At 44.4% G+C, this 143,766-nt stretch overlaps 3 protein-coding genes across 4 annotated transcripts; 2 read left to right on the plus strand and 1 right to left on the minus strand.

Moving 5' to 3' along the window:
- The first annotated feature begins 15,206 nt into the window (after positions 1 to 15,206).
- Positions 15,207 to 75,739, plus strand: SLC9A8 (solute carrier family 9 member A8). Of its 2 annotated transcripts, XM_016217405.2 has the most exons (16): positions 15,207 to 15,271; positions 17,131 to 17,309; positions 23,493 to 23,573; positions 33,786 to 33,844; positions 38,667 to 38,750; positions 42,665 to 42,766; positions 43,866 to 43,900; positions 48,770 to 48,913; positions 54,368 to 54,506; positions 56,198 to 56,303; positions 63,299 to 63,415; positions 66,369 to 66,451; positions 69,301 to 69,412; positions 70,092 to 70,312; positions 72,869 to 73,015; positions 73,992 to 75,739. In XM_016217405.2, exons 1-16 carry the CDS (start codon positions 15,258 to 15,260, stop codon positions 74,097 to 74,099), a joined length of 1,731 nt encoding a protein of 576 aa, XP_016072891.1. In that variant the 5' UTR covers positions 15,207 to 15,257; the 3' UTR covers positions 74,100 to 75,739. The 2 variants fall into 2 exon arrangements, with proteins under 2 accessions (XP_016072891.1, XP_016072892.1); XM_016217406.2 differs by lacking the exons at positions 15,207 to 15,271; positions 17,131 to 17,309 and adding an exon at positions 19,713 to 19,756.
- A 12,697-nt stretch (positions 75,740 to 88,436) lies between these two features.
- SPATA2 (spermatogenesis associated 2) lies at positions 88,437 to 98,458 on the minus strand. Its single transcript, XM_016217409.2, has 3 exons — positions 98,351 to 98,458; positions 92,753 to 93,195; positions 88,437 to 91,692 (listed from the first exon to the last, which is right to left on the minus strand). Exons 2-3 carry the CDS (start codon positions 93,086 to 93,088, stop codon positions 90,472 to 90,474), a joined length of 1,557 nt encoding a protein of 518 aa, XP_016072895.1. The 5' UTR covers positions 93,089 to 93,195; positions 98,351 to 98,458; the 3' UTR covers positions 88,437 to 90,471.
- A 17,090-nt stretch (positions 98,459 to 115,548) lies between these two features.
- Positions 115,549 to 129,677, plus strand: RNF114 (ring finger protein 114). Its single transcript, XM_016217408.2, has 6 exons — positions 115,549 to 115,688; positions 119,351 to 119,501; positions 122,317 to 122,423; positions 122,787 to 122,901; positions 126,589 to 126,696; positions 127,882 to 129,677. Exons 1-6 carry the CDS (start codon positions 115,549 to 115,551, stop codon positions 127,945 to 127,947), a joined length of 687 nt encoding a protein of 228 aa, XP_016072894.1. The 3' UTR covers positions 127,948 to 129,677.
- The last annotated feature ends 14,089 nt before the right edge of the window (positions 129,678 to 143,766 follow it).

Below are 143,766 nucleotides of genomic sequence, written 5' to 3' on the forward strand. Positions count from 1 at the left end.
GTCTTATTTGATTTTCCCAGTCCTTGCATGAGTAATATACCTTTATCCCTGCTTGACAGATGACTCAGAGAGGTTAAGTAATTTGTCCAAGGTCACACAACCTAGGAAGGCATGAAAATAAAGATTTAAATCCTACTACATTGATTCCAAAGTCCAATGTAGGGTGATATGAGTACCCAGCATTTACGTTCATCTTTCAAATATATCTACAGAGATTTTCAAAGAAGAGGTAACAACAGTAGCAGTTATCTTTTGTAGAGCTATTTTGAGTCACATGCTTTGGTCAAAGATTACAAATGATTCCCCACAATATCTGTTCCTGCCTTTTCTCTCCTAGTAAGAGAACACCTGATTTTTCACAGGACACACGGCTTTCCATAGCTTTACCACATATCCCAGGCTTCTTTGCAGCCATCTGGAGCCACATGACTAAGTTATAGGCAATGGAAAGCTCTCCTCCTACGTATCCACAGGTCCCACTTCTGGGTCCTGCCTTTCACAGGAATGGGCAATGCTCTTCCTTTCACTGTTCCCTTCCTGTTGGCTGAAATAACAGGCATGGTGTTGGGGAGCCTTCCTAGACCCTGTGGACAAGGATGTCTCTGTAGTGATGGAGGAGCCAAGATGGCATGGTTCCACAAGGTGGGGGCCCAAGCTCCTTCCACATTGTTACTCCTCCATCCCTAGAGAATACTAAGGAGGGAGGGTTCACTCTCCTGTAGGAATAGCCCTTAACCAATGACTAACAGAAGTCAGTGGATAAATAACCCTACTTCCTTGCCCTTTGGGTGGACAGTTCTGAGGTGTGCTTTACTCTATGTCCTGCAGTTCCATGGTGGGGTTGAACCTCAGTTGCCCAGAGTGATAACCTGCTTGGCTTCTTTCCCTCCCTTGTCTCACTTCCAGACACCCCCCCCCACCAGTGCTTCCTGGCAAACATTCTTTGAAAATATTTGCTTCATAATTATATTTACCCCAACCTACTTTTCAGCTGGTAAGGAGTGCAAGCACTGACCTACTGGTGTGCACAGCAGAAAGGGTCCCAATGAGAGAAACCCCCTGATTGGTGCTGGGACAGCTCAGGGATCCGCCTCCTTGCTTCCTCTTTCTCATACATCAATTTTCCCCCAAACCCATTTATTCTAAGGCTCCAGTCAGCTCCCCTGCCCACCCCAGGAGTTAGCCCTCGTTCCTTCCTCAGCGTCTGTTTCATCTGTAAGGCTTCCGTGTCCTGTCCTACCAGTGATAAGACATTCCAAATCATCTTTCTGTCCTTGAACTTTAAAAGAATAGTACCCATCTGGGGCCTCTTATCTTGGGGATAAGAGCAGTGGAAACAGAAAAATAGAGAAATGGAGGCATGGAAAGGTGAAGTAACTAGCTTCAGATCACCCAGGAATGGCAGAGCGTGGTACGAACTCAGGCTGTTTCCAGAGCCTGAGCTCTGAACCACTCTTCTATACTTTTGTATTTTCTGATTTTCAAATTGTTGTCAGTCCATGGCTGTGAAACATCTCTAAGTGTACGAACTTGAATTGTCTGCTTTGGAGAGACCTTGAGGATCTTTCCATCCATTTGTTGGCGAGGCAGATGTCCTTTGGAAAAAAATGCCTTTTTATAGCCTTGGCTGCCCCTGAATTTCTGATCTTCAAAGCAAATGCTCTGGAGGCCAGAACTCTGGGCAGGGCCTGGCACAGAGTGGGTGCTTAGTGAAAATATACCAGACTGAACTGGCAGTGTCTCTCACCCTGTCTTCTTCCCAGAAGCCTGATGCTGATTAATAAACTTGCTTATATAACTGGCCCATCACCTGTGTGCTGGGCCCATGAGCAGTTCCCTGGCTTCGAACCCATTTCCCACTCTGTGATCTGACTCGAATCTATCTCCCTGACCTTATCTCCTTCGACTCCCCACTCCCTTGTTTCTCATGAACCCACTGGCCATTCTCCTGTCCCTTCACTCAGTCAGTTTCACTCCCAGCTCAGGGTCTTTGCATGTGCTGTTTCCTCTGCCTGTAACTCTTTTCTGATGATAGCTCCATCTCATCCTTCAGGCCTCAACTCGAATGTCACCTCCTCAGAGAGGCTTTCCTCACTACCTTGTTTAGAGGAAACAGAGGCACAAAAACATTGAGCTTAATTGTCAATAATTATACAGCTGAAGTATTGGTAAGATTTCTGAATTGTGTTGTCTTATTACATGCCTATATTTCCAACTTTTTTCTAAAATGGTAATGTATTTCCTACATGAATTTTTTCTTAGTCAAATTTAAAATTAATTAAGAGCAAATCCTTAGAGAGGAAAAATAAGTTTCTGGGGCTCTATTTGCCAATCTTCCTGGCTCAACACTTCAGCAGGATTGAAAGAAGATCCTGGCCTTTCGTAACCTCCAAGAATTCCTTACTCCCCTCGACTCCCCCCCCCCCTTGTCTGCCCTTGGCTATGTATGAATCATAAACCTGTCAGCAATCCTCAGATCCAAAAGCCTCTCTGCTGAACAGTCTCCCCTCCACCATGGATGTTTGTGACCTACAAAGTGGGGATAGTAAAAGCACTTACTTTGCAGTGTAGTTAGAAGGATTCAACTTTACTTGCTTAAAAAGCACCTGGCAGAAGGAAGGTTACTACTGTGTGGGAACCATACTGTGTGATGAGTTTGGAATCAGACAAACCCTGGATCAAAGTTCTGCTCACTGTGTGACCTTAGGCAACTCGCTTGATCTCCTTGAGCCTCAGTTTCCCCTTCTGTGAAATGAAGATTTAAAAAATCCATACTAAGTCCATTAGAATTTGCCTTTTACTAGAAAGAAGCTAATAAAACCCAAACTGGCTTAACTGGAATAGACTATCCTGCCTCCCCTTGGGGCAGTGGTAGATATAGCAGCCTTATGACATCATCAAGGCCCCATGTCCTTTCCATCTCTGTTCTGCCGCCCACAGTGTTGGTTTCATCCTGACGCTGGTTGTCCTCGTGATCATAGGATGACTGCCAAGAGCTATCAGGACTACAGGCATCCTCTTTCATGTCCAGTAGGCAAATAGGGTCACTTCCCGACCCCCTCCTGGAAGAGTGAGGAACGATCCTGGCAACCATCTCCTCACTTCTCATTGGCTAGATGTGGGTCACATGCCCATTCCTGAACAAATCTCTAAGAAGGGGATGCAATTCCTATGATTGGCTTAGACTAATTGGGTCCCAGGCCTGTGGCTGGGCTGGAATGGATGTCAAGGAGTCAGCTGTACTGTCCACTGTACCTGCCTCAAGGGTTGCAGAGGAAATGAAATGAGATCATGCTTACAAAGCTTAGCACACAGTAGGTGCTCAATAGATAGTCGTTCTTATTACTATAATTATCAACATTATCATCATCATTTGGGAGCTTTGGCATCAGACAGACTTCAATGAACAGTTTCTCTACTTCATAGCTTTCTGGCCTTCCAAAAGTTGCTGACCTTCAATTCTACTCTGTAAAATGGAAGTAAGTGTTCCTATCCTGTGTCATTAATGTGTGGCAAATAGTTAATGTTCAATCTGTGCTGATCATGCCTTTTTCTTATTTTAGCCTTCTGGTAGGATTTGATGGTCTCTCTCCCTCTTCAGTAGATGTGGTTCAAGTGGGGAGGCTCCCTTCTGGCTCCAGGAGTGGATACATTATCCTCACCTGAATTTCTGCATCCCTCAGGCCAATGTGATTGGTTCAGTTCAGGGAAAGCATGTGACCCAAACTTTGCTGGTCTTCCCAGGAAAAGGGGTGCTCTTTTCTCTCTAAGATTGCTGAGCTGAAAGGACAGAAGCTAGGAGCTGCTGGGACCATCATGGTCATCACATGGGAAGAGCCTGCCTAAGAGTGAGGCCAACAAGAAGGGAAAGCAGAAATGGGAGAGGCAGAGGAGCAGAGGCCTGTTGACACTGTTGAGCTCCTAGATCCAGCCATGCCTGAACCAGTTATACCACTAGGCTTTTCCTTACATGACCAGATTTTCCTTTAGATTACTTTGAGTTTCTGTTACTTGCAATGGAGACTTCAGAGTCCAGCCTAGCCTGACTCGGTGGAGAATCAGAGCAGGAGGTAGTCCTCTGAGGGCAGGACCATGCCTACCCAAATCAGCTTGGTGTCCCAAGAATTTTGCCCAGGCCAATGCATAGAAGAGAACTCCAGAAGTATCTTGAGTTAAAAGAACAAACAGTCTAGTGAGGATTCCTTTTTCTCTAGTTTATAATAAAGAAACACACACACACAGAAATATTTTTACAAAACCGGAATCATACTGTACATCTTCAAATGCCACTTCTTCGAGAGGCTTTTTATGACCACCCCATCTATATAGCTCTGCCTCCATCCCATCTCTTGCACCACAGCATTTTTTGGTCACAGTTCAATGCCTACTTTTTGAATAAATATTGTTCTATATATAGTTTTTTTGTTTGTTTTAACTGAGTGTTGTGACCACAAACATTTTTCCAGGGTAATAGATGCGAATCTGCCTCTAACTTTGAGATGAATGCATGGATTTCTACTGTTTGGATAGGCCATGTTTGTTTCCCACACCTTGTTGAATGACTGTGTGTGAAATAAACAGCCAAATGAACCAGGGGATGGGTGGGTCAGTACCTCCTTTCCTGCAACACAGAGTAGGGCAGGGGGAAGGAGAACCCACCCAGCCTTTAACAGGCTCGTCCCGATTCACAGGGAGAGGTCTTAGTGCTCTAGCAAGAATTTCCGAAGCAAAAACAGTCCTTAAACACAAAGATGAGGACAGGCAAAAAATTCATTGAGGACAGAGTTGCTTATTAAGCTCCCACCCCCAAATGGAATTAACTTAAAATTTTTTTCTAATTACAAAAGTAGTATTGGCTTATTATTATCAAAAAAATTTCAGACAATACAGAAGAACATGAAGAAGAGTGTGAAAAAGTCATAGTTTTAGAGCATTTTGTAAATTATCTTATAGATTTTTTTCATTGCACAGACTTATATTTAAACCCTAAAGCATATTTGTGCTTATTTTTTTAATTCAACAGTAATAGCTACGGTTTATTAGGTACTTACAATCATATGCTAGTTGCTCTCTGTTTATTAATTTTATCCTAGCAATAGTTCTGTGTGATAAGTTATATCATTAAAGCCGTTTTACAGATAGGGAAACTGAGACACGGAGAGATTAAGTGATTTAGCCAAGGTCACACAGTTATAGGTGGCTAAGCTGGGATTCAGACATAGATAGTCTGGCTTCAAGGTCCATGACCTTAACCACTACACTACATTGCCAAGGCAGAGCACAGGCTCTTTCCTAATACAACATCCCTAGAGAAGAATTATCATTTTTAGTGTCTATTACTCTTCTATTAATGGATAATTGGGATTTTTTAATTGTCCCCTATTTGTAAACAGAGGGGAGTTTCCCTTTTGGTCTTTAAATGAGGTAAGAACACTGGTTAGAGGCCACCACAGCCAGTATTTCTTACCCAGGAGAATCACTAAAGGGGCTCAGCACCACTCGGGAATGGTCACTCCATTACGCACACGTATATAGTCAGGGGGAGTTACTTTTAATTTGAGAAACATCCATAAAGTACTTATTATGTGCTTATCATGCTTCTAAGACTTCGTGAATATTAGTTCAATCCAAAAATAATACTCCGAAATACTTACTGGGAGAACTGAGGCACAGGGAGGGTAACTTGCCCAAGATGACAGAGGTAGTAAGTGGCAGTGCTGGGATTCAAACCCTGGACATTTGGCTACAGTGTCTGATTTCTTAACTCCTATTCTGTCTGTCCCGTGGTCGAATTAAGCTGAACAGCCCTCCAGGCCTCAAAGCAAGCCTCCTTTCAGCTGGGGACTGGAAGCAGCAAAGTGAGTATCTTTTTTTCTCTCCTTTTAAACTACTTCCAGCTCAGGGTTCTTAGGTCCTATGTCCATACAGGCTCTGCTGTGTTCTGTGCTCAAGGTCTTACAGGCTGTAGTCAAGATGGGAGCCTGTCTGTGTCATCTGGAGGCACTGGGAAGAACCCACTTCCAGGCTCATTCAGGCTGTTGGCAGAATTCAGTTCATTGCAGCCGTAGGACTGAGGCCCCTAGCTCCTTGCTTGTTGGCGGTAGAGGCTATTCTCTCTCCCACTAGAGGCCTCCCGCATTCCTTGTCCCATGGCCCCTTCCACTTTTTATTTAAGATAATTATCTGAACTGTCCCACAGGTTTGTCTTGAATGAGAACCAAAGGAACCGGGAAATTCCTTAGAAACAGATGCTCCCCAGGATTTTTGTTTTGTTTCAGTTTGTTTGGGGCCCATGTGCTGGTGTGTGGTGTCCCTTTCTTTTTAAAAAAAATTTTTTTACTCCCCACTCGAGGATATTTTTTCCATTGCTTTTCAGAGAGCGTGGAAGGGAGAAAGAGAGAGACAAACATTGACATGAGAGAGACACAGCGATTGGTTGCCTCCAGCAGGGGCTCCGACCCAGGGCTGGGGATCTAGCCTGCAACCGAGGTACATGCCCTTGGCTGCAATCAAAACCAGGCCCCTTCAGTCTGCGAGCCTATAATCTAACCACTGAGTAAAACCGGCCAGGGCTGTGAGGTGTCCCTTTCTAGAGAGTTGGAGCATGTCTGCTGGGCCAGAAAAAGGGAGACTTCCCCCAACCAGCCCTTAGCCCATCACCACCTTGGGGGTGTACAAGGGGAGCCTTGGAGATCACTGAGGAGAAAATGAAGATCAGAGAGAGTTTCTTTGGGGAGGGTTTTTGTGTTACTGCACATGTAGCACATAATAGGTGCTTAATCCATATTTCATGACTTATGCTGGACACTATTATAGGTATTAAAAGCTCCTGTGAGTCTAAAGGGGATGACAGATAATAAGGAGGTAAATTTTAAAAAGAAACAGAATATTTTGCTATGTGAAAGAAGCCAGACACAAAGTGCCACATACTTGATTCCATTCATATGAAATATTCAGAATAGGCAAATCCACAGAGACATAAAGTAGATTAGGGTTGACAGGAGATGGGAGAGGAGAGATTGATTGACTGCTAACAGATACAGCGGGTTTCTTGTTGGGGTGATGGAGATGTTTAGAACTCAGATAGTGGTGATGGTTGTACAACGTAATAAAAGCCATTGAATTGGACACTTTTAAATGGTAAGGTTTATGTTATATGAATTACATCTCAATAATAATTTTTAAAACATTTTAAAAAGAGACCGGGTAATTTCACATGATGATAAGCACAGTGAGGACAAGAAAGTAAAGTGTTGGAAGAGGTAGTAGCTAGTTGGGGCGAACGAATAGGGTGGTTCCTGAAGGCCCCACTGAAGAAGTGACATTTATAATGAGACCTGAGTTATGACTAGGAGGCAGCTATGTAAATACCTAGAAGAAGGCAGATGAAAGATCAGTATGTGCAAGGGTCCTGAGGTGGGGCCTTTTTCAGAGCGCTTCTATGTCGGGGAACCAGAATGCTTCTAAGTGCCCACCATGCCGCGCCCCAAGCTCCACAAGGACAGAGCTCCTTTGTTTGGGGCCTCGCCCTTACGTATCTCTTCACTGGGCTGTTGATCCGCAAGAGGGAGAATGCTAGCCCTGTAATTCAGATATGCCAAAGAGAAGCCATAAAATGCTTCCTTTAAATGAAAAGAACATTTAAAACGACATCCGGGGCTTACTTTGTATTTTTATAGGACAGCCCTGCTAGGGCCTCTCCAGGGTTAAGCGTTCAGGAAGAATTTATTTATGGAAAACAAAAGACACACCCAGATACTGATGTCAGTGTGCTTAGCCTGTTCCTGGTACAGCCTGGTGCACGGTGCCTCCCTGGACGCCAGACAGACGTGATGTCTATTTACTGTCCAAGGGAGGTGCTGGCAGAACAAGGGTGTCACGCTCATACCTATGACTTTTAAGCATTCACAGATCCACGTAAGGATTGGTTCAATGAAATTATTGACTAAAATGTGAAAAAACAAAAAAAACAAAGGTTCTGAGCTGGAGACAAGCTTGGCATGTTCAAGAAGCAGATAACGTAGCGAAGCCTGGACCTCACTGAATTGGGGTGTAGGGGAAAAGGTACAAGAGAAGGTCAGAGACCCCTGGAGAGCAGGAAGCGGACCGAAGAGAGCCCGCAGAGTACTCAGAGGAGTTTGGTTTTTGTTCACAATAAGATGGGGAGCCATGGGATGCTTTGGAGCAAGAGAATAACATGATGTGACGAATGCTTAAAAAGCAAGTAAGAGTAGAAGTGGCAGAGAATGTAAGTAAAGCCCTTTGACACTCTGCCTGTCATGAGGAGCACTCAGTAGCTGCCAGTCACCTGTCACAAACTAGAAATATGCCAGCTTGTCATACAGGAGGTCAAGGCCACGGTCATTTAATATTTTCATCTTCGACCGGGCCTCACCTTCGTATTCTATGAGTCACCAAGCTCTGTCAAGTCCCCCCCCCACCCCACCCCCGCCCCATGTCCCCACCCTTCACCTTTGTATCCTTCCCACTGTCCCCGTCTTGAGACCTGCTGACAGATGCAAACACTAGTTTCCAGGCTGGCTCTGGGCATACCTTTTTTCTTTCTCCCTTTAAAAATATCCTATTTATTTTTCATTTCTTGTTGTATATCATTTTCAGGAAAAAAAATTTAAAAACAAACATATCTTTATTGGTTTCAGAGAGAGGAAAGGAGAGGGAAAGAGAGAGATAGAAACATCAATGATGAGAGTCATTGATCGGCTGCCTGCTGCACACCCCCGACTGGGGATCGAGCCTGCAACCCGGGCATGTGCCCTGACCAGGAATCGAACCCTGATCATCTGGATCCTAGGCTGCCGCTCAACCGCTGAGCCACGCTCAGCCAAGCAGGGGAAAAATTTAAATAACAATAAAAAGAAAAAAAATACCCATGATCCACAATTCAGAGACAACCATTATCAACATAACATATTCCTGTCCTCTTTTATTTATTTTTTTGGGTTTTAGATTTTATTTGTATCAAGATAATGATACACATAAATTGAAGAGTCATTTTTTTCTAAAAACAGAAATGTCTACTTCACTCCCTCCTCCCCCCTCCCAAAGAAAACCACTTTGACCTCTTTTAAATGATTTTTGCTATTTAATTCCATGTTTCTAAAAAAACATGTTCCTATTTCTATCTCTAAATTTTTCAGTTTTCAGTATAATCTTCTTTCCTACTATAGGATATGAGGATTCTGCTTTCTTTCCTTCCCTACGTGTGACCCCAGCACATATGCACACCCTTCCCTGGCCCCCCAACCTCTCAAGATAGTTACAATTCTGGTGAGAACAGTATTTACTATTTACATAATTGTGACTGTGTAAATGCCATTCACAGCTGAGCTCCATGGTAAACTATGGTGTCCTCTGCTCTCCTGCACAGCTTTACAGTTTTCCTTGAGTTAATAATTACCTTGTGCCCTTCCCCCACCCCAAGCAGACCTAATTTTCTCAGTATTTGTTTTCAGTTCAACTTCAAACTTTTTGCCAGTGGTCCAAGTGGCCTCCCAACATCTTCCAAAGCATCAGAAATGGTATTCATTTACCTTTTTGAAGGGATCTCCCTGGGGCATTCAGGCCTGCTGGAAGCTTGACTGGTTACCCCCTCTGGTGCACAGCTGTGAGCCTGGGATCTCCCTTCACCATCACCTGGGAATTCCATTTGCTTCTATCCTGTGCTGGGTTCCTGTTTCCTATATGCGGTGTCAAGTGGGTCACCACTGTGGGCAACTGGAACTCTGGGACACTGTTTAGAACATGCACCTCAGGGTTGTCCCAACCAAGGGGCAAGGGAGTGGAGGTAGTAATCCTCCAACACCTGTCAGTCATTGTTTGAAGGCTGTTTTGGGAGCATCAACACGTCCAGCATGGCTGGCTGGTCCTGTGCTGAGAGGAAGCACTTAGGCATCGGTAGGACTCTCCTAGGGGTTATGAACAGTCACCAACAGAGTCGGCTTTGGGAGTGGAGAACCCGAAGGAAATTCAGATTCTCAGGCCCCACACTGGAGATCCAGTAGGTCTGTGATAGGACTGGAATCTGCATTTTTTCCCAATCTCTCTCAGATATCTTTTGCACCTGGCCCCACTGAACTCTACAAGCCCAGATTTTTCATTTCTGCCCAGTAATTTTAGTGCCTGTTATCTGCCAAGTGGCCAGGACCAGATTAAAACATTAAAGTCTACAGGCATTACAAAAATTATGCCCAACTCTTCCCCATATGTAAATCCATGTGAAACAATATTAAATGGTAAAAATAAATGAAGAGGAGCCAACACAGAATTTATTTTCCCCCAGTGTGGTAGGCAGAGAAATGGTCCCCCAAAGATGTACACGTGCTAATCCCTGAACCTTGTGAATATGTTCTTTTACATGACAAGGGGGAATTAAGGTTGCTTATCAGTTCACCTTTAGATGGGGAAATCATTCTAGAACCTCAGGATGGGCTCAATGTAATCACAAAGCCAGTCAGAGAAGATGTGATAATGAAAGCAAAGGTTGAAGTAATGCCTTTATTGGCTTTGGGGAGAGGAGATGGGGCTACAAGCCATGGGATGTGTGTGCCTCTGGAAACTGGAAAAGGCAAGAAAACAGATTCTTCCCTAGAGCTTCCAGGAGGAACACATGCAGCCCTACTGACACCTTGATTTTAACTCCACGACATTGCTAACCTATAAAACCGTAAGATAATAATTCACACTGTTTTAGGCCAGTTCCTTGCAATAAATCTCTCTATCTTTTTTTAAACCTCGCCTAAGAATATTTTTTCCATTTCTTTTCAGAGAGAGTAGAAGGGAGAGGAGGGGGAGAGAGAAAGAGAAACATCTATGTGAGAGAGACACATTGATTGGTTGCCTCCCACAAGTATCCTGACCAGGATTGGGGAGCAAACCTGCAACCAAGGTACATGCCCTTGACCGGAAATTGAACTTGAGACCCTTCGGTGAGCAGGCCAATGCTCTAACCACTGAGCACACTGGCCAGGGTGCAATAAATCTCTTAATATATTTCTCCTCCTGGCTCTGCTTCTCTGATTGAACCTTGACTGGTACACATGGTAACCACTTTGATTCCCTTTAAAAACATATTTAAAATATCAAATCCATTAAAATGTTTTTGTTGGTGCCCCTCTTTTGCTGAAAACCTCAGCATTTTCCAAGCTCTGGGGAAAAGAGTAATGAACAAGCATTGAGTTTCCACATCTGTAAAACTGGGCTAATCAGAGTGCCTCACAGGGTTTCTACAAAACTTAAATAAATTACTGAGCATAATGTGCTTCAAATGTCTGGTACTGAGTAAGTGTTCAAGAAACATTAAAAGAAATAAAGAACTGCCCAGCCAGGCATGGCTCAGCGGTTGAGTGTCGACCTAGGATCCAGGTGATCGGGGTTCGATTCCCAGTCAGGGCACATGCCCGGGTTGAGGCTCAACCAATGACTCTCTCATCGTTGATGTTTCTGTCTCTCTCTCTCTTCTTCTCCTTTCCTTTCTCTGAAATCAATAAAGATACATTTTAAAAAAATAAAAAATAAAAAACAGAATAAAAACAAGAGTATGACAAGCTCTCTGCTTTCAGGGACTTGTATCCTAGAGGGAAACATGGATGATAAACATAGGAAAGAAGGCAAGGAGGGAGGGATGCAAGGAAGAAAAGAAAAAATGTCTGATAATGGTAAGCACCTCAGAAACACTTATTTTAAGACTAGACTAAGGGTCGGCTGCCATGGTGGGCCAATCCAGCCTGCCACCTGCTTTCATATGCCCCTAGCTAAGAATGGTTTCCATATTTTTAAATAGTTGAAAAAAATCAAAAGACTATTTTGTGACATGTAAAAATGATAAGAGATTCAAATTTCAATATCCGTAAAGTTTTATTGGCACACAGTCACGCCTATTTAAATCATCTGTCCTTCCCACTGTAAGAGCAGAGTGGAGTTGAGACAGAGACCAGACTAAAATACTTACTGTCTGGATTTTTACAGAAAAAGTTTGCCAACCCCTGCTTTAGACTGAGTGGTCAGGGGAGACCTCCCTGAGGAGGTGACATTTAAGCTGAGATCTGAATGGCAAGATTGGAGGTAAGAAGGCAGAGAGAACAGAGAACAAAGGTAGAGCTTTCTCTCTAATCCTGTAGCGTCTTCCAAAGGCTTCTGTCACAATAATGATGGGGCCTTGAGGTTCTGCAGGTGCTGTAGGGTCCCAGGGTTACAAAGTCCATAGGTACCAAGTTGGGGTAGGGATCCAGGACTGTCTGGCACCAAAGCCTGCCATGCCCTGTGCCAGTCCCCTTTCAGCCTGACCGGGCACAGGAGCTCGGGAACTGCAGGTCAAATGGCTTTATTTGCCTTCCTCGGGGCAATGACTGGGGATTTTAGATTTGTTCCCAGGAATAGGTGAGAAGGGACTGGGATTTGCCCTTAGGCCTGAGAACAGGTGTTCTTCTGCCTCCTGGCTGGCAGCAGATCCATGACTGCCGCAAAGCCCGGATCTGGACCTGATAACAGGATCTGTGGCAAGAGCAGTGGGTGGAATGGCAGATAAAATGGGGCATCCGGCAGTGCATTCAGGGCCCTGCTTTCATCCTGACTGATCCACAGCCTGCAGTCTGATGAAAGGGGCCTACCCCTGGCCCATGGAGGCTCGACTTCAGCTAGTCGGGGCTGGAAGGAAAGTGACAGCCTCAAGCCCTCAGTCACTAAGTATGGCTAGGAGAGAACCCAGCTCTCAATCCCTAAGGGCCAGTTCATTTTCACCAGGCTCTGTCTGTGATAAGGGAGGAAAAGACGCTGTTAGCCCCATTTTAGAGCCAGAGAAATTGAAGGCGGTGGAGAGCAACAGGGGTTACTGATCAAAAGCACAGACTTCGCCAGAATCACAGCCTCAGCATTTGCCAGCTGCGTGACTTCAGGCAAGTGGTTGACTTCTCTGGGCTTCAGTTTACAGATTATGTTAGTATCTGCCTCAAAGAAATGTAAGGAATTAAGGAAACAATAGCCCAGCACCACACCCACAGGAAGGACTCAATAAACCTTGGCTGATGCTAAACACATTCTCTCAGTTAGCTTTGACAACAGTCCTAAAAAAACCTTGGAGGGGCTGCGGTCTCTGGGTTTGAGCACACAGATCTCTTCTCTGCCCCACCCAGGGCCAAAAGCTTGAAGTCATCCTTGACTTCTCTTTCTTTCTTTTTTTATTTTTTGTTTAATCCCCATCCAAGGATATTTTTCCCATTGCTTTTCAGAGAGAGTGGAAGGGAGAGAAAGAGAGAAAAGCGTCGATGTGAGAGAGACACATCGATTGGTTGCCTCCCGCATGGCCCCAGCTGGGGATTGAGCCTACAACCGAGGCATATGCCCTTGACCCAAATCAAACCCAAGGCGCTTCAGTCCTCAGGCCGACGCTCTAACCACTGAGCAAACGGGCTAGGGCCTCTCTTTTACGTGCCACAGTCTATCAGCAAATCTTGCTCTCAGTATGCACCCAGAGTCCAACCATTCCTAACATCTCCATGGTATCACCTCAATTCAAACTATAATCAGCTTAGATTATTGCAAAGGCCTCCCAGCGGGTCTGAGGGCTTCCATCCTTGCCCCCGTGCACCCCTGCCCCACCCAACTCTCTATAATCAAAGGGGTCCTAATAAAAGTCAGGTCATAACACTCCTCTTTCCGAAACCCTTCTGTTTCCTAACACATCTAGAATTAACTAATGTCTTTATTTATTCAGTGATCATTTATTATTGAGTACCTACTATGTGCCAGGTACTGTTCTAGGCATTGGACATAAAACAGAGAACAAAACAGACAAAAACCTCTGCATTCGGGAAGTTGACATGCTTATGGAGGGAGGACAATAAACAAATATATAAGTAAAAATAATATGTTCGGGGTTCTGGAGAAAAATAACTCAGGGAAGGGAAGGGGCCTTGGGTTTTAAACGGGATAGTCAGGGAAGGTAGAACGGACAAGGTAAGAATTAAAAAAAAGCCCAAGAGTGGGAAAGATGGAAGCCAATGGGCAATGGCGTACAGCCATGTGCTGCTTAATAATAGGGATTCATTCTGAGAAATGCATCATTAGGCAATGTCATCCTTGTAAAAACATCATAGAGTGCACTTACACAAACCTAGATGGTATAGCCTACCGCACACCTAACCTACCACGGTCGTATATGAGGTCCACTGTTGACTGAAAGGCCATTATGCAGGGCATGACTGTATTCTAGACAAAAAGATCTGCCAGTGCAGAGGTGGCAGTTTTCTCGGTGTGTTTCAGGCACACTGAGAAAGCCACTGCGGCCACAGTGGATAGTGTGCAGAAAGGGGAGAAGGGATCCACCTTAGAGGGGAAAGGGGTAGGGTTGAGTCCTGTAAGTATTCCAAGTTTTTTTCTCTGATCAAGATTGGAAGCCAGTGGAGGTTTTGAGTAGAGGAGTGACCAGAGTTTTAAAAGATCACTGGGGCCGCTATGTGGAAGACCACAGGAACAAAGGCAGGGTCAGAGAGGCGGTTTAGGCAGCTTTGCAGATGTTATGAGATACGATGGCTTGGACCAAGAAGGAGGTAGCAGCAGAGGTGGTGCCAAATCCACAAGCTTTATAATATAGTCCAGCCCTCCAGCTGGGGTCCCTCTTTACTCCTCCAACCTCACCTTGTTCCTCCCAGTATCCCCAACCCCACGGACCACTGCTGGGCACATCCAGGCGTCAATGAATCAAATTAATCAATGGTCCATCCCTAGATCATCACCACCTATTTTTATGATAGGCATACAGTCAGAACTCAATAAACGTTTTCAGAGAGAATACTGCACACTTCTGCAAAGCCCAGGTTGCTAGTCCCCTTTATAGCTGAGAAAATCTGAGGCTCAGACTGGGGAAGTTTATCCCTGGGGTCCCTCTGCCCAGCCCAGGCTAGAAGCTTCCTTCCCAAAATTCAGCTAGGGTGACTCACAGTGACTTCACAGGAGTTTCCCTTAAAAGGTCCCTCCCTATAGCGAGGAAAAGTTGAAACCACGTGGGGCCAGAAGGTCACGAAGTGTTGGAAGTGACCGTGAAAGTCCTCCCATAGGCCCCCTCCCACCCTCGGGCTATAGAGACAATAGGATAGATGGGCTGCCCTGGCGCTGCCGAAGCCCCGCCCCCGACCAGTCGGCCGGCAGGCGCCTTCAGCGGAAGCCGGAAGCAAAAGCGGGCCCTGCTAGCCCCGCGGCTCCGAACTTGGTGGTCTTGGAGGCTCCGCAGGATTGGGGAGAAGATGGCGGAAGAAGAGTGAGTGGGCTTTTCCGGGGCGGCGGAGGCGACAGGGCTGGGCCCCAGCGGGTGACAGCAAGCGCCTCAGGCCGCCCCCGTTCCCGGAAGGCGCAGCACCTTGTGCTGGTTGGCCAGAACTGACCTTACCGACCCACGCGAGAAGGGCGGGAGGGACGGGCCTGGGCCCAGCCCGGCCTTGCAGCGTCCTCTAGGTCGGACTCTCGGGTTGGGGATCGTTCGCCCAACGCAGGCTTCGAAAGCCCTCTTGCAGCTACGCAACCCGAACTTCCCTTTCTCAGTTTTCGGTCATCTGATGATTACGGAGCGCTCAGCCTCCTCCAGGAAGTCCCTCACCCCCACCCCCTAGTTAGCCTCTTTCACTGTAACGATCATTTTTCGCATCTATCTCCATTGAGTTTCATTCATTCATTAACTTTTGTCCATCTACTGTGTTTCAGGCCCTGGGCACATAGTAGCGAAGGAGGCAGCCTAGGAGCCGCCCTCTGGGAACTTCCTTTCTTGTAAGAAAAGACCATAAACAGACAAGATTTCAGTGCTCTGAAGGAAGTGGAACAGTGCTAGGTTGGAGGAGTCCACTCAGGAAGGAGTGACAGTGCCAGCTGAAACTTGAATGAACAGAAGGAGGGATAGGAGAGGGTACAGCAAGTGCAAGAGACCAGAAGCAAGAAAAGCTTTAGTGCCTTTGAGGGACAGAAAGGCAGGCAGGGTGGCTGGAGTGTAGAGAGCATGGAGGAGAAGCCATAAATGATGAGATGGGGCCACCCCTGTGCCTGTCCTCCAGGTACTTCTGGGGAAGGACCACTCTTAGTCCATCTCCATGCCTGCTGAGCACAGTGTATTGCATATTATAGATGCCCTATCTATGTTTGTGGAATGGATATGTAAAAATTCACGGGGCATCCCATGGTTGAAATATGACTACCTCACCTGACAACTCAGATATGTTTCTTGGCTGGGTGGTCATTTCATTTAGTCACGTTATTTATTAAGCATCAGCTTTGTCCCAGACACTAAGCTGTTCCTCAGCAGCACAAAGCAAAGGAGGTGTATGGACCAGTGATTTCAAGTTTAGTCTCAAAGCTCAGTCTGCTACTGACTAACTGAGACATTCGCCAAGTTATGCAACCTCTCTGAGTCTCTGTTGTTCATGGGTATAAAAGGGAAAGTAAGAGTATCCACCTCAGGCATGTTATGCTTATTAAATGAGAGGTTGTATGCTACCTAGTCCCTGGAATGAAGCAGGCCTCAATAAACATGAGCTGTTACCACAATTACAATGACTATTTTATCAATATTGCACTAGTGTACAACCCCAACACATGTAAGAGCTGTGGGGAACATACGCGGTGGAGTGGAGTGGGGTCTTACAGGGGAGGTTGCACTGAGCCTTTTGAAATCTGAGAAAGATTTTGTAAAGTAGGGTAGGGCATTCCAACCAGATCACCAATTGCGCAAAGTCAGGTGGCTTTGGGTATAATCCGAGGAAAAGAATGTAAACTGGAGAGTTAAAGGTGCCAAGTAAATAATGTTGGATTTTGTAAGTGATGAGACTCCAGTTTGCCTCTGTTTAAATCCCCTGTTACAGCCAAAGAGCAGGCGGCATGTGGTTTCTACACTGGCTCTGATTGCCCCTTGTTCCTGTCCTCTACGTGGCTGCATTCAGAAGCTCCTGAGGGCTTGTACCATCCTGTGGCAACAGGCAGGACTTTTCTTAATCAGTTTCTCTCCAAGGCTTGCCTGTTGGTTGCAAGACTTATTCCTGTGGAGCTCTGTGCCAAGTTCTCTCTGGCTTTGTGTGTTGATACTTTGGGGCCCTTTTTCCTTTATCTAATTCTGCTTTTTGTGTCCTCCAACAGGTTCCCCAACACAACTCACGAAAGTTTCAATGTCACCCTCCACACTGCCCTGGTTGTCACTACAAAATTGGTGCTCCCGACCCCTGCCAAACCCATCCTCCCTGTGCAGACAGGGGAGCAGGCTCAGCAGGAGGAACAGTCAAGTGGCATGACTATTTTCTTCAGCCTCCTCGTCCTAGGTGAATGCACTCACCATTGTCTGCCATCTTGGTGTCTGTATGTGCTGTGTGGTTAGCCCTATTTAAACCGCTGTTTGCTTTGTCAAGTCCTCCATTTGGTTTTCACTTTAGACATTGAGGGACAGTGATCAGTGTATAACATTATAACAGGGTACCTCTTTTTCTTTGTAAAATCATAGAACTTAGCAATTCTGAAAAGCCCTATATGAAATATCTTAGATGCCCTTTGGAAGAGAGAATTAAAGAATTTTTGACCTAGAGAGAGCCTTGAACATCTAGTATAGTGGATTTCAAACTCTGCTCATGGGAGTGTCTGTGTGTTTTTGTGTGTATGTATGTTTTTGTGTGGGGGTAGCTGGTGGTGGTGGTGGCAGGTGTAGGGGGAGTCAAATGGTAGGGCATCTGGCTGACCAGAGCAGAATTTTGTCTCATATCTATTAAGCGTTCATGTAAAATTTTATTTAAAGGTTTTGCTGTTGAGGAAAAGATCAGATGCCTTTGCCCTAGCACACTGTTGTCCTTAACCTCTATCATTCCGTTAACCATGGTTATTACTTTCACCATATCTGTATACCACCTGTGTTGTTATTTACTTAATGTAATATTTTTCTTTAAACAGGTTCACTCTCTCAAACTTAAAATCTCATTTTATTCAACCTCCTCCTTTAACGGGTGAGGAAATTTAGGCCCAGAGAGGTTAATCACTTGACATACCTGGGATTTGGGAGACTAGAGACTAATATCCAGGTTACCAGATATCAGTCAAGAAGTTTAGATAAAAGGCATTAATTAAGTTCAGAGCCTCTCAGAGTGTAGACAGTAGACAACTGTGTTTAACAAACATGGAAAATCTCATTGAAACTGCACAACCAGTTTGTTTTTTTGGTTTTCTAAAAATACATTTTATTGATTTCAGAGAGAGGAGGGGAGAGATAGAAACAGCTGTGATGAGAGAGTCATTGATCGGCTGCCTCCAGCATGCCCCCTGCTGGGGATCAAGCCCACAACCTGGGCCTGTGCCCTGACTGGGAATTGAACCTTGATTTCTTAGATCCTAGGTCAACACTCCACTGCTGAGCCATGCCGGCCGGGCATAACCACTTTGGATTAGCTGACTACAGAAGAAATAGTTAGAATTTGACCCAAGTCCAAACTCTCATCTGAAAAGTGAAGTTGGCACATTTACATTTTCCTCTCTTCTTTAATGATAGTCATATTTCCAATTAGATATTTTCAGAAAAGTGAAAGGATTTAGCTGTAAAGTGAACTGGATTTAAAGGTGCAGAGTATTTCTCTGATGTCTATTAAGAGTGTTTTTTGAGAGGAAGTGTCACTTTCACACTTATATTCAGACTCTTTTATAGTCCATTTTATTAATACAGTAATTTTATTTAAGGTTCTAGGGCTTATCCTTATCTCTCATAGATTAAAAAAAAAATACAACAAAACTGTTACACCTGGCCTCTTAGCGTCATGTCTTCAAGGTTCACTCATGTTGTAGCATGTGTTAGAATTGTATTTCTTTGTATGGCTGAATAATATTCCATTGTAAGGATACCCAATTGTGTTTATCCATTCATCAGTCGATGCGCATTTGTGTTGTTTCTACCTTTTGACTGTTGTAAATAGGACTGCCATGAACATTTGTGTACACATTTTTGTGTGGACATAAGTTTTTATTTCTCTTGTATAAACAGTGATATATACCCAGGAGTGGTTACTCTCTGTGTAACTTTCTCAGGTACTGCCAGACTTTTCCACAGAGGCTGCACCATTTTACATTCCCACCAGCAGTGCTCAAGTGTACAATGTCCCATATAGATTTAATATGCCCAGGTAATTTTTACCCTGTAAATGTAGTTAAATTCTCTTTCTAGGGGTTTATTTTTCTTTTTCTTTTGTTATAGTAGCCAAATACAAAGAAGAAAAGCAGTTCTTTTCTTGATGAAGAACTCTTTGGTTCCTTAAATCCTGAAGTATTATTAATCTATTTACATTGTTGTCAGCTTGATAAATTAGAGAATGTAAAAGGCTGGCCTGGAAAAAAAACTTGTGTTTTGTAATCACTTTTTTCACAGGAGGGTGAAAAGCATAAGTAAAACTTTCAAAGTAATTTTCAGGGTGTGTAGCATTTAAGGTTATTTTGTGCCAAAGACCACAAAACAGGTTTTTATAATGTGTTTTTTCATCTAGGCAAAATTCTACCCAGTGTTAATACATGTTTGGGGCCAGCAGGGACTGAACTGTATTTAATAGTGCTGCATATTTCTCTTGGATTGTCTTCTCTTCAAACAGATCATAAACCTGGACTCTGAAGTCCCACTAATGTTGCACTAATGTCACGTGGGTCCCATTTTCACCTAATCAGATTCTTGGCAGTTTATGAGTTGGTATCTTCACTTTTTATGTGTAGGTCAACATGCGTTAGCAGAACAGAATGCTTCTTTGTAAGTAAATTTGAAGGCATTTTTCCTCTAATCTTATATATTATGAAGATAATACATGTCTTATATATTCCTGATTAGATTTGTCTGATAAAGTTTTAAAAAATACTGTTAATAGGTAACTTGTTAACTCACTGAATGCACGAACTCTGTTGAATTGAGGCAAGTCATCAGTCTATAGTTCATTCTAGACTTCAGGAACTACTAACCTGGAACACATTTGCCACTTTTGTTTACTATGTTAGTCAAATCAAATGAAATTGTAATGTTTGAGCCCCATAAGGATGTGAAAGGATTACATTGTGTTCCCCTGTATTGAGAATAGGCGCCAAAACTCTTGACTTTTAGAAGTTTGGAATCAGTTGACTTATATATGCTTAACCCTTGCTGACCTTTGACTCTGCAGAAACAGGGGTGCGTCACTGTTACTGACTTGCACTAGAGTTAGCAATTAGCGTCATTTGACACATACATTTTATAGCCATTAAATTTATTGGAGTTATTAAAATTGGCATGTCTATGTTTTAATATAGTTACATAATTATTGCTTCAGGCATGAAACGTTGGAAGCGCATTAACTTGTGGTATGCATACCCTCCATGCCACATAGAAGTTTTTGGACCTTCTTGCTTCCCCTCCCCCAAGTGTACTTGGAAACATGTACTTACATTTGTGTATATACTTTTGTACATTCATGAGCACATTCACACGTACAAGCACATATAGCTTGGAGTGTAGTTTATTTCAGTGTAAATGGGGTCCTATAGCTTGCTTTTTCATCTCACAGGATGTCTTGGAGGTCTATGTTAGTGTTTTTTATATACCTCATCCTTTTTTTTCTTTTTAAAGGATATGTATGTGCTAAAAATAAACATAACATAAAATTTACCACTTTAAAGTGTACAATTCAGTGGCATTTACTACATTCACGATATTGTGCAACCATCACCACTATTTAGTTACAGAACATTTTTATCACCCCAAAAGGAAACCCAATACCCATTAAAAGCATTCACTCCCCATTTGCCCCACCCCCCAAGTCTCTGGTAAACATAATTCTGCCTTCCGTCTCTAAGAATTTACCTACTCAAACTATTTTATATGATCTTTTATGTCTGTCTTTTTTCACTTAGCGTCATGTCTTCAAGGCTCACCCATGTTGTAGCATGTGTTAGAATTTATTTGTATGGCTGAATAAAATTCCATTGTTAGGATACCCAACTGTGTTTACCCATTCAGTTGATGGGCATTTGTGTTGTTTTTACCTTTTGACTATTGTAAATAGTCCTGCTATGAACATTTGTGTACACATTTTTGTGTGGACATAAGTTTTTATTTCTCTTGTATAAACAGTGATATATACCCAGAAGTGGTTACTCTCTGTGTAACTTTCACAGGTACTACCAGACTTTTCCACAGAGGCTGCACCATTTTACATTCCCACCAGCAAGGCCCAAGGCTTCCAATTTCTTTACATTCCTATCAACACTTTTATTTTTCACTTTGTTTTGTTTTCTAATTATAGCCATCCTAGCAGATGGGAAGTAGTATCTCATTGTAGCTTTGGTTTGCATTTTGCTAATGACTAATGATGTTAAGCATTTTTTCATGTGCTTATTAGTCACTTATAACTCTTTGAAGGAAAGTCTGTTCAGGTCCTGTGTTCGTTTTTACTGTTATTTGTTAATCCTCACCCGAGGATATTTTTCCATTGATTTTTTTAGAGAGAGTGGAAGGGAGGGAGGGGGAGAGAGGGAAAGAGACACATCAATTGGTTGCCTCCTGCATGTGCTCCAACCAAGGCTGGGGAACGAACCTGCAACCCAGGTACGTGCCCTTGACCGGGAATCAAACCTGAGACCCTTGGTTTGTGGGTCAACCCTCTACCACTGAGCTACACCAGCCAGGGCCCTTTGCTCATTTTAAAATTGTGTTGTTTTTCTTCTTGTTGAGTTGTAAGAGCTCTTTTTTTAAAATGTAATAATAGCAATTATTGTGTACTTAAAAGTTTGTTTTCCATCTCCTTTATCCACCCTATACCCACCCTATACCCTCCCCACCTCTACCCACCCCCTCCCAAGAGTTCTTTATATATTCTGGATGCCAGACCTTTATCAGATATCTGATTGGCAAATATTTTCTCTCATTCTGTGGTATCATTTTTTCAGACCTCATTCTTTTTAATGGCTGAAGACCTTCCTTGAGTCCTATATTTAGCTCTCTGTTGATAGTTTCCCCCTTTGCTCTGAAAGGTGCAAGTGGTTGTTTGATTTATGAGAATAAATGTTTTAAATTAATTTTTTCATCCAGCTTGGTACAAAGAAAGAGCAGAAACTGATTCAGCTCCCTAATTTATTATCATCTACATAGGTGCCTGCCTTTTTAGATAGTAGCATGCTTCTGTCACATGTTATAATTATGCATTAGGACTTTTTTCTTGCTCTTAGTATTTAATGTAGGATTTTTCTAACTAGGTTAAATATTTATAATAACACCACAGATTGATAGTTGAGAGCATAGAATGAAAGGGAGACAGAATTTCTGTATTTATAACTGTTTCTCTGGCCACCTGGTGCTTTTTGGTGGAACTAAAGATAACTAATTTGTCAATGTGGGTTCTGAGAGTGGCCACTTAACAGCCATGCAGATTATTTAAACATTTATTTTTACACAAAAAAAACAACAAAATTATTTTTAGTATTAAGATGATACTGTGATTGATGACATGGTATCACCTATATGCCTAACAGAAACATGCATATTAACGTTTGGGCCATGAAATTACATTTAGGAATTGTTTATGTAAAAGTATGCTTTTTGGGGGGGAGGGGGGGGAGTCCAGAAATACTTAGTCCTGTCAAATACTTTTATATTTTGTTTCCTTTTCTTTCATGATAACCCCTCTGTGAAGAAAGTCAGACATTTTTCGAGTTTTAGCTACTGAGGAATGAAGGCAGCCAGGAGGGAGGTGGGGGGTGCTTAAGGGTAAGGGCACAGGATTGGAATCTAGCTCCACCCTGCAGCACCCACCAGTGAACTAATCTCTGAACCTCAGTTTTCTCATCTAGAATCAAATAGATAATGGTAATAATAGCTAGTTAAAAGGGGCATTGGGGGGGGCGGTGTCAAGTGAGACAGCATTTGGAAGTGCTCAGTACAGTGCCTGGTTCATGGGGAGCCCTCAGCCAGTGGGAGCTCCAGTACCCAGCTGGAGAGCAGGTGCCCCATCTCTAGGTCTCTGATGTTCTTATTACCAAACAAAGTATTTACTTTGTTCTGTTTATAAAATACCCTCACTTCTATGTTAAGAGAGAACCAGTCACGGGATGGCAAAATACTTTTATGTCAGCATATTCTGCTGTAGTTACGTAAAAGTGATCGATTTTGTTGACATGCTCCTCAGTATTTAGAGTTTTCTAGTTGATGACTACTTAAAAAAGTTGAGGCCCATTTCTTAGAATCAGGGAAGTTTGAATAATTTTAAATGGTTGTATAAGGTTTAACAGCTTAGGAAAAAAGTAGGAGTCTGATGCTCTTAGATGTAAGGAAGTATAGAGAAAATGTTATAAACACTGCGAATCCAGTTTAAGAAAAGAGATTGAAAAAAAACGCTGAAGTTTAAGGTGTCATTGACAGTTGTCCATTTCCCTGGCAGCCCTCTAAAAGTAACTATTGCCTTGAACTTGGTGTTTATCATTTTAAAATGGGCTCTTTTAACCATGTCTTGTTTTTCCCACAGCTATCTGCATCATATTGGTGCATTTACTGATTCGATACCGATTACATTTCTTGCCAGAGAGTGTTGCTGTTGTTTCTTTAGGTAAGTGCTTATTGGTGGGTCTATAATAAAAGCAGTAGCAATAACTGTCATTTTTTTAGTGCCTCCCACTCCTGGGAACCACAAAAGATGTGGTACATACCTGATCTCATTTAATCTTCACTGCAACCTACCATGAGGTGTTATGATCCCATTTTACAGGTGAAGACACTGGCTCAGAGAGGGTTGATGACCTCATGAAGGTCACATAGAAACTCCTCTGTACAGCTTGAATGCCTTTTCTACTTCTAGAACACATTTGGGCACATTGACCTCTGCTGCTAGGCTATGCTGACATCCAGCTGAACCTAAGGCAAGTAATTGACACTTTAACTCATAGTGTCACTGAATTTTACAGCCAAAAGGGGCTTTCACTTTATAGTTTAGGAAAGAGAAATGGCTCACTTTAATGCCAGAGTCAGATCTAAAGTCTTCAGAGAGCATTTCATTCTACCTCGAATTTCTCTCTTTTGTTTCCTGTGGCAATTAACTCTTAAGATAATTAGCTTCTATTTAGAGTGAGTGAATTGGCCTAATAATAGGTGTGAGCTCACATGCATGTTCATTGAAGTGGTTAGTGGGGGAAGAGGGAGAGACCTTATTTTCAGTAAGTATTAAGATCAAGAGGAAAATGCGGTTGGGATGCTTAAGGCATAGTAAATAAGGTCTCACTAAGTTCAGCTAAAGCTCTCATCAGATTATATTGTAGCCTACTGATGATATTTAATTTTTTCATATTACCACTGATGCTGTAAATTAATTTTCTTTGCCTTGTAGATCTTGTTTAATATATTTAGTAATTCTTTCACAATATAGCTGTGGTTTAGGTTAGCTTTGGAAATGAACTCTCAGACTCTGTTCATTCTCCTTCCCCCTGTCACCACCTTTGTTCCTATTGCCCTGGTTCAGCCCCTTTTATATTTTCTCTGGACTTCACAGTACTAAGTGCCAAGTTCTGACCTAGGAACTTTCACATTGCCATCTCCTTTAAGCCTCATGACTCCCAGTGATGCCATATTTGAAGGAAGAAGCACCACTGTATAGAGATGATCTTCAGTAAAGAGTTGGAAACCAATTTTGCTCAAAAGAGTTTCTGTTCTCCATTTAGTAGGCTCTTTAGCTGTACTTCCTGGCAGATTCTGACAACCTTAGCTAAGAAGATAGCCTTAGAGCTCTAAGAATGGGAGGATCGCTCGTTAACATTCCTTTCGCAATATTAGGCATGTTGAAAATAACCTTCATAGCTGATACCTGTTATTCTGGGGGTATTTCAGTAAAGACTTAAAAAAAACATTCCAAGGAATTTACAGTTTTGCAGTCAGTTTTCATAGTTTCTTAAGAGTAATATCATTGGTGTGTACTTAGCTGTGTGCACATGGAAACTAAAATGGTTCTTATCACTTGGTTTGGAATGTCAGATTCTCCACTGTCTCTTGAATGTTTGAGTAACTGCAGGTCAGTCACCAGCAGTGCTTGTATTAGGACTTACAGCATATGTTGTTGGTTGCCTACCCAAGAGCCATTTCTGACTTCTTGAAAATAGAGCCCTTATTTTGATCAGGTGTCTTTCCACACTGTGCTCAAGTCGAGATTGGTCTTTGCTATCACAGTAATTTCATTCTATGCCAAAGAGGGTGGAGGCAGCAGGGCGGTGTGAAATCCAATTCTAGCCAGTGAGCCCAATGGGAAAGATGCTCAGTAGTGGGTTGGAAAAATCTTTTCTTCTCTGATAAAAAATGTAATTCTCCCTTTCTTCAGTGCTCTTGTGTGAGGATGTGATGTCTGGAGCACTGGCAGCCACCTTGCTGTCCCTGTGGCTCAAAGACAAAAGCCAGAATGCTAAGGATTGCCAGGGGGACAGATGGGAAGTCTAGTCTTGACTGCATTTTTGTTTTGTTGAATTGATAGCTACCTATCTCAGAGCTGCCTGTTATATGAGATGATAAACACCTATTGTTTAAACCATTTTTAATCAGGTGTTCTTTTACTTGCAGCCAAAAACATCTTAACTGATATGGGATAGGACTCTTTCCATGCAAAGGGCAAAATCAATTCAATTTGATTCAAAGAAAATAAATTGGTGGGGGTGGAGTTACACACCCATTGGCTCATAGAACCAAAAAAACCACAGGTGGTGCTAGCTTCAGACTTAGCTGGATCAAGCCTCCTGCACTCAGTTTTTCTCCATTTTTCAACAGTGCTTCCCTTCGTTTTGGCTTCACTCTTGGGCAGGCTCTCTCCATGTGAGCCATCATAGCTTCAGGCTTACTATCTTTACAGTAGCAAGCAGAGTGGGAAAGGTGGCCTTCTCTTCTCCCTGGTTCCACCAGAAGTTGTAGATGAACTCTGACCACATGGCCACCCCAGAACTGGGCATGCAGGGGGATGGTGTTGGGGGTCAGCCAAGGCTCTCCATCCACAAGATTCATTTCTTTACTGATAATGCAGAAATAACTGTAGCCTGTACAGCCAGGTCTTGGGAGGGATGGTGGAAAGTAAGTCTTGCTTTCAATAATTATTTGCTAACTCAGGTGATTGGAACACTAGGAGCACTTCCAGGGAGAGTGCTGGGGTCAGAAAGTAGTTTTTATTATATTAGAGGACATTTGGTTAGAAGTTAGAAAAGCTGACAAAGCTATCAAAATCGTTCTGCATTTCATAAAGCTATGTAAAGTGAAGGAGAGCTTTTGTACTGCTGGAGCAAAATGTAACAAAATATTGAAATAGCCACCATTTCAAGAATTTCCAACTTTTCTGCCAAGAAAGAATCCAGATGAAGCTGCCAGAGAAAATGGGGTTTTTATTCTTTCAGGGATAAATTTCCCAGCTTACCTCTTCTAGCCAGAAGTTGCAGAAGCCCACAGCCATTTAGAGACATCATTGGCCTTTTGTGAGATAGCTGAGCTTTCAGAGTGCCTAAGACATTGTTGGTACAGAAGAGGATCTATCTGCACTGTAAAAGCACATCTTCTCCCTTTTATTGTATTTTTAAAGGAATCTCGAGACTTTTTCATTCTTTATAAAACAAAAAATAGTATCAATGTGAAGTTCTAAAGATACTTCCTTGGCCCTTTTTTAGAGCTCTCAGATACTTTCTATACTTCATGAAATTCTGTAGTTTGGGCCTCTTTTTAAAAAATAAATGTTTTGCACAGTTAAACAGCTGTATAGAAAAAGAGAAATCCTTGTCATAAACAATTTCAACTGTTTTTTATCATGCTTCCAAACCACTTGTAGACATATATCGATTAGATAACTTGACTTGGTTTTAGTTTATATCATTTTTTGTGTTCTTTCTTTTTACTAGTCTTTCCACATATTACTTAAGTTCACATATTTATTTCCATTGGCTATGTAGTGCTGATTCACTGTTTATAGATTTTGGGCTGAAGTTTATAAGGAAAGAAAATGAAATAATTGTATTGCCCACTATCCTCTGTTGTATACAGCAAAAACAGGAGTAGATTTTTTTCACAATCATACTTTATTTTAGAACATGAAAAGGGGTTAAGTAAGGGCTGGAAATTTGATGGGGTTAAGTAAGGACTGGAAATTTGACTTTCCAATGCCAAGGTTTAGCCTGAATACCGCTGATAGTTAGAAAACCAAACCAGTTTCACCTTATAACTAGATTTGATTGGATCACTGAGTGGATAGGATACACAGAAGTGCTCCGGTCATGACCTTCTTAACTCTGTTTGTGCTTTTATAGTAGTTCCTCCTTCTTTTGACTAAAGGATTGTAATTTTTTTTTTTTTTTTAATATATATATCTTTATTGATTTCAGAGAGAGGAAAGGAGAGGGAGAGAGAGAGATAGAAATATCTATGATGAGAGAGTCATTGATCAAGCCCACAACCCGGGCATGTGCCCTGACCAGGAATCGAACCTCGATCGCCTGGATCCTAGGTCGACGCTCAACCGCTGAGCCATGCCTGGCCAGGCTGTAATTTTTTTTAAGATTAATGCTCTTTTTGTCAATGTGGTTTTGAGTGGAAGATAATGAGAAATCACTCAGTTCCTGAGTCATTAACTAAAGGCAATTCTGGAAAAAAGCAAATACAGTAATTCTATTCAAGTTGTACTTATTTTTTTTTTAATGTTTTTAAATGAAACTTAGAGGGAGGCTCCTAACTGTAACAGCTTTCATTACTTTTTAGACTCTTAGAGCCTGACACTGATGCAGCTTAAGATGTCCCACGGGTAACTCTCCCTGAATCTTACTTAGGTGCTTTGATTTATTAGAAAAGAAACAGACAGTCATGTGTTGGTATTAGAGTAACTGTCTTACAGGTCAAAACTGGTTGTCAGATTGACAAAATGATCGCTTTAGACAGGATTCTCCAGGCTGTCAAATTCTACGGAAGAGTGCTAGCACAGACTTTTCGCCTCCATGTTTCTGGAAGCACTGATCAGAGGTGATAATTTATTCTTGGAAGGTCCGTGTTGCTGTTTTGCTGCCATTAGCTAAATGTGTGCTCCTCCCTGCTTTTGCCTGGAGCCTTGCTTTGACTTTCCTAGTTTTATGGTCATTTTCTCTTGTCTCAGCATTTTATCATCTTTAAGCTGTATTTTATACTTAAATCTTCCAGATATGCCAGAATAGTGAGGTAAATTTTAAAAGAAAAAAGGTTGTTGAAGAATTGCATTCTGAAACTGGCTGTATTAGGGCTGATTTCTATAAATTCCCTCTTTCACCATATGAGTGTTCTCTGTGGATTAGTAAGGTATACCATTCCTTTGAAGAAGTAAGCTACTTTAAAAACAAAACATTCAAACAGCCTTTCCTCCAGAAAACAGACAGACAATCCAGAGGTACTGATTCCCAGCTTATTGGTAGGTCTTCTGTCTTTTAAAGTATCTTTGGAGTAGTATCTACTTTTAATATAAGTAGCAGAATCAAGGACTGGGTTTTCAAAATTACCATATTGTAGTACAACTTGAGTCTATAATTAGAGCTGACAAAGCATGCTAACAATATTTTAAAGTGTTTTCAATAAATCATTTATGGTTGAAAGCATTACCTAAGTAATTATATTCCATTTTGCCCCATTATGTAGTAGGAGGTCTATGTCCTCATGATGATCAGGGTCAATCGTCCCTGCCAGTATGGTAGCCTGTTTCTAGGCCGCCTAGTCTACTGGCACACAGGGCCCAAAGTGAATGGGCAGCAGCCATTGTAGCTTATTATGTGAACCCTGTTGAAAATGTCCTTTCCACCCACTGAGCCCAAAGTTTCAGGCTAAAGGAGCAGAAATTCCCCAAGTAGGAATCCCTACTCCCACATGAGCCCCTAAGAGTGATGTTGAGTGGGGCCACTCCTACCCATTATGTGCTGTCCACATGCTTACCTGTTGGGGACGTACCACCTTATAATGGCCATAGGTTTAAGGAGTATACAGCATCCTAGAGGAGAGCTCTATTCCTCACAGAATGTCAGCTCTAAGCCGGTGCCTCAGCTCCATCTTTAAGAGGCCATCTTACCACTTGGGCTGGCTGGCAGCTTCTGGATGGTGTGGTATATGGTGTAGGACCATGTGGAGTCCACCATCATATTAAATTTTGTACTATATGCATCTGTTACATAATCAAATAAAAATAAAATAACTTGTTTTTAAAACAATTTCAGATCTGCTGTTTACTAGCTAAGTGAGGTTGGGCCTTAGCCTTAGTTTCCTTATCTGTAAAATGCAGGTGATAATGCCTTCACTTCATGGGATTGCAGATACTAAACAGGGTAATACATGGAATTCCTTAGTATGCTGCCTACCTGCTAAGTAATCAACAACTGTTAGCTGCTGTCATTAATATTATCATCTTTATTATTATGGTTGGTTACCTTATAGGCTAATTGTGGGAATGAACTAAGTATATTTTATACATTGGCATAGTGCCTGGCACTGTGTGTCTGTGTGTTTATTTTTAACACAGTGCAGATAAATATGTGTGTATATATATATACTTTAAGGGAACTAGGATCATGTTCTACATGCTGTTTTGTAACCCGATTATAACACTGAATGCATTTTAAGCATTTTTCCTGTAATGTTAATTATCAGGAAAACTAATATTTTACAATGTCCTGGTAGACCAGCATCATGAGGTGGCAGAATGTACCCAGGAGCCAGTAGTCAATTAGTGTCACTTACTGGCCCTCAACTGTCAGACAAGCTTCTGAAACTCTCTGAGCCTTCCTACGTGCAACATTCTCTTGAGGATTAGAAATAAGTTAAAGTGACAAATCCTGGGAAAAGAGGCTCAACAAATAATTATTAATTGCTCCCAATGTTTGGTTTAATCCAGTAGTGTCCATAATGAGGTGTGTGTACAAAAATCCATTGGGAGGCAACAGAAAATAGTAGTAGGATTTATGTTTCTATTTCATTTTAATCTCACTGTTTTATAATTTCTATTTTTTGTGTATATTTTAAAATACATTAATATAGTAACACTGTTTTATAATAATTAGCATTTGTAACTTGAAAATGCATGCTCAATTCTTTTTACTGATAGGAATATACAATTATTTCCACCTGGTGGCCAGTTGTGTGGCATAAATTAATTTCTCCTAACATTGGACCTCAATCTCAAAATGTAATACTGCACCATAGTTTAGTCCTAGGACTTCTCAAAAGGATTATTTACTCAAGTAATAATAATAATATTAATAGTAGTAATAATATATTTTACAAAGCTTTCTAGTGCCTCATAAATAATAATATAAAAACAAGCTTAGGCAATAGAATTATTACTGATTTTCAAATGTTACTGCTTCATATGTAATATGTGTTAATCATGGTATTAAAGTTTGGTGTACATTTACAAGGGAAAATGAAAGTTGAGGTTTTAGTAGAGCAGAAAAATGCTAGCTTTAAAAGTGAAATCTGAAACCACAAAAAGAGGTTCAGCTTTCCTGGTATTCAGGAATGATTACTGCAGGCAGATTGACTGCAAATGCAAATTGAAACCTTAAAGTACAACTTCTTGCCCACCATATTGGCAGAAATATTTAAAGTCTGATGATTATCCAGGGTTGGTGAGGATGTGGGGATTGCTCTAGTGGAAAGTGGTACTGCCACTTTGGAGGACAATTTGGCAGCATTTTCAGAGATTTAAAAAAGCTCATGCCATTCATTGTCTCTTGATCCACCTTAGGGCAGCACTGTTACACAAGAGGCATGCACAAGCGTGTTCATTGCAGTACCACTGTTAATAGCAAACAGTTGGAGACAGCCATCATTAGGGGAATAGTTTTTAAAATGTGACTTTTTGCCCTGACCGACGTGGCTCAGTTGATTGAGCGTCTTTCCGTGCATCGAAAGGTTGCCAGTTAGATTCCTGGTCAGGGCACATACCCAAGTTGTGGGTTACCCCGGTCAGGGTGCAGGAGGCAACTGATTGATGTTTCTCTCTCACATTGATGTCCCTCTCTCCCTCCCTCTCCGTTCCTCTCTCTCTAAAATCAGTAAAAACATTTTTTTTAATGTGACTTTTAAATAAATTAAAATGTAATTCACATACCATAAACTTCACAATTTCCAAGTGTGCAATTCACTGCTTTTTTGTATAGTCGCAGGGCTGTGCAACCACTACCACCATGTAACTCCAGAACATTTTCATTACTCCAAAAAGAAACCCTCTACCCATTTGCAGTCACTCCCCACTTCCCCCTTTCCCCTTCAGCAACTGCTAACCAGCTTTCTGTCTCTGTACATTTGCCTGTTCTGGACATTTCACATAAGTGGAATCATACAATCTGTGGTCATTTTTTATAACAGTTTTATTCAGATATAATTCACATAGCATACAAGTTACCCATTTAAAATGTACAACTCAGTTATTTTTAGTATAGTCACAGAATTGACAATCAACTGTAGAACATTTCATCATCCCAAAAAGAAACCCCATGCCCTTCAGCTATTGCCCCCAAAGCCCCACTCCTCAGTCCTAGGCAATCATTTCTGTCTCTATAGATTTGTCTATTCTGGATATTTCATATAAATGGATCATAAAATATGCCTTTTGTGTCTAGCTTCTTTCACTTGGCAAGTTTTCAAGATTCATTCACATTACAGCATGAATTAGTGCTTCATTCCTTTTTATTCCCAGATAATATTCCATTGTGTGGATAGCCCACATTTTTTTATCCGTTAATCAGTTGATAGACATTTGGGCTGTATCCACCTTTGGGCTGTTATGAACAATGCTGTTGACTAACATCCACGTACAAGTTTCTGTAGGAAAGTTTGTTTTCAGTTGTCTTGGTGGAACTCCTGAGTCCTGTGGTAACTCAGTTTAACTTTTCAAGGAACTGCCAAACTGTTTGCCCACAGCAGTTGCACCATTTTACATTCCCACCAGCAATATATGAGGGTTCCAATTTCTCTATAGCCTTGACAACACTTGTTTTCCACATTTTAAAAATTATAGCTATCCTAGTGGATATGAAGAGGTATCTCATTGTGGTTTTGATTTGCATTTCCCTGATGACTAATGTTAAGCATGTTTTCATGTGCTTGTTGGCCATTTGTATATCTCCTTTGCAGGAGTATCTATTCAACCTGTGGCATTTTTATGTTATGCTATAGAGCTCTTAAAAGGAATGAGGCAGATCTGCATGTAATAATCCCTGATATATTATTACATATAGATCAAGACTTAACACTGAGCAAAATAGCAAATAGAAAGATACATTACAGCACTGTAAATTTTATATAAATACACACGGGTGTGCCTTGTGTGTACACGCACACACAAACACACTAGGACTGTATGGTTAAATATAAATGTAAGGGAGTAGAGAAGGGTCTGGTAGAATATTCCCCAAACCTATCAAGATGGTTGGTTACCTTGGGGCAGGAAGACAGTTAAGATGAGAGTGGAGGGTGGGATCTCATCAAAAGGGATTTTTGTCTTTTTCATAACATTTTACAAAGTATTAATGAACTATTTGCTTAATAAAAATGTGTATAAAACTCCTTAAAATGTACGTGCAATTTGAAGAGGTAAGGAAAAAGGAGCAGTTGGGGAGCTCTGGCTGGAGAGGAGTTAGAATCAGCACTTTCCTGCCATCTGGCAAGTGAATGTACATCTTACAGCTCCTATTCTGCAAATATGGTCATTGACTCCCTTTATAGCTCAGATCTCTTTTGTCTTGGTCTCTTTTTCAAAGTAATTTTATTACTCTTTTAATAATATATAACAATTCAAATAGTATAGAGGTTTATAAATTTAAAATTGCTCATCTCCTCTCTTCACCTCAAGTCCCTCCTTCCCCATGGCAATTCATGTTAGTGTGGCTCCTTTTCCCAGTAAATTTCTATGTTCAAGTATTTTCTCCTAACCCCTCCCAATAAGGTGTGTTTCTTCAGCTTTCCATAGTTGAGGGGGGAATGCTCCTTCCTCTGTAGGGGAAAGGGGAGTCTTTGTCGTTAAGTGTCTATGACAGTGGTCTTCAGGCTTGCTTTGTGTCACCCCGCCCAGAGATCGTGATTCAGTAGGCCTGGTGTTCTGCTCTGGTGTCTTTAATTTATAAAAAGCTCCCATGGTGATTCTGATGAGCCAACAGGGTTAAGAATCATTTACCTAGTGAGTAACATAGCAGTCATAAATTGTACCCGTGATGCTTGTTTGAGAATCACTTTATGAGAGAAGAATGAGGCTGTCAGTTTTATGGAAGCATGCCTGAACTTAGATGGTCTGATTTGTTCCAGGAATTTCACAGAATTTTTACTTTAGGTTATTTTCAGCATTGGGACCTTATCTCTAACTAAATACTCTACACTGAGCTGCCATCTGAGCCTGAGAAAGTGATCTTAGGTTCATTCTTGAAAATGGCAGGACTAAGGGGCAAACTTAGCTCATAAGATTCCTCCTGTTTCACATTGAAAATGGGTGGATGTAGAAAAAAACGAAAGATGTTATATCTTCTGTGTCACACAGACCGCCCTTAGGTCCTATTTTGTAAAGCTTTTTCTCCCCCCCAGGTTTTTGTAGACTTCATTATAGTATGTTTGCCTAAGATGCAAGGGAGAAAGTAATGTAACTCATAAAACTTCACACTGATTTCCATTCTTGTGTTTTCAGACATGAAACTTGCAGAAATCCATAAAAGTCATTTAGAGGCATAATAATATTCAGTTTCTCTAGAATAATAAACCTGAGTAATCTTTCGCATACCTTAAATTTATATTAAACTTACATTTTCTCTTCTAGGTATTCTCATGGGAGCAGTTATAAAAATTATAGAGTTTAAAAAACTGGCAAATTGGAAGGTAGGTTAGCCCAACTGTTCATTTTTTAACATAATTACAATTTTTATTGGTGGTTCTTAATTATAGTAACACTGATGGTTATGGTGCCTTTCTTATCAGTAAAGTTTACATTATCACATTAATTTATTTAACATTCTATTAGATTAGGATTGATACCTTTTATCTGAGGATTTTTTTTAAAGCATATATCTTTTTGGTTGACATGGGAATGCTCAATGTTGTGTTATTTATGCACATTTTTATAATCTTAGGGAAAGGCTCTAATTAGCATTCTTTTATTTTTAATTAATTAATTAATTAACTTGAGAGAGCGATAGAAACGATGATTGGTTGCCTCCCTCATTTGCCCCAACCAGGGACCGAACACGCAACCTGGGCATGTGCCCTGACCGGGAATTGAACCCGTCACCTTTTGGTGTATGAGACGACACTCCAACCAACTGAGCCACACCAGCCAGGGCTCTAATTAGCATTAAATATTAAACAATGTTTATTGCTCCCGATTCCACTCTCACAGCTGAGAATAATAAAGCATGCTTTGTCTAGCCTGTAGAACTTACAGAATGCTTTACAAACTATAGCTCATATTGTCCTCAAGATGTCCATGGGAGTAGATTGAGTATTATCACCACCCTATGTTTACAGATGAGGAAAGTAATGCCCAGAGAAGTCAGGACATATCTAACATCACAGAACTAGAAAGTGGCTGAGTTGAGTTGTGTGTCCACTCCCTCTGACCCTGTGTATTCTATATTTTCTCCACTGTACTATGCTGTCCTCAGTTTGTGGATGTCCATACCTTTGTGTTTATACAATGGTCATTAGAAAGTGAGCATCATCTTTAACATTCTATTAGATTAGGGTTGATACCTTTACATCTGAGGATTTTTTTAAAGCATATATCTGTTTTAATTGAAACCTGAATTTCAACTTAAACTTGAGCATCCATATTGAGTAGCGAGATTAACAGGTATGTTACAAAATTGAATTTGTGAATGGAAATAAGGTCCATTTCAAAATATTAAAGAATTAGATGGTTAAAATTGTATCACATTTGAGCCCCACCTAAGATTAATTTGCCTGTTAAGCTGTAGAGTGAACTTTGTAAAACAAGCCATATAGTCTGACCTAAAACACAATTTGAAACTGTTATAAATATTATTCAGGAAATATTTATGTATTAAATAAATCATCAAGTGTATATTCAACTCCTAATATTACAGAACTCCTCTCAGCTGGCTGCAGCTGGGCAGGCCCCACTGGAGCACATTGTGAATACTGTCTCTGCCTTCCTACCACTTGTTAAATTTCACCATCCCCTCTGTGGCTCTTCTGAGGCCATGGGGTACAGACTAGAACCTTTCTCTCCTCCTAGGCTTGTTAGAGCCTGATATGTAGAGAATTGTACCTAACACATTTTGTTTCATTTTATCAAAATTGGAATTGATTTAAAAACAATTGAAAGTTGTTTGATTTTAAAATATTATTAATCTACATAAAATTCTGGAACTTTCATGTAAAAATCTGAACTTCTAGCTTCTCTTGAAAAAGCAGCTCTCTTAACACCAGCCCACATTCTGCCCAGCAGAGATCCTAGGCACCACGATGAAGCTGCTCCCCTGGTAACACTGTGTGGCCCCCCAGAAGCCTTTGACTTGGTGACCCCAGCACTAGTAGCAGGAGGAGGGGAGGGGAGGTTATCTCTCACTTTTAGTTTTATATGCTTCGGTGTTAATTGAATTTATTTTTCAAGATGTTTCTTTTCAAGTTAAAATAATAGTAATACATTTAATAGTACAGACAGGTGATCCAAAGCCAGGTGATAAATTAAGTGCTTACAGAGCCATCCAGGCAACCAGTGCTTGACCTCAGAGAAGGGCAAAGTTTCTAGTGGGGATGGTTGGAGCAGGCTTCCTGGAAGAACAGGTGTTTGTGTAAAGCTGAAGCGGGAAGCAGGACACCTGTTTGGAACCTGGGTGCTTTAGGGAGCAATTGAAGATAAGAAAAACAAGGAGTTGGTGTTTTTTCTCCAAGAAGTTCTATTTTCAGACTATCTCACTGGGCCTGCCTTCTACCTATATTGTCATATGCTTAATATATTTCTTTAAATCAACTTGCTTTTTTATTTATATACATTTTTTTAGCAGTTTTTTTAAACTTTATTGTGGCAAAATATACATAAAATTTACCATTTTAGCCATTTTTAAGTATACAATTCAGTAGCATTAAATTCACCCACAATGTTATATAATCATCACCACTCTGTTTCCAGAACTTTCCATCATCCCAAGTAGAAACTTTGCCCATTAAACAACCCCCATTTCTCCCTTGCTACTTCCTATTCTTTTTTTGTAGCCCTATTCTACTCTCTTTCTTTATGAATTTACCTATCCTAGGTACCTCATGTAAGTGAAATCATACAGTATTCAGCCTGTTGTATCTGGCTTATTTTACTTATCATGTGGTTTTTAAGGCTCTTCCATGTTTTCGCATGTATCAGAATTGCCTTTCTTTTTACGGCTGAATGATACTCCGTGTATGTCTGTACCACGCTTTGTGTATCCATTCATTTGTTGATGGATCCTTGGGTTGTTTCCACCTTTTGGCTGTTGTAAATAATGCTGCTATGAACACTGGTATACTATATATATATATATATGTATTTTAAAGGGAACATCATAATAGAGTTTTAAGAGGAAAACCAATATCGTTTTTATAGATAAACAAAGGAGTACATGTGCCTGCCAAAGCCTCTAAGGTCAAGCCTGTTCTCTTTGGCAAAAAGAAAGGCCAGCCCGGCCGGGCGTGGCTCAGCGGTTGAGCGTCGACCTGGGATCCAGGCGATTGGGGCTCGATTCCTGGTCAGGGCATATGCCCGAGTTGTGGGCTTGATCAATGCCTCTCTCATCATTGATATTTCTGTCTCTCTCTCTCCCTCTACTTTCCTCTCTCTGAAATCAATAAAGATATAGTAAAAAAAAAAAAAGAGAGAGAGAGAGGTCAGCACACTGGAGAGAGGCTGTACTCACTGTAGCTCCAGACTGAGGTGGCTTTGACTTAATTGCGATTGAAAAGAATCCAAAGGGGCTGACTTTCTCAGTCTGCAGGGTCAGAGGTGTCTGACACACACTTCTCAAGTGCAACCAAAAATCACCTCAGACTATTGGGGGGGAGATGTTGCCAGAAGGAACCGGGGAGCTTTCCATAACACTATTCATCTTATGGTGGTGGATGCATTTCCTGTGGCTGTAACAAATTACCACAAACTGGGTGACTTAGAACAACTGAGATTATTCTCTCATAGTTCTGGAGGTTAGAGATCTGAAATCAAGGTGTTGGCAGAGCCACACTCCCTCTAGGGAGTGAGTCCAGGCTCGCGGCGGGGAATCCTTCATTGCCTCTTCTAGCTCCTACTGGTCCCAGGCGTTCCTTGGCTGTGTTTCTGCCTCAGTCCATCTTCACAGGGCCTTCTCTGTGTCTGTGTGTCCTTTTCTATCCCTAGTGAGGGTACTCTCAGTGGGTTTGGGGCCCACCCTAATCCAGTATGATCTTATCTGGATTCTTTGCTTAATTACATCTGCAAAGACCCATTTTCCAAACCAAGGTCACATTCTGAGGTTCCAGGTGGACATGAATTGGGGCTGGAGGACAGACACTACACAATCCATTATAGGTGGGTTTTCCTTTTTCCCAGGGGAGGTTTAGTTTTTGAAACTCCAAAAGAATCTATACAGTAACCCCACTGCACAGATCCTCAGAATTGGTTGCCCCACAAAACAGAGATCAGCCCATTTCTTTTCACATGGTCCCAGTCTGAGTCATGAGCTTGTTGTACAGGCAGTTATTTTAAGACTTAATCAGAAGTCATCATTTGCTTCTATTTTGAGCCTTTTTTAAATGTTATTTTAGTCTTTATGGTAACAGCTGTACATTTGTAAGAATACATTTAGTGATTCTTTTCAATAGGGATTTTTGACAAGAAACCAGACTGCCAAGATTCTGACATAGAAATTTTCATATGAAAAAGGGCCTGATTCTGCAGTGTTTAATAGACTGTCCATTACATATATTCATTTTGAGCTTGAGGACAAATATGTATTTTCCCCAGTCCACCAACAATTAGAGAAATGGATTAATATAGAAAATCCAAGTGTTATTTCATCCTGCCAAAGATGGCTATATCTAGAATACTTTTAATAATCAGACTTAATATTTCAATCTGAAAGTGTGGTGAGGGACTGGCTTGATAGCCATGTCCCAAGTCGTGAGGGCATCTGGTGGGTACTCTTATCACAGGCAGATTTAGGAAAATGGCAGAGTTGTCAGTGACAGGTGGAGAAAAGGCGGGGCTTAGACGTGGGGAGGGTTTCCTCGTCCTCTAAGTGGATTGTTTTAGGGCTTGCCATTACCTTTATCCTGGAGGGGGCCAATGTGTGGACTTGTTTTTGAAAATGTTCTATTTGAATTGAAATGTTTTCTATATTAAAATTAATTTTTTTTCCTTAGTAAAGGCTAAAAAGCATATGACTGTGTATTTGGAAGCACTTCATTCTGATTTTTCTTTCGCTGGTCACCTGTTAAACTCCCTTGTCCTACATTTTTAAATGCACTTGTATGGAGGGGGGTGGGGGAGCATGTGTTTTCTTTTTTTTTGCCTGTCTTCCTGTTTGGTGTTTTTATTTAAACATGGTAGTTATTTAAACACAATATGTTTCCAATGGGCCAGGCCTGCGAGAAGAATTACTTTGGCTCTTCATTGATGGATTTATTTCTTAATTATACAAATCCCATGCCTCTGAATGTACCCATTTTATATTTATAGGAAGAAGAAATGTTTCGTCCAAATATGTTTTTCCTTCTGCTGCTTCCACCCATTATATTTGAGTCAGGATATTCGTTACACAAGGTAAGGCTCAGGCACACATTAGTGGTTTGGTCTGGATCACTTCCCGTGTTGGTAAGGCAAGTTCTGTAAAAGCCTGGGTATTAATTTAGCAGTGGTGTCTGGGTGCGCATCCTGGGTGTGCATGGTGGAAGCTGGACCGAACTGCCTGACTTGTGGACAGGAGCAGACATGTCAATGGGCTGCTTTCATGGTTTCAGGCAGCGTGACTTATTCAACTAGTGTTTGCCATAGAAGGGTGCTTTTCGTAGGAAGATGGCCAAGGTGAATTTGAGTTGTACTCGGACAACAGAGACATTGACTCTTCTTGTCAGACAGAGACAGACACATGTTAAAAGGATAGATTGTGTCGTAGGTGGTCAGGGACATGTGCCCTGGGCCTTTTGACTCTCTCAGCTCACCATGTTGGACCTTTCTCCCTCCTTAGGCCACTTGTCCTTCAGCGTCTCCCCTCTCAGTACCCTGCCCTGGGCCTCAACCCCCAGCTGATATTCCCCTTCTCCACTGTCCTCTGCACAGTTCCCTGCTTTGCCTTGTCATTTCTGGTCTCTGTCCTCTAACTTCCAGTGGGACTCTTTCTGCCTGGGCAGGAGCTTCACACTTTTAAGCCAGTCTAGTTTTGTGTGTGTGCATGGGTTTTTTTTCTTTGTCTATGAGCTTTCTTTGAATATAAATGTATTTAAGTTTTAAAATAGATGATGCAACTTAAAATGTTAGTGATACAGAAGTTATTTTGTGAGTATGATAAAAAATTGTGACGGTTGAAAGGACTAAGATTTGGCCTACCCTTGGAGAGAGGAAAGAGCCTGGACTTGAGAGCCAGAGACCTAGATCTAATCATGTGCTGCCCCCTATGGATTCCTTTTGGACACAGTAGAAATTAAAAACAAAAAACGAAAGACCGAAAAACAACCACCCCAAACTCTCCTCTCAGGTTGCTTTGAAATTTACACTAGATGAAAGAATATATGCAAAGCACCACCCACCACAGTAAATAAATGATAGTGCTTCTTGTTATTAATAATAATATCTATTATTACTAATATTAATATTATTAGTAGTATTGTGAACAATAACATAATAAACTTGAGAGTTAAATTTGTCAAGAGAGTTTTGGTTAAAACATTCAAATTAATCTTTAATTTTTCACCTGAGTACCAAAGCAAAAATATTCTAAAATGTTCAGTCCAGATTTTTTTTTTTTAATGTTATTTTATTGTACATCTAGCCATGTAAAATGTGAAAGGAAGTTTAATGTTAAAAAAAAAAAATTCCCATCCTGGCCTGCGTGGCTAAGTGGTTAGAGCGTGTTCACTCACAGCCGCCCCCCCACATGGATATTTTCTCCTGTCTTCCCCCCCCACACACACTCTCTCTGAAAAGCAATGGAACAAATATCCTCAGGTGAGGATTAACCAAAAAATTTCCCAAGTCTTACAAACTCTTACTGACATCAGGTAATTGTTAAAGAGAAAACAAGAAGGAATTAAAGGTCATGTCTTTTACTCTTTCATTTCTTTCATTTTGTAAATAACTCTTAAAAGAACTATCAGCCGATTATGAAAATATTTCAAAACAATGTTGAGGAAATGGATTTGATTTTGACTTAAAAACACACCTTGATTAGTGTGTTAGAGCATGGAAAGTTTTCTAATTTTTTGGAGGGAAGGGAAATAAACTTGTTCAGAATTTGTGGAAAATAATAGTTTCTTTAAAAATAATTTCTTGACTTGGGGTGGTGAACACATAATACAGTATACAGATGATGTATTAGAGAACTGTACACCTGAAACCCATATAATTTTTTAACCAATGTCACCCCAATAGATTCAATTTAAAAAAATAATTTCTTTGAAGATGGCTTTCCAGCAGAAAACGTGGTGATTTATGTGAAAGGGACTAATGTGATTTAGAAATGCAAATTCAGAGACTGTCTACTTCTTACCCTCCCCCAAAGAAGATAGTAGACTGTCCACTTCTTACCCTCCCCCAAAGAAGATAGGAAGTCAACTCTGAATGTTTTCCTTTAATATTGCTGTATTTGCTAATTTAAATTTGGATTTAGAATAAAAAATTCAGTAAGACTATTCTAAGTTGATATGCATTAGGTAGGCAGGTATTGGCTCTTTAAATTATTAATATCATACAAAGAATAGGACATTAATTTTGTCAGAAACAGGTAAATCCACTTTGTATAGCAAAGGGAAGTTCTTATAGTGTGGTAACTTGTATTTGGGTAAATTTCAATATCCAGATTAATATTAACCAACTATATATATTTTATCAGAATTAGCTCCCTATAAACAGACCAAGACTTAGTTTAATCTTTTTTAAAATAACAAAATACAGCAGCTTTTTGCAAAGAAGAACTCATAGATGAAAGCCTTTTGTTTAGAAAAAACAAATTATTGTTTGCCTTGAGTTATTTGAAAGTTCTTTGTGCGCTGAGAATTGATATGCCAAACAGAGTAATTGAATGTCAGATTATGGGCAGCCAAATCAAAATTGCAGCAAATGAAGCAAAGAAACTCCCTGAAGGAGATAGGATTAGTGGGTGTCAGTGTTGAGCTGAGTACATCCTTTTGAAATCAGCTTTAAAATGTCAGTCCCTGTTGTGACTTCACTGTTCTTGAGTGAAGAAAAGATGGGATGTCTTGTCCATGCCCACAGTCAAGGGGTCATCAAGGTTCCCTGGTATTGCTCCTAAGTGGGTCCACAGGATTCTAAATAAATAGCTAATTTTCTTAATGTTATGGAAATGTGAAAGATGTGACCATGCTACTTGGACTCAAATATTTTCTTTTAAATGCCATAGAGTATAGATGGAAATATATTTTATCTGTCATATTTATATTTAATGATGATACTAATAAAGTGAAATAAAATTGTTTAAAAGACATGGAAAGCAAAAAGGAGTTTATGATAGTATGACCTACTATCTTGACATTCTTTGTAGTAACGCACCTTTTCTTAATTAAATGAAAAATTATAATTGTATAAACTTTGGGCTTTGATCAGACATGAAACGTGATTAATTCCTTTGGTACCTATTTATTGGGCATCTTGCATCTGACAGGCATTATGATAGTGACTCTATACAAAAGCAGGTGTGGTGTTTGCCCCCCTTGAGCCTGCAGCTAGTGGGAAAGACAGACATCAGTCAAATAGTTACATAAATAAACGTAAATTTTCAGCCATATCAAGTGCTGCCAGGAGAGGGTCGTTGTGTGTTGAGAGCCTAGAACAGAATCTGGCCTTGCTGAGGGATCAGAGAAGGCTTCCCTCAGGAAGAGTGAAAATGTCCTGAGAGCTTAGGATGATTAAAGTTCACCAAGCAAAGAGGAAGGAAGAGTGGTCCAAATCCAGGGAGCACAGTGTGTTTGAAGAACAAAAAGCCACCAGTGTGACTGGCCCCCAGAAAACAAAGGGGGAGGTTAGAGGCCCTCACAGGGATGGAACCATCCAGGCTTTGGTTGGGTTTTAGCTGCACATCAAGTGGAAGTAGGGGGGAGGTCAAAGTGAAGGCAGCAGAATCAGATTTGTCTTTTGCAAAGATCATTCTGGAAGCCCTTGGAGAGTGGAGGGCAAGGAGCCAGGAATAGTTGAGACCTGTTAGAAGTTATTGCAGTGGTCCTGAGGAGAGATGATGATGTCTTGGGCAAGGGCAATGGAGATGGTGATGGAGAGAAGCAGGGAGATGTGAGTGACGTGGGGAAGGTAAAAGCCACAGGACTAGGCTCTGCATTGGATGTGGGTGTGAGGGAAGACTCCCAGGTCCCCAGCTTGCCAGATAAGGTGGGCGACGATGCCCTTCACAGAGAACCAAGAGGGTGAGGAGAGACAGGTGTGGGGGCCATGCCTCCGTTGACTAGACCAGCTTTTCTAACCATTTCTCTCATTTCTCCTCTTTCAAACAGGGTAACTTCTTTCAAAATATTGGTTCCATCACCTTGTTTTCTGTTTTTGGTACAGCAATTTCTGCTTTTGTAGTAGGTGGAGGAATTTATTTTCTGGGTCAGGTAAGAAAAACGTCTTTGAAAAACTTAAGAGCTAGTGCAGGGAGGCGGGGTCAGGGACACCCCATGGGGCCTGGGTTTCACATTCAAGGTAAATGCTCCCCTGGAAGGAAATACAGACTCATGAGGCCCAGTAAAGTCATGCTAAGCTTGTTTCTCAATGTCCTCAGAGAGCTTTGATATCTGGAATTGAGTGAATGCTCCCCATAATCCTCAAAAATATTTGTTTGCTGTTACTTGCAAATCAACATGTCTTAAGTTGGAATACCTAAAAATAAAGCAGACTAGATGCCATCAGGATCTTCAGATTATAACAATATCGGTTGTGTTGTTAGGCACACTGAATCAGGGTTAAATGCTCTTTTTCAAATTAAAATTTGCATTTAAAAAATCATGATTCTGAATGTGTTCACTCAATTCTAACTCATTCATCTGTAGACTTATATACTCTGGATTTTCCACCATTGCTAAACCAGCTCCCAGTGTTACCAATTGGCTGTTCTGTACTTAGGGTTCAGATTATTTGAATTCCTTTAAATCAGACCCACCTGCAAAGGTAGCACCTGTGCTTTGCATTGTGCGCACCTATGCATATCGGTCCTTATCCTTCATGGTCAATAGCAGGAAGCCTTCCTGCCCCAGCTCTGTAAAGTGAGTTTGAGGTTCAGGCAGCTGGGTGACGGGCAGATATCTCTTATGTGTGCCAGATGTGCTTGCTTCTTTTGATGGCTGTAGGCTAACACCCATTCCATCTGAATTTCACCTTTACTGGCTGCCTCAGTGGCACCATAATAAATCTGTCTGTCCTGTAACCTTCATTGCCCAGCTTCTAGTACCAAATGGGAAGAAACTTTAGAGAAGAACACAGTAGATAATTTGGCTTGAAAAATGTAGCATTCTTTGCCATACTTCTGTTGTATGATGATCAGATGCATGTTTAAACTAAAACTTGGGAGTTTTTTAAAATTTTCAAGTGGTTTGAGGACTGAAGATGAATGTCCCTATCCGTTTGTGATAAAGCACTAACGGACATTTTAATCTTCTTGGCTGTTCTCCAGGGGATTTTTTTTGTGTCTGTATGTTTGTGTGTTTTATTTTGCAGGCTGATGTAATCTCTAAACTCAACATGACAGACAGGTAAATCTTTCATACTCTTAACACCCATGGGACTGCTTTAGAGCCAGAGAAAGTGTTCTCCACATTAATCCTTGGACTTGTTTCCTCTCTGTTCTTTTTCTTGTTTTGTTTTGCTGATGATTTCTCTGTAGAATATTCTGAATTAATTTGGGTCTCTGAAATGAATCAAATCTAACTGAGGAAAATTTGAAGACCTCTAGTCAGAGCATTGCTGATTGAAATGATTAATTTAGTTTAATCTTTGAAAGGAATTACTCATGAGTTAACTGCCCCTTGCATACAATCCTCTTCAACCGATTTATGTCTTTTCAATGGCCACAATGAAAAGTTGTCTTCTTGGTGGGTTAGGAAAGGAGGGGGAGATGAGGTGTGAATCTTTACTCTGGAATTTCACCAAGTTTGGGGTGGGGGTGCTGTAGAGGAAGTTCTGTTGTGCATGTCTTCCTTGGCCTGAAGCTGCTCCAGTGAGCCCTCAGAGCTGCTTGCTGTCTAGGAGTCCAGTCCAGGAATTTCCATAATTGGCTTAGCAAGGCCACCTAGGCAGCTGTCTCTCAGAAGGTACCAGATCTAGTGCTGAAAAAGTGCATACGCAGAGTTCAGTCTGTTTTCCCTCTCTGAAAAGTTCAGCAAGGATGCAGCCCTGCTCTGTGTTTCTGCATCCCACAGCCCTTGGTTCTGTCCTGAGGCTGGGGAGCTAGGAAGCAGGGTGAGCGCTCAGCCCCAGGTCCCTCCCATCCGGCCAGCCAGAGCTTTCAGCCTTTAGCTGCACCTTGGGGACTAGACTCTTAGAGCCCTTTTCATGGGAAATGTGCCTCTGATAACGTTAAGTCCAATCTTTTTTCTCCCAGGGACATAAATTTCACAGCTTTGGTTGTGAGATAGTTTTGATATATAAACAAGTAGCAAAAGTCACATTCCTGTTCCATAAGGAGCTGGAAATAAAACAGAGCTGATGCCCTGCATTTTGTAGGTATTTTACCAATGAAAATAAATGTCCCAAGCCCAGTCCAAGTAAAGGAAGAGGTCACAGCATTCATTCCTTCAACCTGTTTGGGGACAGCTGTTAGAGATACAGGAAATGCTTGATAAATTCTTATAAAATTGAATTGGACCGATGGGTGGGATGTTCAGGGGAGAGGAGTAAGAGAATTGTTCTTTGGACAAGCAGAATAGCAACCAGGTAGAGTTTAATTCTCCATGTGCAGACACTTCATTTTCTGTGGAAAGTAACTGTCCCATAGATGGGTAGTGTTCTGGGAAAATTAGCCAGCAGTTGCAAACCCACATAGCTACGGGGCCTGGCAGGGCACATCACAGGGGAAGCTGGCCAGGTGGTGAAAGTGAACCAGAGAGCATGCCCTTTCTGAAAGGGACAGCCACTCTAGCTCCACCTAGAAATTACCCTTATGGGCCCAGAATTACTAGATATTTTAAAAAAAAATTTTTTCAAAAGAGACCAGGTCTTTAGATATTAATAGGAAATTTTCCAGTTTTCAAATGTTGACAATATATTCAGTTTTTCAAAACACCATGTAGGTCAAACATGGGACGCACAGACCTCTGCACTAGAGAAAACATTAAAAAATAACAGAAAACTAAAACTTTGTTGCATTTTATTTTAGTGATATTTCTTCTGGAGAGAGATTTTACTCATTGGTACACCCTGAATTATTTTACCATCCTAGACTGTTTCCTTTTTGTTTTCTTGATGTTGCTATCCTTTGAGATAATGGAATCAAGAAAACACACTTTAAGTTGAACTTGTAGCTTCTGGCCTTTTAAAAAACTGGGCCATGAAATTATGAAATGGAGCAATTGATGGCAAGGTCAAATGACCCCTTAGGTTCAGGCCTCTTGATGACTCAGGCAGGTTCATAGTTCAGACTTTTCATAGACACTGTCAGAAAAGCTCTGTCCCAATTTAGATTTCCAACTAAAGCTAAATGTGTTATTTAATTTATGCAAAGCATTTCCCTCCAACCTTTTATTATGAAAATCTCAAACATGCAGCAAAGGTGGACCTTGTACAGTGGATACCCACGTGACCACCCAGAGTCTATAACCACTAGTTCACCGTATTTGCTTTAACACAGATCTTTCCATCCCTCCATCCCTCTACCCATTCATCAGTCCATCTTCTGGTTCCTGCTCTGATTTCCAGTCCAGGATGCCACAGGACTGTGACAAAGAACATCAGGCAGGCCTCTTCCAGTGCAACTGCAACCTAGCACAAAGTAGCTTTAGCAGAGAAAAAGCAAGTTTGTTGGTTCATAGAACTGAAGTGTCCCCGGAATGATGGCATATGTCATGACAGTCTCCAGGGGCCCACAATGTCAGGGATCTCTCCTCTGTTGTCTCAGCTTAGCTCTTCCCTGATTGACTTTATTCTTGGGCACACTCACTCCATGTGGCAGCATCAATGACCCTGAGCTTACGTCACTGTTCAACCTAATTCCCCATGACCTGGTAAAATGCCTGGTGATGGTCCTCATTCACCAAGCTTGGGTCCCCTGCCCATTCCCAGAGTCCCATGCAATTACATGGATGGAGAGAAAGTAGGGGAGGTGGCTCCCCAAAGGAAAATTTGGGTGCTTTTACCAAAACCAGAGTCCCTGGGTGTTGAGCAGGGAGAAATGTGGCTGTCTGCTGCATGGCACTGGGGGGTGGGGAGGAGTTAGCTGAGCCAGCAAAGCCAGCATACAGCACACAGCCCAGCAGAGACTCCCAGGGCTGTCCCCCACGCCCCCGACTCCCGCTACTTCACAATACACTTTTTAGACATTCCTCTTCCCTTGAGGCCCCTGCGATGTTGCCTTGAGTGATGAGAGTGAGAATAAAAGAGAGAAAAGAAGGTTTGTGCCTAGTTGCAGCACAAGGGCCTCAAGGCCAGCTGCCAAACAGGGCCTCCCAGGTTTGCAGTCCTTTGGTGGCATTACCTGTTCTTCCCTCCATTCCTCTCTCCCTTCCTCCCTCCTGCCTGCTCTCCACTAATCTCTCTGGGCCATGTTCAGTACCAGTCCTGGGAATATACCCATGACTAAAACACAGTGCCCACACCCCTGGGACTCACAGTGAAGGCAAGAGGCAGGTGAAGTCACAGCTCATAACACATGTGACAACTTCTGTGAGGACAAAGTCTGGGAACTGGAGTCTGAGCTGAGACCATCTTTTGGGCCTGGTCCTCAGCTTGAGATCCAGAGACTTTCCTTAAGGTGAGCAGACTCTCCTGCTTGAATTCACTCAGTCAAACTCGCGGGGAGCTACCCAGGAAATCAGAACCCCAGGTTATTGATTTCTGAAGAGAACTGAGCCCAGAGTCCAGTGGCCATCGGGGGCTCTGGTGAAGGCATAGTGGACAGAGCACACTCTGTCCCTAGGCCAAGTGGCTCTCTCTTCCCTCGCAGACTGCAAGCTGGTGAGGGTGGGAAGCAGAGGTGGACAGTCTCTGGCTTACGTCTCATGTCTGGCTGTCTCCCTGGGGCTCCATGTTTTGCCTTGTGTTGGAGAAGGGGGCAGACTAACCATTCTGCTGATGTAGAAAGAAGGCAGTGCCAGGCATAGCAATTGGAGGGAATAGAAGGCTTGCAGAACACTGAGGTAGAAAAAAGACAAATGGGCTCAGAGAACAAGTCATCCAGACTCCTCAGGTGCCCCACCAGGCCCCATGGGGTGATCTGGCGCTGACTCTCTTGTACCCTCTACCGTCTCCTACCACTCACCCTCACCCTCACCATGTAGCTGCCATAGTCGCCTTTTTATTTCTCACGCAGCCAAACTGACTCCCACCTCAGAGGTAGCTTGCTGTTGCCACTGCCCCCAGACCTTGGCCTGGCCACCTGCTTCTTGTTCAGGTCCTTGTTCAGACAAGTCTCATTTCTTCAGAGAGGCCGTTCCTGACCACCCAGTCTAAGTGCCTCCCACCTCCATCCCCTGCCAGGTTACCCTCTCATTCATCACCCTGATTTCCTGTGTAAAACATGCCATTTTCTGAATTAGTCTCAGTCTCGATATTGCTATATCTAGGGGCATGGTCAGGGGCACCAACTCTGAGCCAGTGACCCGTGTTTGAATCCTGGCGCTGCCACTTGTTAGCTGTCCAACCTTGGACAAGTTCCTTAACATCGTTGACCCTCAGTTTTCTCCTATGTAATCAGGGCAGTAATAGTACCATCTTAGAAAGTGGGTTATTGAGTTACTATATGTAAAGTGCTGAAGTGCCTGGGGCATGGTAAGTGCCACATAAGTGTTTGCTGTTATTATTAGCTTCAGTGCCTGAAACACATTAGGCGATGAATACATATTTGTTGGAGGTAATGAGACCTTCGTGGGCACTGTTGATGAGAGCCGCTGGCCTGGTGAGAGGCAGCACTGGGCTTGGTGTCTGCCAGCCAAGCTGCCAATCCTCTGAAGCATGCTGGAGTTGCTGCTGGCTCTTCGCACTTTCTTAGGTGCTACAAATATGAGTGGAGGCTGGGGTTAGTCACAGATGGTGGCAAGAGACAAAGCAGATGTCAGACCCAGGAGCCCATGGGTCATTTGTGGGAGGCCCCTGAGCCATCATGGTTCCAACTGTTCTGACCAAAAAAGGCTGAGAAGTCTAATGCATTTAAGCTAAAGTCTTCCATCCATCACTGGGCAAAGTCTTGATACTTAAAGTGGGAAACTAGGCCATTCCTAACAACTCTTACCCTACAATGTCAGTTCACAGATATCATAAGAGGAAAAAATATACCATCTTCTGTCATTACTTCAGCTACAGTGTGTGTACTATTATGTTATGTCAAATATAGTTCCCAGCTTTAATGCTTTAATATGTGGCCCAAGCAATGAGCTTCACAGAATTTCCCCTTACTATTCCCTTCTTTACAGTTTTGCATTTGGTTCCCTAATTTCTGCTGTGGATCCAGTGGCTACTATTGCTATTTTTAATGCACTTCATGTGGACCCAGTGCTCAACATGCTGGTTTTTGGAGAGAGTATTCTCAACGACGCAGTCTCCATCGTCTTGACCAAGTAAGTGTGCTCTCTTCAAGGGACGGAACTAACGGTCCTTGTAACAGAGGGACAGCTGCTTCCATGCAGCTTCATGTGCAGTTACTTGTCCTCTGGATGATCAGTTCACCTGCTTCTCCATCTTTCTGTCCTGACAAGCCTTGATATGCCCCAGGGCTGTTGTCAAGGTCCAGGGTGATCCGCCTTTTATGACCTACCTCTTAGCAGTAGTTTTGAGGCAGCTTCTCATCTGTATCCTGGAGGTACTTATTAAATGTAGCATCCCCAGGCCTCACCCTCAGAGCTTCTAAGTCAGTGACTAGTCTAGGATGGGTCCTAAGAATTTAGGTTTTTAATCATTTCCCCAGAGGATGATGGAACAGCCCATTGAGGGATTAGAGTTTGGACTGCATTGTTGCAGACAACAATAGACAGAGGCCTTACTCTCCCACTTAGCAGCTGTTGCCGGTCACCTTCCTTTTCACAGCTATAAAAGAAGGTAGTAATACTAATAGGCGTCCCTCCTTAAGATGCTGTTGGGTGGAAGCCACTTTGGAAACCACAAATCTCTTTCAAATGTTCATTGGTATTGCTGCCCTTGTTGATAGGATCTGAGAAATTAAAGGTGAATCATCAAATGTCATTGGGAAAAGGAAATGAATTTAAGATAATTTCAGAGTGTTTATCTGCTACAGGGCTATTTCCTTGAACTCTGCCTTTTGCAGTGTTGATTAGCATGTGTGGGCAGGAGACCCAAACAGTTTTGTCAGAAAACAGAAAAGGCGCCTGTCAAAGCAATTGGAGGGAAGAACCCTGTACAGTGTATCAGACATGAGCCAAGAGAATTTTAGGAGCCAGTCAGTGTTGTTAGAGAATAGAATTTCCACTAACTGAATTCTGACTTGTTTCCTTTATTGCAAGGTTCCTTGCTAAGCATAACACTGTGGTCGTTAGCATTTTCTTAAAAGCTTAATTTTAGACTACATTAGAAATTCTTATATTAGACTAAAGGGATGTTTTATAGTGGAAAGAGCCCAGATTTTGGAGTCGGGCTGACCTGGGTTCAAGTCCTGGTGCTGCCACTTCATAGCTGTGTGATCCTGGGTCAGCTCCTTCACCTCTCTGAGTCACAGGCTTTTCAGTAGTCAGTGAGGGTGGTAATGCCTTGCCCAGGATTGGATTTGATGATTGAATGGTTAAATACAGTGCTAGTGAAAAGCATCTGACATCAATTGATGTGAGACCCTTGCCTCTTCTCTTCCTGCCCCATTGCTGTTTCACTGTTTGCCCTACTTTTAGCCTACTTTTCTAGGAAGAAATTACCAAAGGTTGCATAATTGCAAGAGGTAATCACCAGGCCTAAATTAAACAAACTTTACACTAGTTTTGTTATTCTAAAAGTGGTACATCTATTCCTCATATGAAATTTAGAACACACACAGCAAAGAAAAAAGAAAAATTACACGCATTGTTACCCAGAGATAATTACAGTTAACAATTTGGTAGAAGTATACATATATTTTATTTAGATGGGCTTATATCCTGAATACTGTACAGTAGCTTTTCCATTGAACAGTGTTGATAAAATCATCTCTTATAACATCATTTAACTGGTTACTGAGTACTCCTTTCTATGGATTTACTATGACCTATTTAACCAATTCCCTATTGGCTTTTTCACATTTCTCTTAGTAAAAGTTTCTGTAGCTTCATTAGGAAATTCTCATACATCTGCTACAAGACCTTTAAGAAATCTCATGGCAATATTTTTTTCTTATTTGAGATCTAGCCTGAAAGCTTCTTAGCTTTCTGGTTTTGACTTTTATCTCATATCCTGGCTGCATATATTGAACATTTGTTATAAAGAATTTTGCCCAAATTGGAGTTGACATCATGAGTTATTTTTATACATTAGGAGCTAAACTCAACAGCTTTATCTCTATTTTGTTTTTTAAAATCTGTCAGAAGTAGGACCTTTTCTGAGCTTTTCCATGTCTCTTTGCCACAAAAAGGCCAAAGATTAGGAAATATTGTCTTTTTAAAATGAGAAATGATGGAGTCATTCATTATAAGTAGCCAAAGAGTCTTCCTGGAAAAAAGTGCTTTTGAAGGCCAAGATTAGCTATGATGACAGTTCCCCAAACTGGATCTGTGAACCCCATGCATATATAGTTTCCAGCCTCCACTTCCAGCGCTACCGGGATACAGGCTGGGGTAGGAGTCACTCACCTAAGCCACGTCCGGCCTCACTGACTCTACAGACATGCTACAGGCTGATCATTTACCGTCAGCATTTGGTGAGGGCCCTCTGTGTTCCAGACACCATTCAGACACCAGTTGGACTTGACCAATTCAATCAAAGGTGAGATGCTCACAGACAAGTGAACACAGTGGTGCAGGGGGAAACAATCACTGAAGAATTTGAGGGAGGCTTCTCGGTGAACAGTCTTTTGAGCCATTTTCAGATAGAAGAGGGAGGTAGAGGAGAAAGGGGCATGCTGGGCCTGTCCTTTTTTTTGCATTATAGGAGGGATCTGCTGTCATGTCTTGTTTTTAAGGGTATACTTCATAAACTATCGTTTTCAAAGTGACCGATACATTTATCTTTACAACTGAATATAGGAATGAATTACCCCTTTTTTAATGTTTTCACTTTCATAAGTGCCAGAAAGCTAAGTATATTCTGTTTCTTCATTAACTTTAAATTATTTTTAGCTTTGATTTTGTTACTATGACAATTTATTCTTAAAATAATTGCTGTAGAGGGAACCTCTTGTTCTCTCCAGGTACAGCTTAAGCTCATGAAATGGATCCTGAAGCAGCATTGTCTTATATGCTTAAGGTGTGAGAAACATGATCTGAAAAAATAAAATGTAGAAAATCACCAGACCAGAAAAGTCCAAATTCTACTTTCATTTATCTTGAGTTCAGAAACCATTGGCCTAAGCCTTCTTTGCATAAAAAGAAAGCAGTGACATTAGCTGGTTTACCAGCTGAGGGAGCCATATGTGGTGGGGGCTAGACACTGTATGCATGTAGCCCACAGGTCATTTGGGAACTGGAGGTGATCTTCGCCTTCAAATGCACTTTCCCAGTAAGAATCCTTGTTGGGTCCCAGCACTCCCCAAGTGACCTTCTAGGAAAGAAAAGGAATGGGGGAGATTGTGCATATAGGTAAGTTTGGAAAACATTTGTGTGAAAAAAGATTTCTTTTTTGCAGAACTTTCAGAACCCTTATGTTATATTGTGCTATGAATCTCCATGGAAGGCTTCCTGAGATTATTTGATCAAGCTACTGTTTTGCCAGAGATTATCCTGCTTTATAATTATACTAATTCATGAAATGCAGAATAATGAAGCTGAATACTACTATTGACAATTCTTCGCTTTGTTTACTGATTCAGCAAAAATTTGAGTGTCTTTTGTGTGCTAGGCTCTGCCTTAGGCCCTGGACATATGGCAGTTGAACAGGATTGAGCCTCATGGAATGATTAGTTCTCACATGCTGTGGAAAAGGCAGACAGCAGGAGAGCCTGTAAATGGCTGACCTGTGCAAAGGGGTCAGGGCAGGTGACCGTGAGGAAGTAACACTGACCCTGTGTTCTGAGAAACAAACTGGGAAGTTAGCTGGGGCCAGGGAGGAGTGAAAGGTGACTACAAGGGGGTGCCAGTAACAGTGGAGCCTGCCCTGAATGAGGAGGAGATGGGATCAAGAAGTATGGCAGGGAGAGGAAGCAGGTTGAAACAGCATAGGGATTGGGCTGGGAATAGAAAGTACCAGTGGCCAGGAAACCAAGTTAAGACCAGGTAACTAGAAGGAACCCCAAAATGTTGCCACCCTTCCACTCTCTACTCAGAAACAGAGGTAGCTGACTTTATCTCCCTTCTAACTGCCTGCTTAAACTACCCACCCGCATACACAATTGATCAAGGTTTGACTGCTATACGACCTTCCCCGGGTGGCGGTAACAAGCAGTCTGCCACCTTGCCCCAACAGTGCAGGCGTGAATGTAGTTACCAGGCAGCGCAGCAGGAAAAGGAAGTCACCCCACCCTGAAATGAAAAATTGTGCAAGCCTGGCCTTATCAAAAAGCCTGCCTTATCGTGCAAGCCCACTCTGTCCCCAGCTTATAAAAGCAGCCAAGCAGAGCCAGCCCGAGGGCCAGTTTAGAAGAACATCCTTTTCTCTGTGCTGCCTCCCTTGTGCTCAAGCATAAGCTTAATAAAATCTGTCTGGAAATTTCTCTGGGGTTTCCTCTTGATTTCTGTCTTGGGGAGCCTAAGAACCTCAGCACCATTAACTAGGTTATGCTGCGAATGCTAGGCTTCCTCCTACAAAGCAGCAGGAAACTATTGATGGGTTTTGAACAGACCAGTAACCTGAACAGATGTGAATTTTATGAGGATCATTCATCCTTGAACAAAGCAGGTGAATGGAGAGTGGCATGGTCCCTAGGAAGACAGGGAGGTATATAGAGAGCAATGAGGCATAAATCTAGGGACAGCAGATAGTAGGGCAGGAAGGGAGAGAAGTAGATGGATTTAAGAGACAGTCTGAAGGTAGAATCAGACTGCAAGAGAAGGATATTTAATGAGAATAACTCCATTTAAATGGTAAATGGTTTTCCCTTTGAGGATAAAATCAACAATGGAATTTAATGGCTTCTGACAGTTTTACTTTGTTCTGTTACTTTGTTCTCTTTCAATTCTTCTCCCCAATGCCTCCTAAATCCACCCTCTCTGTACCCAATGCCTGTGCCCAATGGCAGTTCTTCAGGTGGCTCCATTCTAATCTGACTTCATGCCATAGCCTCAGTTTCAGGTTTTATTACAGGATCCCCCCATATTGGAAACACTCCCCAGGTGTTCATACTGAAGATTGAAATAGCAGCTCTTAGCCTGGTTCATCAGAAGCCTTTCACAGGTCCTCACTGCCTGCCGCTCTGGCCTTACCTCTTGCCACAGTCCTCCCCACTGCACCGCCCCCCTCCCCACCAGTTCTGCTTTTGTGTTTTATCCATACTAACCTGTGTAATTGAATGCTCCCAGATTGTGTTTGTATTCTTGGGCTTTCTGCCTGTGCACATGCTGTTCCCTCTGCCCGGGGTACTTTCCCTCACTGTCCTGTATCCCAGATCTAAACCCAGCCCATATGTCATGAAGAACCTCCTTGAGGTTAGATGCCCTCTTTGTGTTTCTGCATCCCTTTGCCCTTACCCCAGATCGTCATTAGTTCCCATCTCACTAGACTTGGGGAGATCCTCAAGGGCAGGGCCTTTACTCTCATTTCTGAACCCCTAGAAATTGACACAGTTCCTTGAACAAAGCAGGTGAACAAATAAATGTGTGACTCACTGAACAATGGAATAGATGAATGAGAGAAAAATCAAGAAATAAGTTTTGAGTTCTAAGTTAACTTCTAATAACTTTGTCTATAACATTTTAACTTCTTTCTGTTTTTCTTTTATTTCCTAGCACAGCTGAAGGTTTAACGAGAAAAAATATGTCAGATGTCAGTGGGTGGCAAACATTTTTACAAGCCCTTGGCTACTTTCTCAAAATGTTCTTTGGCTCGGCAGCACTCGGCACTCTCACTGGCTTAATCTCTGCATTAATATCCTTTCACTGCGATGAGCAGGTGTGGCTGAGATTGTTCTTAATTCCATCCTTCTTTAGCCATTTTCTCCAGCTCCGTAAGGGACCAATTTTAGTCTAAGGTTGTGTTTGATGGAGGATTTTTATATAGTTGTGATTTGAGGAGCACTTTAAAAGATTTTTAAATTTAACATGTGAAATTTAGGATGTCACTTTTTAAAGCTTAAAAAACATGTACACTGTTGGATATCAGATCTGATTTGGGAGGTTTCTTAGTTCCTAGAGTATGATAACCACATTCAGATGATTTTCATTTTGTGCTGTCTCACTTTTCACATTCAAAAAATTGGAAATTAATTTCCTTTGAAAGTGTCAAATTGAGAAAATCTGGAAGTGTTTATCTAGAAGGACCCTAAAAGAGACTTTCAAAGTGAGCTCATCTAAGTTATTTGCACTGATTTTCTAGCTTAACAACCTGTAAGTTTTTCCAGCCAGAGAAGGAAAGAGACTCGTGAAGGCCAATGACACCTTTATTGCTATAGAAAATTCATCATGTTCATAACAGGAATAGGCACCAGACCACTTCTGTGTGAGCCTAAGCCTGCGTCTCAGAGATGGCCACCTGGCCCTCCCCCACGAACAGTTTGTCTCACAGATGGCCGGAAAAGCCTCCTTTTGCCTGTGACAGGCATGTTTGTCTGCCATCCTGTTGAATTTTCCCTTCGATTCCTTTGTCCAGAAGTCTAAAGGCTCTATTGAGTTGGTTGACAGCTTCTCATATTGTACCAATAAACAGTATGGAAAAGAAAACTTTTTCCAACTCAGTACTTTTCTCCATATTTATCTTTTTCTTAAAAGGGGTGGGGGGAGCATCTACTGTAATGAAGCCAGGTGAATGGATGCTTTGATCTCCAGCATGGGCATGTGAACAATATTGGAATATATAGAAGGCTCTCCTTTTACAGGAGCATGATTTTGAAAATCTCCAGCAATACGAAAGATAGCCCCTTCGATGGGGCATTGAACCCCAGAGTTCTGGAAACCCCCTTAGTTCATGTCATCTGACGGAGGAGGGGGAGATGAAAGAGCAGCAAGGCCCTGGAAGGGACCTGGCAGGGTGGGCTATCCTCAGTCCGTCTGCAGCCCCAGTTTTGCCCCCCACAGCCCTGGCACATTCCCAGCCTTCCAAGTCAGCATTTTTAAAAAGAGTTTTTTATTGGTTTTGAGAGAGAGAGGAAGGGAGAAGGAGAGAGAGAAAAAAACATCAATGTGAGAGTGAAACACCAATCAACTGCCTCCTGCACAACCACTCCTGGGGATCAAGCCCATAGCCTGGGAATGTGCCCTGATCAGAAATCAACCTGGCAACCCTTTGGTGCACAGGACACAACCTAACTAACTGAGCCACACCAGCCAAGACCCAAGTCAGCATTTTTAAATGATCTAACTTAGGTTGATTTTAAATCCCCCCCCCACCATTTGTCTCAGGAATTTACATTTCTTAGTTTTGTCAGATTCCCTTTCTTAAAACTACAGTCACCCTGCAAAGAAAAAAAATCCATGATGACAGGTTTTCAGTTGTTACCTTGGAATGTTCCAAAATCTTTTGTGTCCATTGTTTAACTTATATTTGGAAGGCAGCAGTTTTGTGACTTCATTAGATTTCCCCTCAACTGTCCCGATTCTTTTTCTTTGACAACTGTCATTTACGTGCTAAAGCATATTGACTTGAGGAAAACGCCTTCCTTGGAGTTCGGCATGATGATCATTTTTGCGTATCTTCCTTATGGGCTCGCGGAAGGAATCTCACTCTCTGGTAAGTGAACGAGAGCATTGAACTGCTAGGTGATGGCGTGTTGTCCTGCCTGGTGAGAGGGGTCATGTCAGCTGGGTCACTTTCAATCACGAGATAGTCATAACTCAGAAGAACTTAAGCAACAAAGAGATTCTGCTGGTCCCCTAGGGATACATCTGGATTTAGACCTGGCTGGATCCGGGGCTTCAGTGTTGTCACAGTCACATTTTCTCTTTACCAACCATCCTGTAGCAGAAATCAAAACATCACTTCCAGTTTTGCCTCTTTCCCAGGACTAGGGCTCTGAAGGGCCTTCCCTCCAAGGATGGGATCGGACTGCCTAGGGCAGTCATTCCCCGACCTGTCCCTAGGCCCTGGCAGTCACTGAGCTGCGTTCTATCACTATCGTTTTCTTTTGCCAGAATGTCATATAAATGAAGTCATATGGTATGCAGTCGTTTGTGTCTTATTTCTTTCAGTTATAACGTTCTTGAGCCCCATCATGCTTTTGCATGTATCACATTCATGGTTGTTTACATTCTTGAGCACATGGAACATATTTATAACAGCTATTTTAATGTCCTTGTTTGCTAATTCCATCATCTGTCAATTCTGCGTCTGTTTCTGTTGATTAATTTTCTTCTGTTTATAAGTTATATATTGCTGCTCTTTGCTTACCTATTAATTTTTGGGATGCCAGTCATTGTGAACTTGATTATGGTATTGATTATTAGATTTTAGTGTATTCTTCATAGAGTTTTGGATTTTCTTCTGCCTTATATCTAAGTTTCCTGGAATGAGTTTAATCCTTTTGAGGTTTACTTTTAAACTGTCAGGGCAGGCCCAGAGTAGCACTGGGAACTAATGCACTACCCTTCTGAGGACTCTAGCTCATGTCCCATGTATTATGAGGTCACTCTACTCTAGCCTGTGGGAACGCAAACTGTTCCCAGCCTTGTGTGTGCTTGGGGAATTGCTCAACCTATTCCTTCTTAGTGATTCTCTCCCAGCCTCTTGGAATCTCACCCCATGCACGTACAGATCAGTATCAGTCCAAGATTCAAGGGGACTCAATTATAGCTCTCAGAAGCTCTCTTTCTGTGCAGCTTCTCTCCTCTGTATTCTAGCTGCTTTGGCCTCCCCCAACTCTCATCTCTCTTCCCTTCTCAGCAAGACTGAGACTGTTGGGCTCACCTTGGGGTTCCCCTCCCCAAGCCTCAGCCTGAAAACTATGTCCAGGCTGTAAGCTGGGCCAGAGTGTGGAATAGGAGGAGCTACCTTATTTGTTTCTCTTCTATCAGGAATCACAGTCCCACCTGGTCGGCACCCAATTTCAGAAGACAGTTTTATTTCATGTATTTGGTCAAGTTTTCTAGTTGTTTATGGCAGGACAGCAATTTGCTTAGCAATTATTTCTTCATGGGCAAAGTGGAAGTCCCCAGTGATTTTTAATGACTTCGCTGAACAGAGTTCTTTCCACAGATCACTTTCTGGACTCACACATGGGTACTCTGTGAGCAGATCTTGCCAAGGAGGAAGCAGAGAGGACTCTGGTCATTTTCACTGGAGAACTCGTTATAAACAACATAGGGGTTTGTTGTTTTTTTAATCCCAAGCCAGTTCTCTTGGATAATTTCATCCTGGCATCTGCCATCCAGTGTCCTCTTACCTTTCCTGAATTTTGGCACTTACATAAACATTACCTGTGAGCCATTTGGCTCTAGCCTAGCTATTTTTACCTCTGTGTTTTTTTTAATTGTTTCCTATCCCTTGAGCTGAACACTGAGTATCTGATGGCAAAGATATATTTCATACATCCATTGGAATTTGTGATTAAAACAAGGGAGTATTTTTCTTTTCTTCCGAGAGGCAGTGTTTTCTGTTTGTAGGGCTCTCATTTCCTTAAGGATTTCTGCTGTTCACACTGCTGGGTCCAAAGACAGCACATGCCCAGCCAAGAACACACGATCTGCCTCTGCAGGGCCTTTGGGATCTTTGTCACACAGGGTTTTCAGAGAAGGGGAGGATGGCCCCCGTGTGTTGTGAGGACCCTCTGGGTCCCACTATTAGAGCATATTTTTGCTCTCTCCTCTTTCCCTTTTGTGCTCCACTTTTCCTGACCATCACAAAGGACTGATAGTGAGTGGTTCCCATGACCACCAAGCAGGACATTCTCTCCCTACAAATCATTTACCCAAACCATGTGTTTAGAACACACTGGTTAAGGACACCAGACTGACCTGAGTTTGAATCCCAGCTCTACCTCTCATCATTAGCTGTGTGACCTCAGTCAGCAGGCTTAACTACTCTGAGCATTCACTTCCTCATATAATAAAAGTGCCACCCTCAGGCTTGTGAGGATTCAAGGGAATGATGTAAGTGATAGAGGCATCAATGTGTGTAATTACTAGGGCGACCGTATAAGTTTCCCCTTTTGTCTCAACACGGTAAATTAACAGCACCCCCTTTCACTCACACAAGTGTCCTGGCTTCAGCAGCTAATTAACTAGTTTCCCTAATTATTACTCAGAAGCATTAGCTATTCTCAGAATCTTTGTTCTAATTCTATCTATATCTATTTCTTTCTTTTTTTAAATTTGTTTTTATTGATTTCAGAGAGAGGAAGAGAGAGAAAGAGAGAGAAGCATCAGTGATGAGAGTCATTGATTGGCTGCCTCCTGCACGCCCCCTGCTGGAGATCGAGCCCGCAACCCGGGCATGTGCCCTGACCAGGAATCAAACCATGACTTCCTGGTTCATGGGTCGACGCTCAACCACTGAGTCACACTGGCCAGGCTATATCTAACTATTTCTGTTTTTCATTCAAACCAGTTTTGAGGGCTGCTTTGCCCTCTGGCTCTGAAGAGCCAAAAACAGAGAGCCCCCTCCCCTTGCCATGTGAGCCAACTCTGGGTTGCAGGAGGGGAATTGGGGCAGAGCCACACTCGGTGGAGGTGAGTCACAGAGGATGAAACTTTCAGGGCTGAAGGATGAGTTTGCAAAATTGATCAGGACATAACTCTATAAAATGGGAAGGAACATGTTGGCCCAAGATGGACTGTATTGTACAGCACCCTTGTGCACAGGTGTCCATTCCAGGAATTCCTTTGCACCACTGCCTGTGAGAGGAAAACTGGAGGCAACTAAATGTTCATCAGTAATGGGAACAATTAAGTAAGTCTGGTTCCATTCTCACTATGACTTACTATGTAGACACTTTAAAAATGAATTTGATCTATCTGTACTGCCACTCCAAGGTATATTGTTAAATTTTAAGAAAGAAAGTTGGCCCTGGCTGGTGTGGCTCAGTGGTTAGAGCATCAGCCCGCACACCGAAGAGTTGTGGGTTCAGTTCCTGGTCTAGGGCACATACCTGGGTTGCAGGTTTGCTCCCTGCCCCCGGTTGGAACGCATGCAGGAGGCAACCAGTCAATGTGTCTCTCTCACATTGATGTTTCTCTCTCTTTCCCCAATCCCCCCCTCCCTTCCACTCTCTCTGAAAAGCAGTGTAAAAAAATATCCTCAGGTGAGGATTAACAAAACAAAAAAGGGAAGACAGGAAGTTGAAAACCACTCGTTCATCCATTCATTGAATATTTATTAAATACCTACCCTGTGCTGAGAACTGTCCTTGGTATCGGGGCTATAGTTATAAAGAAGACAAGATCAAGTTCCTGTCTCAGAAGAAAGACAGTAAGCAAATGAGCAGACACATAGCATAATCTCAGGCAGTGAGAAATTATATGAAAAAATGAGAGTAATGTGATAGACAGTGGCAAGGGGGCAGAAGCATCATGGGATAGGGGTCAGAAGGTCTCCTTGAAGAAGTGGCCCTGAAGCTAAGACATGTGAGAGGAAGCTAGCCATGGGAGGATCTGGGGAAGGGTGTCCAGCAGCAGGAAGAGTAGGTGCTAAGGGTCCCAGGTAGGTATGAGGGAGCTAGGCACACTCCAGAAGAGCAAGAAGACTGTGTGGGTGGGGTAGAGGGGCAAGGACTGCAACCCGCAGAGTTCTATAGGCCTGGGAAGGTGCTGGGATTCTGCTAATCATGCAAAGACAAATGTTGGAGGCCTTTGAAAGAAATTACTGTGCTAGCAATACATGGCATATATCTAATAGGATTCTGTTTGTTATATTTTAAAGATAAACTTCATTATGGCATTAGTAAGAGAGCTGGCAATCTGCATATTGAACTGTTAATGATAGTTAACCTCTGGGCAGGCGGTGTGAATAGAGACTCTTGTTTTACTCTGTTCCTCCAAGTCTGGATGTCTTTAGCAAAATATGTTATTGGTTAATTAACAAAGAAAACTGTGGTTTGACTCAGCTTTTAAATAGTACATTGTATTTCACCCACAGTAAGATTCAATACGGTGGAAATAGTACCATGATACCCTTTCAACGTCTGCCTTTTGGACTTGATTCCTTTACTCTGTTCCTTATTACATTTGAAACGATGGATTTAACTGAGACTAGAAATGAATTTCCTCCCTCCTCCCTTTTTTCCTTCCTGGAGGCTGACCATTTTGCTACATTCTTATCTGCTTACTTCTAAAAGAAGTAAATGTGTCAGGAATTCTTCCTTACAGGGCATTTTTATCTCTAGAAGTGGGCCTGTTTGCACATTTAGCCCGTTAGTGTTTGTACAGCCTGTGCTGGTGGCAGCGACAGTGGATGAAGGTGGTCTGGGTGGGGGGGGAGTCACCTTTGCTTAGGGAGTGCACAGAGGGCAGACACTTGAGCTGTCCCTCTGGCTTTTGCACCCCATGCTGACCTTGATTCTTTCCTTTAACCCCTCAAACTTGAGAGATGCCCTGATCCCACTCTAGCTTAGAGTCAGGGTGGCAGCTGGCTCTTCACTCTGTATTGGCCAGAGGCCCATTTTCATCTTGTCTAAATTCAACCCCCAGGTAGAGCTTGTTATCTATACCAAAAAATTTAAACATTTGAATTAGTTGCCGTCATTAAATTCAGCCCTCAGATGGGGATTATCTATGCAGAAAAATGTTAAACACCTGAATTAGTTACATCATTAAGTGAAGAGATTTCCCATAAGAAACAGATTTCTGACATCTCTCAGAAAACCCAAAGGAAGACTAGTCAGCACGAGGCCCCATGCACAGGGCTGCCGCCAGCCCTTTGGAAATGGGCTTGTCTTGCCTCCTTCACCCATGGGCACTCATCCGTTCTTTATTTTTATTTTCATTATCTGGCCCCCGAGGAGTCTGAGTTTCCTACCCCTGGCCCAGTGCACCGGACTAAGCCAGCCAGCCAAACCCCTTCTGTGTTGAGCCTGTCTCCTTGGTGCGGAGCCTGAGGCAGGATGGGCCTGGGGGCCTGGCAGTGGGCTCTAAGGTTCAGTCCACAGGGGACTTCCACGTTCCCATGCCAGCTGACTTCCCGGAGCCTTTGGCTTTCTGGAGTGGTGGTTCGATGTCAGGACTCCCATGGGCTGCGACAACTTGTCTTTATGGGCAGGACAAAGATGTGGGTGTCACCACTTAAACGGGCTCAAGCTCCTCTGGAGTGACTTTTATTTCAAGGTAAGAACCCCAAAGCCTCAGCTTTGCCAATGAATTGTTAACCCTTCTTGAAACAAGCTGGAGAAACAAAGCCCTTTGAAATCCCAGCAGCCAGCACCATTCTGCATTGGCCTGCAGTGCTAAAGCCAATTCCATAAAAACAAGCGTGTCTTGCCCTGTTCTCTTCCGTTCTCCACTGAGTTCCAGACCCAGGTTCTGGTCTTCCCCCCACCATCTCCCATTGCTTTGACCTCTGATGGCTCTGCTGCAGGGTCAGGCTGAAAGAACCAGGTTCAAAATCTACCCAGATTCTTAGACTTTGTTGTGTATTTTTCGTCTCGCAGAGCAGTGGTTTAGAACGACTCTTGAGCTGCAGTCTTCTCAGTGCTCTGCAGTAGCAAGTACAGAAGTCTCCCACCCGCTCCTTCCCTTCTCTCATCTTGTCAGATAGTGTCCCCATCTAGCCTCTATTGTACAGGAAAATGAAAGAGCAAAGAATTTGCTATTTCCTAGGAAGACTAGGAGATAAAATGTTTCAGCTGCTGCTGTCGCTCGGGCCAGCAAATGCCTGCTGGGCAACACAAGGAGTAGGGTTTTCCTATATCTTGTAGGGTATTGTTTATACAGCAAGCTTAGCAGATGAAATGTCTCCCATGGAATTCTATGAATTTCACCCTTTTATAAATGGAAAGTTCACCAGTAATAGGGATTACTGGTGAACAGGGTTTCTACAGAGCTGCAGAGGAGTTGAAATTTTGCTTAGAAAGTCTGACTTACAGTTCATATGTTTTGGCTTATTTAGTGACTTTGTATTTACATGAAATAGAAGCCCTAGACAGGGAGACACTGAGAGGAAACCCACGTAAAGTGCTTCAGGAGTGATTAGGAGCAGTGGCTAAACGGTGAGACTCAAATCCTCAGTAAACAACAAAAATTTTAGACTCTCAGAGAGCTTTAAAGAAAAGATATTACATGTTATAACACATCTCTCTATATTATGATAGTATTTAATGGTGATTATAGGGAAATTCAAAATTAAGAAAAAGTATAAAAAAGTAAATTAAAATCTACAGATTCTTACACTCTGTCCCAATGGTGGCTCATCTACCCTCCTTCTATCTGTGGATGACAGCCTACACCGGTCCTGTGATGGGCACTTGCATGGCTAATCTTCATTACCCTCCTAACAGTTCATGAGTAGGTACTATTAGTTCCACTGGACAGATGAGAAAACTGAGGCTTGGGGTGGGGGGGGACTTGGCCCGAGGTCAGCCAGCCAGTAGTGAAGCTGCCAGACAGAAGGGGCCCTTGGCATTTCTCTGCAGCCTCTGGGAGGCCTGAGGTATTATTTTCTTCTTCTTTTTCTTAAAACACCTAAAACTGTAAGCTCCAGGGACTTGTGGGAAGTGTGACATATTTTATTTGTGGATCACATGATAGGTACTTTTCTGCTCTGTTCATGCCTGGGCGCTTTGCCTCTTTGTCCCTCTCCAGGCATTATGGCCATCCTGTTCTCAGGCATCGTGATGTCCCACTACACGCACCACAACCTGTCCCCAGTCACCCAGATCCTCATGCAGCAGACCCTCCGGACCGTGGCCTTCTTGTGCGGTGAGTTCTGCTTCTCTGTAGTCAGGGGCGGCCTCCCCAGGGCTGATCGTTCTTCTGACCCTGGTTGCGGAGTCAAGATTTTCCCTGGCGGAAGAGGCAGCAGGATCCCTCAGAGCAGAGCTGCACCCCCTTTTGTTTGTTACTCTGGCTTTCAAATTCCATACAGTAAACCTAATACCTAACAAATGGAACATTTGAATCCTACCATTTAAAACCAAAAATAGTGAGAACTACTAATTATGAACATTTGAGCCTCATGCATTTTAATGTATTAAAGTGACATTTCCAAAAATGTTTTCCTTGAAACTGATATTGTTGAAGGTTAGGTGAATAAAGACTCCGTCTTCAAAAAAGAGTTTTGGAAATCTGGGATAAAGTTTAACAAGTTTCTGAACTACAGGACTTTTCAGCCAGCGTGCACTGTGAATTTCTGAGAGAGGAATGTAGTTACAGCATTTCCCAAACTTATCCACAGGACTCTTGGTTCAGAGCACCTTGAAAGACATAACTTGGGGAGGTGTCATTGTTGGGCTGGGGTATACCAGGATGGCTGTCTCCCTCCACACACATACCACCTCCCTATTTTATACCTGACAGTAAAGGGACCCCTCTCACACTGTCCCTTTGCACTGGTGCCCAAGGGGCTGGCCCTAGCCATCACCATCAGCATCTCCCCTGGCATTTCGGTGGGGCTTTTCTCATTTTGAATCGTGAGTTCCATACTGTCACATACTGGGAGGCAGGAACAGGCTGTGTAGACTTTATTCCATGCATAAGGAGTCTCAGGTCACATCAAGTGACTTGCCCACAGTCACATGACTCAGAAGTAACTCTGACACCAGGTCTGTCTGTCTGTTCTGGCCCAGTGGTTATTTTTTTCACAGCACTCTTCTCAGAAAGTCATGGCTAAAGACTCTGACCCTGACTCTCACAATTAAAGGGGTGTAAAGCAAAACATCCATCATATTCTGTCTTGTACCCATCAGATTAGTATATTAAGTTTGATAATGCCCATTTCCGGCACAGGTGTATGGAAGATAGGCCCTGTTGATGGCATGTATATTGATGCCGTCTCTTTGGAGAGTCATATGTAGCATGTCTGAATTTAAAAGGCACAGGCTCGCCTGGCTGGCGTGACTCAGTGGTTGAGCATCGACCTATGGTCCAGGAGATCGTGGTTCGATTCCCAGTTAGGGCACATGCGCAGGTTTCGGGCTTAATTCCCAGTAGGGGCATGCAGGAGGCAGCCAATCAATGACTCTCTCATCATTGATGTTTCTCTCTCTCCCTTCCTTTCTCTGAAATCAATAAAGATATATTTTTTAAAAAACAAAAACAATAAAAGGCACAGGCTCTTGGACCCACAATTCTACCACTAGGAATTTTACCTGTGCACAGGGATGTTTGTTGGAGCTTATAATATCAGAAATAGGAACAGTAGCCCTGCCAGGGTGGCTCAGCGGTTGAGCATCTACCTAGGATCCAGGCGATCGGGGTTCGATTCCCAGTCAGGGCACATGCCCGGGTTGTGGGCTCAATCAATGACTCTCTCATCATTGATGTTTCTACCTCTCTCTCTCCTTTCCTCTCTCTGAAATCAATAAAGATATATTTTAAAAAAAGAAAAGAAATAGGAACAGTAGAATAAGCATGGACAAAGGATTTGTTAAATTAACCATGACATACCCATACAGGGTTGGGCAAGAGTAGGCTTACAGTTGTTCGTATGGGAAATAGTACAATAATTAATAAATAATAATACAGTAAACTCTGTGTTTTGCATACTCACAACTGTAAGCTGGCTTTCACCCAACCCTGTATAGTAGAATTTATGCCGCCAGAGAAAAGCATAACGTAGATCTCAATGTGTTCTAAATGAGCTAATTTGGAAAGATCACAAAAAATATTTAATGGATCAGGGAAAAATTCAAGGAGGAGAGGAGTGAATCTACTGTCCAGCTTGTGAATTGTTTTAAAAAGTTACACATTTGAAGGGAAAAACATGGCCGAAATGTTATCAAACAGCCTCACTGTATTACAATGTTCAACTATTTTATTTTATTATTTTTTATATGTTTTTATTGATTTCAGAGAGAGGAAAGGTGAGGGAGAGAGAGAGAGAAACATCAGTGATGAGAGAGGGTCATTAATTGATGAGCTGCCTCCTGCACGCCCCCGCTGGGAATCGAGCCCGCAACCCTGGCGTGTGCCCTGACCAAGAATTGAACCTTAATCTCCGGGATCCTAGGTCAGTGCTCAACCGCTGAGCCACGCCGGCCAGGTGATGTTCAACTATTTTAAATACAGTCTTTCTTCCCTGGTTATGAAGCTGTTCTGGGGGGCATCACAGTTTAAGCAGGGAGCGTGCTGGAAATGTATAAGGTGCTTTTCCTTAAAATACCCAGCAACCGCATGTACAAGGAGCTTAAATGTCGGGCTCTTTTTGACTTGTGGAGTGGAGCCAGAGCTGGAAATGTACCCTTCCTGCAAATCCTGCAGGGTGTGAGTCATCTTCTAAACCTGGGGTGGTATTAAATAAGTGAGGTCAATCATTTAGCTTCATCCGCTCTGGCAAGGAAGGTAACAAAGGGCCCTTTCACACTAGTCAGGTGGCATCTGCAGCCTTTGGCTCTGAATTTTTGCCACTTTGCCGGCAGTTGGGATCTTTGCTAATCACAGCGTTCAGCAAATGGACTGAGTATTTATTTGCATGAGTGTTTGACGGTTGCCTCATTAAATTAGATCCGGAATAGCAAGCACATGTTGCTCCTGGGATAGAAAAGAATGAGAGAATCATAGTACTAGTTTCACCAGGTATTGGTTGCAGGATGTTCCAGAAAATAAGCAAAGTGTTCTATTGGATTGACTTGTGAATGTTTGCTTGCTTAACAATTTAGTACTGTATTGGAAGAAATAGTTGGGGCTGAATAATCCATTCTTTGGTTTGTTTCAGAAACATGTGTGTTTGCATTTCTTGGCCTGTCCATTTTTAGTTTCCCTCACAAGTTTGAAATTTCCTTTGTCGTCTGGTGCATAGTAAGTATTTTCCTTGTTTTTTATTTAATTACTTATTCATAGCTCAACGACCACATGTTCTGGATTCATTTATGTAACTGTTAACTATTCAAAGTCAACAGCTACATTGACTCTCTTATGTTTAAGTTTCTTTTGTTAAAAAAAATCACAAACATACAATAAAGAGATGGAATTAAGTGAATGAATATCCCTAGAAAAGGATTTTTGCTTCTTTTAAAATTTTAAGTGGCCTTGAATGATATGGTCTTCTTTTATAACTATATTTTATGTGTTTTTATCTTAGGTGGTAAAAGCAGATTTCAAAATTGAATATGTAATTGAGCATAACCATGTAAAAAACATGCATAGAAAAAAGAAAATATGTAAAGAAAATTTCACCAAATGTTCCCAGTGCTTGTAGAACTGAGGATGATTCTCTTTCTTTTCTCTGTTTTCTGGATAATTTATAATGCATGCGTTTCTCACTGTGGTTCTCTTCCAATGTGTGCATTCATAAACATGACCTTGGACACTTGTGTAAAGATTTCCAGGCCCTTAGCTCCTCTGAAGATTCATCCAGGGGACTCATCACAGGTGATTCTTACCATCAAGGAGGTTTGAGAAACTGTTATAATTGGACTGGGGGTGGCAGTAGGAGATAAATTAAAATACATCTCTAAAAAAGGAAAGGAGAAGCTTAATCATTTGCAGGAGAATCAAATCCTTGTGGGGGAAAGTAAAAGTTTAGCATTTAAAAGGAAGGTCCAGTCTGGCCCGTGTGGCTGGGCAGTTGAGCATTGACCTGTGATCCAGAAGATTGCGGTTTAATTCCCGGTCAAGGCACGTGCCCAGGTTGCGGGCTTAATCCCCAGTGGGAGGCGTGCAGGAGGCAGCCGATCAACGACTCTCTCTCATCATTGATGTTTCTCTCTCTCCCTCTCGCTTCCTCTCTCTGCAATCAATAGAGATATATTAAAAAAAGAAAGAAAGAAAGGTCCAGCTCTCTCAGGCATCTGATCAAAGTGACATGAGTGGCTTCTAACAGTTTGGGCATTTAGCCTGGTGTCCCCAGGTTGCTTGTCTGTGTTCCTCCTTGTGTCTCTGTTCCCTCATAGTGAGTTCATCGCCCGTCAACTCTCCAGCTGATTCATACTCCAATCTCTAATTTGATCTCTTTGTTGTCTTTTTAGATCCTATGTTACTTTAAGGCATTTAAGAAATATATCTTGTTGAATTATCATAACTCCTCCTATTATTACCAACTCCACTTAATAAACACAGCTATTGAGAGGCAAAGTTTTATTTTGCACAGTCATCTACCATGTGCAAACTAGGAAGGCCTACCTGTTTGGCCTATGGGGAAATTGAGACACAGAGAAGTGAAAGGGGCCCTAAAGAAAAAGACGTTTCTCCATGCAACCTGGGTGCTTTCACCTCTCAGGCAGCAAGAGCGCCTGGCTTTTGTCACTGTTATCTGCCCTCCAAACTCCAGTTTCAGGACAAGAGGACAGCAGCAAGTCTTTTCAAAAAGTATAATAGCCTTTAATGTGATCACTGGGTGAAAGGGGCCACTCTTGGTGAAACCTGAAATGCAAGTGTCAGAAACCTGAAATGCAAATGGGAGATTGGATTCCAGGGGCTGAAACGGAAGTGACTGTGTTGGCCATGGGCTGGGAGGAGAAAGAATGAGAAGATGCCCTGGCATGGAGACTTGGTTTCCCCTGAGCACATGGGCTGGCCCTGCCACTCTGGGGGCAGCCTGTGCTCTTTGGATGGATTACCTTACACTGGCTTAGTGGTCAAGGGCATGGGCTTTGGTACTGAACCAGGTTTGAGATTTGGCTCCACCACTTCCTGCCTGGGACATCTTGGGCCAGTTACTTAACCTCTCTTTGTCTCCATTTCCTTGTCTCCAAAATGGAGACGGTACTACCTCTTTCATAAGACTACTGCAGGGACCTAAATTTAACAAGATAATACATATAAAATGCTTAGCACATTGTCTGGCATATAAATGTTAGATGATTGGGAGCCATTATTAACTTGACTATCCAAGGCACATGCTCCAAAGCACACACTCAGCTCGTGCTGGTTAAAAGGATAAACTTAGAGCCTACAGAATGTATGTGTGGATATTACCCTTTTCAAGATTAAAAAAATAGGTAAATTAATAAGTAGTTCTAATTATCTACTCAGATAAGATTTAAACTACATAAAGCTATATTTTGTTAAGTATCCACATATGATTTAAACTTCACATAAAGCTGTATTTTGTTAAGACCAACATGCCTTTGGCAAGCAGCTGGCTGGGTTGTGTGACCTCCTTTTAGAACCTGCCTGTGCACTCCTCATGCTTGGAGAGCAGTGTTTATGTGGATGGGTCAGCCCTTCTCAGTCTTTTCTCCTTTGCCTGAGGAGTAGGGTCCCCATGGGAGAAGCAGGGACACCTTGTCTGTCCCTCCAGAGCTAGCCCATGGGGAGTGATTAGCACAGCCCTGTCCCATGGTGGAGCACCTTTGGAGGAGTTAGATTGCTCTTAAATTAATTAATCTCTGGGTACTTCTGCGTGGCCTCTTGGCATTCGGTCCTATTCTGTCATTGCTGCAGCCATTGCTGACACCCTGCTAGTCCTCTCTCCCCCTACTAAGGTGAATGTACAGAGCATTATCCAATCCAGACACACAAACCAGGCAGCGGAAACAACACACCCCAGCCGAGTTTCTAACTAGCATGTGTTACTCACACCCTTTATAACCACGGGGATTGCTGTGTTTATAGTGGATGTGCTACAAGGCCTGTGGGGGCTTCAACAAGCTTCAACCTGAAGAACCAGAGGTTCTGTCTAAGACTTGGTTTGTTGCGATTAACAGGTGCTTGTACTGTTTGGCAGAGCGGTGAACATTTTCCCTCTTTCCTACCTTCTGAATTTCTTCCGAGATCATAAAATCACACCAAAGATGATGTTCATCATGTGGTTTAGTGGTAAGTCCAGCCTCGAATGAACAGTGAAAGGAAGATACCTCTTACAAAGGCACACACCATGCAGAGGGCACACAGGCTGGAGCCCTTTGAAAACAAGTGTGCCTCACCGGCCCAAAATAATAAAGGTTGCCAAGCTTGTCAGCGGGGGCACTGGACAGATTGCACTCTGTGCTGTTGCCTGTAAAGCTGTATGGCCCTGGGAGGACACTGTTCTGTCTCGATTCCTCATCTGTAGATTGTATAGAATAATAGGACCTGCTGTACAGGGTGTCCTGTGAATATCAAATGAAATTGTGCATGCAGAGCACCTAGCACAGGGCCTGGCCCACACACAGGGAGGAGTTGGTCTGCACTAGCTGTCGTTTTTCTAAAATGTGAGTGTTGGGCTTGATAAGTACACACACACACACACACACACACACACACACACTCACACAGAGCTTCATAGCCTGGACAGGTACCTCATTTGATCTGCTCAAGCACCCTGTGAGCCTCCACCTGGGCCCCACTTCTCTGTGGACTGTTTTTCTCACACCTCAGAGCCTCATAGGATGAGTTTGTGCTTTCTGGCAGGGTTTGTTAGGATGTTTTCCTCTCATGCTGGGCTGTCCCCAGAGAACTGGGTCAGGATGCTGCTCCTTCACCTCCCTCCATCTCACTCCCTTCGCTGCCCCTCCAGGCCTGCGGGGCGCCATCCCCTATGCCCTGAGCCTGCACCTGGACCTCGAGCCCATGGAGAAGCGGCAGCTCATCGGCACCACCACGATCATCATCGTGCTCTTCACCATCCTGCTGCTGGGCGGCAGCACCATGCCCCTCATCCGCCTCATGGACATTGAGGACACCAAGGCACGTCGCCGGAACAAGAAGGATGTCAACCTTAGCAAGACGGAGAAGATGGTTAGTGCTTGGTGGGCCTGCGGCGGGGCAGAGGGTTGGTCCCTGCTAACTGCCAGGAAATGGGGAAATGAGAACTATTTGAGGATGCTCAGCACCTCCGCACATGCAGCTGCCCGACCTGATGAGATTGAACTAAGGTTCTGAAGTGTGGCTCTTTGGGGCTGCTTGTCTGCCAGCCTCATTGCCTGGTGCAGCCATGGAGGTCATGGAGGGGGAGCGTGGACCTGTATCAGACTCTCCCAGCAACGTTCCTCCCCTGCCAGTAACTGCTCATCCCATCGGGGCCCAGGACTGGAAGGTTTCAAAATCCCATCATTCCCCGTTACTGAACTCCTCCTTTTGGGGCCTGAGTGGGGGTAGGTGCTTACAGTGGCTTTGAGGACCATGAGAGAGGTGCCCTCCACCGAGACCAGACAAGGACCTGATTTGGGGCTGAGGAGCTCAGGACCCAGAGCCTGAGGCCCCAATACCTCTGCCCACCTCTGTTCCACCAAGCCACCCTCCTGCCCAGCAGCTGCTCCTGCCAGTGGGCACCCCTCCCAAGTCAAATGTAGTCAGGCCTTCGCTGCCCTGTGTCCCCAGCAAGCCCCATGTGCTGAGCTAGACTGACAGGAGCAGAGGCCGCCCTGGCCTCTCATCCCATCTTTCTGCACCCACCTCCCCACACACATGCATTTCCAGAGGTTCATCTTTTCCCAGTTGCCTTATTTGAGGCCATCAGTAACTTTAATTAGTCATGGATGGCACAGAAGTCCTCAACCAGGAGACAGAGAAAGGGATGTACCCACTTCTCACACTGAAAGTTCAGGTCTGGGCAGATCTTGGCCTCTTGTCTCTGCGCTGCTGGAAAGGAACCTTCAGAGGACCTCATGCTGGGCTGCCTCCACCGTCCAGCTCTCGACCGCCCTTCTCCCCCATCCCTACCAACCAACTTTGTTGTGTTTTTTTAATCCTTACCGGAGGATATGTTTATTGATTTGAGAGAGAGAGGAAGGGAGAGAGAGAAGCATCAGTGTGAGAGAGAAACATCAATCAGTTGGCTCTGTGTGCACCCCAACCCTAGGTTGAACCTGCAACCTAGGTATGCACTGACGAGGAATCGAACCTGCAACCTCTTTTTGGTGTACGGAACAATGCTCCAACCAACTGAGCCACCAGGCTAGGGCCCAACTTTGTTTTTTTGTTGCTGTTATTAATTCTCACTCGAGGATATATTTTTTCCCCATTGATTTTTTAGAGAGAGTGGGGGGAAGAGAAACATTGATGTGAGAGAGACACATTAGTTGGTTGCCTCCTGCACGCACCCTGACTGGGGCCAGGGATTGAGCCTACAACCGAAGTATGTGCCCTCGGTAGGGAATCAAATGCAAGACCCTTTAGTCCACGGGCCAGCGCTCTAACCACTGAGTCAGACTGGCCAGGGTCCAACTTTGTTTTTAATAAAAGCTCTAGTATAGGTTCTGAAACCTTTCAGTGGGTATCAGAATCCATGAAGGGCTCCAGAGTCCTACAGGTCTGGGGTGAGACTAGAAAGAATTTGCATTTCTAACAGGCTGTCAGGTGCTGATCCTGCAGCCACACTTGGTGAACCAACCACCCTTGGGCTCTAGTAGAAGCAAGATGTTTGCTTAGAGAAAGCACATGCTGTTCAAGGAATGTCCTGTGGTATAGGTATGCTTGAGTCTCCTTGGACTGTCTCAGGTCGCCTATAACCTGCAGGAAGCAGAGGCTCTCATTATGCCCATTTTGCAGATGACAGCACTGAGGCACACAGAGGCCAAATCACACAGCCAAGGTCACAGACTCCAGAGCCTGCAGTCTTAAGTGCCACAGTCTCCATCAATGGTCCCCTAGGTGGGGCTTCTGGACCAGCAGCATCACTGGGAAATTGTTAGGAATACAAATTCTTGGGCCCCATCCCAGACCTCCTGAATCAGGACTTTGCAAGTATGTCCAGCATTTTGTGGATTCACAAGCCCTCCAAACCTGCACTGGCTGCAGGGGCTCCCCCGTGGAGACCCAGTTAGTTAACTATGGCTAGAGAGCAGCTCCTCTAGCAAAGCAGCAAACAGTGTATTCGCATCCCGTATGGTTGGCTCTGCAGAGGCATGGAGTGGAGCTGAGACAATCCAGTGGACCTGAGACCTATGTGCCTTCCAGACCTGCTGCACCACCTGCAGTCAGTCATTCTCTTCATTCCTCTCTGGTTCCCGTGGGGATTGTGTCTGTGTCCCCTCCTTGGTACTGACCTGCACATTAAAATCTGGAATCTTACAAACCAAGCCTAGCCCCCAACCCAGAACTTCTGATTTATTCACAATTCTGATTTATTCCTGGGCATCCATCATGTTTTTACAAACCTTCCTGCCTCCCTACACAGGCTCCCAGGAAGCCCTTTGCTACCCACAGACATACTGCATTGATTTGAAAGTGCAGTTGGGGTTGGGGACACTGGTGTCTAGGGGCGAAGAGCTGCTAGGTAGGCTGGATAGTGTAGGGGCTTCCAGGAAGATGCTGGCTTATCTACTGACTCTCAGCTGCCTTCCTTCCCCACAGGGCAACACAGTGGAGTCGGAGCACTTGTCAGAGCTCACCGAGGAGGAGTATGAAGCCCACTACATCAGGCGGCAGGACCTCAAAGGCTTCCTGTGGTTGGATGTCAAGTATCTGAACCCCTTCTTCACACGGCGATTGACCCAGGAGGTGGGACATGGGCCAGTGCCACAAGCCAGGAGTCCCTTGCCTTCCTCTCTTAGAACCTGCAGTGGCCATGAGTGGTGAGGGGGGCTGCAGGGAAGGGCTACATGCTGTACTGGGGAGAGGCAGCCAGGCTGCCTCCTCCCGCTCGGCTCTCCTTCCCAGGATCGCATCTGCTGTTTTTCCTTTGCTGCCGGATTTAGTGCTAGTTTAATAATAGACATGTTAACACAGTTTGCTTTTCCTGGATGATAAGACTCGGGACATGGATCAGCTACTGAATCTGAGCCGAGGAATTTCAGACATGCCATGGCTGCAGGCAGTGTCCCAAGGCTTAGGCTCTTATTCCATCCTTCCACCACTGCTGGCCTCTGGGTGACAGTCTGTGAGGCAGTCTCATGGGGGCAGCTTGGGCCTGCTTTGCTGAACCAGTCATCCTGCCCCATGCAGCCTTCAGGTGGGGTGGGATTCCTCTGGCTGCTGCCCCTCTTTGTTGCCAAGCCCTCTTTCCCTCCTACAGTAGTCACGATGCTATATGTGAGCTCTTACTACAAGAATGGCGTTCACGATTGCTTCAGTTCATTCTCCCAACCCATGCAACAGATGCAGCTGTCATCTCGCTTGACAGCTAGGGAGGCTAAGGCCCACCCAGAGAGGTAAGGTAGCCCCCTGAGGTCACACAGCCAGTGTGAGGCAAAGCTGGGAGTAGAGCCCAAGTGTGTCTGATTCCAGAGCCACTGTTTTCAACATCATGCCACCCTGCCTCCTACTACTCCTGTTCCTGAGTGAGACCTCCTGTTATCTCCACCCCCACAAAGACGAATCCCAGATGAGTTAGTCAGTTAACACTTTGAAATTGCCCGTGGCCATGCACCCTGCCCACCATCCCCTGCACAAGGTACAAAGCAGCTCCTCTCCCTTCCTTGACCCTGACCCTGACCCTGACCCTGACCCACTGGCTTGGTTGTGTCTTCTGCTGCAGGACCTCCACCACGGGCGCATCCAGATGAAAACCCTCACCAACAAGTGGTACGAGGAGGTGCGCCAGGGCCCCTCTGGCTCTGAGGACGATGAGCAGGAGCTGCTGTGATGGAGCAGGGCCTTCCCACGGCCCAGGATGCGCGCCCGGCGAGGACCCCAGGAGCATGTGCACTCGGCTGCCTCTTTGGGGAAGATGAAAGTAGGGGGAAGCCAAGGCGCTGCCTCCTTAACCCGAACTGTCCAGGCCAGCTGGCTCCTTTGAAACATGTCATCTCCCCAGTCCTGAGCCGGGCCTCTGCTCGCAGCGTCTCCCAGCCCGCAGATTAGAGGGAACACCTGTCCAGGTAAACGTTTCCTTTTGCTTCCTCAGCCAAAGCAGTCACCTGTCCAGCCAAGGTGCCTGAGAGGAGCAGTCCTACTGTGGAAGCTGCCGTGGCTGGGTGTCTTCAACGGAGCACTGGTTTGCAGTTTCTGCCATTCCCAGCTAATGCCATCATCAATGCCATCATCGTGACCCCAGGGTGGGCAGGGTGAGAAGCCAACTGCCAGTTTCCTTATTGTCATCAAGGTGCCTTGGGTCTCAGCAGCAGCAATTCTGACCTAAGTGGCAGGCCCAGAAGTCTTGAAAACCTCACACTCCCCTTTGTGATGTTGCTTGCACACCCTGAGAAAGAAAAACGCGGTGACCTTTTCTTCTTTACCTCTGATTGGCACCTCACGGGCTGTCTTCCTGGGTGGCAGGTGGCCACTGCCTTCTCTGGGAATACTGTGAATGTTTACACTGGCGACCAGCACACGGGCACAGACTCTTCTTTGAGCCCCTTTGGAAGCAGCATCCCTGGATTTTGCGGGGTGAATGAGCCTATTCTGTGGTGTTAGAGCACCCTCTAGAGGAAAAAGGTATAGGTACAGTGCTTAGGTGGGTCAGCAACTGCTGTTTGAATTTCGTTTAAATTCGTGCACTTTAACAAAGTGGTGAGGGCCTAGTAGTTGCCTCCCTCACCTTGATTCCCTACTTGGTGTCCTTGTGTGTCCAAAGGCCCCTTTTCCTGGGCTCCACAGGGTCTGCCCACAATTTACCCGCTGCCACCTTCATTGCTATTCAGCATTTCCTCTTTCCCAATTCTCCACTGTTTTGGGTCCCACTTGTCCCCCATGCCAGGGTCTAAACTCACCCAAGTACAAAGACGGGGGGCCAGAGCCTGCCATCCCTCCCCAGGACTCTGGTGGCCTGTAGCTACATGCATCTGATCCTCACCTGCAATCCCCAAGCAGCCACTGTATCCCCAGGACCCATTTGGTTCACAGAGTGCTTGCACTCTCTCACACAGACACCCTGCTGACTCCACAGGCCCAGCCCCTGAGCCATCTGAGGGCAAGGAGCTGCCAATCGTGTCCAGATGAAATAGAGCTACTGACTCACATTCACTCCTCTCCTGCCCTTTAACAAGCCTTGTACCTGCTTGCCTTTGCCCATCTACAGGCTATTTTGGCAATTCCCATGTGTGGTCAGGGTCCCAGCTTGAGCTGGGACTTGGCACCCTCTGGGTGATTCAGTTCATCATGTGCATGTCCTTGGTTCTCTGTGGGGACCCAGTGGACCAGCATGGACCCTGGCTGGCAGCAAATACGTGTCCATCTCTTCTGCCTCAGGCAGCGTGGCTCTGGATGTCAAGAAGGACTGACCTTGGGACCATTTAGGACTTGTGTCCAGCCCACAGAGCCAGTCCCCTCCCTAACCTTTTCCCTTTCCCCAGAAGTGTAAGTGTTAAGGCCAGTCAGGCAGGAAGCACGTGGTTTCCTTTTTATGCATGAAAAGTAAATTTGTACTTGGTAGAGCTAAAATATGATTATTTTTGTTTTTGTAATCTCCCACCTTAACCCAATAATTTGAGCCAAACAGGATTCTTTTACTCCACCTGGTACCCCCACTGGAGGAGTAATGTGTGCATAATTCTGGTCTCATCATTTCCTATTTCCTTTTAGTAGAAAAATATGAGGTCAAAGAGGGAGGAACCTTTGTCCATATGAGGTGAGGGGTACGCAGATATCTGGGACCAGTTTGTTCTCTCATCCCCAACTCACAGGTAATTTACTTTCTGCCCTAAAACTCAAGGTCTGATCTCAGAGGTGGAAGTTGCATTGCAAACTCAATAGCTTGCCAAAAAAAAAAAAATTATTTATTTTTTTAGTTCATAGAGTAAGCAATGAAAACAGGTTCTTTTCAATTCGGACTGCCCCTTGTCACCAGGTCCTGCCTGACCTCCCACTTTTAGCTGAGACCTGAAAATGACACTGTGGTAGAGAAGCATGTTGGGGACTTAGTGGAAGGTCCCCAAGGCTTGGCTATGGGGCAGGGGGCACCTTTTCTCGCAGGTGTCAGCCCTGGCCTGGATCTCCCATGGGCCTCCTCTGCCCCCTGCTGGCCAAGTGAGGGTTTAGCCTGGGAGAGCATTCCCATGGAAAAGAGTAACCCATGTTCCTGAACAATCTGGCTAATCACCTTTGGGACGGGCAAAAGCCCATAGAGAGGTATTTTTCTGATGGATTTTTCAAATGTCTGCCTGAGAATCAAAAATTGCTGCTGTTGCCCTGGCCAGTTTGCTCAGTGGTTAGAGCGTTGGCCCAAGGACCTGTTTCGGGTTCAATTCCCAGTCAAGGGTACATACCTGGGTTGCAGGTTTGATCCCCAGCTCCGGTGGGGGCATGTGTAGGAGGCAACCAATCTGTGCATCTCTCTTACATCAATATTTCTCTCTCTCCCCCCCTTCTACTCTCAATGTTGAAAAAGTATCGGCGAGAGAGGATTAAAAAAAAGAGAAAAAATTGCTGCTGTCTACCTTTAGCATACCTAATAATTCTATCATTTGGAGTAATAAATGCCTAGAAGATTTTTAAAATGCAGCATAACTCTTAACTTCTCAAATATCTATTTTATTTTAGGTCTAGCCATGGGCAGAAGAGCTATATATAGCACGTAGAGAGGACAATACTTTAGAGGGAGGTGAAGGCTGTGAAGTCAGTGAGTGCCTTTGGGGAAGCTGGCGGTTTAGCCAGGGAACTCATGCCTCTCCTGGGGAGCTGGGGGGCCCTGGCAGCAAGACCCACACCCCAGAATTCAGTTCCTCTGCAGCCCTGTCGTTGCAGGACCCATGGGAGGCTCAGGATGTGAGGCCTTACAGGGAAAGGAGCTGGCTTTTCCTGGGCCTCAGAGATCAAGTTTGGGCTGGCCTGGGCCAGGGCCAGGCAGAAGGTGGCTCAGTTCCTTAGTGTGATGCTCAGACACTCAGCCCAGAGGCAGAACTGAGACCCTCCCATCCCCAGGCCAGCCACCTCTTTTCACAGTGGGAATGTTGGCCAGGCTCTTGTTATGAGGCCAAGGAGCAGGGCCTGGCCCAGAATGTTAGCAGCCCCTGAGTACCCCAAGTCAGCCCAGACAGGCTGTGATTTGCCTGCAGATTCCTTTGTGAGAGTGGAATGCGGAAAGATTGGTGAATGGGGATCCTTCTCTTCTTAAAACCCACTTCGGAGGTGCCAGCCCCAAGACTTGGCCTCATGAGGTCTCAGTTCCACATTCCCACAGAGGTCCAGACATTTGGCAAAGTTCTCAGCGGGGTGGACACAGATAGGATCCCACTTCTGCTTTGATGGGGAGAGCCAGGGTGGGCAGGGTGGTGGGCAGCTTCTCCTCAGCAAGTCATGGCTGTCAAGTTACGGGCATGGCTTGGGGTAGAGCTGGTCTTAGAAGTGGTCCCTGGTTCAGGTGTGAGAAGGAATCTCAGCAGCAATGCTCTGCCATTGACTGGAGCTTTAAGTGCAAAAAAAGAGAAGAGGTCCCCTTGATCCTTCCCCCATTCCCTCTAGAATGCAGGCACGTGTTTTTCCTGCTGGTTGGGAAATAGGAAACCAAAACTGAAACGTTCCTGATACAGCAGCCAGAATCATTAAGAGGTTGTTTTACTAGGAGCCCAGTCTCCAAGGCCCTAGGCTATATGTTTTCAATGAAAACACCAGTCAGAGTAAAAGCATAAAAGGAAAAAGTAGCCACACTCCCTTCCATTTGGCTCCAGCTATTTCTCACACAAATGGAGTTAGTTTTTTTGAATCCTCATCTGAGGATATGTTTTTTGTTAATTCTAGAGAGAAAGGAAGGGTGAGGGGGAGAGAGATAATTGAACCTGAAACCCTTTGGTGCACAGGACGACACTCTAGCCAACTGTGCCACACCGGCCAGGACTGGAGTGAGATATTCAGGGACTTCACTGGCCATGTGACAAAAGAAGGCAGACTTTCCAATTTCCCCTGATCCAACCATCCTACTGGCCCACCCTGTTTTTCACCCGTTCCCACCCCTGCCAGCATTATCCCAGAGGGAAAAATACTTAGCCTTTCTTACTGGGAGTTGGTGTCCTCCCAGGCTGCCCTGCAGAACCTGCCTGAGGTCAGGGTGAGAGAGCTGCCTGCTCGAATGCAACCTCGGGGACCCTGTGATTGGATGAGGCTATGCCGGTCACCTGTGGGCCAGCAGCCACATGAAGAGCCTATTAGCATATTCCTGGCACTCACTTCTCACAGCTCCTGCCCTCCTCTGAGGAACAAGGGGCACAAGGGCCATGGAAGTCTCCTTACTTGCTGGACAGCTGTGAGGTTCCTGGCTTACCAAAGGCTTTAATGTTTTCTCCAAATACAGCTCCTGCAAAGCTTGATTTGTCCTCAAGGTGAATCAGAATCTTGTTTTGTCGTTTTTATTGATTTTAAGAGAGAATCGATCTGTTGTTCCATACATTCATGCATCACTGATTGACTCCTGTATGTGCCCTGACCAGGGATCAAACCCACAACTTTGGTATATTGGGTTGATGCTCCAACCGAGCCACCCAGCCAAGGGAGGATCTTGTATTTTTTAAAGTACTTTTCTATGTGAAATGAAGGATTCTTTTAAGTACTGCTTTTTTATTTGTCTGTAGACTGCTGGGAATGTCAGGCTGATTCTTCTGTCCTCCCCCAAGTAAGCTGTGAGAGGCATTTAAGTCCCGGTTCCTGAAAAATGGTTTGCTGCCCTTCTTGATGAGGCTTCGGACTGTGGGGGGAAAGATGGGTCAGCGATGGGAGCATCTGGTCCTGGGGACAAAGGGACTAGGAGCCCTCTGCACACACAGGCAGTTTTCAGATGATGCCCTGATGCAAATGGGGAAGAAAATAAGGCTTTGCTTACCAAAAAAGGGCGACAAAAATGTAGTTGGTTTACACTGTGGCAAAGTGAGCTCCTACTTGTTGTTGGGAGGGCCAGCTGGTTCAGTCTTTTTGGAGGACAATGTGGGGACACCTATCAAAATGCTGGAAGTGTCGCCATGCTTTGACACAGCAGTTTCAAATGGTTTGGGGGGAAAAAATTCAAAGGGATAATATTTCATGACATGACAATTATATGAAATTCAAATTTCAGTGTCCATTAAAAAGCCTTGAATTTTTAAATAAAAATGGAAAATTGTTTTCTCTTATTATATAAGTATGTACTTTTTTTTGGCCTCTTAGCTCCCAATAAAAAGTTTACCCACCCCTGGCCTGCCCTAGAGAAATTCTTTTTCTTTTTTTTAATTTATTTTAGAGACAGGAAAGGATAGGGAGAGAGAGACATTGGTGTGAAAGAGAAGCATCGATCGGTTGCCTCCCATACACACCCAGATCGCAGATTGAACCTGCAAACTAGGTACGTGTCCTGACCAGGAATCAAACCCACCACTGTTCAGTGTGCGGGATGACCTCCAACCAGCTGAGCCACACCGGCCAAGCCTAGAGAAATTCTTACCCACTCGTGCACCAGGAGACACCTACAAAAATATCTGTAATAAGATGTACACAAGCTAAATGACTATCACTAGGAGAATGGATAAACTGACACAGTAATGCAGTGGAATACTATACAGCAGTGAGAATGGATGGATGGATGGACGAAACGAGAACGAACATATCAACATGGATAAATCTTAATGTTGAGGGAAGAGAGTAAAGTGAGCTGCAGACAAATACAGTATAGGAAATACATATAAAACCATGCAGAACAATGCTGTGAAACAGTGGTGCTTAGGGATGTGGACAAGTGTAGGGAAAGCGTGAAGAAAGGCTGGAATATACACCAGGACCCTAGGCCCCTCTAGGGTCAGGGAGGGAAGGTAACTGCATTTAAACAACATTTCTCCCACCTGGGCTTCACCTGTATCCCTGATGTTTCACTTCCTAATAAAGCATTGAGCAACCAGTTCATCATATGTGCGAACTCAGAAACGGTCCGCAATCTCTCTGACCTCATGCCTTCTCTGTAGCTCTGGTGAACAACAGACACTCACCAAGGGCCATCCCAGGCCCAGGACACCGTCACATCAGTCAGGATTACCTTTAGTCGTGGGTGACAAAATCAAAATCAGTAGTGGCTTCCCTGGAGTCCTTGAGAACCAGGATTCTCAGCATTGAGAGAAAAAAGACAAATGAGGTTAAGTGAAAACTCCATGGTCCTGAATTTTAATTTAAAGTGTAAGTATGAACTTGTAGGTCATTTTTTAAATGTCAAGCTGTTCCTACCTCTGCCCATTGAAAATACCTAGAAACAGTGACAAACCCAGTGGCAATCAGCACCCTGAGTGCTCAGACGAGGGTCTCCAAATGTCATTTCAGTGAAAGGACCCAGGACTCAGAAGAAACATCTGATTCCAGGACTTGGGTAGGATGTGTGCAGGCTGAACCTGTAGCCCCTTGTCATACCAGATAGTGAGGACGCAATAAAAGATTTCAGGGTCATGTCAGGACTCAGGAGCCAGCTTGGAGAGGTTCCTACTTGCTAAAGATGGGAATAAGGTCATTAACAATAATCACTGAATCACAAAATATACTGAAATCAGCCGGTTAATAATGATTAAAAATGTGTCACTCGGGGGATTCAAAGGCATCAACTCATTATTCTAAGTAAGAATAAAGGGAAAGAATTAAGCATTTGTCCTGCGTTTCTCATACCACTGGCAGTCAAATAGTAAATAAGGGAGGTTTCTTTAACGTAAAGGCATAGGTTTACAGGAAGTTGCAAAACAATAGTACAGAAAGCCTCTGGCCTCTGTGGCTCGGTTGGAGTGTGGCCCCATGCACAGAAAGGTCACGGGTTTGATTCTCGGTCAGGGCATGTACTCAAGTTGTGGGTTCAGTCCCCAGGCAGGAGGCAACTGATCGATGTTTCTCTCAAATCAATTTTTAAAAATAGTACCAAAAGTCCCATGTACCCTGCACTCAGTTTCCCCCAGTGGTAACATCTCGCACAGATATAGAACAATACCATAATCAGGAACTTGACACTGGTACAATCCATAGACCAAACTTGTTCAAACCACACCAGTTTTACATGTACTCCTGTTTGTATGCATGTTTATTTCTATGCAATTTTATCACACCAACACAAGGGAGTTTCTTTTTATAGTATTCCAATTGCCAAAGAAGGAACACAGAATTGGAATATCCCCATTTTGCAACAATGAAGTCATGGATCTAAGCTGTTAATATCCCACAGGGAGAGCATGGGGCATCACGTGCCTCCTGCTGAAATAATACACCATTTAGAAGTATTCTTACCAAAAAGTTCAAACCCAAATCTGAGCACACCTCAAAAGTCAACTACTGCCAGCTGGTGCAGCTCAGTGGTTGAGCATTGACCCACAAACCCAGAGGTCCCCCATTCAGTTCCCAGTCAGGGCACATGCCCAAGTTTCAGGCTCAATCCCCAGTAAGGGGCATGCAGGAGGCAGCCGATCAATGACTCTCATCATTTATGTTTCTCTCTCTCTATCCTTCTCCCTTCCTCTCTCTCTAAAATCAATAAAAGCATTTTTTTTAAAAACTTCAACTACCATGTGATACACCACATTAATAGAATGAAGAACAAAAACCACATGATCATCTCAACTAATGCAGAAAAACATTTTACAAAATTTAACACACTTTCATGATAAAAACACTCAACAAACTGGGAATAGAAGGAAATTACCTCAACATAATAAAAGCCACATGTGAAAGTATATGTGCCACAGCTAACATCATACTCGATGATGAAAGACTGAAGTCTTTTTTTTTTTTTTTAATATATCTTTATTGATTTCAGGGAGGAAGGGAGAGGGAGAGAGATAGAAACATCAATGATGAGAGAGTTGTCATTGATCGGCTGCCTCCTGCAAGCCCCCGACTGGGGATCGAGCCCGCAACCCGGGCATGTACCCTGACTGGGAATCGAACCCCAATCACCTAGATCCTAGATCCACGCTCAACCGCTGAGCCACGCCCGGCTGGGCAAGACTGAAAGCTTTTAAGATCAGGCCTGCCCTCCCTCCGCCGGGTCCCAAGGTGAAGTAGCATCTGGCTCTTGGAGGATTGGCGCTGTTAGTGCACCAATCTATAATACCCATGAGAAAATGAAAGTGCCTTATGTTTTGTTCTATGACAACATTCAGCACATAACAGTGATGGAAGATATGCTCAAAGACTTTCTTCTTGGAGAACATCTATTACTGGTTGGTAACCAGGGCGTAGGAAAAAAGAAGATTGTTGACAGATTCCTTCACCTGCTCAATAAAAACTGAGAATATATCCAGCTGCACAGGGACACCACAGTACAAACCCTTACTCTTCAGCCTTCTGTTAAAGACGGACTTACTGTGAATGAAGACTCACCTTTGGTTAAAGCAATAAAGTTGGGTCATGTTCTGGTAGTAGATGAGGCAGACAAGGCCCCAACAAATGTCACCTGTATTTTTTATTTATTTTAATCCTCACCTGAGGATATTTTTTCCATTGCTTTTCAAAGTGGAAGGGGGAGAGAGAGAGAAACATAGATATGAGAGAGACACATCAATTGGCTGCCTCCTGCACTTGTCCCAACAGGCCAGGGATCAAGCCTGCAACCGAGGTACATGCCCTTGACTAGAATCGAACCCGGGACCCTTCAGTTCATGCAGCAACGCTGTATCCACTGAGCCAAACCGGCTAGGGCTGTCACCTGTATTTTATTTATTTTTATTTTTATTTATTTATTTTTTAAAATATATCTTTATTGATTTCAGAGAGAGGAAGGGAGAGGGAGAGAGAGAGATAGAAACATCAATGATGAGTCATTGATCAACTGCAGCCCGCAACCGGGCATGTGCCTTGACCGGGAATCAAACCCTGATCGCCTGAATCCTAGGTGGATGCTCAACCGCTAAGCCACGCCCGGCCGGGCTGTCACCTGTATTTTAAAAACTCTAGTAGAAAATGGAGAAGTGATTCTAGCAGATGGAAGACACATCATTGTAAATTTGCTAATGTCAACGGAAGAGAAAATGTTACAGTGATTAATCCTGATTTTAGGATGATTGTTCTGGCCAACGGACCTGATTTCCTTTCCTAGGCAATGATTTCTTTGGTACTTTAGGTGATATTTTTAGCTGCCATGCAGTTGATAACCCCAAGCCCCACTCATAGCTCAAGATGCTTAGGCAATATGGACCAAATGTGCTGAGCCCACCCTTCGGAAGCTCCTGGCTGCCTTTGGAGAGCTGAGGAGTTTAGCTGACCAGGGGGTTATTAACTACCCTTATTCTACCAGAGAAGTTGTCAACACAGTCACGAACTTAAGGAAGTTTCCCACTGAAGGTCTCTTCAGTGTGGCTAGGAATGTGTTTGACTTTGATTCCTACAACTACATGAGGGAGATTTTGATTAACACTTTGCACAAGTATGGGATACCTATTGGAGCAAAACCTACCAGTGTGCAGCTGGCGAAGGCATAAGGCAAACTCACTGTTGATAAAACGCTCTTGAGTGTTACTGTTCTGATTCTCAAATGCTGATAATTCTGAATCTACTTTATGCTCAACTAAACTGAGTTGGTGTGGAAATTACTTTCCACAAGTAAACTTTTAGAATAAAAAATAGATGGTAGGTAGGTAGGTAGGTAGGTAGGTAGATGATAGATAGATGATGATAGATAGATGATAGATGATAGATAGATAGATAGATAGATAGATAGATAGATAGATAGATAGATGATAGATAGATAGATAGATAGATAGATAGATAGATAGATAGATAGATAGATAGATAGATAGATAGATGATAGATGATGATAGATAGATAGATGATAGATAGATAGGTAGATAGATAGATAGATAGATAGATAGATAGATAGATAGATAGATAGATAGATAGATAGATAGATAGATGATAGATAGATGATAGGTAGATAGATAGATGATAGATAGATGATAGATGATAGATAGATAGATAGATAGATAGATAGATAGATATAGATGATTGATAGATAGATAGATAGATAGATAGATAGACAGACAGACAGACAGACAGACAGACAGACAGACAGACAGATAGATAGATAGATAGATAGATAGATAGATAGATGATAGATAGATGATAGATAGATCAGGAACAAGGTGAGGATGCCCACTCTAGCCACTTCTATTCAACATAGTACTGGAAGTCCTAGCCAGAGCAATTAAGCAAGAGAAAAAAATAAAAGGCATCCAAGTTGGAAAGAAGTAAAATTACATCTATCAGATGACGTGATTTTATATGTAGAAAACCTGAAAGATTCTACAAAAAAAAAAACAACCTGTTAGAATAAATTAATTCAGCCAAGTTGCAGGATTCAAAATCAACACACAAATATCAGTTGCTTTCTAAACATGAACAATGAACAATCTGAAAATTACAAAGACAATTCTGTGCCTCAAAGGGATACCCCCCCTCTGCTGCTCAGGCAGCCTCACCCGGACCTCCCAGTCCCTGCCCCACAATGAGAGTCCTCCAGCCAGTTTCCTATCCCTCCACTTGCCTCAGCCTCAGTCAGGGGCTTCCCAAAGTCAGCTAGCTAAAGGCCCCAGAGAGTTCTAAACGAGATTTTCCAGGAACAGGGACTTCTCAGAAACCAGTCACTCCCCTGTGACTGAATTCTAGTTTCTCTTACATTCTTGGCACAGGTCCAGGCTCACCTGGCCCCACCCACTCATGACTTCTCAGTTAAACTAGAGATGCCAGTTTCCACTTGCTTTTTCACTTACATCAGTTGGGACTGCCCAGTGAGCCTGGCTAAAAGCAAAGCCATGTGGCCAGGGAAGCACTTAAGATTTGGCCATGGCTACAGCATAGGTCCTGATGCTGGTGACTGGTGCTGGGTAGACCAGAGCAGGCCCTGTCCCCACTTCTCAGTTCACCATAACTAGGAGGGGTTCCAATCTCTGTTACTATGAGAGCTGGAAGTCTTCAAGAAGGCCAAGGACACCTTGGCAGAGTCACTCTAGCTGAGTAACCAGAGCTATAGCTTTTGCCTCTTACCCAGAACCAGGGACCTGAGGCAGCTGCAGGTGTGGCAGTGCCCTGTGGCCTTGGGGGCTGGGCTAGACTTGATGTGAAAGGCCCTGTGAACTCTGGCTGACTTGTCACTGGACCAGCCCCTTCGCAGGCTATGCCACAGCTACTCCAAGCTCCAGGTTTGTATCTTGGCTCAGTCTACAGTAAGCCCCAGCCCCTGGGGCCACCTCTGCCACTGGCTTCAGCATCTCCAGAAGGGCCCAAACGAGTCCCAAGGCTGCGTTGAGGCTTCTGTCACTTTCACCCTTTTCTGTCTCCTCACATGGGATCTGAAATGTGTTGCCAGTGAAGATCTGCCTGTCTGAGAACCTGGACCCACCCCCAGCCCATCAGGGGCCCAGATCTTATTTATGCACTAAGCCCCACCTGGGCCTTAAGTTATTTTCTCTCACCCTTTATTTATGAAGCTACAGCCCTGACTCATAAGAAATGTTTATTTTTCTATTTTTGTAAACAGTAAGGGATTGGAAAAGAGGAAGAGCCAACTACCCATTTTCAGGAGATTGAGAGAACATAGAAACAGCAGGGGCTGCAATAAGCAAAATGCAGACTCTGGCAAACTCTAAAGGACATTCTGGTTTCTTCAACAAATACATTTCAAGGAAAAGAGAAACATGGGGCCCCTATACTCTACAGGGGCATTTTATAAAGTAACTGTGATTTAAACAACTATCCACCAATTGCAATGAAGAAAACCTTATTTGGGCCCTGATACAAACTGTTTTTAAAGTATGGATTTATAAGACAACTGGACATGGGGACATTGACTGGATATTCGTCACTATAAAGGAATTGTTATAAAAATTTAGATATAATGGTATTGCATTTCAAAAGTCCTTGTTTTGCCCTAGCTGGTTTGGCTCAGTGGTTAGAGCGTCAGCCCTCAGACTGAAGGGTCCTGGGTTTGGTTCTGGCCAAGGGCATGTACCTTGGTTGCAGGCTCCATCCTGGGCCCCGCTCAGGGCTCATGCAGGAAGCAACCAATCGATGTCTCTCACATTGATGTTTCTGTCTCCCTCTCTCTCTCTGTCTCTCTCTCCCTCTTCCACTCTCTCTGAAAAGCAATAGAAAAAATATCCCTCAGGTAATGATTAAAAAATTTAATTAAAAGTCCTTGTCTTTTATTTTTAACTTTTTTTTGTCTGTTATTTCTTTCTCTTCAAAAATCTTTTTTTTAAAATCCTCACTCAAGGATATTTTTTCCATTGCTTTTTTCAGAAAGTGGAAGGGAGAGAAAGAAACATCGATATGAGAGAGACACATCAACTGGCTGCCTCCCACACATGCCCTCGCCGGGGCTGGGGATAGAGCCTGCAACAGAGGTACATACCCTTGGTCAGAATCGAACTCAAGACCCTTTTGTTCACGGGCTGACACTCTAACTGCTGAGCCACACTGGCCAGGGCAAATGTTCTTGTCTTTTAGATACATATACCGAAACAGTCACAAATGAAATAGACATGTGGAATTTGCTTCAAAGGAATTCAGGAATGGGGAAGTGGATGGACAGGTAGAGAGGAAACCAGGTTGGCCACCAGTTGGAAGCTGCTGAACCACTGAAGCTGAGCTCAATGCACATGAAGGTTAATTATACTTCTATGGTAAATGAAAAGGTTTTTTAAATGAGCAAGTGGGACAAATATGGTTTAAGAAAGATAATAGCATCAGGGCCACTCCTTCCAGCTACTGCCCACCCTCTCCTTCACTTGGCTTCCACCGGAGTCTCATGTGGCTGCTCCATTCCAACCAGCACAGCCTCTCCAGCTAGCAAGGAGCATTAGGGTAGGAAGGACATTTTAGAAGCCACACAAAGCACTTTTCCATCCCAGAGACCAGAGAGTTATATGACCATGCCTAGCTGCAGGAGAGGCTGGGAAAGGCAGTTTTTATTCTGGATGGCCATGTCTGAAAATCAGGGTTCCCATTACCAAGGGAAAAGGGGTGAGGGTTCGATTTGCAGTGTCTGCCGCAGCTCTCATCCCTCTGACACTGGTACAGGCATGTGGGGTGCCACAGATCGGTGCTCAGAGCTGGCAGCAGACCTAATGTTGTACAGCTGGTGGGCCTGATAATGTTTAAATATGCTTGTCATTTACATATACAAATTAAGCAATCTGCTCGAAATCTCTGCTCCATTTTGGATGCAGAAGCAAGTGTCTGGCTTCCTTTGCTCTCCCAGGCTGGGTGTTCACCTCTAGGAAGCGGCTGTTCCTGGCAGCCAGCATGGCGGGCGCCATTTCCTATGCTGTAGCTAAAACCAAACCTAGCACCTGAGCCTTGATCTGGCCCAGGGCCTGGATATTTGTTCAGCCAGTGCATGAAATGGAGAAACCTGTTCAGTCTCTACCCCAGCAGCTGAGCCACCTCATGGGGGCCAACCCAGCAGAGTCAGCATAGTGGGCACATAAAGCCAGGACATCCCAAACAACCGCTCCTCTTATACAACCCTTAAGATCTTTGCCATATATTTTGCTTTTGAGTCAATAGTCATTTTTTTAAAAACACCTTAAACTGATTTTTAAAGGAATCTCCTATCATTGCTGTAAATAGAAAACCAGTATGACCTACACTAAAAAGGTAACTGAAGACCTAGCTAAGATTCTGCCAAAGGCTCAGAGCCTGACACCTGCTTTCTCATTGTTAAAGACAAGCTAGCATTACAGTGACTTCCTTCTTGAGGCATTTAAATGGATCGAAAAAACTAAAAATGGAATTTTTTTCATAGCATCCTCCAATGTCATTTAATGCCTCTCAGTTACCACCAACAGTCATTTCTCCTGCGCAACATGGCTGAACTCTATATACCTGTTTCCCCATCTGTAACCTTATAGGAGTGTTGAGAATGCTATATAAGATCATGCATGTAAAGTCTTAGCATATAAAGTGCCTGGCTCAAAGTATAAGCACTCGAATGCTGACTCTTATTATTTGTCAGTTTCATGGAGAAGAAAATGTCATTAAAGAACGAAATATGACTTGAGGAAAAAACCTCTGAGCAACTCAAACTTCAAAGCAGCAGGGAAGGGGGACATAAAACCCCAAACACTTTAATAATGGAAGACACTTTATTATTATTTTTAATCATCTCTCAACATTTCGACTCTTGGTAGAAATCAAATGCAAAACATCTGCATTTTTAAATTAGCATATATTTAACTTTCTCGCTCACAGCAACCTCATACAGTAAGACACACCAAGGAAGAGCATGGTCAGAGCATTTCCTGTTCCAGTCCATGAACAAAGTAATTCCGTGATGACACAAACACTGGACTTTCTCTCTGAGAATGAGTTAGCCATTCCTGCTTTAGTCCACTGCGTAAGCTATGTGGCGTCACGGCTCAAGAGTTACTGTAGTGCTGGAGTGATCTGGAAATGAAAACTAGAAAACTAGAGCTCTCAGTAGTGGGACAGGCATTGACACTTCTGAAACATGGAAAGAACATCAAAGATGAATGCCCCAGAATGGCGTAGTATTAGTAATAAAGTTGGTTGAAATTCAGCTTTATATACACATGGAATATCTACAGGTGATCTACTAGATATATAAAAAAGCCATAGAAGATTTGAAAAACCTTAAAATCACTCAACTGAGTTGGAAGAACACCAACAAATTCACAGTGGCCTCAGGATTCAGCCAGATTTAAATTTGTTCAAGAGCTGAATACCTCCTTCCACGAGAAAACCCACTGCATGTAAATTCCTATAACATTCTGTACATCACAAACATGTATGGCTAGAATATATTATTATTTCACAAGGAACCAGTTTTATTTTCAAACTCTTGCCCCACTCCTGCTCTGCACCCCAAAAGGAAAGTCTAGGGGTCAGTCATTCACATGAGGAGTTTAAGGGGCCTTCGGGTTTGGAAGTGCTTAGGCTCAGCTGAGAATCTCAGGAGACACCTGTCTGATGGGCGCATGCCAACCCCTGCCCACTTTTAGTGCAAAAAGATCGCAAATGTTGCAGAGTCCTGGGAACAGGTGAAGAGGACTGGGATGGAAGGGTGATAGGAATTCCAAATGAGTTTCCTTCTGAAGCGAGACTGAAGAAGTTTGGAGTGCAAGGTTCACACTCGGCAAGTGGCAAAGACCAGGCTGCAGATCCGCAGGTGAGGTTCCTGTCTCTGGGTTATCAGTCTGCAGGTGCACAGACCTCCCGGCCCGCACTAACCCCCGAAGTGCACACTGGAGGTAGGTGTATAGAGATTTATTGTAGGGAAGAGTGGCTCTCCACCAGCTCAGGGACACTGTCCTCGTTCCTCCTCTGCCCCACACTCTCCGCTCTACCTTTAGGCTGGAGCGAGTGGAGGACACAACACGAAAGGGCATGAGACCCTCCCTTGGAAGACTAAAGAACCCGGGTATTTTTATAAATAGCTACATGTTTTCACCACTTTGAAACACACAGCAAGTTGAATATTTATTTAAAAATAAACTTCAAAAATTACCTATTTACAGTATAGTAAGAGGGGCATGTGCAAACAACAGAACGGGAGAAAGTCAGTCCTGCTGTGGAAGATCCACGCTTCAATGCGTTGGAGCAAAGTTCACAAACGCCACAGGCTGAACTGAGCTGCAGTGGCAACAGGATGACATTCAGCTAATACTGTATTTGGGGAGGGGGCGGCAAAGGGATGAGCCATTGGAAGAGGCCCAGTGTGGCAGGAGGGCTCATTTCACAAGCCAACAGGCCTCTAGCTCGCCATTCCAGGTGGGCATTTGGAGGTGACCTGGAAGGCCCTTCCCAGTCCAAGTTGGCTTTGTGGTGGGGAGGGTAGATGTGGCAAGAGTCCCAGAGATAGAAATCCTCTTTTAAAAAAAAAAAAAGGGAGTGGAGAGATTAGCAAAAATGAATCTGAACGGAAGTGCCACCCTCTCCCTTATCAGGCGACAAAGCAGCCATCAGTTGAAATATGTTAGTCACTACAGGAACTCCCACATGGTGCAGCCAACCCACATTCCCGGCACCTGCATGGTTAAGTGCAGGTCTCTGCTTCCTAGATCAATGCATTAACGCTTCTCCCCCATGAAGCCAGGAAGGTCAGTGGTGTAGCCCTTGAGCAGGGAGGTGCAAAGTCCAGTTTATCTATACACGAGATGGGAGAACTGGGTTGACTTGTAGTTCAGCTGGTTGTTGGGCATGAACTTGTGCAGCTCACTCTTTTTGCAGCAGGGGTCGTAATGGTAGGCGTTGAGGCAGGCATCGCAGGAAACTTTTGAACATTGGGTGCAGGTGTTGGTGGCACCTGGGCGATTACAGAAGCCACAGCGGGAGGTGGTTGTGGTGGAGGGCTTGGATTTTGAGTGGAGGTGCGCCAGCTGAGTCTGGCCTGCATACTTCTCCCTCAGAGATGACCCATGAGCCAGGCTGTCATGGGCAGAGGACTTGCTGGGGAAAGCACTGGGCTTAGAGGCTGGGGGACAGGGGAGCAGGCTGTCACAGCGCTGGCAGAGGGAGGAGCTGCAGGACAGGCCGCAGTTTTGGCACTTGGATAGGGCGGACTCTTTGGCGGGGGGCGAGCGCTTGTGGTAAAGGGAGTGGGCATCATTTCTGACCAGCCACACATCCGGTCGCAGGGCGTCCTGCCTCCGGTATGTGGCCCTAGGTTCTGAGTCCGTGTACAGATCCACGTCATCCTGAGCAGAGAAGTATGTGCCACGCAGCAGGCCAAGGCCATTGCTGGGGGAGGAGCATGGAAGGTCATCAGGGCTGCCATGGGGAGAGCTGGACATGGTCAGGAGCGAGGGGGATGGGCGGATGATCTCGTCCTTGAGGTCATCCCCCACATCTACTGCCACCGGCTCCTTGCGCAGGCTAAACGAGGTCTTCAGGGGCGGCTTCCTGCTCTGGCTCTCCCAGTAGCTGTCATAGGCATCCACCGACCTTGAGAGTTTGGTCATGCGGGGCTTGTAGTAGTCCTTGGCTCCCCGCTCACTAGCCGACTTCTGGAGTGCCACTCGGGCCATTGAGGCTGGTAGGTGCTCCCGGACCTCAGCCCGTCGCCGCAGGGCATCCGAGCAGCCCCGCACGTCCTCTGCACTGCTCTTGCGCTCGCTTACCACGTCCAGCTCGGAGTAGCCCTTGTCTTTGACTTGTGAATGGATTTCCAGCATCTGCTCACACTCCACCTTGGCCAGAAAGAGTTCAAAAGAGACCATCTTCACCTGGAGGGTCTCCACCAACTCTGTGAGCCTGTACGCAGTCCCCAACTCGGGCACGTAGCCCATGTAGTTCAGGATGGTTCGGATGTCCTCTTCCAGTAATGTGGACTTGACGTAATAAACGAAGGGGCCCGTGTAGGTCTAGAGAAGGAAAGGGGAAAAGGAGGCGGACTTTCTCTGAGACACACAAGGGAGACTGCCTCAAAGCACAGCACATCCAGGGCGGAACTGGAGCGTGGGGAACCTCAGAAAGGGAAGGGAGTGATCCCAATACTTTCTCACTACAGAAGGCAGAGGCTAATGCTTACCAACAACTCAGCGCGCTGGTGGGAAGGGAATGACACGCTCCTTGCCTCTCAAGCATAGGGGACAAAGGCATGAATTAGCTTTCTACATGGGGCACAACAGCGCTGCTCCATGAGGAACAGGGCAAACTCGGTGAAGAAAGAGGATTGGCTCAGGGGCAGGTGCCCAATGAGCAGTGAGAATGTTCCTTTCTGGAATTTCTACATAGGTCAGAAGAATACAGGTGTACAGGTGGGACAAAAGATTCACAGTTGTTCATGTGGAAAAAAAATCATTAATAAATAATAATACAAGAATAAACTTTCACATATTCACGCCTGTAATCCTACCTTTGCCTCACCTTGTATGTCAGACTTTAGACCCTGACTTGGTGGAAACCCTCCTGAGCCATCACTGCCTTCAGAGTGACTCAGAATTCTCTAGATTCATCCTCCCCACCCTCTGCTACTCCTCAACCTCTGTAGCAGCCTAACTGGTCTCCCCATCCTATTCTTGCTCCTCTAGTCTACTGCCCATATACCACCCAGAAGGATTCTCTTCAAATGCAGACTGATCCCAGCACTGCCTTGCTTCCCAGCCCACTTAAGATAAATCCAGGCCCTCTGCCCTGGGCCTCAAGGCCCTACAAACCCGGGTGCTGCCTGCCTTTCCAACCTCCAGCTGCAGATGTGAGCTGCCAGGGACAGGGACCCTGTTAAGAGATGACACTAGACAGACAGGCAAGGTGGGGAGCCATGGGGGCAATTCTGGTTGTTATTTCAAAGGCAGTGGGGAACATAGGAGGGTCTACAGAGGAGGGATGTGATCAAAGTGGCACAAGCCCTCTCAAGACGGACTGGAAGGGGCGAGAAAGCAGAAGGGAGACCAGTGAGGAGGGCCCTTCCCTAGACCTTACCTTGATGCTTCTGAATTCCTTCTTCCATGGGTAGAGAAAGAGGTTGACACCCACCGTTTCCAGCACACTGAAGGCGCAATGCAAAGCCCGAAGGCTGGAGGAGCTCAGTGCGCGCAAGGAGCTCTCCACCACCTCATAGAACTGGATCAGCCGGAATCGATAGAAGGGATCCACCTTGTGCAGGCTGAGCAAGGTCGAGGCTGCCACCCGCAGATACTCATCACTGCCAGGTCGCTGCTTGCTGGGGGTGGTGTCCACTTTGCCCTCATGGAACTGCACATACTTCCGAAATAAGTCATCCTTATATTTTGTATCCATTGAACTGGGCTTCCCCATCCAATCCAGGGACGAGAGGCTACCTTATCTCCGCCATGGCCTCTGGGTGAGAGGCAGGGGCCCGGCTGGAAGCACTAACATGTTGCCCGCCTGGACCGCGGAGTGCTCTGGAAGGGGAAGAACGAGAAGCACGTCATTCTTCACAGCGGCCCACCAAGTAGCTGTGGCTGGAGCAAAGCAAAGCACAGAACTGGCCTGAGGAACAGCAGGCACCACCAGCCCTGGGCCCATTCTGCTCACTGAGCACATTTACTGAAAATGTACTACATGCTCACAAGTGAGCTCACAGATAAAAAATATGATTAGGGCACCTAACCTGGTTTTGCAGGGAGAAGGAGGAGTGTTAAAAAGTCCTCCTTAGACAGTGACAGTTAGACCTGAAGGATGAGGAGTGTGCCAGGCAAAGAGGTGGGTGACGGATGTAAGAGCAGAGGTGTCAACAGGGAGAAAGGCCCTGGGTTAACACTATCAGTGCTTACTACGTGCCAGGGACCTACCCAGACTAACACATTCCGTCTTCTCAAACAACTCTAGGAGATAGGTACTACTGTTATCCTCATCTTACAGGTGTAAAAACCGAGACATAGACACATTAAGAAACTTGCTGAAGGTTACGAAACTATTCAGAAACAGAGCTGAGATCAGAGCCCTGGCAGTCTGGCTCCAAAGTCCATGCCTTTAACCACCACACCCTGCTTTCCTGAGGCAGGAAGGAAGGAGTTTGGCTATGAACAGAAAGCAGCTTACAGTGCGGCTGAAGCAGTGGGAGGAGGAGAGATGAAGCTACAGGCATATTGCAGCATCCCATTTCCCAAGTCCTCGAAGAGCACGTTAAGAATTTTACATTTATTCCAAGAGCCATGTAAAGCACCTGCATGAAGAGTCAAAGCAAGGGGAAGAGGGGCATGATCCTATTTGCAATTTTAAAAAGAGACCACGCTGGCAGCTGGCTGCTGACGAGTGCTTATTATCTGCCTCTGACAGCCTGCATTCCCCTTTACCTTAAGAGCAGTTTACCATTCTGTTGGGAGAGGGTACAACAGTCTGAGCTGGAACACACCCAATTTATACTCTTGCTGTCTGCTTGGCCACCCGTTAGCAGAACATTTACAGACCCAGAAATACTGATGCCACAATGCTGGGAGCAAATCGGATTTATTGAGGGATATTGCCAGGGCCAGGCAACACAGCATAGGGGTGACAGATTCCAAAGCCAGGATTCCTGGGTGTAAATCCTGGGTCTGCTTCTCTAGGTTACTTCAGCAAATTACTCGACCTCTCTGGGCTTCAGTTTTCTCATCTGAAAAAGGGGGTTGATAATAGTGCCTATAGTCCAGTGTTGGTGGGAGGATTGTATGCAATCAGTATGCCAGCTTAAAAGAAGTCCTGGGTAGACAAGCAGTGATTCCTGGTGTCTGAAGATGCTATACCCCCAAGATGGCATGCTTTCTCAAGAAGGTAAGATCAGAGTGGGACACATTTGACAGGATGATAGATGTGCATTTTCACACTCACCTGTCCCGCTTTCCTGACCACAGCTCCATGGGTGCGGGGATCATGACCCAATTACTCAAGCATGGGGCTGGGAGCAGGGTATGTGCTTTAGAAATACCTGCTGAGTGAAGGAGGCTCCTGCTGGCAGTGGGAAATGGCAAACATAAATCCACTTAAGATAAATTCTACCTCCTGACCAAGGTCAAAGGCTCTACGCAGTCAGACCCCTGCTCACTTCTCACAGCAGGGGTCTTTCCTTCCCTCTAAGTTCCTCCCACACAACCTGCCTGTCTATTCCTCAAACGCACATGCTCCTTTCTATCCCAAGACTTTTGCATATGTTCCTTTTACATCTTCTTCCTTGGATGCTTTCCATGGCTGGCTCACTCTCATTCAGGCCTCAGCTCAAGTATCATCCCTCAGCAGCCCTCTCTGACAACCCCAGCTCAGTAACTCCCACCTTCCCAGTCCCTCCTCGCCCAGTTATCCTGGGATAATAACCATCTGAAATTATCAACATTATTTATTCATTCACAGCTTCCTCTCTGTCTCCCCACATTACCCAGGAAACTCCACAAAGGCAAGGACCACATCTGTTTTGTTCACCATGATGTCTAACACAGAGCCTGGCACTTAGCAGGTGTTTGATAAAACAGGTGATATGAATGGTGCAAAGGATGTAAGCAATCATGATGCCACCCCTTTAGTTTCTTTAGCTCTCCCAAGAATCTTGGGAGATCCATTTGGAGAGAGAAGGAACAGAAGCTCTGTGACATGACATACTCTAAGTAGCACAGAGTTAGTAAAAGGTGGACCCAAGATTCCGAGCCTGGCCTTCTAACTTGGAACCTGTGTTGCTCCCACCACCCCATGACTCCTGAGTTCAACAAGTATTTACAAAGCATCTACCTCGTGCAAGGCCCTGGGCTGGATGCAGTGGGAGTGGATACAGGGTGATAGGAGCAGTAGGGGACAGCAGTTGAGAAGACATAGCCCTGCTGTCAATTCTACTTGAAAGAATTTACTGTCTAGTATCAAACTATGTATGTCTTCTTGAAAAATAAAACTGTATTGCAACCTGAGAGAAGGCATCACTGTCCTTGCTAATAAAAACTCATATGCATTTACCACTCTATCTAAGGGAAGCTTCCCTACTGCCTCTGGCCCCAAGGACTGTTTGTTGGTATACCTGAGAACAATTTAAACAGAGGGACATGAAGCCTTCTAAACACTGCTGTGAGTTTTCTCCAACAAAGTCAGCCTTGAGCCCTTAAAGGCTGATTTTTCTTTTTCTTTTTTTTTTTTTTTTACAAAGTCAGCTACTCTCAAGCTCGATGTCTGCTGCTCTGTAATTACACCACAGTCCCCTTGTTTGTTGCTGGCAAAAAATAAATAGCCCAGTTGGTGTTCAAAATCCTCAACTTAAGGATGGGAAAGCCATCTAAGAAGAATCTTGAACCAACTTAGGGAGGTGAGAAAAAACATGAAGGGAAATAAATGCTAAAAGATAATTAAGGAAAGGAGAAAAGGAAACAATTAGTGAGGTCCTATGTGCTAAGCATTGGGCTTTCCGCTTCAACTACGTCATCCTGTTTAATCCACGTAATAATGCTATAAGGAAACCAAGGCTCAGTCGTTAGACAATCTACCCAACAGAACTTCAAAGGGTCAAAGCTGCAATTTAAACTTGAGTTGGCTGATCCTGAGGCCTGTTTTTCCCCATTTATCTCATTTATTGTTAAAATTAGTACCACTCACCAAGGGATTAGTCCATAAGGGCCCTCTGCTAAAGCACAATGACATTCAATGAAATCCACAGGATAGTTCCAAGGTTAAAGAGGAAACTAAGGCTCAGAGAGGCCAAGTCACTTGTCCTAAGTCACAAGGCTAGAAGAAGTGGATCTGAGGTCTGAACCTTGGTCTGATGCCAAAACCTTGACTCAAGCTCTCTGCTTTTAAGCAAAGCTGTCCGCTACATCTGCTAGACAGCTCTACTTAAAAGGGCTCAGCTAAGCTAGAATGCCCTATGACAAGGAGAGCAGAGTTGAGTTCCAAAAATTCCTGTAGTAGCAAATTCACATCTTCCCACACAGAATGGGGCTGGAAGAGCCACAAAGCTGTATGATGTAAGCTCAAGGGCCAAGAGAAGCGGCTGGCCAGAGACCGGCCAGTGGTGAAGCAGCTGACATCATCTGTCCTGAATACATTTTCTGAGAATACGGGCTGCATTATAGCTGGTCATAGCTGGTGTCTTTTCTGAACATAGAACCAGCAATTTATTCCCTGTGCTCTGCAAGAACCAAAAACACTCTCACTGCAAAAACAGTGTGGTTACAGGAGACCAGACAGCGCAGTGACAGAAGCTGTTAATTTCTCCAGGCAACCCAAGGATTGGAAAGCCAAGACGTGCCAGTCTGGCAGGAAAAAAAAATAGGCCCTGAACATCCCTAACAAAATCAGGCAGGTGCCCAGAGACAAAAGGCCTGGTCAGCACTTCCTGCACCCACAATCTGGGCCCCTTTTGAAAAGCAAATCAGTGAAGTGAGGGATATTGCAGTCAGGGAGGTAGTGGCTTTTTAGCTATTATTTTTTAAACATCTCAAAGGAAAACTTATCTGTTTAAAACCTCACTGAACGGAACTGAAATGATTCTGGGTAGCAAAGCATTAGCTGGGCTTTACCTCCGCTGGCCCATTCAAGCAGAAACATTCCCCAAGCTTCATATGAAGGCCCCCCTCCCTGCACAGGCAGGAGCTATTTTGGTCCCAGCACTGTCCCAGTCCACAGGTTTACAGATCCCTGGTCTAGCTTCAGTGGACTCAGGCTTCCCTCAACCTCCTGACAGCAGCAAGGGGAGAGCAGTTCAACCCCTTCCATCTCCGCACCCCACTCCTTTGCATTCATCTGCAAGCCGAGGCTCTGGAGACATATCCAAGACACCTTCCACTAGTTGCTAAACTCCAGAGGGTCCCCACACCCCAACCAGACTCCAGGGAAAAGCAGAAAGAGGCCTTCCAAACCTCTGAAAATAACCTCATTGATGCTGAAATGGGGCTTCCCTAGCGGCAGCTGCCTCTCCGAGGGGCTCTGAAGGAAGCAGTTCCCGTCCCTGCAGGGGACATAAACTGACGGCTGCTATTCCCAGCCGGGTAATTCCTACGGCCTTGGAAGGCCACGTCAGTTGTAAAAAAACACCCTAGACCCAAACTCGGGCCCTCTCCAGGGATCTGGGAATGAATTAACAGCAGCTATCATTTATTGGACACCTGCTGTATGCCAGAGATCGGGCTTCACACGCATTAGCTCATTTCATCCCCACTACGGTTCCATCAGGCAAGTTCACTCCTATTTAACCAATTAATTAGTTAACTGAGGCTCAGCAGATTAAGGGACTTGTCCAAGGTCACACAGTGACTACAAACCCAAGTCAGCCCCAAAAGTTGGGCTGAGGGCCACTGCGCCGTAACTGCCTAACGGTGGAATTGGGGTGTCCTCCTCCTTAGTCAGTCGCCAAAGAGGGGGTGTTCCGCCTGGGCTGCCCTGAGCCACCCATGGACGGTCCTAGATGTCGACGAGGCAGCCCTTGTGGGAGGAGGTGTCCTGGAGGACAAGCTGGGCCCCCAGGGTGCCGAAAAGGAGAGCCCGCCGGTCGCTTCCGCCGTCCGCGAGGGGACCCCGCTCCCTGGCCGCCGAGCCCCGCCGAATCGGGCGCCCCCTCCGCCCGGGGAAGCCCCAGAGGCCGTTTCCGCCGCGGCCACTCGCACCTACCCCGCCACTGCCGCAGAAGATGCCCGGCCGAACGTAGCGAAAAGGAGCCGCGGCCGCCGCCGGAGCCGGCCCGGGTGCGCTCTAGCCGCTCCGGCCGGCTGCAGGAGATCAAGACCAGTACCCCCGGGCCAGCGGCGACCCGGAAACAATCGGCCAGGAAGTGACGTCTATCGGAGGCGGGTCCAAAGGGAGGCCGGGCCGCGACTGCGCGCTGGCCGGGGGAAAGGCTGATGCCCACGGGCAGCGGAGGAAGGAGCCGGAGGCAGGAAAGAGAGCACAGAAGCCGCGGCGTTTCACTTTGGAGACTGAAAGGCCACTGCCCAGGCCGGCGTTAGGACCCGGAAATAAACGGACCGGGAAGTGACGCATGCTGTCCGCCTCAGGATGGCAGCTAGCCGTGTTGTCATGGTAACCGGGTCGGAGCCAGGTGGCCGAGTCTCCAAGCTGCCAGCGCAGACTGAGCGACCCTCGGCCTCCGCCTCCCGGACTTGCCCACGATGGAGATGACCCCGGAGCTATGCTCCCGGCTGCGCCTGAGCTGGAGCTGACAGTTGGATCCCTGGCCGCCTCTTTACAGGCGGAGATGTCGAGAGCAAGAGAAGCCCAGGATCACGCGAGACTTAATCCAGCCTAGAGAGGACTGTTGATGTTACCGGCTGTCGTTAAGAATGGGGTTCCCAGCTTTGCCTTTGCAATTTACTAGCTGCCTGACCTTGGGCAAGTTACTTAACCTCTCAGAGCCTCAGTTTTTTCACCTGTAGAATGGAATAGTACCGTCTCCTGGGATTCATGCGGGAATTAAGTGGGTTCATATATGGAAACCGCTTATTGCAAAAGTTGGCATAAAGATCTAAATATATTTTGCTTTTTAAATCTGGTAAAGTTTGCCCCGCCGGGCGTGGCTCAGCTGTTGAGCATCGACCTAGGATCCAGGAGATGGGGTTTTGTTGGACTCCATCCCCAGTACTGGGGCATGCAGGAGGCAGCCGATCAATGACGACTCTCTCATCGTTGATGTTTCTCTCTCTCTCTCTCTCTCTCTCTCTCTCTCTCTCTCTCCCTCTCTCTCTCTCTGAAATCAGCAAAGATATAAATATATATATATATATATATATATATATATATATATATATATATATATATTAATCTGGTAAAGTTAAAAGAAATGACCTCTGTCTGCCCTTGACTTCCTTAAATAGAAGCCAGTGTTGGGAAGACCGAGATACCGCCTCTTGCTTTGTGACTTTTCACACAGGCACCTGTGGTACCTGCGTGGGCTACATTGGCATCAATACTGGTGGCTGTTACTTCACTTCATGGGTTTGTCTTTACTCCCACCCACCACATATTTGTAACAACCATTCATTCTAACTTATCCCAGACATTTATTAAAGATTAGAGCCCACTCAATGCCAAGCTCTCTTCCTAGAACATGCTCTTGGCTCCCTGCACTTATCATGCCCTTCTACCCTTCTGGCCTCTGTGCCTCTATATGCTGTTCCCTCCCTGTGAATGTCCTTCCCCTCACCTCATCCCTTCCTTGCTTTTTTGGCTTCCAGCCCCAGCTCAGTAGTCACATCCTTTCTGAAGCTGTCTCTGGTTTATCCAGGCAAAGACCAGCCTTCCTCTGGTTCCCCACAGCACTGTCTTTTATAGTTTTATCTCAGCTCTTAACCACAGTGTATTACATATATTTTAAACCCGACTACCTGACAAGACCTGGAGCTCCTTATACATCTGTGTTTTCCCTGAGCTCTGAACAAGTCTGATCATGAGGTGCCCAACAGATGTTCCTTAATTGCAGGATTCTCTCTCTCAGCCTTGGTGTCCCCAGCTAAAGCCAGTGGGTCTTGTCAGGAGTCAATGACATAATTCATGGGGAAGCATTTGGAAAACCAACAACCTGCTATTCAAACAGCAGCAATTACTATATTTACCTGTTACTGTCTGAGCACCACTCAAGGACTTTGTGTACTTCAGCATTTATCAGGTCATGTTTAAGCTTCTCTCTTAATCACCTGCAAGGTGATGGTGTTTACAGGAATTCCAGCCCCATCTAAATTCTCTGCCTTTGCAACAACTCAAAACTGTCCTTTGGAAACTGTTGCAAGACTGCCTGAACCTGCTAATAAGTCCCTGCCAGTACTATGGTTCTGTGACAGACAAAAGGGAAACAGATTTTTAAGAAGGCTTTACCAGTATAGGAAACCCTGGTCATTAAGACTTAGTGACATTTCATATCAGAAAAGACCCAAAGTCGCTGAAGAGAGCCATGTTTCTCATCTTTTAGACAGGATTGAAGGCCTGAGATTTCTCTGCTTGGTGATGTGGAATCACAGGAGCATCTTTTTCAGATTTTATTACATAATGATTGGCAGGTTATATAATAGTCATGTGACAATGATTAGGCACCTCTACTTCCTAAGAGCCAACGACACGAACGATCTACCTACTTAATTCTATTTTATAGGTTTTTTTAAAAATCACAAATGTAACACATAAATTCCAACAATATAGACTTGTATAGAACCAAAAAAGAAAAGAAAAGCAATCCTCTGACCCAGAAATTTGATTTCCTGGAATCTACCTGAGAAACAAACGTATGTGCACAAGAGACCTGTGGCATCACTGTATGTAATCAAAAAACAAAAAACAAAAACATTCTAAGTGTTCATCAGTAGGAGAATGGTGTAGCCATACTAATTACTGCTATGGATCACTTTTAAAGGACTACTGTGGATCACTTTTAAAGGATTATATAACTCTACAAGACATTTGGTGGAATGATAAAAGACATACCCTGAAATAGAAAACAAAACATCAACCAATTCTATATATTTTCTAATATATAGAAATATATTAGTCATGTGACAATGATGTTAGATTTAAAGGACGTAACTGTGAGCAAAACAGACACAGCCCCTGCCCTCAAGGAGTCTCCTTATCAGAAAGAGAATATTAATAAACTAGGAGTAGGAGGAACTAAAAACCTAGAATTCAGAATCAGACATGGTAAATGTTCTGAGAAGGGTATGGAGCTTAGAGAATGGAGAGGAGACCTTTGACGGCAAATTGTGGACACCCTCAAGGAGGAGGTGGCATTTGGGCCAGTCTTTGAGTGAGTTGGTCATGTGAAGGTCTCCAGCTTTCCTTCCAGCTGGAGGGAAGAAAGCAATCAAAAGAAAGTACTGGAACCCGGCCGGGCATGGCTCAGTGGTTAAGCATTGACCTAGGATTCAGGAGATCGAGGTTCAGATCGCAGGGCACATGCCTGGATTATGGGCTTGATCCCTGGTGGGGGGGCTTGCAGGGAGGCAGCCAATTGATGATTCTCACCATTGATGTTTCTCTCTCTCTCCCCCTCTCTCTTCCTCTCTAAAATCAATAAAAAACATTTTAAAAAGCAGAAGAAAATACTGGAGCCCTGGCCAGTATGGCTCAGTTGGTTGGGCTTCATCCCATGCACCAAAAGGTTGCCAGTTCAATTCCCAATCGAGGCACATGCCCAGGTTTCAGGCTCGATCCCTGGTAGGGGGAGTGCAGGAGGCAGCCAATCCATACTTCGCTCACATCGATGTTTCTCTTTCTCTCCCTTTCTCTCTCTCTAAAAATCAATTTTTAAAATCTTTAAAAAGCCCAGCCAGTGTGGCTTAGTGGTTGAGCATCAACTTATGATCCAGGAGATGGCAGTTCGATTCCCAGTCAGGACACATGCCTGGGCTGCAGCTCAGTCCCCAGAAGGGGGCATGCAGGAGGCAGCCGATCAGTGACTCTCATCATTAATGTTTCTATGTCTCTCTCTCCCTCTCCCTTCCTTTCTCCGAAATCAATAAACATATATTTTAAAATATATATATCTTTTTTTTAAAGAGTACTGGAAATTGAAACTCAACTGCCTCCAAACATAGAAGGTGGGTATAACTAGGTACTAGAGTAGGATAGTCTCATACTATATATAGTACCAGATATTAGTATTAATATAGTCTAACATAGTACCTGGCTCACAGGGAGCCTTCAATAAATACTTTAGTGAGAAAACAAATATTATTGAACTACTATCATGCTCCAGCTGATCATGCCAATTTCCCTGCTAATTGTTATCAGATATTTAGGTTTCTGAAGAGGAGTTAGAATACAGATTTTTAAGTGAAACTTCTCAATTACAATCATCATGTGTAAACATACTTCCTAGTTCCATCTGCTGAGAGAGCCCAAAAGAAATAACACCCCTGTAGCAACAAGCACCCAGATCTTGCTTTCTGAATTCTCCATTAAAAGGAACCAAGGCCCCTTGAAGAAGTCATGTTCTCAAGGCAGGGGCAAGGAAGTTGCAATATGAGCCTGGAACATCTTATTGAGCCAGAACATAAGGAAATGCAAAAAATAATAATAATAATGGGACATGTCAAAAGGACACAAAAGCCAGTTTGGTGGGGTTCCTATTGGTCAAATATGGGGGGGGGAATTTTGTTGTTGTTGTTAATCCTCACCTGAGGATATTTTTTCCATTGCTTTTTAGAGAGAGTGAAAGGGGGGAGGGGGGGAGAGAGAGAGAGAGAAACATCTATGCGAGAGAGACACATCGATTGGTTGTCTCCCACACGCACCCCAGCCAGGCCAGGGATCAAACCTGCAACCCTTTGGTGCTGGGACCAATGCTCTAACCACTGAGTGACAAAGCCATAGCCAAATCTGGGACAATTTGAACATCGAAGCAAATAGTGATAGTAACAGACTATAATAGTACCTTAGTGGCAGGGAAAAAGAAACTATGACCTCATACTGATACCGAACATAAAATACTGTGTTTGCCAGAGGAATGTGTCCCAGGGCTGTGTGGCCCTGGATGCCAAGTCTGACCCCTGCATTAAGGGGTTGGAAATATGAGTGCACAAGTCAAGCTGGGAAACTGGGGTGATGGGATATCATCCTAGTCTCTGAGGAGCTCAAATGTCAGGCAAAGTTGCTTTGACTCTATGGGCACCTGGGAGCCACTGAAGGTGTAAGAGCGAGAAAGATGGTATCACAGCCCTTGCTCTCCAGACCAGGTGTTTGGTGCTGGGAGGCAACAGGGTATAGTGAATAAGAAATAAGCATGGGCCCTAGCCAGTTTGGCTCAGTGGTTAGAGCTTCAGCCTGCGGGCTGAAGGGTCCCGGGTTCGATTCTGGCCAAGGGCCATGTGCTTTGGTTGCAGGCTGGGTCCCTGGCCCTGGTTGGGCATGTGCTGGAGGCAACCAATCGATGTGTCTCTCTTACATCAGTGTTTCTCCCCCCGCCCCTTGGAAAAAGCAATGGAAAAATATCCTCAGATGAGAATTAAAAGAAAAAAGAAATCAGCATTTAAGGTTCCTAAAAACATGGCACAGTGGAACAGAAATGACCCTACAGCCAGTAGACCTGGGTTCAAGTGCAGCATTTAGTAGCCCCAGTGAGAGAGGCTAGTAAAAGGCAGGATAAGTGGAATCGGGAAACTGAGACAGTTAAACAGCAGTTTGCAGCCACCTAGTAAATCTTACCTTCCATAAACCAAGGACTCTTAACACCTTGCTGACTGGCTATTTCAAGACAGAATTCGCCCATGCAGCTGGCTACTTTTCCACTCTTTTAAAACTCTACATTGTTTTCAGACCTTAAAATTACTTAAATTAATGTAAATGCAGACACAGGTTATCTCAGGACAGGTCAGCAAGGTGTAGAGTAAATGGTTTACACTTCTCCCCAACTAGAGGGTAAGTAGCTTAAATCAACTACTTAGGGAGTCAGCAGAAATCCAATTAGTGCTACTTGCCAACCACACCCAAGGACAGGTGAAGTTAAGGGAATAAATCTCATTTTTGCACATCAGCATAAAACTGATGGATATTCTATTGATTCTCCCCTAAGACCTTCCCTAATCTCCTGAGCCTTTAAGAACCCTCAGAACAGAGGTCCTAGCACCCAGTCTCCCTCCCCCTTCCCCTTTCTTTCCTCCACAGGCTGGCATCTCCTAAACTCAAAGGAACCTCAAGAGGCTTGCAACCAGGACAGCAATGGGGAGCTACAGTTTGTCCCCAAGGCCCCATTTTCTCTGACTCCTTAGTGAGCCAAAGCAGCCCAGCCCAGGCTTATTTCCCCACCTAATTCTGTTACGCTAGGCCCTTCCTTGTTTCACTGTCCCCAGCTTTAATAAACATCCTCTGGGCCTGGCCTGGCGTGGCTCAGAGGTTGATCATGGACCTGGGATCCAGGAGATCGCAGTTTGTTCCTGGTCAGGGCACATGCCAGGTTTGTGGGATAGATTCCCGGTTGGGGGAGTGCAGGAGGCAGCCAATCAATGACGACTCTCATCATTGATGTTTCTATTTTTCTCTCTCCCTCTCCCTTGAATTCAATAAAGGTTTATTTATTTTTATTTATTTATTTAACTTCTCTTTATTGTTGAAAGTATTACAAGTGTCCCATTTCCCCCCCCAATTGACCCCCTCCACCTCGCTCCCACCCCCTCCCCAGGCCTTCACCCCATCATTGTCTGTGTCCATGGGTTATGCATATGTGCATATAACTTCTTTGGTTAATCTCTTCCCACCCTCCACCCCCCTTCCCTCTTCCCTCTGAGATATGATTGTCTGTTACCTGCATCAGTGTCTCTGGATCTATTTAGTTCATCAGATTCTTTTGTTCATTAGCTTCTTGTTAAAGAAGACCCTTCAACTTTTCCTGTAGTGCTTGTCTGGTGGTAATGAACTCCTTTAGCTTTTTCTTAACTGTGAAGCTCTTTATCTGACCTTCTATTCTAAATGATAGCTTTGCTGGGTAGAGTCATCTTGGTTGTAGTTCCATGTTTTTCATCACTTTGAATATTTCTTGCCACTCCCTTCTGGCCTGCAAAGTTTCTGTTGAGAAATCAGCTGACAGTCGTATGGGTGCTCCCTTGCATGTAATTAACCGCTTTTCTCTTGCTGCTTTTAAGATTCTCTCTTTAGTTTTAACCTTTGGCATTTTAATTATGATGTGTCTTGCTGTGAGCCTCTTTGGGGTCCTCTTGTTTGGGACCCTCTGTGCTTCCTGGACTTGTAAGTCTATTTCTTTCCCCAGGTAGGGGAAGTTTTCTGTCATTATTTTTTCAAATAGGTTTTCAATTTCTTGCTCTCTTTCCTCTCCTTCTGACACCCCAATAATACGAAGGTTGGGACTCTTGAAGTTGTCCCAGAGGCTCCTTATACTATCTTCATATTCTGGTTTCTTTTTTCTTTTTGCTCTTCTGGTTGGGTGTTTTTTGTTTCTTCATGTTCCAAATTGCTGATTTGATTCTCAGTGTCCTCTACTCTACTGTTGATTCCCTGTAAATTATTCATTTCAGTTCGTGTAGCCTTCATTTCAAATTGGTACTTTATTATGTCATCAATAGTCTCAGTTGTTTCTGTCATATTCTTACTAATATCCTTGAGCATCCTTATAACCATTATTCTGAACTCTGTATCTGTTAGCTTGCTTGGATCTATTTCATTTAGATCCTTTTCTAGAGATTTCTTCTGTTCTTTCCTTTGTGACATGTTTCTTTGCCTCTGCATTTTAGCTACTTCCTGGTATTTGTTTCTATATATTAGGTAGAGTGGCTGTGTCTCTTGGAATTGGTAGAGTGGCTTTGTGTAGTAGATGTCCTGTAGGGTCCGTGGCTCAGCCTCCCCAGTCACCTGACTTGGGCCTTCTAGGTGCTCCCCTGTGGGCTGTGTGCACTGTCCTATTATAGTTGAGCCTTGGTTGCTGTTGGTGTCACTGGGAGGAACTGACCCCCAGGCCAATCAGCTGTGAGGACCAGCTGCAACTATAGCCAAAGAGCTGCTGTGCTGGAGACACCCCTATGGATCAGGATTTACTTCAGTGGAGCTTTTTGGTGTTCACCAAGTGTGGCCCCTGAGTGTGTCACTCGTGGCTGTGGTAGGGTTGTAATCCAGCGTGGTCGAGTCTGACCACCAGGTGCACTGTCTCTGGGGCCTCCCGGGAGGTACAAAGTAAGCCTCTGCCAGTGCCTTGCCCAGGGCCGCCCAGCATGAGCCACACAGCAAACCGTAGTTGGCTGCTACTTGTGCTGGGCTTGGAGGTGCCCAGGAGAGGCCAAGCCATGAGCCAATGCAGCTGCCGCTAGTGCCAGGCCTGGGGCTGCTTATCAAGCTGTATGGGGCCCGCTGCTGCTTGTTGGAGAGATTTTAGGAAAGTCCTAAGCATGAGGCTCAAGAGGCCACTTGCACAGAAAAACCGCTGGAAATGGCCTGGATGAGCTGCAGGTGGGGAGGGGCGGGGCCTCCGGGAATCACGGGGCGGGGCCAAAGGTGTGAGTCCGGCGCTGGGGATTCAAATATGGCTCCTGCCTGCCCGCTCTAGCGGGAGGACTCGCCACAGGAGCAATGTCCTCTGCCGGCTCTTCTGCCTGGGAGAAAGCTCCCTCTCCAGCTCTCGCCCGGCTCCAGGCAGGTTAGTTCCTCCCGAGTGTCCCGGGTCCTTTCAGGTTGCTGCCCGGCGCTGGGCTCAGAGGGAGCGTCTGAGTGAGTCTGTGTCGGGCCCTTTAGGAGGAGCTGCTGGGCTCCCGCAGCCTCCGCGACCCTCAGGGACAGTCCCGCTGGTTTCACAGCCCGGAGCTGTGGAGATGTCTCTTCCCGGCCCTGGAGCCCTGGGCGGGGGGCCTGCTGTGGGGCTGGGACCCTTCACTCCTTCAGGAAACCCCCCCGCCGAGATTCCCTCCCGGGTTTACCCTGCAGCACCGAGTGTGGGCCCGCGGCCTCGACTCCGGGATTCAGCCCCGATCCGCCCTCGTCTCCGCCCCTCCTCCCGGTCTCGGTGCTGCTTCAGCTCCCTGGTTGTAGGGCTTCTGTTCAGCCAGATTTCAGGAGGCTCTGAGTGATGGTGGGTCTGAATTTTAGTTGTAATTTTGATGTGGTTGCGGGAGGCAGTGGGTACAGCTGTTACCTACGCCGCCATCTTGTTTTCTTCAAGATATATATTTTTTATTTATTTATTTATTTTTAAACATATCTTTATTAATTTCAGAGAGAGGAAAGGAGGGGGAGAGACAGAGATAGAAACATCAATGATGAGAGAGTCATTGATTGGCTGCCTAGCCCGCAAACCGGGCATGTGCCCTGACCGGGAATCGAACCCCGATCTCCTGGATCCTAGGTCGATGCTCAACCACTGAGCCACGCCCGGCTGGGCAAGATATATATATTTTTTTAATAAAAATAAATAAATAAACATCCTCTAAAATTCACCTGGACTCATGTTGTGGAATTTTTCCTGCATGAAGCCAAGAACCCACACACTACAGGCTGGCCCTAGGCAGACCCCTAGGGCCAGGTCCCCTGTCCCGTAGCACTTTGAGTTGGGAAAGCCCCTCTAAGAGTCTAGACTCAGGAGCGAGAATGCCTGGGTTAAACTTTGGTGTTTACTGTGTAAAATGACCTCTTTGTGTCTCACTTTCTTCATCTGTGAGATAAGGAAGGTAACAATAGTACCTGCTTCCATACAGGTTACGGGCTAGTCCAGGTGAGCACTTGGCATTGTAAGTACTCATTAGGCATTAGCTATTATTATCCATCCTTTTTAATTAAATTTGATAATGCATAGAAAGAACACCCAGTTCCTGGAAGGGAGTAGGCCTGCAACTAAGGTTATCTATGATTAGGATCATTGTTGTGCAACGTGGGTTTGCTGGGGACTAAATTCCATCTGGCTCTCAAAGCTCAGAATTCATCCTGACTACCCCCTGGTGCAGGTAGGGCTGGGGGCAGTTAGTAACCCCAAAGAAGACGTCTTAAAATGAAAGGGGGCACAGAGTCAGCCTCTTCAAAGCAGTATGCAAGGCTTTTCCCCGCTTATTCTCTCAATATAAACCCAACTGCCAATCACTTCAAAGTCTTCATGTCTGCTGAAGGAGGCAACCAAAAGTCCAAAGGTAACCCAGCAGGCTAAGGGCTGTTTATTATGGGATCCACCCAGCCCAGCCCAGCTCCAAGGAGACACAATTCATGGGGTTGGAAATATCAAAGACTCAGCCAGCACCTCATCTGGATGATTCTAAATGGCTCCTAAAAACAGTGATCTGGAGGTTATGAGCTCCTGCTGTGTACTGTACTGGTCTCTTAAAATACTGGGTTTCAAATGACTCTTTCTAGAAGCAACCATCTTTCCCCTTCCCTTGAAACAGGCCAGCGAAGACCACAAACAGATTGCCTTTTTAAAAAAATATGTTTTTATTAATTTTTTTTAGAGAGCGGGGAAAGGAGAGATAGAGACATTGATGAGGGAGAAATATCAACATAAGCTGGCTGCCTCCTGCATGCCCCCTGCTGGGGATCAAGCCCAAAATCTGGCTTGTGCCCTGACAGGAAATAGAACTGGCGACCTCAGCCTGGTGCACCGGACAACACTCAGCCACTGAGCCACACCGGCCAGGCAACAGGTTGCCTTTGCTACATAACAACGTTATTCCATGGCAGGAAGGCAAAGTAGAGTCTGAAGTTAGAAGGCCCGAGTTCAGATCCCATCTCTGCCACTTCCCATTTGTGTGACTTTGGATAAGCTATCTAACCTCTGTGGGCCTTGATTTCCATATCAGTAAAGGATTAATAGGAATAAATACTTCCAAGAATTACTGAGAGAGTAAATGAGCTAGTACCATTTTATAAGTGTTCAATTTAGCTGTAAGGTTATGCTTATGAATAAATATTGACATGAATTATGAGAGGAAATTATTCTTCAAACTTGGAAAATGTATGTTTTATGAATAATGAGCTGTTCTGGATGAAAATTAAGCCAACCAGTTGAGAATACTCAGATTAAACAGTAATTTCTACGTGTTTCCAAGTATGTATGTGTGTGTAAATTACAAATAAAAAATACTTTAGGAAAAAAATGAGCTAATACCTTGGTGCCAGGGCAGAGTGAGCATTCAACACAAGTTAGTTATGATTATTCTTTTTTTATTTTTTATTTTTTAAATCCTCATCTGAGGATAGTTTTTTCATTGCTTTTCAGAGAGAGTGGAAGAGAAAGAGAGAGAAACATTGATGTGAGAGAGCCATATTGATTGGTTGCCTCCGGCACAGGCCCTGACCAGGGCCAGGGATGGAGCCTGCAACCCAGGTACATGCCCTTGGCTAGAATCGAACCCAGGACCCTTCAGTCCATGGGCCGATGCTCTAACCACTGAGCAAACCAGCTCAGGCAGCTATGATTATTCTTTTTTTTCCTTTTTTTAAATATAGCTTTATTGATTTCAGAGAAAGGAAAGGAGAGGGAGAGAGAGATAGAAACATCAATGATGAGAGAGTCATTGATCGAGCCTACAACCCGGGCATGTGCCCTGACTGGGAATCGAACCCCAATCACCTGGATCCCAGGTAGATGCTCAACCACTGAGCCATGCCTGGCTGGGCACTGTGATTATTCTTGACTTAGGGTCATGAGGCTTGCTGGGCTGGGGTGTACAATAGGCCTCTCAGATGGATGGAAGGAACATGATTGGGCTTGAGGTCATTCTGGTCAATCCTGAGCACCTTGAGTTTGTGCTGCTCAAAAGAGTCAAAATTTTATGATATCCAGACTATATAGTGAACTCTTACAATTTAACAACAAAAAGACAACCCAGTTAAGAAATGGGGAGAGGAGCCCAGCCGGGCCTGGCTCCGCGGTTGAGCATCGACCTAGGATCCAGGAGATCGGGTTCGATTCCCAGTCAGGGCATATGCCCAGGTTATGGGTTGTAGCCAATCGATGACTCTCTCATCATTGATGTTTCTATCTCTCTTCCTCTCCCTTCCTCTCTCTGAAGTCAATAATGATATATTAAAAAAAAAAAAAAATGGGGAAAGGAGTTGAACAAACATTTCTCCAAAGATCTACAAATGGCCAATAAGCATATGAAAAGATGTTCAACATCATTAGCCATTACAGAAATGCAAATCAAAACCACAATGAGATACTTAACACCTACTAGGATGGCTATTGTTTTTTAAAAAGGGGAAATAAGCCAGGCCGGGCGTGACTCAGTGGTTGAGCATAGACCTAGGATCCAGGAGATCCTGGTTCAGTTCCCAGTCAGGGCATTTGCCCTAGTTGCGGGCTCAATCCCCAGTTGGGGGTATGCAGGAGGCAGCCGGTCCATGACTCTCTCTCATCATTGATGTTTCTCTCTCTCTCTCTCTCCCTTCCTCTCTCTGAAATCAATGAAAACATATTTTAAAAAAAAAGGGAACCAGAGAGAGTAAAGAGGCAGGTGAGTCTGTGAGGTACTCGTTTGCCCCCTAGTGGTGTAGGTGGAAATTCCTCTTGGCTCTTACCAAGTTTGGCAATCTTGAATCTCTTCGTACTTTGAAATCAAGATGAAATTATCTACCCATAGATTAATAAATGTAGTAATACATAATGATGTAAATTCTGCCTACTTTAGATAAGTATAAGTTTTACACATGACCTGAGGCTAAGAGATAGGGCTTGAGGGTTAGATGACTTGAGGTCTGGAGTTATGGCTAATCATCTCAACTATTCTCCCACAGAGCAGAACACAATATTCTTTCACTTTCACTTAAAAAAGAAAAACATATTTTTAAAAAAGTAATGCAGAAAATTTTAGAAAATACAAGAGGGGAAAGTTTAGACAATACAAGAGGGAAGAAAATGATGAGTCAGTCTTTCTCCAGGTCCAGAACCTAGACCCCAGGCCCCTAGTTTCCCTTCCTGATGAGAGACACTGGTACCAGATTCCCAGGACTCTTCCAGCAGGGTGATCACTTATGTGCCTGGGACTTGCCCAGCTTTAGCACTGAAAGCCTGGCATCCGGGGAAACCCCTCAACCCCAGGCAAACTGGGACGATTAGTCACTTTACCTCTCAGAGACATCTATTCATCATACACGGGTATGTATCAGTTACGTTACTCAGCATCTTGGTATTATTTTGATTAAAAATATATTTCAGCCCTAGCAGGTTTGGCCCAGTGGTTAGAGCATCGGCCTGTGGACTGGAAGGCCTTGGGTTCAGTTTCAGGCAAGGGCACATACCTCAGTTGCAGGCTCAATCCCAGATGGCAGTCAGCTCGAGAGCAGGAGGCAGCCAATCAATGTGACTCTCTCACTTCGATGTTTCTCTCTCTCTGTCTCCCCCTACCACTCTCTCTGAAAAGCAATGGGAAAAAAATAACCTCAGCTAAGGATTAAAATATATATATAAAAGATCATTCTATATCAGCTGTATATTCAACAAATATATGGAGTTACCTACTATGCATTAGGCACTGTATTAAAAGCTAAAGATACAGTAAACAAAATGGACAAATATTCCTGTCTTCATGGAGTTGACATACCAGTAATTATGTTTATTGTATTTAATCATATTGCTACTGTGACCAATGCTGTCCTGGACATCTATGTGTCCATGTCCTTCTCACATGTATGGGTAGGTCTGTAGCAGCACTGTACACAGAACTTTCTGTGACATGTACTATATCTCCTGTGTCCCGATACGGAGCCACTAGCTACGTGTGGTATTGAGCACTAGAAATATGGCTAGTGAGACAGAAGAATTGAATTTTTTTATTTATTTGTTGATTTGAGAGAGAGAGAGGAAGGGAGAAAGAGAGAGAAACATCGATTTGTTCTTCCACTTATTTATGTTCTCATTGGTTGCTTCTTGTATGTGCCCTGACCGAGGGTAGAACAGGCAAGCTTGGCATATCAGGATGACACTCTAAGGAACTGAGCTTCCCGGCAAGGGGCAGTTTTGTTTTTTAATTTACTTTAAATTAAACAGCCACAGTATTGGATGGCCCAGGTCTACGGGATAAAGCCCTGAAATGGAAAGGGTAAATTAGAGGGTATATGCTCTTCTAACTTTTATAATTATAGGCCAATTGCCCACTAAAGAGATTGTATTAGCATCACAAATGACCACAAACTTAGTGACTTAAACAACATGCATTGATTCTCTCACGGTTTCTGTGGGTGAGGAGCGTGGGCTTGGCATGACTATCGCTTCACACTAAAGCAAATCTCCCTGAAACTTTCATTAGGATATTTATTAATTTACTTATTTATTTAACTTTATTTTTATTGTTGACACTATTACAGATGTCCCCATTCCCCCCCCGCCCCCAGCATCATTATTTAGTTGAAAAACTTTTTGTCATCACCCACCTATTTACCTCACTGCCTACAAGGGACCATGTCTTTCTCTCTAGCACTGTATTTATCTCCAGCACCCTGCAGAGGCCTGGCACACAGTAGGCCCACAGAGACTCTTTGTTGCCTGAAAGAATGAGTCTACCTTGGCAGTAAAAATCAAATTTTTGAAGGCTTTGAGCAGAACCTATACCCCCACCTCAGGCTAACAGATCCACAGGAGGAGCTTAGACCATGTGGGCAACCTGGGAAAGGCTGCGAAAAACTAAGGCGAGGAGGAGACTATTGAGGGAAATAGCTTCCTCAAAAACATTAAGGGGATATGGGACGAGGAAGTTTCATTCATTTGACACACATTATTAGGTTGATTGTTGCTGGAAACAGCAAGTATGAGTATGGGGAAAAGGAAGGACTGGCTATATATTTCCAAGCTAAGAAAGAGATAGTGGGGACATGGTCACTGGAGATGCCTCAGAAAAAAAGGAAGGGATGGAGCACGTTCGATCTAGTCTCAGCATTGATGGGGGGAAGGGGAAGACAGTGTAGGCTGCTGGTCCTCAAAGTATGGTCCCCAGTTCTGCAGCATCAGCCCCACCTGGAAAACAGTTATAAATACAAATCCCCAGGCCACACCCCAGACCTACTGATGTGCTGTATCAGGAACTCTAGAGGCTGGTTCCAGCAGTTGGTGTTTTAAAAAACCTTCAGGTGACTTTTACGTACAAGCAACCTGAAGGGCACAGGAGCCAAAGCCAGACTGCATGTGGTGTTCAAATCCTCACTCTCATTTCCCATCTGTATTAAAACGTAACTGAGTCCAGCCAGTGTGGCTCAGTGTTTGAGCATCGACCTATGATCCAGAAGATTGCAGTTTGATTCCCTATCAGGGCACATGCCCGGGTTGTGGGCTCAATTCCCGATAGGGGGCATGCAAGAGGCAGACGATCAATGACTCTCTTGTCATTGATGTTTCTCTCTCTCTCTCTCTCTCTCTGAAATCAATAAAGATCTATTTTTTAAAAAGGTAATTAAATCTCTCTGTGCTTCAATTTTTATAACTATTAAATGGAGATAGTAACAGAACCTAAGGCATAGGTTACTGTGAGGATTTATTCATGTAAAGTGTTTAGAATAATAAGCATCCCAAAAAGTTCGCTGTTAATATGTCAAATTTCTTGTCCTCTTATCTCTGCGACTAAGTGTATAAGTTGATGGAAAGTTCATTTCAAGAGCCCAAATGAGGCATTCAGTAGATTTGAAGCTCAGGTCTGAGGGTTCCCTGCTCACCTCCCTCCCCTGACCCCCCCATAGGGTCTGGCATCAGCTACAAGGCCAATACAAAGGCTTGTAAATACTCACAGCAGGCCTCTGCCCTCCTCTCTACCAAGATGAAAGGGGGAAGAGATCAGATAAGTGGGTGTCTGGCATAGGAACAGGTAACAGAAATGGGGAAGTGTAAGCATTGACCCTCTTGGACTGCTGCCTCCTTACCAACTTATTTGTTGTAAGATGCCCACATGGATAGCTAAAAATAATCCTCCTGCTACCGCCAGGTCAAGCAAAATCAATCCAGAGATTGAAAATGGCACAAAGAAAGCACAAGTTTATATTCAATTAACCTGGGTTAACCAACATGATTTAATTATCCCTTGTAGACTCCTTATATGAGGCCTTTGTGCCCTTTCAGGTAGAGGTTTAATTGATCATTAACTTTCCACGTTAAGAAAACCATGTAGAATTGTTAGCACAGCCTGTCTTTTTAAAAAAGGTATCTCTTTTGTTAAATGTGTGTATGCAAAAGTCAATTGGGTGCAGTAGAAAGTGAAGAATGTTGGGATTCAAAACATCTGGGATATAGGCCTGCTCCTTTCTTGTGATGTTGAGGTTTAGTCTATCTCTTCAAGCTTTAGCTTCAGCTTCCCCATCTATACAGAGTGGGAGCTGGACCCTATCACCAGAAGGCATGTGAACACAATATTAAATAATGTTGACTCAGGGAGGGAGACACACTTCCCATTAGTTCTGCTTTCACTGGTAAGTCTCAATGTGGATATAGCCTGTCTTCAACACCCCTCTAGTAATGGCTACTCTCCACCATCAACAGTATTCAGCATGAATTAATTATATTGTTTTGGGGCCCTCTCCCTCCTAAACTGAGGGTCCCCAGGAGACTTGCAACCAGGGGAGCAATGGGCAGCTCTTCCAGGCTAACCCCCTGAACCTGTCTCTGACTTTCCTCAGACTTTTCAGTGAGCCAACAGCAGCCCTGCCTAGGATCATTTCTTTCCTGCAACATTTCTAGGGAGCCAAAGCAGCCCCACCTAGGCGCTCTCCTGTTGCTTCCTCTATCCTAAGCCCTTCCTTGTTTCACTGTCCCCAGCTTTAATAAACGTAATCTCAAAATCACCTGGACAAGAAAATGATATTGTTTTGTTTCCATTGTATTTGTACAGTTTCCTTGTAGAAATAAGTGATCCCTGTTTTTTATTTGTAGCGTAGGGGTGATATCAGATCTCTCTTTAAAATTTGTTTGCATAAGTTTATTTATTTACGTATTCTTTTTACTACATTTTTTCCTTTTCTTGTTTGCTTAAGTTTAAAGAAATCAACTTGGTTTGAAGAGAAATATTAAGTAATAGTGCAAAAGTAAATACTAAGTAATAGTAATGATTTAAATTTGGGAAACAGGCCAAAGCACAAAGCTGGTTCCAATTTTGCCAAACTCAAGATCCGTTTTCCACATTTTCCAGATTTCCCTTGGCCTCTTCCTCCCTTCCCTCCCCCTCCCCCTCCCCCTTCCCCCCTCCTCCTTCCCCCCTTCCCCCTCCCCCTTCCCCTCCCTCGCGTCTGAGGGGCCAAGAGGCGTGGCGCATCCACTTGCCCCGCCCCCAGTCAGAAGCCCATCCCATAATCCACGCCCCTGGAGCCCCCACCGCCCACAAGCCCCGCCCTCTCCCCGCCCCTCGCGCTTCCGTCAGCAGCTTTGGCCCCGCCCCATCGGGCTCCTCCTACTCGGCCGCCGCTACGTTCCGCTCCGCGGCAGCAAGATGGCGGCGCAACAGCAGGACCGTGAGGGTGGTGCGCAGCTGGCTGGGCCCGCGGCGGAGGCCGACCCGCTGGGTCGCTTCACGTGTCCCGTGTGTTTAGAGGTGTACGAGAAGCCGGTGCGGGTGCTCTGCGGACACGTGTAAGCAGCGAGCCCGGGCCTGGTCGGGGGGCGCCTGACTGGGCGGAGGGGAGTGGAGCCGAGGGGCGAGGCCCCAGCAGGGAGGGTCTCGGGCGGGAGCGGGAGGACCGGCCCAAAGTGGCCTCTCCGAGGAGCCCTCGCGGGCTCCTGAAGACCCGTGAAAGTTGCCCTGCTCACTCCTAAGTATCCCGCCCTTCTGATGAGCTCCTACTGTATTCCAAGCGGCCTGTCAGCTCCTTCCCACGCGTGATAGTGTAGTTACACTCCGCTGGGGGTTAGGTAGGGACCAGAGTCTGCCTCGAGAGCTACAGTTTCCCTTGAATAGTGCGTCCATCGCCCCTAAAGTGTAGTACATCTGGCGTCATGTATCCAGCTCTGCCAAGCAATTCTAATGTGGACTAAAGTTGGAGAAACACTGAGCTAAGCTAAAAGAACAAAAAGGAAGTCTTGATATAAATCTGACTAATCAGCCCTTAACTGTGAAAGAGGTTGAGAGTTGGCAGCTAGGGATTGTTAGCATTCCTACTTAGGTGGGAACAGGTGTGTTTCATGCTGTTTGGAATTAAGCCCCCGTGGCCTGCATATTTCTAACAGACGTTGGGACGACTAAAGGAGGTGTATGTGAAAATGTCAGTACCGGTCTGGGCTGGGGTAGGTGTTTTTGAGTTTGGCCAGATTTGAATCTCGGCCTTGCTCCATCAGACACACAGACACCTAAAGTGAAAGAATTGTAGAGAACTTGGCCACCTACTTCTCGCCTCCGGGAGTTGACATTTTCTCCATGGTCCCCTTCAGTGTGTATCATGGATATCACCTTGGCATTGGTTTTTGGACCCCTTCACTGGTCAGTAAGCACAATAGGCACCTGCTGGGCTTCACAGGCATTATTTCTGCAGCAATCCCGCAGAGAAAGAGGGTTGGCAGCCATTTTGCAGGTGAGAGTACAGAGTACATTGTCTAGCTCTCCTAGGACTGCAGGCATCTGTTTGCCAGCCCAGAGAACAGTTGGCACCTGGCAAGGGCTCCCTGGCCACATTGACTGCTTTCTGCTTCTTCAAGTACACGAAGCTCTCTCTAGCTTTGAGCTATTCTGTTTGCTGTTGTTGTTTTTTTTGTCTGGAACTCTTCCTGTCCCATCTGTACCCCCTTCACCACTATTCCAAATCCTTATCAGATTTTAAGTCCCAATTTGCTGTCTCCTTTATCACCATTCCCACTTAAATTACCTCCAGTTTCTTGCACAGAGCAAAATTTAGGGTCATGAGGGCAGTGACCATATCTATTTTGCCCCCTTATATATACCCAGTGCCCAGCACAGCGAGCATCCATCTTCCAATCTTATGTTCAACAGACCAAAATATTTATATGCCCGCTATGTGTCAGATTCTTGGGGCATAGTGAGAAATAAGGTGATTATTTCCTCAGAGTTCACAATCCAGTGAATTGATAAGTACCAGCAAATGTTCAGGCTGTTGTGAAAATGCACTGTGCAGTGAAAGGGTATTATAGGAATCAAATGGGGGCAGGTAATGGATGAATAAAGAAGCTTGATCTAGCAGAATTTACCAACTGAAGAGCAGCAGAATTGGAGGTTTCCTTGAGCCAGATGAGCATTGCTTAGTCAGAGGTCAAGGGACAGTACTGGGATTCAAACGTTGACTCTTCAGTACTCACCATTCTAGTTCCACATGTTTGTCATTTCAGTGTTGAAAATGATGCACAGATGGATACACCTCTCTGAGTCTCCCTTAGGCCAGACAAAAGCTTTTTGCTCTGCTTAGTTGGTTTTTGCTAGCTTTTGTGCTTGGAAACTTGAGCATCACTGCAGCTCTGGCTGGGCATAGCATTAGGTGTTTATAAAACTTTATTTCAAGCTCTAAATGACCATACCCTTCTCCAGTCTAGTGGAATACAGCTGGAGAAGGGAAGGTGGCTGGGAGCTCAGGAGAAAGGACTAACAGGAAAGGTAGAACATCTAAAAGGGTGAACTAGAAAAAGGCCTGTATATATAGAAAATGGAAACTGAAAGCATGCTATTTTCTTGGGCATGATTCAGAAACCTTCTGCACTTGGTGTTATTTTTGTGTGGAACTCTGCATCCAGGTCTGTGTGGCTCTTCTCACAATTTTTGGTCTTAGCTCATATTTTACCTTTTTTTTTTAAAAAAAACACACCTACCATATCTTTATTGATTTCAGAGAGAGGGAAGGAGGGGGAGAGAGAGAGAGATAGAAACATCAATGATGAGAGAGTCATTGATCGGCTGCCTAGCCCGCAACCGGGCATGTACCCTGACCAGGAATCAAACCCTGATCTCCTGGATCCTAGGTCGATGCTCAACCGCTGAGCCACGCCCGGCTGGGTTCATATGTTACCTTCTTAATGAAACTTTCTGTGATCCACCCCAGCTGATCTCATTGCTTATTTCCTCCATGCATTTAATCACTGTCTGAAACTAACATTTGTGTTTTTCTTCACTCTGGAACAGAAGTATTATGAAGAAGGGAACTTAGTTTAATTCAACATTGTGCCTTCAGTGGTGAATCAGTAGACCCCCTCACCTTCTCCCAGCTTGGTCTAGAATTTTGCCTAGCAGGATAACATAGCTTAATGACAGAGAACAAAAATCTTAAGAGACAGTAAAAAATTGTCAGTTGTGCAGATTACCTTTGAGTATATACATCCTCCCTTAAACCTATCAGGTTGGGAGTATTTTCATGCTCCCTCATCCATTCTTTCTGTGTACTTTATCTCAGCATCACCACCTGTCTAGGCTTCAAGATAGAAACTTGGCCTTTTTTCTTCTCCAAATTCAGTAAGTTACCAGTCCTACTGATTCCACCTCTGAATCATTTCCTGAATTCATTCCCTGTTGCCTCAGTCAGGCCCTCACAATCCTTTGCCATTAGGCATCTGTTTGGCTTCTACTTCAAGTCTCTTCTCCTCTTTCCTCATCTAAAAAAAATTTTTAAACCGGCAACTCAATTGTCTGTGATAATCCCAGGGTTATTTTTCTAAAACTTGGATTTGGTCTTATTAATACTTTGCTTTAAACATCTGGATCTCTACTGCTTATGAGGAAAAGTGTTAGGCTTTTATTTCCTCAGATGTATCATGAGTTTTTAAGCCTTAAGGTCTGGGATGTTCCTTTGCTCTGCCAGCTGAACTCTTTCTTTTAAGGCTCTTTCGTAGATGCTGCCTCTAAAGTCTTCCCAGCCCTGTCCTTAGGTCACAACTAGTTGCTCTTGTATCTGTGTTCTCATAGTGCTGTGCATTCACCTCTAATGATAGCAGCTCCTGTTTGTAATGCATTTCAGATGTGTTAGACACTGTCCTAAGGGTCTCCCAACACGCCTAGAGGTGAGTACTACCATCTTCGTTTCACAAAGGAAAAACTGAGATTTGGGAAACCTCTCAGTGCACCTTAATACCTTTTGCTGCATATCACAATAGTTTGCATTTGTTTCTGTTGCTGGGCCTGTGTGTTCTTTGCAGGACCCATCTTCCCACCCTCATTTTTCTGGCATGGGGGACTCAGTATGTGAATCAGGAGCAGGGAGCAAGTTGTCTTTAATCCATTATTCATTGATGATTTTTAAAAGTTTATCCATTTTGTTGTCTTCACAATGCATGACTCAGGTTCTCTGTATGTCTTGTTCTAGCTTTTGCTCTGCATGCCTGCAGGAATGTCTGAAGCCGAAGAAGCCTGTCTGTGGGGTATGTCGCAGCCCTCTGGCACCTGGCGAACGAGCCGTGGAGCTCGAGCGGCAGATTGAGAGCACAGAGACTTCTTGCCATGGCTGCCGTAAAAATGTATGTGAAAGGAAAACGGAAGAGTCAGTCTCTCTGTGAGGAGATGGGGTAAAATGTAGAGCTGTTGCCATGTAGTTTCCAAAGGCAGAGCATGATGGATGACTAATAGCATGTGTGCATGCTAGTTATCTGTGGCAGTGGCTGTGCTGTTTCATTTTGGCAACCTTATTGGGTTTTTTTTTTAAGAGTTGGCTTAGTTAGTATATTACATATTTTAGCTTTGAAAATCATAGAAATCAGTTATCCCAGTTCTTTCCTATAAAAGACTGGTTTTTCCAAAGCATTATGTACAATTTTAATTAGAATATAATGACAATGATATTTTTAAATATAAAATGTAGTCGGTGACTCAAAAAAGTTATCTGCTGCAGTTAGTTTGAGAGGAAATTTAAAAATCTATATCAGCCCTGGCCGGTGTGGCTCGGTTGGAGCGTCGTCCCATACACCAAAAGGTGGCGAGTTCGATTCACAGTCAGGGCACCTACCCAGGTTGTGGGTTTGATCCCCAGTCAGGGCATGTGTGGGAGGCAGCCAATCAATGTTTCTCTCTCTCTCCCCCTGCCCTTCCTCTCTCTCAAAATCAATTTAATCAGCTTTTTAGCACTTGACAGGGAAGAATGAATCATGATACAAAGGTCAATATGAAATATTTGATTTTAATAGCAAGATCTAATATCTAAATGCATCCATGATCTTTTGTATAATCATATTAGAGTCAAGTATATTTATTTTAACATTTGTTATAACTGTAAAAGAGAAATACTGTTGTCTTATTTTCTTGTTTTCCAAGAGATATACATAGGCTTAGCAGGTTGGTTTTTTTAAATTTTTTTTTTAAAATATATATCTTTATTGATTTCAGAGAGAGGGAGGAAGAGGGAGAGAGAGGAAGGAAGAGGGAGAGAGAGAGATAGAAACATCAATGATGAGAGAGTCATTAACCGGCTGTCTCCTGCATAGCCCCTGCTGGGGACCCAGCCCGCAACCCAGGCATGTGCCCTTGCTGGGAATAGAACCCTGATCTCCTGGATCCTAGGCCCACGCTCAACCGCTGAGCCACGCCCTGCCAGGCACTTAGCAGTTTTTAAAATCATGATGATTTTGTTAATTCTAGGCAGTACAGAAATGTAAAATAATGTAGGCTTGCCCTAGACAGTTTAGCTAAGTGGTTAGAGTGTCGGCCCGAGAATTGAAGGGTCCCAGGTTCAGTTCTGGCCAAGGACACGTACCTTGGTTGCAGGCTTGATTCATCACCCCGCTTGGGGTGGGTTCAGGAGGCAACCAATTGATGTGTCTCTCTCACGTTGACTTCTCTCTCCCTCTCTCCCGCTCTTTGAAAAGCAATGGAAAAAATGTCTTTGAGAATTAAAAAAATTAAAAATAGCCCAGCTGGGTGTGGCTCAGTGGTTGAGCATCGACCTAGGATCCAGGAGGTCATGGTTCGATACCCTGTCAGGGTACATGCCCCAATTGCGGGCTCAGTCCCCAGTTGGGGGCATGCAGGAGGCAGCCAATCAACGATGACTTTCTCATCATTGATGTTTCTATTTCTCTCTCTCCCTCTCCCTTCCTCTCTCTGAAATCGATAAAGATATATTAGAAAACGAACAAAAAAATAAAATAAAATAATGTAGACTTGTTCCCCACTCCAGAGCTTACCTCTTTGAAGTGTAGAGGGCTGCAAAATATTTTCTGTCATTTGATAAACAGATACAGGATTTTCACAAAATAGGATCATACTATATGTTTCTACAACTTTTTTTCACATTTGAAACAGTTTTTTCACTAAAGGACTGTTGGACAGCCTTGCACATCAATGTCATTACTCTAACACCTTAGTTTGGATAGCCCTAGAATGGATATACCGTACACTCTTTCAGAACGATTTAGCATGAAGGATACACAGTGGGTACAGTCTGAATGGGGCTATTTCCTATCTGTTTTAATTGGGAGCTCTGGTTGGCAGCTTGAAGTACTTTAGCTGGAGGTAAGACAGAAGCATCATGGTATGCCAGAGCTCAAATATTGAAGCTTTTTTTTTCTTGCAGTTTCCTTTAATTTAGAAAGTCAAGATACTGAAATAAAGTCTCCCTTCATCTTCGTGCATACATAATGGGTGTTTTTTTGTTTGGGGGTTTTTTTTTCCCTATATGCTTTTGATTTTCTCCATTTTAAAGATTAGTGACTGTATTATGGTATATCTCCGAAAGTGTTTTTCTTCCCTGTATCTCCCTTAATTTCTTTATTCCTTACATGTTTTCTTATTAGAACATCTGTGATGAAGCACTCTTTGGGTTTTCTATATTTCAAAGACTATATTTTTTAGAAGAAGTAGAATTCAGATTTAGGGTTTTTTGAGAAGATCATTTATCATAATCTGGCAGTTTGTACTTTAACTAGGATTACTAGCCCTTTGCCCTTTTACTTACATCGTCACTTTTCTTTGCTGTACATAATGGAATGTAGTTCTTGGCTTGCTGTGAGGAGATGAGTTTAAATGCTAGTATGGAAAACTTTAAAAACTTCACTGGGTTTGGAATGTGTCTGTAAGCAGAGAGTATATGGTGAATAAAGTTGACCTGTAGGAGAGTTAGTGTAGAGTGGAAGCACATGTCTTGATTTGGTTAAGTAAAACCTCAGCCTTGGTCTTAACAGAAACCCTGCAACAAACAGTCAGGGGTCCAGCCCCATCAGCACAGCCAGGGGACTGGTAAGATGATTGCCAGGGTGCTATAGGTCTAGTTTTTATCTTACCCTTGCTTTGGGATGATGTTGGGCCTGACTAACTTGTGGCCTCTGATTCTTCCTGTCCAAGTTCTTCCTATCCAAGATCCGGGCCCATGTGGCTACCTGTTCCAAATACCAGAATTACATCATGGAAGGTGTGAAGGCCACCACCAAAGATGTGTCTCTTCAGCCAAGGTAAATAATCACTCCTTTAGATCAAGGTCATCTTTTGCTACAAAGACACTGGACATTTTGCATGTTTGGGGTTGAGTTGTATGAGTTTTAGAAAGTGGAGGTATAATTGTTGTACTGGCTAAAGCTGATGCAGGTTTTTGTATCAGGGTGTTATAGAGAAAGACTCTCTGATAGTCACTTCAAATATTAGCAATGCTGATAAGTTATTTTCAGAACACTTGACCTGATTCTGAAGTAATCATCACAGTCCCTGTCATAACATGTTCAGTGTGAACTTGGCTCATTTTTGGAGGGTACAGTGGCTAAAGTTGCACGGAAACACTCACAGAGGTGTTTTTCTTTTTCCCTGCCTTTCATCTTCAGGAATGTCCCAAACCGTTATACCTTTCCTTGCCCTTATTGTCCTGAGAAGAACTTTGATCAAGAAGGACTTGTGGAACACTGCAAGTTATGCCATAGCACGGACACCAAATCTGTGGTGAGAGTAACTTTTTTTTAATACCGTTTATGGGGGGAAAAGTCAGATTACAGAAAAATTACAGGATTAGTACAGTGAACTCTTATGTATCCTTCACCTAGATTCTCGGATTAATAGCATTTTACCATGTTTGCTTAACCATATTTTGTATATACAAATTTTTTGCTCACCATTCAAGAATAAGTATAGAGCCCGGCTGGCGTGGCTCAGCAGTTGAGCATCAACTTGTGAACCAGCAGGTCATAGTTCAATTCCTGCTCAGGCCACATGCCTGGGTTTCGGGCTTGATCCCCAGTAGGGGGCTTGTAGGAGGCAGCTGATCAATGACTCATCATTGATGTTTCTGTCTCTCCCTCTCCCTCACTCTGAAATCAGTAAAAACATATTTTTTTAAAAAAAGAATAAGTATAGATAGCATGACCCTTTGCTCCTAAATACTTCAGCATATATCTCCTAAGAACATTTGCTTTAAAAAAAAAATCACCTTTTTGTGTGTTGTCACACAGGAAATGTAGCATTGAGACAGTCTAATATCTACTGTGGAATTCATGTTCAAATTTTAACAGTTGTAATGTTCTTCATATCTACCTCCTCTGCCCCCAAAAATCCTGGACCTGTGTGTGAGACTTAGTTGTCATGTCTCTTTAGTCGTCGGCCATTCCTTGTTTTTCATGACCTTGACATTTTTATTTTTATTTATTTATTTATTTAATTTTAAATATATCTTTTATTGATTTCAGAGAGAGGAAAGGAGAAGGAGAGAGATAGAAACATCAATGATGAGAGAGTCATTGATCAAGCCCACAACCCGGGCGTGTGCCCTGACCGGGAATCGAACCCCGATCGCCCGGATCCTAGGTTGACGCTCAACCGCTGAGCCACGCCCGGCCGGGCATGACTTTGACATTTTTAAAGAGGACAGTCAAGTTTTGTAGAATGTCCTTCATTTTGGACTTGTCTGCTTCTTCATGATTAGACGCAGGGATGCTCCATAAATGATGTGCCCTTCAGGTGCCACGTCAGGGGTCATGTGATGTCTCTTGGTCCATTGTTGGTATCGTTAACTTGGATCCCTTGGTGTCCTCTGCCAAGCTGCCATTTTCCTTTTGAGAGTAGCTTTTTCATAGTTGTGGAGAAAGAGAATTTAAGCTGAAATTATTAGGAAAGTGCTTATCAGTCCTTTGATATATAATTTAAATAACACAGACGTGTAGTTTCTTTTTTTGAAAAAAATGTTTGAATTTGGTCCATTTCAGCAGTGTTACCCGTCCCTCTTAATGTGATTGACAGACTAGGTCTTTTTTTTTTTTTTTTTTTTTTTTTTAATGGACTAGGTCTAAATACAATTTCCTCTATAGTTTGTTTCAGTTTCTCATTTATCTCAGACTGCTTCTGTTGAACTATATACCTAGTTTTATGGGCAGTCTTCCGCTCCATTGCTGTAAAGGTGGTGTATGAACTAGAATTTTTGGGAGTTTTTGCTGATAGGATTAGACCTTGTGGCATTTTTTTTTTTTTTAAATATGTTTTTATTTCAGGGAGAGGGAGAGAGAGATGGAAACATCAATGATGAGAGAATCATCAATCAGCTGCCTCTTACACATCCCCCACTGGGGATGGAGCCCGCAACCCAGGCATGTGCCCCAACTGGGAATCGAACCATGACCTCCAGGTTCATGGGTCCACACTCAGCCACTGAGCCACACCTGCCTGGCCTTGTAGCATTCTTTATTTCTTTGTTGGAAATCTTAAGATCCAGCTGCCCCTTTTCAGGAATATCTTAAATCTTCTCTTGACTTTATCGAATTCCTTCTCAAGTCTAAATTCTTGTGAGTGCAACCACTTTTTACACTGGGCTCATGTGTTCTTAAAGTTGTGCTGCAACAGATTCTACCAGTGAACACCCTTTCCATCTGCTTATCCCAGCTTCCCAAGCTGGGGGACTGGGCTGGCTTGGCCCATCATGTACCCCATTTTCAGGAAAACCCTGTTGCTGCTAGGCAGGCACAGTTTCTTGTCTCCTAATGGCTGTTCTCTGCATTAGGTTCCTGGCATGAGCTGCCCCCATCCTTTCCACAGATAACACTGAATTCTGCTTTTAACTAAATTCATAGTATCTGGTGTGCATTCCTCCTTCTATCTCAGGAGCTCTCTGATCTACCTCTAAGGTCACAGACTGGCAGCCTGTGGGATATGTCTGGCCCATACACATTTTAATTTCCTTAACCTTTAAAAATACTTCCTTTTTGCTGAAGTCAATATGCCAAATTTAAATCTAGGTGTTGGAGGCAAGGGCTGGTTCATCAAACTATTACTTTTCTGTAGGTTTGAAGTTTTTCAAAGTAAGTTTTAAAAGGCTACCATAAATTTTAACATATCTTTGCATTTGTTTGTCTGTAAAATAGTCTTTTTATTTTTTTTAATTTATTTTTATTTTTTATTTATTTAGTTTTTAAAATATATCTTTATTGATTTCAGAGAGAGGAAAGGAGAGGGAGAGAGAGAGAGATAGAAACATCAATGATGAGAGAGTCATTGATCAAGCCCACAACCCGGGCATGTTCCCTGACCGGGAATCGAACCCCAATCGCCTGGATCCCAGGTCGACTCTCAACTGTTGAGCCACACCCGGCCGGGCTGTAAAATAGTCTTTTTAACTGTGGATTGATTTGGTCGGAGGTTACGTGTACTCATAATTTTGATTGATATTGCTGATCTGCTCTGGTTTCTGGTTACTGCAACCTAATTTCTCTCTTTTTTCCCCCTCCTTTGGCTTCCTGTGATCATTTTATCTCTGTGAAGCTTCTCTTCCTTCATCGCTTTTCCCTCTGTTCCATCTCCTGTCCCCCTACAGAACTCCTTAACTGTCAGTATTTCAGCACTTCCCTTTGGAAGCATACCCTCTTCTATCTCTCGTCCTGACTTGTGCTACAGCTGCCTGCCTCACTCTTCCACTCAAGGAGTCTTCCAGTGTTTCAGATTCATCTCTTGCCTACCCCCTTGTCACTATTGATTCCTTGTGAATGGTGGGGCTCCATCTCTAAGCCGGACCGCTTATACCTGCTTCTTCCCAGCCCCAGCTTTTCTCTGCCCATCTCCATAAATTTTCCATTGTAGCCACACTGATTATCTGGCTGCTTTCCTATAATGCTACCTCTTGGCCTTTTCTCCTTGCTACTGCTGTTGCTCTTTTGGAACGCCCTTTCATGTGTTCTTTGTCTTTCCCAATACCTTCCAGTCTTCAAAGCCCAAATCAACCTCTTGTGTGAGGGCTTTTCAGCCTGAGCTTCCATATCTGGGCATTTACTTTGTAAAAATAGCACAGAAGGCTGTATTTTAACTTCCTTGGGACATTGCTCATCTGTCACTTCTTTGATTTTCTCTGTGTCTTGGATCATTTTTGTGTGCTGGGTTGGAAGGCCATAGTCTGGGCCCCGCCTGGGCTGATGCATTGTTCCGACCACAGTAGAGGATAAGAGGGTGTTATAATGCCTTAAGCCTTCATCCACCCCCGAGGGTCATTCGACTTGAGTAGGAGACAGAGTATTTTCTGGGATGTGAATGTACACACAAGGGAGTGGCCTGGCCGTGACCTGGTGTGTTAGGAAAGCTGTCCTGACACAAGCCACAGAGGGTGATGTCAGCTCAAAACATTAGGCGCCTAAGACCATGCTTCTTTGTTGAAAGGTTTGCCCAATATGTGCCTCGATGCCCTGGGGAGACCCCAACTACCGCAGTGCCAACTTCATCGAGCATATCCAGCGGCGGCACCAGTTTTCTTACGACACTTTTGTGGTGAGTGGAGCCTGGGCTCTGATCCCTCCCTCCTTCCTCTTACCTGAAGAACCGTGGGCCCCATTGTTGAGCTTTGTCACTGACGTGATGGGTTCTCTGCAATGGCAGCCATGCAGTCTGTGAGCCAGGTGAGTGGCCACAGTTTTTCTTGTGTGGCATTGAAGATGATAAACTTCAACTACATGGCCAGCCATGTAGACTGACAGCGGGCCCCTGCCACCCCCCAAATTTTTGCATATTTTCTTTTGGTGTGTGTAGTTTCTACCTGTTACAGAATCTGGTTTAGGATTCTTAGGCTTAGATGCCCATGGAGCTAGGCAAGTAATGGAAATGGTCCCCATGGGATTTTCAGGCTGGACTTTGTATGGCTCGTTATGCTGTCATCAGCTCCAGCTGATAGTTGTCATGTGGAAATACAGGTACAGTATTGCCCGTCTCCTCCGCCGACCCCAACTCCAAGAAGCTGGGAATGCAGAATTTCATATGACGTCTTACATATTTATTTTTAAAATACTTCAGGCCAAAGCGCATCCACTAACCAGATGTGGTCATTAGGTTTGTGTCCTTTCCCTAGAGCTGAGTGGTTCTGAGCAGCATACTGTTGTCTTGGCAGTATAGTGATAGATAAATTTGGCCAACTACTTGGAATAAACCTTTTGTTTATACATATAAGTGTCAATTTAGAATTTTAGAGTAGTAGTCAGTCTTAATGGCTATATTTCAGGACCTGAGAAGGAAAGCATGACTCTTTTCTAAATTGTCATAAAGAGTATTTATTAATGGTCTAATACAGTGTCTGAAACGCATAACTGTCCTTTTTGTTAATGCTATAAAGATTAATATAATGCCCAAATAGAAAACCTTGCCTCATTGATTAGAAAGGCTAGTTTCACTACAGTGCACTCCACGTTTGAGCACTTGGTCTGCGCCAGGTCCATCTGGGTGCTCTCTGGTCCTCACTCGCCCTATCTGAGGGAGCCATCGTTGTTTTCGTGGTCGGGATGAAGCAGTGAGATCAAGCAGTCTGCCTAGAGTTCTGTGGCTAGCATTGCCCGTGGAGCTGGGACCTGGCCCCCTGGCAGCCCTCGCCAGGGCCCCGCACTCAGCTTTCCTGCTTCTGCTACTGAAAGTGAGTCTTTGCAGCTGCAAACAGGTGCTGAAGCTGTGTGTGTGTTTTGCCCCTAGGATTACGATGTCGATGAGGAGGACATGATGAATCAGGTGTTGCAGCGCTCCATCATCGATCAGTGAGCAGGGCGTCTGCTGGCCGTCTCGTGTTCCAGAGCTTCCATTATGTATTATGTGTGAAACCTTAAATATACAACAGACCTGGAAGTGAGCCTGGTATTAGGACAGGGTCATTTCTAACAGGGAAACAGGTTCCCAGGTCAGAGCCCTCCTTTCCTTTGGGCTCCTCCCCCTACTGTTAACCCTTTTTGTCACATCTCTTGTCTTTGATTGCTCCTCAGCTCCTTCCTGGAGTTTCTGCTTCCTCTTCCAGAAGAAAACCCAGCTTCACCTGTCTTTGTTTTACACTTGCTCTTCTCATTCAGCATTCATCTCTCAGGTCCTTTGAGCCAGCCAGGACCTTTCGTGGGTCATGAATAGCACAAATGAGACAAGTGTCTCCTCTCCTCATTTCTTGAGGTGTGTGAGCTCTGGCAACAGTGCATCTGATCAGTGATGGAGCTCCTGTGCTGAGGAAGTTCCTGTTAGTTGCTCTTTGGTAGCAGCTGCCAGAGCTGGAGTTATCTCCCAGGAAACCTTTCAAAAGCCCTGCTGGGGGGAATGTTCTGGGTTTAGCGTGGTCTGATGCTTGAAGTTTTGATTAGTGATATTTTGCTGCCACTCCTGCACACCCTTAGAATGAATTGGTACAGTCTTAAATACCTGCATGGTGCCTTTTTAGGATAAGGTGTAACCACATGTTTTTAGTGGAAATAAGTGTTTCTAGGTTAGAAACTTAGGTTAGACTCCATTTCTCCATAAGTGGGGATGACGGTCAGCTAAGAGAGACAGGAGGACCATAGCTTTTAGCATATGATTTTCAAACTAATAACATATTTTCAGATGACTGGGTCATGTTTACTTCTCTGTTTGGGAGTCCGCTTAACATTCTTATCCTTGAGGCACAAAAAGGAGCCCTCGACTGAATAAGATGGAAGGGGTTTGGGCCCCAAGTGGATACCAGTTCTTTTATTTGTTAATTTAGATTAAACTGAGCCTTGCTTTTCTATCGGAGAGAGGTGGTAGGAAATCTAATATCACGGCCTGCCATCTCTTCTGACAAGACACTGTTCAAAGGCACAACATCTCCTGTGAACAGTTGTTAATGGAAACTCTCTCCTGGAAACTTGCTTTGGTGGCAGCTCAAGAAGCTTGAAGTTCGATATGTTTCATGATGTTAGTAAACACAAAGCTAAGAGCTGGCACTCAAATCCGTAGGAGCAAAACCTCTGATCGACCAAAGGGCATCTGGATTTAGGTTCGCTTTTTCACGTCAGACCTCTGTAGTCTGATGTCAAAATTTCTTCCGGTTAGTGTCTGAGGTTGCAAGTGACGGGCTTTGGGCCTGTGCCCTGCTGCTGTGGGCCTCTCCCTACCTGCCAGTTAGAACTTCGGATGCCTAGTAACCAATAGAGACGGGCCCTTTGGGGCAAAGTAATTTTTTCTAATGTGCTGTTGCTTGGGAGCGCCCAGATGTTAAGGTCAGTTTCTTCACTGTAGTTTTTGGGAAGCGTTCACTCAGACCTCCCTGAATTGAGATTATCTCGGCCTAAGTTTAAAGGGAAATTGAATAAAACCTTCATTTGAGTGAACTAAAGAGAGTGTGTCCGTCTCACTGGTGGTACCAAGAAACTGATTTCCTTGTATTAAGTGCACTTCATGTATTTCTGATAAGATGATTTTCCAGAAAGTGAAATTTGTTACATTCTGGCTTTTAAAAGGCGAAATATAAATAAATTTCATAATTTATCCAACTGGTGAGCTGCAGTGCTTATTTTCATTACTACCACTTGCTGAAGTCGGCCTAGGGAGCCTCTAGAAAATTGTTGCTCTTTCTAAGGGGAAGTTCTTGTCTGTCACAGGTGAGTCCTGTTTGGCTCTGATCTCAGCTCTGACACTTCACTAGCTGAGCCTCTCTGGGTCTTTCCTCTGGAAAGTGAACTCACCCCCACTTCTCTCGGGAGGTCCGGTGAGGTGAGAAGTGACTGCTCCATGAAGCAAGGCTTTACACACGTGACTTCAGCTCCATTCAAAAGACTAAGCAACGACCCCAAGACATTGTAGTAAAGGTTTTGCAAGTTAGGATCTGAGGTCCTAAGTGTGGTTTAAGTTCTGCACTCTGCTCCTGGCCGTGGGACATCTGGCATACACTTTCTGTTACTGAATCTGTGTCCCTACAATAAGTTTTTGCCAAGTTGAGCTTTTATTACAGATAAAATACTCAAACGTTTACTTATTTTTTTATTATATGTTTTTATTGATTTTAAAGACAGGAAGGGGGAGAGAGAAACATCAATGTGAGAAACATTGATTAGTTGCCTCCCCCACTCTCCCCAACCAGGACCGAACCTGCAACCTGGGCATGTGCCCCCGACTAGGAATCGAACAGGTGACTTTTATGGTACACAGGACTATGCCCAACACACTGAGCCACACTGGGCAAGGCTACTTATTTTTAATTACATATAGAAATAGCTGGGTTAGCTATCACTAAACCCAGCAGAACGTTGGTCCTCCAGCTCCATCTTCAACATATTTAGTGCTCTCGACCCCTCCCTCCTTTTATTTTTTTAATTTTATTTTTTAATCCTCATCTGAGGATATTTTTTGTATTGCTTTTCAGAGAGACTGGAAGGGAGACAGAGGAACATTGATGTGAGAGAGACACATCAATTGGTTGCTTCTCACATGCGTCCCAACTCAGGCCAGGGATTGAGCCTATAACTGAGGTACATGCCCTTGACTGGAATCAAACCTGGGACGCTTCAGTCCAAGGACTGACGCTTTAACCACTTAGCCAAACCGACTAGGGTGACCCCTTCTTTTATTTTTATTTTTAAAATATATTGATTTCAGAGAGGAAGGGAGAGTGGGAGAGAGTCATTGATCGGCTGCCTTCTGCATGTCCCCCACCAGGGATCAAGCCTGCAACCCGGGCATGTGCCCTGACCAGAATCAAACCGTGATCTCCTGGATCATAGGTCGATGCTCAACTGCTGAGCCATGGTGGCCAGGCACCTCCGTCCTTTTAGAAGCTGTTGCTTCTGCAACACCATCCTGATTTCTCTTCCTATTTTTCTACCATAGTCCTTTTATGTCCTCGGCGGTCGCCTCCTGCTTCCCTTCCTTTAGCTGTTGGAATTCTCCAAGGCTCTGTCCTAGACTCCTACTCCCCCTCTCCCTGGGCAGACTTACCCACTCACCACTTGGCTTTCATTACCATCTCTGTGCCAATGGGTCAAGAGCCACAGTTCTAGACCATACACCTTTCTGAAGCTCCAGGCACATAGGACCCATTTCCTTATAGACCTGTTCACCCACATGACTTAAAGGTGTCAAGTTTTGCATGGCTCTAACTGAACTCATCCTCTGCCCTCTTACTACCCACACCACCTGCTAGGTTAGCCTCTTTCTCCCACAGGTGGTACCAGTTGCCCAAGAATTAACCTGAACATCATCATAAACTCCTTTGTTGCCCGGCCAGCGGTTGAGTTGATCTATGATCCAGGAGATCATGGTTTGATTCCTGATCAGGGCACATGCCCTGGTTTCGGGCTTGATCCCCAGCAGGGGGGTGTGCAGGAGGCAGCCGATCAATGACTCATCATTGATGTTTCTATCTCTCCCTCTCCCTTCCTCTCTGACATCAATAATATATATATAAATCAGTTATATATAAAAATATATATATATAACTCCTTTGTCCACCTCAACACCCCATATCAACAAATTGTATTGATTTTAGCTCCCACATAACACATTTGTGTGTTTTCACCATCCTACTACCATCAGTGTCTCAAAATCCACCATGATCTCACCTGAACTCTTGCCTCAACTCCTTTGGTTTCTCTGCAGTGCTCCCTAGCTGACATCTAATCCATTCTCCACCAAGTAGCCAGAGGGTCATATCCTTTAAAACCCTTCAGAGTCTCCAGTTACCCTTAGGTAAAGTCCCAACACCTCACCATGGCCCTCCAGGCCTCCTGTCCTCTGTCTCCTGTCTCCCTCTCCAACCTCAACCCCTTACATTCACTTCCACACATGAACCATCTGTACCTTCTTAACTTCAAGTGGGTCATGTCCTCCACCTTTCCTCTGGAATATTTGGTGTGCCCCCCCACCACGAGCCCCCATCTTTGCCTCCCAACTGTACTTTGGATGTCTAGATCAGAATTTCATGTATGAAGTTCCTCTAGAAGATTCTACTAGTGTTAATCAGGGCATTTATTAAACTCAGGTATAAATACCCCTGCTAGACTATAAACTCTGAGATTAGTATTCTTGTTTACTTCTATAACCTCATTGCTTAATATTCTGGTTGCCAGAATTATAGGACTCCCAGTTATATATGAATTTCAAACAACTTTTTAGTGTGAATATGTACCAAATATTGCATGGGAGTATAATTTTCCTGGGTTAGGAAGTGAATGCCAGGAATATTCATACTAAACTGTTTGAAATTCACATGTAACTGGGCATCCTATGATTTTATGGGTTAAGTCTAGAAATCCTACTCAGTGTATATTAGCAGTAAAATGTTATGAATATCTGTATGTGTCAGGCAAGTACAAGTGTTCTGAATATCTGTGTATGTCAGGCAACTCACGCCTTCTAATTAAATTGTGCAATTGTGTGTTTTTTTAAGTCTTTTATTAATTTTTGGCGGGGGCGTGGGGTGGTGGAAAGAGATCTGATGCCTCCTGCACGGGCCCCAACTGGGGAATGAACCCGCAACCTGGGCATGTGCCCTGACTGGGAATGGCACCTGCCACCTTTTGGTGTACGGGAGCACCCTCCAACCAACAGCCACACCAGCCAGGGCTGCAATTATTTGTTTTAAAGGCTGTCTTCCATACTAAGTTAACCGTGAGGGCAAGGATTATGCCTGTCTGTGCACTACTGTCCTCCATATTTGGCCCCAAGTAGGCTCAAATATTCCTACAGTTGAAATGGAGCTAAACAGGACCCTTTTACAACGCCACTTCTTTCCGTAGCTGTTCGGGGCAGGTGCAGTGGTGAGGAGAGCCTGAAGGGGGCAGCGTATCCCGAGGCTCGGGCTGCCCACAGCCCATCACTGCAGGGAGGCGGGTCCTCAAACCTGAAGGGCTGGAGCCAGGACCTGCCCTGCAGGGGGAGGAGACTCAGGTGGGCTGACACGGTGGCCACCACCCGGTGGACACCTGCCCTGCCCAGCCCTCCACGTGACCCCTGGATGCTCTCTTGCCTTTGTTCCTCTGTTATGCCCTGGCCTTCCACAGTGTCAGCTGGATGTCCTTTACGGGGGCCAGCTGGGCATTATGAGTACAGGACTAGCGACAATGATGCTAATCTTTCTCATCCCTGGTTGCTGGCACAGCGCTGCTCTCACATAAGTTTGATTTAACCCTCCCTCCTTTAGCTCCTGAAAGGTGATCAAAGCCAGGCATTCCATTTACTCAGAAAAGTCCTTCTCATTGAGTCCTCTTAACCAGCCCTGCAAGAGGGGCACTAATAGCATTCCCATTATACAGATGAGGAAGTGAAGGCAGGGGCAGGGAGTAATTTGCCTGTTACAAAGTAGAGGTGGCATTAGACTGATGGTCTCGGGCACACAGCACAGTCCCCTATTCCCAGCATCCACACTGCTAGCTAGCTGTGTGACCCTGGGCAAGTTTTCAAATCTCTTTGTGCCTCGGTTTCCTCGTCCATAAAATGGGGTTAATAAAAGTATCTTCCTCATAGACTTGTGGGAATCTAGGGAAATAATCCACATAAAGCGTTAGAACAGGGCCTAGCACAAAATAAGTGCTTAATAAATGTGACCTATGGATGTCACTACTGTTTTTCCCATCCATTCCTGAGACAACCCAGTGACCCCCTCACCCAAGCAGCTAGCAGCTATTCGATGACTAAACACCACTATTAGATGAAGTGTTTCCCAAAGGCAGCCTGAAGACACGAATTACCTGCAAGGCACTTGTTACAAAATATATTCTCAGGCCCCTCCCTTGGAGATTCTGAGTAGTAGGTGTAGGTGGGGCCTGGGAATCTGTATCTTTCAAAAGAACCTCAGGTAAAATGCATCCTTAGGCTAGTTTAGGAAATAATGTAAGGTGTGTTGAAACAAAGGTATTGTAGCTGGGGTGGGGCAGCAACTTGGTTGATGTTTAGAATTAGGTGGGCAAGCTCAGGCCTTACAGGTTGCAAGACTTTAGTGATGACTTTTCTGATTATAAAAACCATCTAGAATATCTATTTGGTCTCAAATGATCTCCCACAAATTATTTACAAAGGGAAAATTAGTAACCTTGTAGTGGGGAAACCTCACAGACACCTTTATCACCAAGTGATGAGTTGGTATCATTGAAAATGGGACAAAACGGGTGACAATGGGATGCACTGAGGACATAGCACTACTTCTGAGGTTCCAGCAGAAAAACATCTAACGTGAGTCTAATTATAAGGAAACATCAGGCAAGCCAGTGAACTCAAGGGACATTCCACAAAACAGCAGGAGTCTTTCAAAATGTCAAGGTCAGAGTAAGGGAGACTGACGAGGTATGAGAACTCAGTGCAATGCTGCAGGGTCCCCAGATTGGATCCTTGATGGGCAGGGATGCCAGAAAGGATGTTACTGGGCCAATTGCTACCATTTGAATATGGACTGTGGAATAAGCAATAATATTTTATCAATGTTAGATCTCCTGATTTGACAACTATACCATAGTTACATAAGAGAATGTCCTTGCTCTTGAGAGAGATATGCATGGCCCTGGCCCGTGTTGCTCAGTGGTTAGAGCATCAGCCCGAACACCGAAGAGTTGCAGGTTCAATTCTCGGTCAAGGGCATATACCTGGGTTGCAGGTTCAATCCCCAGCCCTAGTTTGGGCACCTGCGGGAGGCAACCAATTAATATGTCTCTCACATTGATGTTTCTCTCTCTCTCTCTCCCTTCCACTATCTCTGAAAAGCAATGGAAAAAATATCCTCAAGTGAGGATTAACAAAAATAAAAATAAAAAATATTTTTAAAAAGACACTTCCGTTAAAAAGAGAGAGATGCATGGAAGAGTTTAAAAGGACATGATGTCTCCAGTTTACTCTCAAATGGTTCAGAAAAAAATAGTGTATGTCTGTGTATAAGTATAAAGATTTAGATAGGGATATGATGAAGCGAAGGCACACAAAGTTAAATGTTCTAATGCTTTAAAGAGAGAGAGAGAAGGTAGGGCAGAAAAATATAAACAAGAAAGTCAAAGCCACTGCTTGTTCCACCCCACAGACAACCATTTCTGTCAGTAGTGGAATGCTCACATGTCCTTGGGTCACCCTATTTTTGGTTGAAACTTAAAATGGGCGGGAAAATGCTTTACTTTCTGCCTATAACCTGTGTTTTTCACTCTGTGATATGTCCATCAGCACCTTTCATGTCAATGTGGAGTTTTGGGGGTTCAGGAGACTGTTTATTAGGTGGTTATTGGTCAGACCACATAATGTGGTGTTATTTTTAATGGCTGCATGATGCTCTGGGTAAGGATGGTCCATACTTTGTTTATCAATGAGTATTTGGGTTGTTTCCAGTTTGTCTGTTATAGACAGTGCTAGAGTGAGCATCCTTACAAGTATATCTTTGCCCACTTATCTGAGTATTTTATATGCAGAGCTGAGGGGTCAAATGGAGAGAGGTTGAGAGAGACAAATAGGGAGAAAGACACAGAAACACAGGCAGGCAGAGTCAGGGGAGACAGAGAGACACGCCCAAGGAGAGACGGTGAGAGAGAGAAGAGACGGAGATGGAGAAAGACAAGGGGAAAGAGAACAAGGTGAAGGGAGAGACTGGGAGAGACAAGGGTGCTGCTCTCCAGAGTGACTGGGAGGCAATTTGTCTGAGCCATGACCACAAAAATCCAGGCAAAGAAGTGACTAATCGACTTTTAGGCACACACCCTACAGACACAATTGAAGGTGAGGTCAGAGTCCTTTGTGCAAGGATTTTCATGGAACAATAGTTCCTGAAAAGCAAAAGATGAGAAGCAACCTAATTACCTGCTGGTTATAGATTGTGCTAGAAGTGCTGATAGGAGCCAGTCTCCAAATTGGGCTGCCAGAATCAGCAAATACAAATATAGGAACCCATATATATATATATATATATATATATATATATATATATGAGGCCTCAGTTAAACTTGAATTTCAGAGAATCAGTTTGTCCCATGCAGTCTTATTATACTAAAAGCTTATCATTGTTGTTTATCTGAAATTCTAATTTAATTGGGTATCTGTATTTTATCTGGCAACCCTATGTCTAAGATCAGTGAGAACTGAAAGGTTACGTTAGAATAGAGGGTGTTTCTGTAGAGGGCTTCTGAGGTGGCTGTTGAGGTTCTAGCTCCTGGCCTGGGTGGTGGTTCTAGTTGGGAGAAGGGACTTATCCAGGGTCACACAACCACAGGTGGTAGGGCTAGACTGGCCCCCAGCTTTGTGCTCTACAATAATTTGTGTATGTCTTCAAAGTATTTATGTATTAAATAATAATATTAAAAGACTACAAATTTTTAACTCCATTTGAGCATTTTCGATTTTAAAACATTCTGGCAGTCTCAAAAACTCTAAGGGGCTTGGGGCTCTCAGTGCTGTAGCCTCTGCCTTCCTGAAGGACTTTTATACCCTGGAACACTCATCTACCCCTGGGCTTCTCAATCGTGGAGCCTACTGCTCACTGCTGCCCGGAACGTCCTCTCACTTTCTCCTCCTATCACCTGTCCATCCTTATGACCTCAGCCTGGAGTCAATCTGGAAGTCATTCCTCTGACTCACCCTGTGTTCCTCACCTATGAGCTCTGTGTGAATGAGGACCTATCTGGTTTATCACAATGGCCCAGTCCACTAGGCCAGGTATACTCCACCATTTGCTCATTGTGACTTGAGCATGTTAGTACCTTACCTCTCTGGGCCTCAGTTTCCTCATCTGTACAATGGGGTTGATAATCCTACCTGCCACGTAGGACTTGCTGTGGGAATCAAAGGGGCCAATGTGACCGAGATGGGAAACAGATGACATTAGCATCTCTGAAGTGATGATGGAACTGAGATAAGCTCTAGGAACACCTTGGGAAGGGTGTTTTGGGTGGAGGGAACAGCAAGGACAAAGGCAGTGCTATGGGAAAGGACCTTTGTGAACAGGGAGCAGAAAGAAGGCCTTCTTCTCAAGGCTGGAGCAGACGAGCGAGGGTGAGAATGGGGGAGATGGGCCTGATTATGTGGTGTCTTGAGCAGGGTTGGGATTTTATGTTGTGTCTGAAATGGACCTAACTTTGACCTAAGAAAATAGTTTGCTGACACTTTTCCCTCCTTGCCTTTGTCTCCCACACAGAAGTCTAGAGGTATGACAGGTGGGTGCTGGGAGAGGAGGCCCGCGGGCTTTTCCTGGAGACAGGTTCAGACTTCTGACCGGAAGATGGAGATGACAGGGTGCGATCAGCCCAGTCCCAGGGCGAGGCTGCCAAGGCCCAATTAGTTTGCTAGATAGTCTGAAAGATACTGTGCTGTGAGCCCCTGGTGGCAGATGCTCAGAGATTAGCTGGGGAAGGTGTGCTCCGCGCCTTTGGGAGATCCCAACAACCCGTGTCAGCCCTGGAGTGTCAGGGTGGACCTCCTAGGGGTGATGCCAGGCCAGCAGGTTTCAGCTCCCCCGCATCCACCTACCACTCTCCAGGCCTCGGACAACTTCCTTTTAACCAGAGCGCCCACCTCGTTCTGGTGGCCAGGAGGGTCTCAGAACTCCCTCAGACCTGGGCAAACCAGGGCAGTCGGTCACCCTACTTATTACCCACTGGCTAGATGTGGAAACTGAGTCGCAGAGGCAGTCAACATCTGCCTCAGTTTTGTGGTTGGGCTTTTTCATGAAAAAGAATTTTATTTGCATGTATCTGAAATAAAACATTCATACCCTTCAAAACAGGTTTGGAGAAAAAGAAGTCTCCTTCCCACCCCTGACTGCTGCTCCCTTCCTCAGAAGGAACCAGATTCTTTGTCTCCTTTCAGACAATCTGGGCCCACATGGTGGATATTATCGTATTTATTCAATTCTGCACAAAAGGCAGCCTATTAGATGTTCTGCTCACTTTTTTCCCCCCACTTAAAAGTCTATCAATTCAACCCTAGCTGGTTTGGCTCAGTGGTTAAAGCATCGGCCCGCAGACTAAAGGGGACCAGGTTCGATTCCGGCCAAGGGCACATACCTCGGTTACAGGGTCATCTCTGGCCCTGGTTGGGGTGCAACCAATTGATGTGTTTCTCTCACATTGATGTTTCTCTCTCTCTCTCTCCACCCCCCTCTCTGAAAAGCAATGGAAAAAATATCCTCAGGTGAGGATTAAAGAAAGAAAAAAAAGTATCGCTTCATTCATCCATTCAGCTAATATTGATTGAGCACCTACTGTAAACCAGGCCCTGTTCTGGGTGCTTAGGTCACAGCAGTAAACAAGACAGACGGCTCCTGCCCAGGTGGGGCTGTCTAGAGCAGAGAGTGGCTATTTAGGTTCTGTGAGCCTCAACAGTGAGAACAGTATGTAGGTACTTCTATAACAAGAGAAAACAAATTTCCGCAATTTTTTTATTGACAAAGTTGAAAATATAATAACATTTAAATATAATTTTTCTTTTTTTGTAATACAAGCCTATGAATGAGAATGGAATTCTCTTTTGAAGATTAACATTTTGCTGTAATTGGGTCTCCAAGTTCAGGTGCCCTAACCTCAGATCAATTGCAAATGTTCATCCCTGTGAAAGCCATTCTTGGCTCAAGAGCCATACAAAACCCTTGGGTCAGATTTGGCCAGAGGGCTGTAGTTTGCTAAGTTCTGTTCCAAAGTGCAATCAGCAAAATAAGGAAAAGATACACTGTCAAATTGTGGCATGTGCTGGGGAGAAAGATTAAACAGGAGGGATAGGGAGTGAGCCCTGGGCTTTCTGGGTAAAGAGCATTCGGGAAAGAAAACACCCCCAGCAAAGTCGCAGAGGCTGGAGCGTTGGGTGGGGTTCACTGTGGCTGGAGCCTCCGGACTGGGTCAGCTCAGAGGGGCCACCAGGGGCCAGGTCCTGCAGGCATCCTGTGGTCACAGTGAAGACTGGCTTTTCCTATGCGAGATGGGAACCATGGAGGGTTTATGTGCGCACAAACAAACTTCAACATTTAAACAGCTGCAGAATAGTTCACTGATCGGACTGTTACATATTTAACAAGTCCTCTATGATGGACAACTTTGTTACGCTATTAAAATTAATGAGGTTAGCCCGGCCGGCGTGGCTCAGCGGTTGAGCATTCACCTATGATCCAGGAGATCACGGTTTGATTCCCAGTCATGGCACATGCCCAGGTTGCCACCTTGATCCCCAGTTGGGGGTGGGGGGTGCAGGAGGCAGCCGATCAGTGATTCTGTCATCATTGATGTTTCTGTCTCTCTCTCTTCCTTCCTCTCTCTGAAATCAATAAAGACATATTTTTAAAAAAATTAATGAGGTTAATACTTGCAAATAATAATTTAAAAAATGTAAGACATGGGAAAGGACATGTAGTAAATCTCCCTCCCACCCCTGTCCTTCCGTCCTCAGAGACAACCAGTTTTTAGCTCCTCCCTCCAGAGGTGGTTTCTGTCTCTAAGAAATATGTACATACTTCGCTCTCTTTCTGTGCAAATGGTATCACTTTGTATGTTCTGTTCTGCACCTTGCTTTTTATCATTTAATGTCTTGACATGATTCCACACCCATTACATATAGAGCTTTCTCCTTGGTGGCAGGTGGGGAATATGACTGTACTGTAATGTATTAACTAGTCCCTATGTGGGCCTAGGCTCGAGGGTAAGAACCTGGCACAAAGTAGGTGTTCAGCAAACAGGAATGAAAGGGCTTGTACATCTTTTCTTGGAGCTCCCAACTTGACCACACCCAGCAGACTTGGCCCCGGAAACTTCCCCTGAAAGCCATCGGAGTCCTGGGGATGGTGACTTTGCTTTACAGGGGGCCTGTTTGGCCTGGCCCAAGGCTGAATCACTGTTTGTTTTCTGGGAACAGTGAGACACTCAAAAGGTTTTTGTTTTTTAAATCAGGGATAAGGGTGGAGGTTGACTCATTCATGGAACCCTCCATAGACAATGTATTCTTCCCAGTCAGGATTAACACTGACTCTGATTGATTCACTCACTGATTAATGATCTAATCAGCAGGGGCCAGTTAGCATAATATGCAAAGAGCTCTTAATTCATCAACTTGGTGACCAAAGGACACGAAAGGATAGTTCAGAATGTAGAGAAACAGAAATGGCTTTGGATATGTAAAAAACAAAAGACAAAAAACAAACGCTCCACCCCACTCTCGTGAAATGCAAATTGTATCCTGGAGATCTCACTTTCTCTCCTCAGATAGGCCAAGAGAAAACAGATAACACCCTGCCTCCGCCAGGCTTCTTGAAGGGGCCCTCACCTCCCTGCTGGTGGAAGTGTAATTTAGTTTAACCTTTTGGGAGGACATTTGGACAAATCTATCAACATTTGATATAACATACCTTTGACTGGGAGTACAAAGATGTGAGTACAATATATTTCATTGAAACAGCCACCTTGTTTGTAGTGGCAAATTGTAGTCTAATTTAAATGCCCACCATCAGTCCCTTTGTTAGATAAATTCTGTGATTATGGTATAATCCATACAATGAAAACCTGCAATCCTGCAAAAGATAGCTGCGTGTAACGATATGGAACAATTTTCAAGACACTGAATACTGTTACTTGGGAGGAAAAAGAAGGTGTAGGCTAGTGTGTAGGGTGCTGTTTGTGTTACATAAAGAGGGATGTGCACACTAATAGACACATACTATGTATCTCCCTGTCTCCATTAAGACCGTCTCTGAAAGGTCCTACAAGACGCTGGTAAATGTAAGTTGCCTTTGGGGAGGAACACGGAGATCTGGGATGGAGGGAGACTTTCCTTTTTGGTTGGTGGTAAATCACACTTTTTAGTTATTGTTTTTACTTTTTAAAAAAATCCTCACCCGAGGACATGTTTTTATCGATTTTAGAGAGAGGAAGTTGAGCGAAAGAGAGAGACATCGGTGTGTTGGTTGCCTCCCATAAGCGCCCCAACCAGGGATGGAACCAGCAACCCTTTGGTGTAATAGCCCATGCTGCGGCCAGCGGAGCCACCGGGCCAGGGCCGTTATTGTTTTTACCTCTGGGGGATGGACACCTGTGGAAGATGCAGGGCCCTAGTCAAATGCATCTTCCTCTCAGAGGCCCTTGCTTGTCACACTGGGTATTCCCAAACTGGGCCCGGCCCCCTCGACAGCCCAGAGACGGTCTCAGGAGCGCCTCGGCCAGCAGAGGGCGCCGGAGGACCGCGCCCTGGGCCAGGGGCGGGGAGTGGGGGGGGGGGGGGGCCTGGCGGGTCCCCAGCAGCCCCAAGGCGGAGGCCGCCGGTTTCCTGGAGGATCCGGAATCTGACACCCGCCGTGTGGTCTCTCCTTCCCCGGCGGTCCCGGGGCCTCGCCCAAAGCCCCCTTGCACCTCGAAGTCTCCGCAGCCAACGGGAGGGAGGCGGTGAAGACTGGTCAGGAGGAGGGTCGGCGGAGCAATTGAATCAGAAGGGAGGGGACACCCCAGATCCGGGAAAACCCCTCTCCTGCCTCGCACCTCCCCCAGGGTGCAGATGCCAGAGGGATACGGGAAGGCGGAGGCCAGGTAGAGGTGTCTTTGAGCACCACGTGCCCCTGGGCCCTTTACCCGTCGGGGCATCTCCGGGATGTACCAGGCACCCCCCCCTTCCCCCCCCCCCCCCGTTGCAGTTGAGGAAACGGGCTGGGGGGGCCGGGTGGCTCGCCCGGGCTGACCCGGGAGGAGGCCCGGTCGGGAATCAGTCCTTCACCGGCACTTGGTGGAGCCTCTGATAGGTGCTTTGAAGAAAACTGAAGGGGATAATGGGATTTGAAAAACAAGTGGCGTTGGGGGCGGTGGGATCCTACTTCGGCTAGGGTTGGTGATCAGCACAGGCTCCTAGAGGAGGTGACTTCAGTTTTGTTTTTTGTTAAAGATATCATTTATACCAAAAGTGTTTACATGCCTATGTTCAGTTTAAAACCTAATAAAGATCTTTCTGCGCTTAAACAGAATAAAGCCCGGCAGGTGTGGCTCAGTAGTTGATCATGGACCAATGAACCAAGAGGTCACTGGCTCCATTCCTGGTCAGGGCATATGTCTGAATTTCGGGGTAGATCCCTAGGAGGGGGCTTGCAGGAGGCAGCCAGTCAGTCTCTCATCGATGTTTCAATCTCTCTCCCTCTCTTGCTAAAAATCAATAAAAACATATTAAAAAAGAGTCAACTTAAAAAAAGAAAAAGAGAACATGACCAAGAACTCTAGAAGCCCCTCCTCCCCCAACTATCCACGCTCCTCGCTTTTCTTTATAGTTGTACTACCTCCATATACATCCCTATACAATAAGAGAGTTTAGTTTGCCAGCTTTTTGTTTTGTTTTTGTTAACCCTCACCGAGGATATTTTTTCCATTGCTATTTATTTATTTATTTATTTATTTATTTATTTATTTATTTAATTTTTTAAACATCTCTTTATTGATTTCAGAGAGAGGAAAGAAGGGGGGGAGAGAGATAGAAACACCAATGATGAGAGAGTCACTGATTGGCTGCAGCCCACAACCCCGGCATATGCCCTGAATGGGAATCGAACTCTGATCTCCTGGATCCCAGGTCGAAGCTCAAGGGCTAAGCCACGCCCAGCCAGGCTCCATTGCTTTTTAAAGAGAGAAGAAGGGAGGGAGGAAGCAGAGGGAGGGAGTAGAGGGAGTGTAAGAGAGGGAGGGGAGAGAGAGAGAGAGAGAGAAACATACATGCGAGAAAGATACATCAATTTTCTACCCATCCCCTCACCCCCTTCCATCTGCAACCACCAGTTTGTTCTTAGGATCTGTGAGTTTGTTTTGTTGTTGTTTTTTAATCCTCACAGGAGGATATTTTTTTCCCACATTGCTTTTCAGAGATTGTTGAAAGGAGGGAGGGAGAGAGAGATACATCGATGTGAGAGAGACACATTGTCTCCCGCATGCGCCCCAACCGGGGCCAGGGATGGAGCCTGCAACTTAGGGACGTGCCCTTGGCCAGAGCCAAACCCAGGACCCTTCAGTCTGAGGGCTGACACTCTAACCACTGAGCCAAACCAGCTAGGGTTATGAGTTTCTGTTTTGTTCATTTATTTTGCTTTTTAGATTTCACATAAGTGAAATCATACGGTGTTTGTCTTTCTCTGACTTATTTCACTTAGCGTAACACCCTCTAGGTCCATCCATGTTGTTGCAAATGGTAAGATTTCTTTCTTTTTTATGGCCAAGTAATATTCCATTGTATATATGCATCACATCTTAATCCATCTATCGATGCTATTGTAAATAATGCTTTGATGAACTGAAAGGGGTGCATATAGCTTTCCCAATTAGTGTTTTTGATTTCTTCAGATAAATACCTAGAAGTGGAATTGCTGAGTCATATGGTAGTTTTGTTTTTATTTATTATTTTTTCAATATATTTTTATTGCTTTCAGATAGAGGAAGGGAGAGGGAGAGAGAGATAGAAACATTGATGATGAGAGTCATTGATTGACTGCCTCCTGCACACCCCGTGCTGGGGATCAAGCCAGAAACCCCGGGAATCTAACCGGGATCTCCTGGATCATAGGTCGATGCTCGACCACTGAGCCATGCCAGCCAGGCAGTAGTTTTATTTTTAATTTTTTGAGGAACCTCCCTACTATTTTCCATAGTGTCTGTACCAATTCACAACTCCACCAACAGTACA

Source organism: Miniopterus natalensis, chromosome 7 (assembly GCF_054644295.1).
Source record: "Miniopterus natalensis isolate mMinNat1 chromosome 7, mMinNat1.hap1, whole genome shotgun sequence".
NCBI classification, from domain to species: domain Eukaryota; kingdom Metazoa; phylum Chordata; class Mammalia; order Chiroptera; family Miniopteridae; genus Miniopterus; species Miniopterus natalensis.

Coding starts and splice junctions, on each gene's coding strand:
- SLC9A8 (XM_016217405.2), top strand. Junction 23,574..33,785: donor TGTTGCTGTTGTTTCTTTAG/GTAAGTGCTTAT, acceptor TTTCTCTTCTAG/GTATTCTCATGGGAGCAGTT. Junction 56,304..63,298: donor GGAAGGAATCTCACTCTCTG/GTAAGTGAACGA, acceptor GTCCCTCTCCAG/GCATTATGGCCATCCTGTTC.
- SPATA2 (XM_016217409.2), bottom strand. CDS start 93,088: ATGGGGAAGCCCAGTTCAATGGATACAAAATATAAGGATGACTTATTT. Junction 91,693..92,752: donor AGGAATTCAGAAGCATCAAG/GTAAGGTCTAGG, acceptor TTCCTTCTCTAG/ACCTACACGGGCCCCTTCGT.
- RNF114 (XM_016217408.2), top strand. CDS start 115,549: ATGGCGGCGCAACAGCAGGACCGTGAGGGTGGTGCGCAGCTGGCTGGG. Junction 115,689..119,350: donor CGGGTGCTCTGCGGACACGT/GTAAGCAGCGAG, acceptor GTCTTGTTCTAG/CTTTTGCTCTGCATGCCTGC. Junction 119,502..122,316: donor GCCATGGCTGCCGTAAAAAT/GTATGTGAAAGG, acceptor TTCCTGTCCAAG/TTCTTCCTATCCAAGATCCG.